Consider the following 144179-nt stretch of genomic DNA (forward strand, 5'->3'; position numbering starts at 1 on the left):
CTCTGTAATTCTCCGGGTCCGATTTTTCTCCCTTTTTGAAGAGAGGTATTAGGATGCTTGATCTCCATTCTTGTGGTATTCTGTTTTGTTCTATTATTTTTTGGATTAGTTTTAATAATTGTTTGGTCAGGTCTTGTCCTCCATACTTTAGGAGTTCATTCGATATTCTGTCCTCTCCTGGTGATTTTCTATTTTTTAATTTAATTAATGCTTCAGTTACCTCTGCTTCTTCAATATTTATTTCTTTGTTTGTTGTCACTTCAGGGTGTTGGTGGTTCGTTATCGTTATCTTTAGCAAACAGGGATCGAAAATAGTCTGCCCAAGTTTCCTTCTGAATGTGTTACATTTTTATTAGTTCGTTCATCTCTTTTTTTTTTGTCCTCTGATCATTCTCCATATTTCCTTTTGTGTTCCGTAGAAGTCGTGTTCCATCTGTTTTGAGAAACTCTCCCAGTGCTCTCTTTTTATTTGTCTGACTAAAGTGTTTGTTTCGTTTCTAATTCTTTTATAGTGGTTGTATGCCTGTTGTTTGTTGTGTTCTGTATTGTAAAAAGGCTTTCTTCTTTTCTTTACATTTTATCTTCACTTCCTCTCGAAACCATGGGGTTTTCTTTTTTGATATATTGGTATTCGTTACTTTCCTCTCTCCAAGTGATTCTGTTGCTGCGTTAATTATATTACTTTTGAGTTTTTCCCAGCTTTCCTCGATGTTATCGTTTTCTAGTATTTCATTATCAGCAATCTTCTCTGATATTCTTTTTCTATATAAGTACTCCGTGGATTCCGTACTTAGTCCTTCGACTTTGATTTTTGTTTGTGTTGGTGCCACTCTCTTAGGTGTGAAGCATTTCATGGTGATTCTAATTTTACATGATACTAGGCTGTGGTCACTACCTATATCTGCTGAGTTGAGGCATCTTACATCAATTATTTTTGATGGATCATATCTGTTAGTTACAACATAATCTATCATAGATCTTTGTCCACGGGTATTATTGAATGTATATTTGTGTTGGTCTTTGTGGTCAAAAAAGGTGTTGTTTATTCGAAGTTCGTTATTCGTGCAGAAGTTTTTCATCAGTTTTCCATTTTCGTTTTTGACATTCTCATTATGATTTTGTTTATGTCCAGGCATTTCTTGGTTGCCTATTCGAGCGTTAAAATCCCCCAGTATTATCAATTTTCCTCTATCTTGATCTACTACTTGTTGCAATTGATCATAGAATATTTCCCTTGTTGTTTGGGGCTTACTATTTTCTGGGCCGTATACTCCGATGATGTTCAGGTCTTCCTTCTCCATTCTAATTTTTGCTGCGACAATCCTTTCTGATACGTATTGACACTCTTTGATGTTATTTTGGTATCTTTGGTGTATTAGTAAGGCTACACCCTCTTTGGCCCTGTTTCCTTTTGATACTCCACTGTAGATTAGTATATATTCGCCTAATTTTGACTGGCCTTTTCCTTTCTTTTTGGTCTCCTGTAGAGCGCATATTATCTATTTTTTCTCTTTTAGCTCTTGGGTTATTTGATTATTATTGATCTCTAGTGTTGAGCGATCTTATGTTCCAAGTGGTTATTCTCATCTGGGTTTTGGAGGTTTTTCTCGTGTCCTTATTTCTTGCCGTGGTCATCTTCATATCCGTCTCTATTTCTTGCCGTCAATCCAAATCAATCGTTTATTTGTTGGTGCAATTGGGCTCGAATGTAACTAACTATTAGATACAAGGTAAAAAATTCAATTGTTTTATAAACCAGTTGGATAGTTGCTTCAATGTACTTTGCTTCCTCCATAATTATTGTAAGTTTGTTGCATTAAATAATTAGACTATCAAAATTATAGAATTTATTTAAATAAAATAACAAAAAAAGTATTTAACAATTAAGACAGTTCAAACCCAGCTTGATGTTCCAGAGCAGCTATTAGCTTATTTCTTAAAACTTCTTCGTCGGTGATAATAGGAATCTTCAGTAAATTGAGGCAGGTACTAGCTGTAGGCATTCGATTTTCAGTTCCCGAAGACTGAATACAAAATGAGGGGTTCAGTTCCTAAAAAAATTAAATAATATAAACATACATAAATATATATCTCCTTAACCATTTGGACAGTGAGACAAAGGTGAGTTTGACCTCGGACTACCGGTTCCGGAGTTGCAACCGGAAGCACTGCGGTAAAATAAATCGCCGAAATAGTACAAGCGATATATTATTCGAAGCGCCTTAGCAAGAAGAGAGCAAATATATAATTCCGGTTTCATGCCTGTCTGTCCGCAAATATAACTCCTCCGTTATTAAAACAGAAAGACAAATAAAGTGTCGAATGATAGCTTCTAAAGATGATATTGGAAGTGAGAAATTTGATCTCGCACTTCCGGTTTTAGAGTTGCATTTGGAAGTACTATTTGAAGCCCTCAGAGCAACAGTGACAAGCCACAAATTCAGTATTTTTTATTAATATATCAATAAAAGCAGCAACATTAAATCTTCATATTAACATGGCCTACGCCTACACAACCTACCTCTATATTTAGCTAGATGGCGCTACATAAATTGTAACGCCGTCCATAAACATACTGGAAATACGAATACAAAGATTGCATTTATTTCAAAACTTCATTTTTGGGCGTAGGCCATTGTTGCTAGGATAGCCTCATTTTAAAGTAGCCGAAATAGTACAAGCAATATATTATTCGACGCGCCTTAATAGCAAGACTAAATCAAATATATACTTCCGGTTTCCTGACTGTATGTCTGTCCGCGACTATAACTCCTACGTTATTAACAAATAGAATGACAAATAAGGTGACGAATGAGAGTCTATAACAAAAACATGGTATTAGATGTAAGACATTTGACCTCTTACTTCAGGTTCCAGTGTTGCAACCGAGGATACTGCTTAAAGCCGCCGAGTTAGTACAAGCGCCATATTATTTGACGCGTTTTAGCAAGACGCGGACAAATCCCATAGCTTATGGCCTGGCCATGTTAACAGGAGGCTTTCATGAGTTGCAGATACATACTTTTGCAACTAACTTTACACTAGGGCGAGAGAGAGTGTGTGTAGAGCCTAACTCATGCCACCAAGACAAAAACAGTTGGCACAGTATAAAAGTTTTATCTATTGCATTATGTAAAACCGTTAAATTCAAAAAGTTGATCATGTGACGCTGGATACCAAATACCAAAGACATGTTAGTTACAATCTAAAACATCGACATCTTCCGTAATGTATATAAAAAAAGGAATATAACATCGTACAATAATATTAAGGGAAAGGTATTATACATAGAACATTTAGTAACGGGGAGGATATTTTTATTGGTTTTAGATTTTAGATAATCTGGAAGAATTTATTATTCTAGTTTTTTTTTGGCCTAGCTAACCAATTTCTGTTCCCACTTTCGGGATGGATTTTTCCTAAGCTTACATGGTCGACGATTCTTATTTTGCAATTAGCGAAGCAACAAATGATCGGACCAAAATTCAAAAACTGCCATTTTGAACCTTTGCTCATCTACTAAAAGATGAATACTCTAAATAAGATATTTAATTACCCTATTTTTACCTGTAGCGATTTAAAAGAAAAAACTGCCATTTTTACGCTTATTTGACGGGCATTTTTGTATTTATAATGTATTAGGTATATAGTACCCAAAACGCCCATTTGCAACCTGGCTGCTCAAATGTCCCGACAACAACCTTATTTCTCTGGACTATAAGCCGCTTAACCCTACGTTAGGCGCGTCGCTATTGCTGACAAGCTTAGGCGCGTGGTCTACCATTGTAGACCAATAGTTTTTTGTCGTATAATACCGGATTTTGACAAAATTAACAAATTAGTGGTTAACAACATGTTTATTTATGTTCGTACTTTGATATTAGATATGTTTTGTTCCTTGGCTTTTCTCAATTTGACAGTGGTAAAAGTAAAAACGAGGTCATGATTTTTTGGGTCTTTATTCGCAAGTAAATGAAAATGGTCACAAAAATAAGCTCAATTTAGTAAAAAATACAAATATTTTTTATCTTTGAACTTATAGAATGACCAATAAATTATAAATAATAAAAAATAGAACTAAAAAGTAAGAAAAGAACAAAACTATTAAATGGTCAAAATGGCACAATTTTAGTCCGTCAAACATTTAGTCAAACATTCAGTGCAAATATCCCCAAAATGATCCTTGAATGCAAATGTGTCACATCTTTGGCATGCCCTTCTTGTTGACATATTGCAAATTCATGCAAAAATACAACATCGTCCCACGTAATTTGTTGGAATATTAGGGGAAGGGGGTACGACTTCTTGAACTCCGAGCAGTACGCGAGCTCGTCGTCTAAGTTCTTTAGCAGAGAAGGCATAGTTGATCCATATTCAATTTGCTGTTTGATTAGTTACCATGCTATGTTTTCAATAAAGTCGCTTCTTGAAACATTTTCATTTATGTTATTAGCTTTATATATACAGCAGGCTACATATTAGCCTTATATATACAACTAAAAACTGGAACGCGCTTAGTCGCGTGGTCTACGGTTGTAGACCAGTGCTATTTGAATAATGGTAAAAAAATAATGCAAACAGATCGGCGGCGTTTAGCAAACTGAAGAGTAAGTTGAAAGTATTGGTGACAGCTACTAAGCGGGATGGGGGCGTATGTGCAGTTTTATGCAATTGGCGACCACTTAAAGGAGAGTGGTCTACGATTGTAGACCACGCGACTAACGGAGGGTTAAGTCAACCCTATTCTATGTATTAACTCATTGGCCTGGTTGTCTCTACTTAAGAGGAAACAGTAGCGATCAACAGGTAGCGAAAACGCGTTCCAAGATTGCGGCTTTTAATTTTGAATATATTTTCGAGATATTTGGCACACGTATTCGTAATATAATAAAGAATGGCGGTACAGAGCCCAATTTGAAAAATATATTAATATGTGGAAATTACTCTGTGATTAAATACAATATTAAAAAAACGAGCCTGTACCGCCATTAAGAAAAACAAAAAAATACAGTTTCTTCAAATAAATTTTTTTATCCGATGCGTAGATTTTGTGTCATTTTGGAACTACTAAAATTTTTTATTTAATTAGTAGTTCCAAAATTACACAAAATCCAGGCATCGGATAAAAAAGTTTATTTGAAGAAAGTGTATTTTTTTGTTCTTAATGGCGGTACAGGCGTCGTTTTTTTTTAAATATTGAATTTACAGAGTAATTTCCACATATTAATATATTTTTCAAATTGGGCTCTGTACCGCCATTCTTTATTATATTACGAATACGTGTGCCAAATATCTCGAAAAAATATTCAAAATTACAGCCGCAATCTTGGAACGCGTTTTGGCTACCTGTTGATCGCTACTGTATCACCTTAAACGAATTTCGTGCCCGAGATATTTGTATGCTGATGTTTGTTCTATACTTGTTCCAGCTATGTTGATGTTCTCACTCAGAACGAGGTTGGTCATCATTTGTGTTTTTTGAGTGGTTGATCTTTAAACCCACTTGTATAGAGGCTTGGTAGAGCCTTTCGCAAATTTCGATGACATGATCAATGCGATCTGTTATTAGGACTATGTCGTCCGCGAACCTGAGGTGACTAAGTTGCTCTCCATTTATGTTTATGCCCTTTTCGTCTAGATTTGCACGCTTAAGCGCTGGTTTCCTCGAAAGCGGCACCGACAAGCTGCGGCCGTAGCACTGCGATGAATTACTTCAGATTACGGTGAAAAATTCAAGGTTCTTCACTGCGGCAATGGAATGTGCAAACTCAACAAGCGGCGGCTTCCAACGCATCCTTGGAAAGCACCGCTATTATTTTGCATGGTACAGTTTTTCATGACGTCATTCATCGCAGTGTTACAGTCGCAGTGTGTCGGCAGCGCTTTCGAGGAAACCAGCGCTTTTCACATGTATTCCAATAATGTTGTGAACAGCTTGGCGAAATGGTGTCACCCTGGCGAACTCTACGATGAATGTTGAACTTCTGTGTATCTTCATGGAGTCTGACGCATACCGTAGCATTATAGTAGATATTTTTGATGACAGTGGTGTAGCGGTGATCTATTCCCATAGTTAGTTCTGAACTCCCCAACTGTCTGTGGTAGTTCGACTGTTACAGTATTTTAAAATAAACTGAACATATTGTTCCGAATAATATTAACCAAGTTTTCACATATAGACTAGCCAAAATAGTATGTACTTGTTGATTAATTACTAATAACAGTTATTTAATTAAATACCTTAAATCCAAGTAAAGGTGGCCTACAACAACTGGTTACGAATTTAAGTAGTTGCTCCTTCTGAACTTCTGTGAATTTATGAACTATCTTCCAAAATAATTTAATAGTTACATGATCTGCAGTAAAGTCTCCTAAAAAAGCAATAACGAATTTTTATTGATGAAAAAGGGCTAATGAGCAAATAAAATGGACTATTTATTTTCCCTCAAATTACAAAATTATATAGTATAAGTACCTCCGTATACAGTGTTAGCACATAAGTCGACAGTATCAATTTCTTTCGTATCACCACCAATAATAACTTTCAGTTCTGTATGACTGAACAATTTCAACCAAGTCAGTGGTACAACGCTATTGATGCCATCTCTAAATGCTGTACATTGTCTTCGTAACTGACTGTTTAACTTCAGATCTGCCAACCTCTGAATGTATTCTAATCTATTTTCGTTTGTCACGGGAATGTTGGCTCCGTTTGGTTTGAGCTCCATCACCTGAAAAATAGTAAATTTCGTAAGTATGGCATGGCGGCACACTCGACTGGAGACCACAACATATGGTTATAGGATTAATGGTAACATGGCGGTGAAGCCAACAATAACATAACAATGGTATGGCGGCCAGAATATCGTAGGGATCATAAAATCACAAAGGCTGATGGTTGGGACATATTCAAAGGATGCCAAACACGAGACTACCCAAAAGAATACTAACGGGGGAAATAGGTGGAAAAAAGAAGAATGGTAGACCGAAAATCAGGTGAAAGAAGGCATTTGAAAATACACATAACTAAAATTGAAAAAATTAAGCAGCAAATTAATACGAAAGAATGGAATACAATAGTAAACCAAGCCTAGGCCTGGAGAGCTAAAAATTATTAGTTGCCTTTTTTGTATGCGTTGATTGCTCTGCATCAGAGCAGTTTTATTTATGGTTTCCTCATTACTTCTATCTCTGTCTTTTTCAAATTATTGTAGTTTTTCTCTCACTTTTAGAGTTATTGTGAACTTCTTTGATTAGGTTTACTTATTTTTCGGGATGCGTACATTTTTAAGTGATATATATTTCTTCTTCTTCTATTTTTTGCTCTGTAATTATTCTTAATGTGTTTGTTAAATCAATTTACGATCCTTTTCTGAATCCCTATTTAATGATCCTGTGAAAACGATTTTAGAGAATATATAGCTTATTCATCCTGCTGATTAATTAATATAATTCCTTTTGTGAGAAGATTAAGAAACTTTTGTTGCCACAATTTTACTAAAAAATGATTTTATTAACGTTTCGACGCCCAAATCGGGTGTCGTTGTCAAAATATAAAAAATATTAATGAATTAAACAAAAATGTTGTTGCTTAGTAACAAAAATTCTTCTAATAATTTATTTAATATGACTCATTTATATTTATATCGGCAATTCAGACATATATTATTATTATACAGTTTAAAGTACAGTAGAGCGTCGATAATCCGAACCCTGGTAATCCGAACGTTCGCTAATCCGAACGCAAAAAAAAATTATGAAATTAAAAAATATAATCGCGCATTTTTGTTTTGTTTATGCAGAAATACATACAATATATTAGTTTATTATGCAGGTGTTTTATTCCTTGTAACTAAAACAACGTATGTACATAATATGTACTATGTTTATGAGCTTTGTATGTATTTTGAACATATGTTCGATAATCCAAACTACCCATGTACCAATTAGTTCGGATTATCGACGCTCTACTGTATAATTATTATATAATAATAATATATGTCTGAACTGCCGATCTAAATGAGTCATATTAAATAAATTATTTGAAGAATTTTTGTTACTAAGCAACAACATTTTTGTTTAATTCATTAATATTTTTTATATTTTGACAACGACACCCGGTTTGGACGTCGAAACGTTAATAAAATCATTTTTTAGTAAAATTGTGCTTTATTTCCCATCAAAAATAGTTAATTGCAAAAATGCCACAAGAAAATAGCTTCAGAACAACATTAAAAAACCTATAATTTGAGAGTTAACAGTTTAAGTTTAATTTCGTTAATATGTTATTATATACCGTCTCGGCAAAATGTTATGGTTGGTATTGACCTTACGTGAGAGGGAGTGAAAAACAGCTACTTTAAAAAGAGGTAGGTATATTAGGTCCGCCTAATATTGTCCAAAAATTCAGTAGTGGAAGTACCTAGAGAGGAGAGGTTTGACATTGTCGCCAAACTTATTGTTTTTACTTGACCTGTTGCATGTAAACCTGTTGCATGTTTCGCCCTCTTCAACCTCCGTGGGCTCATCGGTAAAGATGAGAGGTTGAATATCTTTAGACACATTCCATCAAAAAAACAACATCCGAGACATAGACATAACAGGAGCGTAAATCTACGTCCAACCTGAAAATGTCAGTCTCAAGTTTTAATTCCCTAATTACTTTAGAGTAAGTAAGATAATGTTTATGAAAAAACAAAAGATGTAGATCTTTGAAACACACTCAGTGATCAAAAGATCCACAGGTACTGGTTTAACGACCACTCGTACGAAATCAAACAAATGAAATAGAGAATGTGGAAAAAATCCCCTTACGAATAACTCACACATCCACTATTTCTGGCTGGGAAAAATTTTTCGAATAGAATCAAAGATCCAAACACCAGTTCTTAGAAATGTGTTTCGCCCTCTTCAACCTCCGTGGGCTCATCGGTAAAGATAAGAGGTTGAATATCTTTAGACACATTCCATCAAAAAAACAAAAAACTGGTGTTTGGATCTTTGATTCTATTCAAAAAATTTTTCCCAGCCAGAAATAGTGGATGTGTGAGTTATTCGTAAGGGGATTTTTCCACATTCTCTATTTCATTTGTTTGATTTCGTACGAGTGGTCGTTAAACCAGTACCTGTGGATCTTTTGATCACTGAGTGTGTTTCAAAGATCTACATCTTTTGTTTTTTCATAAACATTATCTTACTTACTCTAAAGTAATTAGGGAATTAAAACTTGAGACTGACATTTTCAGGTTGGGCGTAGATTTACGCTCCTGTTATGTCTATGTCTCGGATGTTGTTTTTTTGATGGAATGTGTCTAAAGATATTCAACCTCTCATCTTTACCGATGAGCCCACGGAGGTTGAAGAGGGCGAAACACATTTCTAAGAACTGGTGTTTGGATCTTTGATTCTATTCGAAAAATTTTTCCCAGCCAGAAATAGTGGATGTGTGAATTATTCGTAAGGGGATTTTTCCACATTCTCTATTTCATTTGTTTGATTTCGTACGAGTGGTCGTTAAACCAGTACCTGTGGATCTTTTGATCACTGAGTGTGTTTCAAAGATCTACATCTTTTGTTTTTTTATCAAATAGACATTTAAATGCAACGGAAAATTTGGTATTGTCAAAAGGTTTAAACTATGCTGTTACTCATCCATCTATTCCAAAATTAGACATAATTAGCGCAGTGGAAAAAATATCCCAGTGTTTACCAACTCATGAAACAGAACAATATAGGGTACTATGCAAACTTGAATTGGAAAAATCCAATAAAATAGAACAGAACATCAGCAAAGAGGAAATAAAAGCTTTAAAAACTTTAAAAAATGACGATTCCATAACAATCCTACCAGCGGATAAAGGAAATGCAACTGTAATAATGGATAAAGTACAATATGAAGACAAAATTACAGATCTAATTACAAATGGACCTTATACCAAATTAACGAAGGATCCAACGAAGACAATGGAAAACAAAATCTATAGAACTTTATTCAAATTTAAAAATGACCTAACGTACTATCAAAGAAAATTAATGACACCTCATTACAGTAAGACACCACATTTTTATGGAGTACCGAAAATTCACAAAGCAAATATTCCACTTAGACCTATTTGTAGTACCATCAATTCTCCTTGTAGTGAACTATCAAAATTTTTATTAAATATTATAAAACCATTTGCAAATAATAATGACATATTTATAAAAAATACACAACATTTTTTAAACAGATTATCAAATATTGAATTTAATCCAAATAATATTTTAGTAAGTTTTGACATAAACAGTTTATTTACAAATGTGCCATTAGATAAAACTTTAAACATAATCAAAACGAAATTAGAAAATGATAATACATTAACAACTAGGACAAGACTAAATGTATCAGCTATAATGGAGTTATTGACATTATGTACTAATAATACCTATTTTCAACTAAATAATGAATTCTATAAACAAAATTTTGGTCTCGCAATGGGCTCTTCTTTATCTCCATTATTGGCTAATATATTTATGGAGGATTTCGAAACTAATATCATTTCTAAACAAAATTTAAAACCCACAGTATGGTGGAGATATGTAGATGATGTGTTTTCCATATGGCCTCATAGATCGGAATTGTTGGATACGTTCCTGAATATTATAAACGATCAAGAAGAGACAATAAAGTTTACAATGGAAAAGGAATACAATAACACCCTACCTTTCCTCGATGTTTTGGTCTCAAAGAAGGATACTGGATATGAGACTCAAGTGTATAGAAAACCAACACACACCAACAGATATCTCAATTACAAATCAAATCATAACATCAACGTTAAAAAGGGAATCATTAAATCCTTATATGATAGAGCCAAAATTACTTGTTCTAACGAAAATTCATTTTTAGAAGAAAAACAATTGTTAACATCTGTTTTATTAAAAAATGATTATCCCATATCGTTTATAAATAAGGAATTGTCAAGATTGGATCGAATGGAACAGAACAACTTAGAACGGGATCCTACAACATTCACAAGAAATAATACGAGGAAAATATCAATACCATATGTAAAAGGACTATCCGAGAAACTTAAAACAATAGGAAATAAATTCAACATATCAACAACATTCAAAACAACAAACACATTGAGATCTATTCTATCTAAAACTAAACCTAACAGTGAACAAGAAAGAACAAAGAATTGTATTTATAAAATACCTTGTGAATGCGAACAATTTTATATAGGTGAAACGTCAAGACCATTAGACGTTAGAGTAAATGAACATCAGTCTTATATAAAAAAAATAGAGAATTTGATAGATCTCAAATATGTCAACACGCATGGGATAATGAACATAGAGTTCAGTGGAGAGATTCAAGTATAGTCCTAAAAGAAGCAGATAGTAAAAAGAGAAAAATCAAAGAAGCGGCTCTAATTATGCTAAATGAAACCAATTGTGTCGCAAATTCCTCGGTAGAATGCAGTAGGATGTGGTTACCCATATTAAAGGAGGAAGTCAATAGAAAGAAAATACCACAATTAGTAAATCGGTAACATATCGAGTTAGTACATATTTAGTATTTTAGTATTATTTAAAATTTAAAATATCAAGTCAGAATTTGGTATTAGTTTTGAGAGTAAACTAAATGTAAACCCAAATACTTACGATGTCGGGATAGTATCACGAGGTTTTTCCTGGTTTTCCCTCGTGATTTACTATGGAATCTCTAACACGAGAATTTCAGTGCCACCGTTGCATTTGGTTGTCTTTTTAAAGACAGATCACATGCTATGATTTTTTGTGGCGGATATTCTCGAGTTGGGATTGATTTCATGTAATCGAATGAACTATCTTTTAGTAAAGTCGTCCCAGGAACGCAACTCATCAATATTGGCAATATCATTTTAAAGTCGTTTACTTTAAAATGTATAATACGTGTCTGATTTGCCGATATAAATGAGTCAGATTAAATAAATTATTAGAAGAATTTTTTACTAAGCAACAACATTTTTGTTTATTTAGTATTCATTTGTATTTTGACAACGACACCCGACTTGGGCGTCGAAACGTTAATAAAATCATTTTTAGGTAAAATTGTGGCTTATTTCCCATTTGAATATACTTGATTATATTTTCATATTGTGATGTAAATAAACGCGTAAAACATTTTTCAACCTCTTATTTCAGGTTTGAAAATAATGGGGCAAATTTCGTTATAAACATTTAGAACTGAAGCAGCCCCTATACATCCTATGAGTTTCTAACTTGCAGATTATTGTTGCCGAAGACAAAATAAAGATTCAAAACAAAATAAAAATTTTCTACGACCAACTGAAGCCTAGATAATTGTTTTTGTTTTCCTAAATAGTAGTGACTTTATTTATAACAATTGAGAAATTATTATTTTTTCTACAACCGTGTTAAAAATGCAATTTTTAGCACTCCTTACGAGCGTTAAAAATGCTACTTTAAGGCACTAGTGCTTTAAAATTTTTATGGCACTGCAGTTCGTATTGACCGTATAGACCATTTTGATGTAATGTCAAAAAAATATAAAAATGGAATGTCAGTCAAGTTCAGGTAAAATTTTTTGTAGATATTGTCCTGTAATAACGTTTGTAGAAAAATATTGTATGATATGCGTGTTAAAAAGCACATTTTTAAGGCACTCATGTGAATTGCAGAACTCGCTTCGCTCATTCTGCAAACTTTCACATGCGTGCCTTAAACGTGTACTTTTAACACTTATATCATAAATACACTTATATCATAAATTACAGTCATTGACTAAAGAAAGGCTTATATTATCTTAAAATAAAAATTAATTTAAACGAAAATTACATTTAATTATTAAAAATGATTTTTAAAGTGTAGTGGAGATTTATTTTTCTTTATGAATGTGATTTTTGTGTCGGTTGCCCTTAGCAACGGTTAGCAACTTATAGTACATTTAATCACGGTTTTTATCCATTTCCGAAGTTATTTTGAAGGTATATTTTTTCACAATTTATAAGGGGCGAAACTCACCCCCAGGGCAAGAGCACACCTAGGCCCAATATCATTTTTATTCTTTGACATGTTATCTATGTGTTTGCCAAATTTCATGGCAATCCAAGAGGTGCTTTAAAATTTGGAGCAAAAACCGTGATTCAGTGTACTATAAGTTGCTAACCGTTGCTAAGGGCAACCGACACAATAAATCACATTTATAAAGAAAAATAAATCCTCCACTACACCTTAAAAATTATTTTTAATAATTAAATGTAATTTTCGTTTAAAATAATTTTTATTTTAAGATAATATAAGATTTTAAGATAATATAAGCCTTTCTTTAGTCAATGACTGTAAAATAATTTCTTAATTGTTATAAATATAGTCACTACGATTTAAAAAAACAATAGCTATTTGTATAACAAGGGAGAAGAGTGCTACTTTTCCTCCCGAGAATAAAGTTTACTGCCCGACGCGTAGCGGAGGGCAGTAATCATTCAAGGGAGGAAAAGGCACTTTACTCCCATGTTATACATATGGTTTTTCCACCTTCCTCAAATAACAAGTAATTTTTTCATTTTTACTTAATTTATTTATGTAACTAACCAACAAAATTTATTAGAACTAAAATTTACAAGTAGGTACAATATAACTGTCAACTGTCAAATATAAGTCAAATTATTAATGTAAACATTGTTAAATCAAAACAACAATTTACTGTTTTTTACCATTCTGCAGAATGTTTTATAAATAAACGTTAAAATGTATATATACTTAAATGTATATATACGTAATAAAAAATAGATATTGTACAGGGCGGCAATAAGTTATTTCATGAATGAAATACCATGACGTCACTTTTAATTTTCCTCCCTAGGGAGGAAAAGTACAACTTTGCTCCCTACAATTAGGTCCGAAAAAGAATACTTTCGGTAGAGGTAGGTGGAAAAAACAATTATCTCGGCTTCAGTTGGTCGTAGAACATTTTTATTTTGTTTTGAATAATCTGCAAGTTAGAAACTCATAGGATGTATACGGGCGGCTTAAGTTCTAAATGTATATAACGAAATATGCCCCCTTATTTTCAAACCCGAAATAAGAGGCTGAAAAATATTTTACGCATTTATTTACATCAGAATATGAAAAAGTCTTTAGAAGGAGAGTGGATCTTTAAATAATTCTCTACGATTTTTTTTCAAAAAGTTATAGCCTTCAACATTTGCTCCCTTGGGATAAACAAGTTATCTAAGCACCAATTTCACCAATCGGGCTCTACAAATTTTTTTTATGTATGGTATTGAAAGATCTTCATTTTAAAGCCTTAAAAAATAAATAAAAGTTATTTTTACAATAAATAATGAAATTGCAATAAACGTATTAACGAAATTAAACTTGCCATAGCTCAAATTGTAGGTTTTTTAATTAACTACAATTTTCTATTTAACAGTTTTTCTCTAAAATGAATATCCTAAGCTGGAAAATTAAAAATCTTTAAAATTTGCAAATTTAACAAATGAAAAACGTCATAAATAAAAAAGCGCACAAAATTTTTATTTACATTTTAGTAGAAGTTATTCCTGGCATCGTCCTTTACAACACCTGATAGGTTTCAAAAATTCCTGAATTATATCCTGAAATCGACCTATTTTTCACCCACAGCTTGGACCAAAACTACATTTAATAAAATTGTGTGTTTAAGAGGATGGGTACGTATTTTCGGCTGCAATGCTATTCAAATGGGGATTCATTTTTTTCGAATCCTGAGAAAACTAATAAGTATTTTTGAAAAATTTAAACGCAGAATGAAAGATTACTTTATTAGCGAGGGCCCAAAGTCCCTGAGAGCTTCTATAATGTTTAATAAGTTACAGGGGTGAAATACTAAGAGAAAATGTAGTGTGATTTTTAATTTCAAATTACTAATTCGAAAGAAACTTCTTATATATTCTAAGGGGCATTCAGCCCTCGATAATAATTTAATCTTTCATTTTGTGTTTAAATTTTTTAAAAATATTTATTAGTTTTTTCAGGATTCGAAAAAAATGGACACCATGTCCGTGGTGATATTTTCCAAATCGAACATTCGCTATCATTGTCATACAACGCACTCAGTCGAATATAATGTTATGACAAGACTCAAGACAGTGACAAGTAGAGATGTGTCCGACCCGCCATTTTGATATAGCAGTTGATTCTGCTACTGCTTTTTAACGCTTTTACGATGATGATAAAATCGATCAAAGAGTTGTTTATTAAATAGTATTGATAGTGTAGGTATTTGAAAAATAATAATTAATTTAAGGCGTACAATTAATAAAAAGTTATTTATTGTTTATATATTATTTATGAAAAATACAAGTATTTCAAGTCATTAATTAAAGTTCAAATAAAAGTATTATTTTATAAGAGTTTGTTGTGATAACCATAAATAGGTACGAGTTTAGCTATAAAGTAAAGTGCCCATGGTGGCTTAAAACGTAGTAAATGCTAATGCTTCAAGTACGTACTACATTTTTGAAGATTTCACTACACTTACAAAGCATTTGCTTTTCTCCGTAGTATTTGCTACTATTTACCAGATACATAGAAGGATGTACTACGCTTTTGAAGTATGTGCTTGTTTAGTAGTATGTATTTTGCTTCAGTTTAAGTGAAGTTGGTGGAGGGACATCTTCGGCGTAGGTATTTTTTTGTTACAATATGGCAGCATTTATGAATGTGTGTCATAGAAAAATTTTCAAACTAAGAAGAAGATTCTTAATTTTTGGGGTCATTCTTTTATCAAATAAAATTTAAAATAATTGTGAAGAAGATTAACAAATAATAATTGTTTATTTTTATCCTCGCGTAACTCGTTTGTCGCTTCGGAATCTGAGTCACTCGTTTTTTCTCATGTAGAATTCTAATAATTAAATAATCCAACAAATCGTTTATTCCTTTAAACGAGAATAAAATTTTATGCGAAAATTCTTGATTTACCGATAGATTTTATAGGTCATATTTTCACTATAAATTTAAAATTAATTTGAAAAATACAAAAGTAATTAATTTGATTTATGTAAAAAAGTACTTACTTCAATTGAGCTAACCGTCAATTTCTTCGCTTTTCAATAACACATTTGTTGTAACAACGTCCCTTATTTTAATTTAGGCAAATAAAGAAATAAATAAAGTCTTTATAAATTAATTGAGTAATACTACATTTATACAACGCAGTCCTTCACATGTTCAAACCTTACATTATAAAAATTATATTATAAAATAAGTTTACAACTTTTTTTTCTTTTTCGACTATTTGTATACAGGTCTGGATCCCGCGTATGAAAAAAAAGTTGATTAATAGCAAGCTGAAAATTTGTTAATAGCTTAAGGGTGTCTAGTCGGATAAACTTTGATATACGGGAACACTGGAAAAGGGGCAGTTTTAATTGTGGAACAGGTTAAAAATTTGAAACGGTCACACCACGAAAACGGCACATTTATTTTGTCCGACAGAACAGACTTAAACTCTCCGAACAAAGATTAAACTCTCATGCAAAAATCAGACTGCTATTTATCACCTGTCATAATTCCTGTCATTTGACATATTCTACATGTTCCACTCATTAAAACGCCCATTTGGTGATAAATAGGAGTCTGATTTTTAAATAATATTTTATTTTTTGCTGTATGACTTCAATAATTCTCATCCTCAATTTTAAACTATTCCTTAATCCACCCCTTACGATATCCTAGTACTGTTTCACCACACACCCCACCTACCCATACAGACAATGTTGTCTGTATGCGCGAAGCTATCTCAGCCTCTATTGATTATCATCCGCCGATGGATGAACTCCTCTATTGACTGCGTCCTGACCATGGACGCTAACGACAGGTTTTATCAATTGCCTTCTCCGCTTGAAGGCAAAATACGTGAGTAATTCTTTTGGGTTAAATCTCAGTACGAAAACGAACATTGTGACCAGTAATCTCTCTTTCGTGTGTTAGCTTTCGTTTGGCAACACATCTCTGTAAGACGATAATCCGTTAACCAGTTAATGCGGCGAAAACCGACATATATGTGGTTGATCAAAACGTGAACAATGAGTAAACAGGACTTGGTAAGATTTTTATAAACTTATAATATTGCCTGTTTATCATAACCCTATCTTAATTCCACTTGCACCAGCAACCTAACCATACAGTCCACACCCCTGGAATTATATTAATAATTTCATATTTGTACATGTCTATATTGTACAATCTTACCTTTGTAAACAGAACATAGAAATACCGGATGATAAAAAAAGAAACTACTTCCGACAAAAAAAAAAAAGAAAATGTTAGTCAAGTCGTGATGTTGTAACTGTTTAGTAAATGAAATTAGATAATAAAATCAGATCTAATCATACACTAGGTGCAATTATTATGTCCACGGAATCCCTTTTTTTGCTTCAAACATTCGGTGCCAAAATAAACCCTAAGATGTTCTAGTTAGACATTTAATAACGGATTTTTAGTGTTAAGTGGAATATAAGTGGGGTTAATTATTAAGAGTTATCGAATAAAAACGGAAGAGAAGAATAATGAAATAAAAACTGAGAAGTCTGTGAAAAGCGCAAACTAGACAAAATAATGATATTATATTAAACAACAAAGTACATTTAAAATTATTATAAAATAATAAACTACTAAAATATACTATTTACTTCACTTACCCTGGTTTCACCCAGATCGTTATTTACAGTAGTAAAATCCAAACCTAAATCGCTTATATCGCCATTGTAATCTCTCAAATAGAGTAGATTTCTGTACAATACAGGATCTAATGATTTTAAATAATGAGCAGGTGCTCTATCTACTAATAATTTCGCTAAAAAAAATTCTGCTACTGGAAGGTCCACTAAAATATTTTCGAATATTGCCTAAAAATATATAAATGTCAGTAGTCAGTTTAAATGTTTCAAATATGTAATTACAATCTTGTAGAAGAGTAGTGTATCTTTACAGTTTGTATCAAAAACTTGGAACCATAGACAAGTTTAGGAAAACATTTGTACATGGTCTAAAATCTAAAATGGAGCTGTTAGATATTACATTTGGACTTTGGACAATTCGGTGGAATATAAGTTTCGAATTGTTTCTAATGCTTCGTGTCCGTTTCTTCTCGATCGACGATGATAAATAAATGTTTGAAGTCGTAGAGTAAAAAAAAATGTTTTATTGACAGCTATTGAATTATTACACTACAGTTGCTGGTTAGGTAAAATTTTATAAGAGACTGCGCTCAAAAGAACCCAAATCCCCTAATTTATAAGTTTACTAATAATGTATACCTCGGCATAGAGGTTAATGCATCTATCATAGTAACACACTTTGAACTTGTAACGATATGATACCTCGGCAAGCGATGAGCTGCAATACCATAGACGACCGAAGGAGTGTCAGTGTTTGCGCATTCCTTCTTCATAGCACCGCTGGGGAAAATCGAAGGAGTAGTGGCAGCGAGAGCATATTTAAGGCGAACCAGGAGAATGAGAAGAGGAGTCGTGGTTAGCGTTTTGAACTAACCATGGCTCAACAGCTGCTGCTCGCGTATTGAACGAGCTTTAGCTGGCTTGGCAAAGATGCACCGTTTGTGAGGTGGAACTATGCCTAGGTAGACGCCACCGTAGTGACGTGGGGTCTTGCCACGATCGTTATCGCAGTAGGCGGTAGTAGCGAGGAATGATCTCCGGATCGGAATATAGGGCTATGTTGATTTAGCGTAGCTAGATTGTTATTGTATATATGGTTTATCGTATTATGTTAATGTTGCTATTATGATCGGATGACTGTAATAAAATTTAATGTTGTTTTTCCTTTGCAGAAGATGGAATTATATTTTATTTTATTTGTTTTAAACTGTATATAATTATCGTTAATATATTTACTTTATTTTTAACTTGTGTTTTACTGAGTCTGTCGTCCTTAGAAGAACTACCACGTTACAAACTTTGAATACTTTGAAAGCTTATAACTCAATTTGGTTGGCTGAATAATTGGTTGCTTACTATTCGGAGGCGTATAATATTATTACAATAACTGTAAATGTATATGCTCGACCGTGAGGATTATTTGTATAAAGATAAACACTATAGACCTGAATCCCGCGTACCAAAAAAAAGTTGATTAATAGCAAGTTGAAAATTTGTTTAATAGGTTAACGGTGTCTCTTCGGACAAACTTTGATGTACGAGAACACTGGAACAGGGGAAGTTTTATATTGTGGAACAGGTTAAAAATATGAAACGTCAGACTAGGAAAATGTCTCATATATTTTGTCGGACAGAACTGATTTGTTACCCTTTCATTAAACTCTCATCCAAAAATCAGACTGGTATTGATCACCAACTGGGCATTTTAATAAGTCCGACACGTAGAACATGTCCAATGACAGGTGATAATAGCAGTGTGATTTTTGCATGAGAGTTTAATGAAAGGGTAACAAATCAATTGGAAGTTCTGTCCGACAAAATATATGGGACGTTTTCGTAGTCTGACGTTCCAAATTTTTAAACTGTTCCACAATTAAAACCTTCCCTGTTCCACTGTTCCCGTACATCAAAGTTTGTCCGACTAGACACCGTTAAGCTATGAACAAATTTTCAGTTTGCTATTAATCAACTTTTTTTTGGTACGTGGGCTCCACGCCTACTATTTTGGTGTATTTCTGTTAGAGAATCGAATTTAAAGATTGCAACGTAATAGCACGCAAGCTCATGTAACGTAATGACAGGCTATTTCGACCTTAATACAGTCCGTCTAATATATTTACCGTTGCACGTCATTATCTTCGTCAGAGATCTAAGTTGGCATAGTTGCCAAAGTATAAAAAACTCCTGAATCCATTTTAAATCAAATAGATCACATAATTATTGCGATGTGGATTATACAACAAAACAAATTAATATTCAATGTAAATAAATAAAAACAAATCTGAAGTGTCAATATCGCAACTGTCAAATAAATGTTACCAATTTATGCCAAAATGTTACCTTCGTTCGATTACAGTTACGGTGTGTTCCGAACAAAATGTGCTTCATAAAAACGCTTTGTAATCCATTTATACAAATTGAATGAAACATATTATTGTGTATTTCTTTAAGTTAACATTATTAGAAATCTTCAAATATTATTTCTACGTGTATATTTATAATAAAATATGTCTAGTGGCTGTATTTCCAGTGTACAGAGCAAAATGATTCAAAAATAGAACACACCTACCGCCTAAATATTTCGTGTTGGTATCATGTGACGTCGCGGGCTATGACGCGGATGACGTGCAACGGTAAGTATATTAGACGGAGTATATCTGTTATATATGTCACTAGGCATGTATCACTCGATATAAACCGGGAGATATTAACAGAAGTTCAACCACGATTTTTTAAGTCCTGCCCTTTGCAATACTGGAAGGTTAGAGAAGGTACTTACAATTTGTGGAAAAATCCACGGGTTTCCTGTGACATTTTCTTGTGAAAATTAGATTTTAAATGAAAAAAAAAAAATTGTGAGTTGCGATGAATTTTTAAGTCCTGCCATATCCATAGAATAACAGGATACTATCTATTTTATGAAGAAAATTTTTTGGGCAGGACGGTTGCAAAAGGACTAAGGGAGTATACAGATATACAAACATGTAATGAAAATAATGAAATTTTCATAATTTTCTAAGTCCTGCCAACTTAATAAATTAATCATATTTATTTCAAAATGACCAAAAAAAATGTTGGCATGACGTCACCTAATGTTTAACTGCAATTGTTTCTTGGAAAATTCTGTATAAAATTTTCACTCTGGTTCCGTGATTTTCTAAGTCATAAAATAAATTTTGTTATAAAATAAATAATTTCAGTAGACATTATTCAAAATGGTAGGATGTTTAGTTACACCTTTTTTACTATATATAGTTAAAAAAATTTGTAAGAAAATTCGTGGAAAATTACACGATTTTCTAAGTCACGCCATTTCGCACATATCTCAAGAAGGTTAATATAAATCTATTTTCAAAGAGGCAGGATGGTTGTATAGTTATTTCGTATAAAAAAATTAAATTGTGTGTGTGTAAAATTATTTCAGGGTGTTATACAAACATATTCATATCACCACAATTTTCTGAGTCATACCATGTCGAGTATGCTTAAAAAACACTAATCTAAAACCGTTTACAACTTGGCAGGATAACCGCAAAGATGAATAATACAAAAAATTAATTTGTATGTATATCATTAAAACAATCGTATCCTATTAAATATTATTTTCCTGAATGTCTCGGAATTTTTACACACTTTTCAAATCTAATAGCAAACTGTAACATTTGTAATTTTAAGTAATTTTAAGTGATTAGATCATATTTTTATATTAGTAAACGCAATAAAAGTAAATAAACAATTTTTACAATTTATTGGTTATAGTAGGGAACTTACCTACCCATTATATTATACAGGGTGTCTAAAAGCTCTCATAACAAACGAAAACCGGAGATTCCTCAGATAATTTTAAGAAAATTTAACTCAATTCACCTAGTTCAAAAATGCTTCCGTGGAAAGCTAGAGCTCTTTAAAGATGGCGTCTTGTAATTCATCATCGTCCTAATTCAACCCGAATCTATCCAATGCTGGATATAGGTCTCCCTCAGTCTTCTCCATGCATTTCTGTCCTGTGCTGTCTGCATCAAGTTTCTGTCGATCCGCTTGATGTCATCAGACCATCTGGTTGGCGGACGACCTCTACTTCGATATGCTTCGTCTAGAAGAAGCATATCGAAGTCTTGTAATTAGTTTCTTTAAAATAGCTGCAGAACGCTTTTATTTGGAAAAACGAAAACTGGTACACTTATTTATCTTCCAGAGGTCAATTGTCAAATGTCAATTATCAATTGTCAATTTTTAGTACCGGTCATAGGGGTCCGTTTTGGGTACGGAAACGGATATTTTATCGAATAACTTTTCTGTCTAACTTTTAAGCATCTCTGACACTGGATTATTGAATTCTAGGATAGTTTTGTACTAAAAGATACTTTTGCTTTAACTCAGAAGAATACGCAGTGTTCTAGAAAAATCGATTTGAAAAATTTTTCGTTTTTTGATATTTTGAGTTTAAAAGAATTTAGAAAAATTCTATTTAGGAAAACGAAAACTGCTACGTTTATTTCTCTTCCAGAGATGAATCGATTTTATCAATTGTGAATTTCTAGTACTGGTCATAGACATCCGTCTTGGGTAGATCAACGGATATTTTATCTCATAACTTATTGGTCTTTAAATTTTTAGACATTTTTGAGAGTAGAGTATTAAATTATGAGGTATTCTAGTACTAAAAGTTACTCTTGCTTTAAGTCGGCAAATACACCGTATTTTTTTAATTTTTTTAAATTTTTTTTCAAATTCAACAAACGAAAAATTTTAAAATGGGTTTTTCCAGAAAACCCTCTTTTATCAAAAAACAGATTTTATCCCGCCTTCTTACTTGTTCGAACACAAAATACACACGCATGTAACAGGCGCTGAATTGCCGCACTCAACTGGTTTTCCTGATATTGTAGGATTGTAGATATTATCCTGATATTGTTTCCTATATTTGATAGCAAAATGTACTAACACTAACAACACCAGAATAAATCGATTTTTAAATACAGCATCTATCTACTTGCAACTTTTTGCATTGTGTTCAGGATAACATCAGGAAAAGGTGTACAATATAAAAATGGGTGGAAATTGCATTTTAGTGCATAACATGCATCCAAAAGTGCATAAACCTGTCAAAATCAGTGTATTAAGGGCAAAATTTTGTTATTTAAAAACAGATTATTCGAGGGTTTTTGGGATGGCCGAACACGAATATGATATTACAACCGACCCTCGGAGCACCTGGTGCCCAGGGTGACTGATCTCGAATTTAGAGAGTTTTTGGAGGTCGATTCTGATGGCGTATTCATGTTCAGCAACCACAAAACTCTTCGAGTAATCTACTTGCATCACTTTAGTGTCTGAAAGCCTCGAAGTTTAAGAATACGGCGTGTATATCATCATAAAACCACCTGAGTAATCTCTCTGTATCAATTTACTGCCGAAATAAATATATATAAATATGGTATAGAAAATGCTTAACAAATAAAAAGGTACCATAAAATATCATTTTATTATAATACTAAAACACAGGGTGTCCCATTTAAGAAAACTCAGAAAATACTCATTCCGAGTTTCAACCAACCCCGTATACTAAAATTTTGGTATACTATTAATAACTGGCAATAGTAGACTATATTAAAAATCGTTTAAACATAAATTAATAGAAGTTTGGATATCAAATCGCTAACAATATGTATAGGGTGTGAATGTTCCTACAAAATTAACAAAAAAACGTAATTATATTTTAAACTGCCCCTCGTATAATATTTCAAAACACTAGAAAGACCTAGATCATCATGAAAATTTTATTATTTTCCTTAAGGCTATGGGTACATAATTCGCAAATATTTTACGTGTATCCCTACTTTTTCTGTCTTTACACGGCAAATTACGTGTAGTAAAATTCACACTGGTGTGGATATGTAAACATTACTAGAATGTCATTCTACTTGAAAATGTCATAATTAATTTAAAGAGATGGCTTTTGAATGTTCTTGGATAACTGTTATTTTTATAATTGCAAATTATTAATTCAGTTAATAAATGTGATAATTTTTTCACTAACTATGTTTTCAGTGATTGTAATAATTTATTTGTACAACAAAAACTAATAATCAATCGAGAAAAGAGGAAAAGTGTTAAAGTGATTTTTTAATAATATGTTGTTATTTTGGAACGCTTACAATTTTGAACATCTCTAACAACAAAATACTTGGATCACAGGATATATCTGATGTATTCTCTGCTTGGATCTTTCACAAATAATACACAATAAATAACTTTTTATTAAGTTCACGTCTTAAATCAATTATTTATCAAATACACTATATATCAATAATATTTAATCAATTTCTCAAAATATTCCCGATGCAATGTCAAATATTTAAAATTGTCACTGATTGTCAGTGTCTGACTGACAATATATGCTGACAATATTATATTCGGTTGAGTGCGTTGTAAGACAAAGACAGATTTGGAAAATATTACCACGGCATTGTGTTCATTTTTTTCAAATCCTGAAAAAACCAATAAATATTTTTGAAAAATTTAAACGCAGAATGAAAGACTAAATTATTACCGAGGGCCGAAAGTCCCTTAGAATAAATAAAAAGTTTATTTTGAATGAGATATTTGAATTTAAAAATCACACTAAATTTTCTCTTAGTTTTTTTACCCCTGTAACTTATTAAAATAAACATTGTAGAAGTTCTCAGGGACTTTCGGCCCTCGCTAATAACGTAATCTTTCATTCTGCGTTTAAATTTTTCCAAAATACTTATTAGTTTTCTCAGGATTTGAAAAAAATGAATCCCCATTTGAATAGCATTGCAGCCGAAAATACGTTCCGATCCTCTTAAATGTTTGTATACATATACAGGGTGAGGCAGATAACTGGCCTATTAGAAATATCTCGAGAACTAAAGGCAACAGAATCATGAAAATTGGAATACAGGGGTTTTGAAGGATGATCTATTAAATGAAAATATTTTCATCTCTTTGCAACTTCCGCTTATACCGGAAGTTGCTTATAACTTCGTTTTTTTAAATGGGACACCCTGTATATTTTTACATTTTTGGATTCTTTTCGATGTCTTCTTTTTAAAAATATGAGGATTTGTAATGTTATACAGGGTATTTTAAAAGATAATTACGTTTTTTTATTAATTTCGTAGCAATATTCACACCCTGTAGAATTGAAGTAGTTTGACAACTAAAATTTTACTTACGTTCAAATGATTTTTAATATAGTCTACTATTGTTAAGAATCATTAATATAGCTAAATTATTAATATTAGTATACAGGGTTGGTCGAAACTCGGAATGAGTATTTTCTGAGTTTTCTTAAATGGAACACCCTGTATTTTAGTATTGTAATGAAATGATATTTTATGGTACTTTTTTATTTCTTAAGCATTCCCTATACCTAACTGCTTTAATTTTTGCTTAATTGTTAGTCGCACCAACAATCTTAACTACGCAGGTATTTTTATAGCTAAACCATTATTGGTAATTTTAAGGATCAGTCTGGATTAATATGTATTTATTTCTGACAAATTATTTGTGAATGAATATTTTCACGGCCAACCTAATAAAATTTTACGTATTTTTTGTTGAAATTAATGTTTAGCTTGAATCACCAATAACTCACAAATTAAAGCAGTTAGGTATAGGGAATACTTATAAAATAAAAAACTACTATGAAATATCATTTCATTGCAATACTAAAATACAGGGTGTTCTATTTAAGAAAACTCAGAAAATATTCATTCCGAGTTTCGACCAACCCTGTATACTAAAATTTCAAAATTAGCTATACTAATGATTCTTAACAATAATAGACTATATTAAAAATCACTTGAACGTAAGCAGAGTTTTTAATGTCAAACTATTACAATTCTACAGGGTGTGACTGTTGCTACGAAATTAATAAAAAAACGTAAATATCGCTTAAAATACCCTGTATAATATTACAAAATCTCATATTTTAAGAAAGAAAATATTAAGGAGAATCCAAAAATGTAAAAATATACAGGGTGTTCCATTTAAAAAAACCAAGTTATAAGCAACTTCCGGTATAAACGGAAGTTGCAAAGAGATGAAAATATTTTCATTTAATAGATCATCCCTCAAAACCCCTTTATTCCAATTTTCATAATTCTGTTGTCTTTAGTTCTCGAGATATTTCTAATAGGCCAGTTATCTGCCTCACCCTATATACTCCGTTACCCCGTTTGCAATCCTCCTGCCCAAAAAATTTTCTTCATAAAATCGATAGTATCCTGTCTATCTACGGATATGGCAGGACTTAGAAATTCATCGCAAAACCCTATTTTTATTTTTTGGGAAAATCTAATTTTTACAGGAAAATGTCACAGGAAATTTGTGGATGTTTCCACAGATTGTAAGTACATCGTCTACCCTTCCAGTATTGCAAAAGGCAGGACTTAGAAAATCGTGGCTGAACTTCTGTATAATATCTCCCAGTATAATAATTAAATCCGTGAGTACCAGGTAAAGTAATGGGTGTTATCTATTCTAAAATAGTGAATAATGAGCATGTTATTAAACGGTCGCAGAAAAATTTATTTAAAAACTACTTACTTTCCCAACCAGCCTTCCTATAAAATAATAATGATCTGTGAAATTATCCACTATAAGGTGAACATTTGGATTAGGATATACAGAATAGTCGGCTGTTATTAAAAAGAATCCTCTGTTTGGATCAAAAGCGGTTTTTAGGACTTCATTCAGGAATTCTTTAAATATACCTCCTCCGTCTATTCCCGCTTCTTCTAATCCAACGTTGTTAATGAATTTTATTCTAAGTTTGTGTTTCAGGTCCAATTCTAAAACAAAAATCGAGCAACTTACGTTACGCAACTTTAGGTTGAGTGAGATTATACAGGGTGTTTCATTGGGAAAGTAACATACATTAACTGCAGAAAGAGGACACTTAGGCGGTCTCAAAAATACCATACTTAATGGGTCTTATTCCATTAATAACAAAGATACTGAGTGTTTTATCTATTTTGCCATTTTCTTAATTGGTTCTTAACTTTTTAACCACACTGTATATTTATTTTATATTTGGCACGCAAATATCGTTTAAGGTGTACAATAAATTATATTATTTACAATTGTAAAAAATTCAGGTCCGGAATAAAAAAAATTGGAAAAATTTTCCAACCCAAAAACAACACCCTGTACATTAAATTTTTTTAAAATGGATTTTTCAGTTGAAAAGAGGATGAAAAACTAAATTTAGTGGTATACTTCGAATTTTTGGCAAAATGATTTTTCTGGTCAAATTTTGAATTTAAATTCTAAAATTATGTGAATTCCGAGAGCTCTAAGTAGAAAAAAATTGAAATACAGCTTACAACTTGTCAACCGCACTGTATATTCATTTTATATTTAACACGCGAATATTCTTTTAGGTGTCCAATCAATTAATTTATTTACAAATAAAAAAATCCAGGTCCGGATTAAAAAATATTGTATAAATGTTCCGACCCAAAAAATACACCCTGTATATTAAATTTTTTTAAAATTGATTCTGCACTTGAAAAGAGGCTGAAAAACTAAATTTAATGGTATATTTTGAATTTTCGGCAAAATAATTTTCTGGTAAAATTTTGAATTTGAATTCTGAAATTATGTGAATTGCGAAGCTCAAAGTAAAAAAAATTAAAATATGATTTAATTTTAATTAATACCATTATTTGATCTAAATTGGTAAAATATTAACATTTTGACACATAACAATAATTTTTGATAGTGGTAATTTTGAATAAATACTTTAGTTTTGAATAGTTATGCTGCACATTTTCTCTGTTTTGTTATAATTTTTAGATACTTTATTGATTAAAGTGATGTATTCTTTATTGAATCTTTATTATTTATTCATTATTTAAAGATGGATATTCGCCATAAACTATTTGTTACAGATAATAAAAAAACACTGAAATGTTTTAACATTTTACGAATTTAGATTAAATAATGGTATTAATTAAAATTAAGTCGCATTTTAATTTTTTCTACTTAGAGCTCTCGCAATTGACATAATTTCAGAATTCAAATTCAAAATTTTATCATAAAAATCATTTTGCCGAAAATTCAAAGTATACCACTAAATTTAGTTTTTCATCCTCTTTTCAAATGCAAAATCCATTTTAAAAAAATTTAATATACAGGGTGTTTTTTGGGGTCGGAACATTTTTACAATATTTTTTAATCCAGACCTGGATTTTTTATAATTGTAAATAAAATAATTGATTGGACACCTAAAAGAATATTCGCGTGTTAAATATAAAATAAATATACAGTGCGGTTAACAAGTTGTAAGTTGTATTTCATTTTTTTTTCTACTTAGAGCTCTCGCAATTCACATAATTTCAGAATTCAAATTCAAAATTTGACCAGAAAAATTATTTTGCCGAAAATTCAAAGTATACCACTAAATTTAGTTTTTCATCGTCTTTTCAACTAAAAAATCCATTTTAAATAAATTTAATGTACAGGGTGTTGTTTTTGGGTCGGAAAATTTTTCTAATATTTTTTAATCCGGGCCTGGATTTTTTACATTTGTAAATAAATTAATTTATTGTACACCTTAAAGGATATTTGCGTACCAAATATAAAATAAATATACGGTGTGGTTAAAAAGTTATAAACCAAATAAGAAAATGGCAAAATAGATAAAACACCCAGTATCTCTGTTATTAATGGAGTAAGACCCATTAAGGCCGGCCATTGGTAATGTTACAAGTATAGGCGATCCCATCACCTTTATAAAGTACACCACTCATAATCTAGAGCATATATGTATACCGAAAAATGCTTAACCTACTAACAATATATCTCGCTAATTACAGCCATATTTTTGCTACCCTACCTGTTGTGTATTGTTTATAAAAAAATGTGAAAGTTTTGCTTTTTTCTCAATAAATATAAGAGCGTTTATATCTAAATTACTCAAGTATTTAAATGAATTTCATGATAAAAGTCCGTTTAGCACTAGCCTATATGTAACGGAAGGATGTAACGTTAAAAAAATGTGAATTAATAAACTACTTTTTGCGTGGTGTACTTTTAAATTAAATTTCTGGAATTAATAGAAATTGGCATGTGAAACTTAAATCTTGTACATATAATACACAAAAAGTATAGGAATCTGTAAGAATCTAAGCTCTGTTAATGTAGCAATTATGTATAAGATGGCGCTACGAAAAAAATTAAATAAACATCAAAAATTCAGGAGCGTAATGGCCCGTTTGAAACTTTCCTTAGGAAATTTCGGTACTTGACAAATATGAGTTTATTAGGGGTCCGGACAAATAATCCCGGACAAAAAATCCCCACAAATTATCCCCGGACAAAAATCCAAGGACAAAAAATCCCCGGACAAATAATCCCCACAAAAAATCCCGGACAGATAATACCCACAATTTTTTTTTGACAAAATATCCCCGCAAAAAATCCCCAAGAAATATTTTTGCCCAATAAAGTTGTCAAATGAATGCTTATAATCCAAGGATGGTACTAAAGATGAGAAATTTAGGCTGTCTGTCCGTCGGTACATCCGACCGCGCATATAACTACTCCGTAATTATGCCAGGTAGAATGACACATGAGGGGTCGAATGAACGGTTATAATCCAACAATGGTACTACAGATGAGCAATTTGGTCCGTCGGTCTGCTTGACCACGAATATAACTCCTCCATCACTGTACCAGGTAGAATGACAAATGAGGTGTCGAATGAAAGCTTATAATCCAAGGATGGTACTAAAGATGAGAAATTAGATCAAGGCTGTCTGTCCATCGGTCCGTCCGACCGCGAATGTAACTACTCCGTCATTATGCCAGGTAGATTGACAAATGGGGTGTCGAATGAACGGTTATATTCCAACGATGGTACTAAAGATGAGCAATTTGGTCCGTCGGTCTGCCTGACCGCGAATATAAGTCTTCCGTCACTGTACCAGGTAGAATGACAAATAAGGTGTCGAATGAAAGCTTATAACCAAGGATGGTACTAAGGTTGAGAAATTTGACCAAGGCTGTCTGTCCATCGGTCCGTCCGACCGCGAATGTAACTACTCCGTCAATATGCCAGGTAGATTGACAAATGGGGTGTCGAATGAACGGTTATAACCCAACGATGGTACTAAAGATGAGCAATTTGGTCCGTCTGTCTGCTTGACCGCGAATATAACTCCCCCGTCACTGTACCAGGTAGAATGACAAATGAGGTGTCGAATGAAAGCTTATAATCCAAAGATGGTACTAAAGATGAGAAATTAGACCAAGGCTGTCTGTCCATCGGTCCGTCCGACCGCGAATGTAACTACTCCGTCATTATGCCAGGTAGATTGACAAAAGGGATGTTGAATGAACGGTTATATTCCAACGAATTTGGTCCGTCTGTCTGCCTGACCGCAAATATAACTCCTCCGTCACTGTACCAGGTAGAATGACCAATAAGGTCTCCAGTGAAAGCTTATAACCAAGGATGGTACTAAAGATGAGAAATTTGACCAAGGCTATCTGTTCATCTGTACGTCCGACCGCGAATGTAACGACTCCGTCATTATGCCAGGATTAGTGACAAATGGGGTGTCGAATTAACGATTATAATTCAACAATGGTACTAAAGATGAGCAATTTGGTCCGTCGGTCTGCTTGACCGCGGATATAACTCCCCCGTCACTGTACCAGGTAGAATGACAAATGAGGTGTCGAATGAAAGCTTATAATCCAAAGATGGTACTAAAGATGATAAATTAGACCAAGGCTGTCTGTCCATCGGTCCGTCCGACCGCGAATGTAACTACTCCGTCATTATGCCAGGTAGATTGACAAATGGGGTGTCGAATGAACGGTTATATTCCAACGATGGTACTAAAGATGAGCAATTTGGTCCGTTGGTCTGCCTGACCGCGAATATAAGTCTTCCGTCACTGTACCAGGTCGAATGACAAATAAGGTGTCGAATGAAAGCTTATAACCAAGGATGGTACTAAGGTTGAGAAATTTGACCAAGGCTGTCTGTCCATCGGTCCGTCCGACCGCGAATGTAACTACTCCGTCAATATGCCAGGTAGAATGACTAATGACGTGTCGAATGAATGGTTATAATCCAACGATGGTACTAAAGATGAGAAATTTGATCCGTCGGTGTGCCTGACCGCGAATATAACTCCTCCGTCACTGTACCAGGTAGAATGACAAATGAGGTGTCAAATGAAAACTTATAATCCAAGGATGGTACTAAAGATGAGAAATTAGACCAAGGCTGTCTGTCCATCGGTCCGTCCGACCGCGAATGTAACTACTCCGTCATTATGCCAGGCAGAATGACAGATGAGGTGACGAGTGTACAGTGAACGGTTATAATCCAACCATGGTACTAAAGATTCACGCACGCATTTCGTTTCCGAAAGTTGCACTTTCACGCACGACTTGCGGGAAAGTAAAATACCTTGTAATATTGCATTATAATATATTATAATACATGCAATAAACTAATATTGAAAGTTTGTTTTTGACAACCTTGTCAAATTATTGATTTGTGTATTTTCACTTCTAAATAAAAATTGATATAACTCTATTTTTTTGTGGCTTTTTCCAAACGTACGGCCCTAGAATAAATATTATTCCTAACTCGTGCGGAAAGTGTGTTCCTCGCACTCGAATGCCTGCCCGAACTCCGCTATCGCGTCGTTCGGGTCAACGACAGTCTCATGCGTGAAATTATCACTTTCCGCACTAGTTAGGAAAATAACTATTTTATGATGTCGATATTTTCCAAGTTATGGGGGGAAATAGTGACAGTTAGAGGTTAGAGTTAGAGCATAACTATTGAATTGTCTCGTTAATTATGAGTTTTACGACAAAAATGTAGGTACCTATAATACAAAAATAGAACTTAGTAGATAGAATTAACTTTTACATAATTTTGAATTTTGATCTCTTTCATTTTTTTTACGAATATTTAAAATTGTTTCAAATATGATTTCCTACAATTATTTCTTTTTGACAATTTTTTTCGTGCGGTTGATATTTTCCGAGTTAGCGGGAATATATTAAAAAGGGGTGGGGGAGCATACTTATTGAATTGAATCTTGTTTCCGAGCTGCCCCAAATTTTATAATTCTAACCTTTAGGGGAGGTCAATAGTGGTGTAAATTTAAAATTGCGACTGAATTCCGCTGAAGGGTTAGCCGTCATATTGATTTTAAAGGAGAACCGTTCATGCTAAATACCTCCACCATTTTCAACTTTTTTGCTCTACTGCTCATTATTTATAATAGTTCCCAGGTAGCAAGACTGTTTAACGCGCTCTATCTGAATCTGCGTTCCATTAGTGTGCAGATGGGTTATAGGTATAGATAGGGCTATTATAGCAATCGCCATTAAACCGGTTTTTGGTACGAAAATAGTGATTAGCAATTAAATTTAAGCATGAATTGTAATTTCGATTACCAAATATCGAATTCCAATTGTGAGTTCTTTCAAAAATCGTGCATGCAGCACTCTGCTTTGAATAACCCTGTTCAAAACATCCTATTTGTGATGATAATTGCTTGTCCTGAAAACGATAATCTTGATTGTAATACAAAAAAACCTATTCATTTTTGTAATTTCAAGTATTTGCTCATCATCATCAATGGCGTTATAACATAACTCTTCGAGACTCTGCCACATTTTTTATTATTTAAAATCAATACAGCTGCCCACGATGCGATATTTGATACCGTTCACGTTATCAACACCAGTAATAAAAATTTAATGTGTTTCTCGGTCGATGATCGAAATGCCACATCAGCGACTTGTTAATTATTGTGTTTTGACTGGAATAAGAATGTGAATTTTAACCGAATTTTTAACGTGCTAACAAATTGCACATACAATTTTTTTTTGTTTATGCTTATTTTTTATTATAATAAATATGTTGATTTTCACCCATTCGTGAGCAAAAATTTGGTTGTTTTGACTTCTGAGTAATACCAAAAAGTCAAAAATCGTTATAACTGAAAAAACTCGACAGAGTTATGCTCGATAAACTCATAATACTCATAAAGCTAATAAAATATTTTTGATCTTTTCGTTTCACATGATTCACTGAGCGTTGGCTTATTTTTTAATATTTTTCCTTATTTTTTTTTAATTCATTGAATTATAGCGTTGATTGAGATATTAGAGGCCGTCCAATATATCAATCAACGATTATAGTGAATATGCTTATTTAATTTAAAAATAAAATAATTCTATCCTCTTCTTCTTGCTGTGCCTGTCCGTGACGAATGTTGGCGATCACCATGGCATGGCAATCTTTATTTTATCTGCAGCAATGCAGGAAAGCTTCACATATGTTGAGTTGAACCAGGTTCTGAGGTTCTTTAACCAGGATGTTCTTCTTCTTCCTGGACCTCGCTTTCCAAATATTTTTCCTTGCAGAATGACTTGTAGGAGGGCATATCTGGATTCATTTCGCATAATGTGTCCAAAGTATTCCAACTTTTGAGATTTGATGGTGGTTAATACTTCTCGGTTTTTCCCCATTCTTCTGTAAGGACCTCCTCATTTGTGACCCGATCAGTCCATGGGATTTTAAGAATTCTATTATAAGTTCAAAAAAAATTCAAAAAAATATGCTTGAAATATTTATTTCAAACTCTAAGCTCACCCCACCTTAAGGATAGCTATGACACGAATTTGATAGGCAAGCCATGCAAGTCGTTTTTGTCTATGTATGAAATTTAATAAAAAAATGTCTCATCCGGAAAGCAGATGGGTGCAGGTCGACCTATATTCGGATCTTAGACTATAACGTATATATAGTTTCGTAGAGTTTTGCTATCAGCCGTTGATGATTTGCTGATGAACGCTACTCGTGTTATTTCTTTCCGTTCATGTTCACAAGAGCATCGTGTTAACAAGTAATTGGACTTCGTAAGTCCTAGGTTTTCATCCAAAGTAATCGAAAGTAGAACTGGAAGTCGATATTTTAACTCTTCGTGTAACTTTGCGTCGATTCATATACGATTTTACTAATTTTGGATCATATTCATTTACATTAATATCATACTTTGAGTCACTTTAAAACAGATACTTGCGGTTGCAACTCTAAAACTGAAGTCCGATGTTAAATTACTCATCTTTAATACCATCCTTGTGTTATAATCTTTTATTCGAAACCTCATTATTTGTCATTATATCTGTATTAATACGGAGGAGTTGTATGTAGGAGGACAGACGGAAAGACACTCATGAAACCGGAAGTATATATATATGTTCTCGCCTTGCGAAGGCTCGTCGGATAATATATCACTTTTACTATTCCGGTGACTTTAAAACAGTATTTCCGGTCCCATTTGTAAAACCGGAAGTCCTTGGTCAAATTTCTCACCTTTAGTACCATCCTTGGATTATAAGCTTTCATTCGACACCTCATTTGTCATTCAACCTGGTATAGTGACGGAAGAGTTATATTCGCGGTCGGACGGACCGACGGACAGACAGCCTTGGTCAAATTGCTCATCTTTAGTACCATCCTTGGATTATAAGCTTTCATTCGACACCTCATTTGTCATTCTACCTGGTACAGTAACGGAGGAGTTATATTCGCGATCAATCAGACCGACGGACCAAATTGCTCATCTTTAGTACCATCGTTAGATTATAATCGTTCATTCGAAACCTCATTTGTCATTTTCCCTGGCATAATGACGGAGAGAAGTTACATTTGCGGTCGGACGGACATATGGACAGACAGCCTTGGTCAAATTTCTCATCTTTAGTACCATCCTTGGTTATAAGCTTTCATTCGACACCTTATTGGTCATTCTACCTGGTACAGTGACGGAGGAGTTATATTCGCGGTCAGGCAGACCGACGGACCAAATTGCTCAACTTTAGTACCATCGTTGGATTATAATTGTTCATTTAAAACCTCATTTGTCATTTTCCCTGGCATAATGACGGAGAAGTTACATTCGCGGTAGGACGGACAAATGGACCGACAGCCTTGGTCAAATTTTTCATCTTTAGTACCATCCTCGGTTATAAGCTTTCATTCGAAACCTTATTTGTCATTCTACCTGGTACAGTGACGGAGGAGTTATATTCGCGGTCAGGCAGACCGACGGACCAAATTGCTTATCTTTAGTACCATCGTTGGATTATAACCATTCATTCGACACCTCATTTGTCATTCTACCTGGCATAATGACGGAGTAGTTACATTCGCGGTCGGACGGACAGATGTACAGACAGCCTTGGTCAAATTTATCAGCTTTAGTACCATCCTTGGATTATAGGCTTTCATTCGACACATCATTCGCTATTCTACCTGGTACAGTGACGGAGGAGTTATATTCGCGGTCAGGCAGACCGACGGACCAAATTGCTCATCTTTAGTACCATCCTTGGTTATAAGCTTTCATTAAATGTTCTAAACATTAATTACATTTTCATTCTAAATTAGACAATTAGACAAATTTGAGTGATATAATTGTTCTTCCCTGGTATAATTTTATAATATTGGGACATGAGAAGTAGGTAACAAACTATGATGAACCAATATGCGAAATAGATTTTTCCAATACTTTTGGTTTAGATTTTACCACGAGATACGAGCACAGTATTTATCCGAGTAAAATTTTCAGCGAGACCCCGTCCTTAAACCTCCTAGAAAATGAAAAGTTCGCACCTCACATATAAAACGATTTCGAGTCATCTTAGCGAGACAGCACCTGCATACCTCTCTGTACTGAAACTAAACTATCAGCTGACTATAAAGTCTGGAGTCCGCGGCTTCGCTTAGATATCTATTGCGTTATTTCTCCGATAGAGGCAGCATCTCTCGGGAAAGAATCTTTTCTCTCTGTTGCACTGAAACTTGGGGACCTCTCTTTCATACAACGGCCGGCCTTAAGTATGGTATTTTTGAGACCGCCTAAGTGTCCTCTTTCTACAGTTAACGTATGTTACTTTCCCAATGAAACACCCTGTATTTAAAACCATCATCTTAGGATACCAAAAAAATCCATTGAGGAGGTATGAAGAATAAATATTTCATAAATGAAATACAAGATCACTTACAAAATGAAGTAAAATTTCAAAACGGCATAAAAACTTTTGAATTCCATTTTAAACGATATAAAAATTCAAATTATGAGTGTGTATGACAAAAGTTATTGGTAAACTGAATTGGAGGACCAATTCCATGAACTATCATACGAGCAATAGCAACATATGACATATGGCGCAAAAATGTGGCTCATGACAGAAAAGACAATAAACCTTATCAATACTCTTGAAAGAAAGATATTGAGACGGATATTGTGACCCATCTGCGACAATGGTATGTGGAGAGTAAGGTTAAACTAAGAGTTGTACCAATATTACAAAGAATCCTCTATAGGAAATTAGAATGGATAATGAAAGAACACCTACTAGAACGCTTGGTGGAACTATGGTGGGACGTCGCGCGTCGGCCAGCAGGACCAAGAAAAAGGTGGATAGACGAAGTGAGAACCGATGCTAAAGAGATATTGATGGTGGATAACTGGAGGAGAGAGAAAGAGAGAGAGCGATATTTTCTATATAATTACAATGATTAAAAAACTTACGTCTTATAGGAGGTTATAAATACCTCATGGAAGAGTAAGTGTCGACAGAAAATATATTTAAAAATATTAGAGGGCCAAAGCCTCTGGTATAAGAGAGAAAACCCTTTTAAAGTAATAAAATTCACATTTAATTTAATCACTGTAATTATACAGTGCACTGGAATAAGTGTTACCCCCCTTATTGACTTATTTATTTTTAGCACGTAAGCAAAACGCTCGGAGAGGTCGATTTTTAAAATAATCATAGTATATTATAACATCAATGTTTCGAACTTTACGCGATCCGTCTTCAGGTGACAGGCATAACTTTGATTTTTTTTAAATAGGAAAGTACATCATGTGACACCTCATTTAAAAACTTTTGAAGTACTGATTACAAAAATGTATATTACTTTAATCCTTTTTGAGAGCGTAGGCGCAAAATTTCGGTCGAATTATTTTTAAATGCATTCATTTTTTTCAAATCCTGAGAAAACTAATAAGGGACCGTTCAAGTATTACGTAACGCAGGTTGGGGGGGGGGGGGTCAACGCAATAGTTAAAAAAATCTTGAAAAATCGCGTTACGTAATACTTGAACGCTCCCTAAGTATTTTTGAAAAATTTAAATGCAGAATGAAATATTACAGTATTATCGATGGTCGAATGTCCCTGAGAACTTCTATTTTAGAAGTCACAGGGGTGAAAAAAAGAGAAAATTTAGTATGATTTTTACTTTCAAATATATCATTCAAAGGAAACTTTTTGTTTATTTTAAGGGACTTTCTACCCTCGGTAATAATGTAATCTTTCATTCTGCGTTTAAATTTTTCTAAAATACTTATTAGTTTTCTCGTGATTCGAAAAAAATAAATGCGTTTAAAAAGAATTGGACCGAAAATTTGCGCCTACGCTATCAAAAAGATTAAAGTATTATACATTTTTGTAATCTGTATTTTGAAAGCTTTTAAGTGAGGTGTTAAGTGATGTACTTTCCCATTTAAGAAAATCAAAGTTATGTCTGTCACCTGAAGACAGATCGCGTAAAGTTCGAAACATTGATGCTACAATATACTATGATTATTTTAAAAATCGACCTGTCCGAGTGTTTTGTTTATGTGCTAAAAATAAATAAGTTAATAAGGGGACGTAACACTTATTCCAGCGCACTGTATAAAAATGTTCTTTATAGAAAGCTCTGAAGATGGCATGTGACATGCTGAAATAATATTACACAATATCAATGTTCTTTTGAGAACATACACCTGTTGCCAGTTTGGCATACAGTTGATCCCACCCTTTTTTCAGTGCGCCATTAATTTTGACGTCATATAGGATTTTAAGAATGCCGCATGACATTTTAAGTAAATCTGACAGTTGTCACAATATTTATATTTATATAAACATCAATAGTTATACATATATTGGCCAGAATATTAATATTTAAAATATTTTAATGTAAAAATAAATAAATATAAAATCAAATTTCACTATACAATGTCCGAATATACGAATGACATAAAATATTTATGTAGCTGAAAAAGACTAACCTAGAAATTATAATTGTCATTTTACCATAATATGATATTGTGAAAATAGTGTCACGATCGATTACTTTTTCAAATTATCTTTATTTACATCATTGATTGGTTATCTATTTAGAGTACACCCACACCTCGCTTTATGGCCTAGATACGTTCCACGAAACATGGCCGCAAAGCGAAATGCCGTATAACGAATCAATTATTGTAATACAACTTCATAAAAATTTGATGGGATCGGTTCCAAATTTGTTAAATATGTGACATGGTTTATCGTTAAAAATGCATTTTATCTATTTATTTTATTTAAATCAAAAATATATACAAAAATGCATATACACTGGTATATAAAATAATAATAATAGATTCCAAAAACCAAATATAATCTACAAACTTTAAGCTTTCTTGTTGAAATAGAAAAGAGTGTTCGAGATTGCGTTTGCGCGAGAATGACAACATAGGGCCGTTATAGCGAAACATTTTAGGCCGTAAATCAAAACGGTTTCGTAATTGAACAGGGCCGTTATAGCGAAATGCCGTATACAAAGCGGCCGTATAGGGAGTTGTGGGTGTATTGTAATGGCCAACCAATTATATATCTTTAAGTATAAGTCGTTTTTAATATGCAAATACCCTTCAAGGAATACATAATTTGAGAAGAATTCGATAATCGATGACGCACTGAAAAAAGGGTTTGGGATGATCTGTATATGAAAGAAAAAGCAGGGAGAAATTGGCACCAGATAACTCAAAAAAGGCTAACATGAAAAACACAAGGGAAGTGGACCATGTCCTATGTTCAGGACTGGACCAGAAGAGGGTGCTAAAGAAAAAGAAGAAAACTTTACTTATTTGTATCTGAGAATATCTATACATCAATTACACTATGAGATCGTTAGTATTTGGTGTATCATGTATAGTGAATTCGATGAATAAGGTACATATAAGATAAGATAAAGTAAGATAAAATAAGATACAATAATTGAATGATTTATTTAAAAAAAACCAACGTCAAAACAAAAAATTTTGAATAATGAATAAAAACTGAATAAACTGATGGTAGTTAAGCCAATGTTTTTTTCTGATTTTTATGAATTAGAATATGTACAGACAAATATTATTTAATGTACTAGGTGCCAAAAGTTTTTTAAAAAATAATGAAAAACACTGGCTCTTTTGACTGAAATAAAAAAAAAACACATTTTGGTGCAAATATTTTTAAAAATTCAAATTACGCGCATCCACTGCTAATGTCATCTTCATCAACGTCAACAGTAGGTGCCGTTTCAGTGACTCGAAATTTTTGAAAGAAGTGAAAGAAGAGAATTTTAACAGAATTAATAGACATACAGTTATATCAGTCGATATTATTGACCAATACTCTCTTATTTTGAACAGCACAATAAGTCAATATATCAACAATAAGAGTTCAAATACCCAAACTTGGCCTTTGGCTCCTTAGAAAATATTGGGAACATGCTTTATTTATATCAAGAAAATGTGCCTGAGTCATATTAACCACCTTAAGAGGCAACAGTAGCGATCAACAGGTAGCAACAAACGCGGTCCAAGATTGCGGCTGTAATTTTGAATATTTTGTCGAGATATTTGGCACACGTATTCGTAATATAATAAGGAATGGCGGTACAGAGCTTAATTTGAGAAATATGTTAGTACACTCACCTCCCGATTAACCGGGATAAAGTAGGGTTAAGGCTTCCCGGATACGTAAAATCGCGGTTAATCCGCAAAATACTACAAATTTAACAGGAAAGGGTATTAAAATGCAAAACACTATTAAATGGTGTAATTAACGTATTTATATTGCATTAAAACATACCTGAATGTTGTATTTGACAAGAATCACATAAATAACACACATACATATTGTAACACAATAAAACACGTTACTGTAAATACCAAGAATATGAACAATAACAGTACATACTTTCAAATATGTAAAAAGAATATTTACAAGGTACAAACTAGCGTGAATTACTTTCTTTGAAAATAATCCGTAACAGTTTTCTGTTTTTGAACAGAGAAACATCTCTTTTTGATTCTGCTTCTCATGTTTCGTAACACAATTTTGTCTGCGATTGGAGCATCTTCTTGACTCTCAACGTACTCAAGCAGCTGTTCCACACTCGCCAATGCAGCACTGTGCGACACAGTTGTTTGTTGTTGATCGCGTGACCCCCCTCCTCATCACTTTCTCTCTCGTCCTCCCCAACTCCACCTGTTATCTTGTTTACAATCTGCTCATACCCTTGATCTTCCGCATCACAATCCAACCACTGCAGTATATTTTCTCCGTCCACTTCCTCTCCTCCTGGCACATTTTTTATAGCTTCAGTGATATTTTTAACAACAAAATCAGTCTCATCAAATCCTAGAAAGTCATCGTCTTCACAAATGTCGGGCATAATTTTTTTCCAAGATCGTACGATAGTAAGCGGTTTGGTTTTTTCCCAAACAGATCGTACTTCGTAGATGGCATCTAAGATTGTGAAGTCCTTCCAAAAGCTCTTGAGATCGTTCCCTTCTTCTATTCTTTTCTGAAGGATAGCTGAGCGATAGTTACGTTTCAGAGAAGAAATAACGCCTTGGTCCATTGGTTGTATCATTGCCGTAACATTGGGAGGCATATATTTCACGAAGATTTTTCCATCAGGTGAACTTAAAGTTGTTGCACTAGGATGGGAAGATGCGTTGTCCAAGAGAAGTACAGCTTTCTGAGAAATACCATTAGCTTTCAAGTGTTTTTTTACCTCCGATACAAATTTGGAGTCAAACCAAAATTTAAATATTTCGCAATTCATCCAAGCAGCCTTCTGATGAAAATAGTCTACCGATAAATTTTTGGCCTCAGTGCCCTTAAAAGATCTAGGTTTCTTTGCTTTTCCGATCACAAGTAAGGGCAATTTATGTTTCCCAGTTGCGTTAGCGCAGGTCATAATTGTTATGCGCTCTTTCGAAGCTTTGTATCCCGGTGTATTACGCTCCTTTTTAAATGCTAGAGTCCGGGTGGGTAGACATTTCCAGTACAACCCCGATTCATCTGCGTTGTAAATTTGTTCATGCAATCGTTCATGCCTCGTCCTCCACAAATTTTTGAAATTCCGCTTTAAACTGATTAACAGCGTCAATGTCACCACTTAAAATTTCTCCTTTTGTAGAAACATCCCGGATTCCGTGTCTCTGTTTGAATGGCGTGAACCAACCAGATGATGCGTCGAAGTCCCCTTCCATGCCGAGAGCTTAAAAAAAAACTTTGCTTTCGTCATGCAAATCGGTCCTGACACCGGAGTTCCCTGTGCGCGTTGCTGCGAAAACAACTCCAACATGCACTGATCAAGTTCGTCAAACTTTGATTTTTTCATGGTTTTCCGATTGGCCATTCCAAAATTCGTGTCCGAGGATCATGCAAAAGTTACGAGTTTATCTTTATTTTTTAAAATATCACGCACTGTGCTATCGCCAACATTGTACTGGTTACACATCTGTTTAACCGTGGATCCACGTTCAATATTTTGAACAATGTCCAACTTTTGTTGGATCGTCAAAACAACACGTTTACGCTTAGTAGCGGTAGCCATCGTACGCACACTCTGTGTCACACTCCACTGCTGTACTGATTGTGGGTAGGGCGGGGCGCGCGGGTGAGAGTGTGTCGACGTATCGGGAGGGATATGAGGGGAGGGATCTATGACCTTGAGAGGGCCCGGATGCCGGCTGGAGATGAGTGACTCGCCTACTGAGCTTCACAGAACCGTCTCCAGCTGCATTTAATTTTACGTATTTTTTCTGAAACGCGTCCCGGTTAAGCCGCATCACGGTTATTCCGATTACGGTTAATTGGGAGTTGAGTGTATGTGGAAATTACTCTATAAATAAATAAAATATTCCAAAAAGGAGCCTGTACCGCCATTAAGAAGAACAAAAAAAATAAACTTTCTTCAAATAAACTTTTTTATTCCATGCCTAGATTTTGTGTCATATTGGACCTAGTAAAATTTTTGATCTCTAACAAGAAATCGAATATATTATAACTAAATAACTGATTAGTCAACATAGAGAAAGTGTCACTGTCATTTTGACAAACCTGCGTCCGATTTCTGTTCTGTTATCTGCATAGGAATTACGAACACTCTACGGCGTTACGGTAAAACAAGGCGGATACGATTCGTATCGGGTGTTCGTAATCCCTATGCAGATAACAGAACAGAAATCTGACGCAGGTTTGTCAAAATGACAGTGACACTTTCTCTATGTTGACTAATCAGTTATTTAGTTATAATACATTAGATTTCTTGTTAGAGATAAAAAATTTTACTAGGTCCAATATGACACAAAATCTAGGCATGGGATAAAAAAGTTTATTTGAAGAAAGTTTATTTTTTTTGTTCTTCTTAATTGTGGTAAAGGCTCCTTTTTGCAATATTTTATTTAGTTATAGAGCAATTTCTACATACTAACATATTTCTCAAATTGGGCTCTGTACCGCCATTGTTGCTACCTGGACGGAGATGACTTTTCTCTTGATTGACGTATGAGTTCATCCCAATCTTCTGGGACTTCTGGACTACGTATTCCCTTTTTCTCTCAATCGGGGCAAAGTCCTGGTCATTTGGAAGGAAGGAATAGCCCCTGATGGGAAATATGTGGAATATATTTTTTAAAAACTTGTATAGAATGCACCAGCATATATTGGAAATAAACAATGTATTTTTGTCATGACCAAAACATCTGACTATGAATTCATCTGATCAACACACATTTAGTAACACACAAGGTAAACCAATAACGTATACCAATACCAGTTTTTGACCAATAATCTCATTTATAATTTTAGGACTATGGCGGTTTTTATCACGATAAGTTTCTGACAAATGTAAATATTAGTTTGTTATCAGGTAGTGCCAATCATTAAAAATGTCATAAAACTGACATTGGTTGTTTTTGAAACAAACCCTTCAATGCTTACCACTTTTTTGTGAAATTTTGTCAAAGGCGTCTTCGTATATGTGAGTCCTTCTTATGGCTACTACATTTTCATGCATCAGTTCGTGGTGTAGTCTTTGATAATCGTCCTCTCCCAAACTGTTCCTACATAAGTCTCTGAGCAATAAAAATCTTGTGTTGAAATTAACTAAAAACGGAAGCTCCTCTAGTACCGCTAAGGAACGTTGTTCGATCGTAGACAGAGGTGGCAAATGATCATCTTCTAAAAAGATTTTAGTTTCTATTAACTTAAGAATAAATCAACTGCAATGCTAAAAAACTCTTAAATTTTTACAGGTGAACCGGAATAGGAATAGACGTGAATATACTGTGAGCGCTGGCAAATTTCAGATTACCGCAGAGATCGCTCAGTGACAAGTTTTTTATAAAATTTCAATTTTTAATAATTTTGAATTATAGTGATTTTTAATTTTCTAATTGTTTTAATTTTTAGTTTTAATATTTGTAACAGTTTTAAAAAATTGGAAAAAATAAGCAGAATCGTGAATAAACGATAAGTCGAATCGGGAGTTTGAGTAATTACAGTAGAATTATTATAAAATTTCACAGAATGGGTATCAGGTAAGAAATATTCAAATTGAAATAATTTTATTGTCTATTGCATTAATTAAATAGTAAAGACGGGTCGAGACGGCTTACCCTACTATTGTTATAAGAATTGGCTTACCCCAATATTGTTATAAGAATTATACAGGGTGTCCAGAAACTCTCCCGACAAACGAAGAGTGGAGATTCTTCAGATAATTTTAAGACAATTCAACCCAATTCACTTAGTCCGAAAATGCTTCCTAAGGGAGATAGAGCTCTTTGAAGATGGCGTCTTAGAATTAGTTTTTCTTAAATATCTCCAGAACGCTTCTATTTAGAAAAACGAAAACTGGTACACTTATTTATCTTCCAAAGATAAATCAACTACATCAATTACGAATTTCTAGTGCCGGTCATAGGCGCCCGTTTTGGGTAGGGCAACTGGTATTTGATCGCATAACTTTTTTGTCTTTAACTTCTAAGCATTTTTGACACTGGATTATTAAATTGTAAGATATTCTACTACTAAAAGGTACTCTTGCTTTAAGTCGGTAGGATGTACCGTTTTCTAGAAAAATCTATTTGAACATTTTTCAAAAAAAATTTTCAAAAAAAAACTATTTAGAAAAATGAAAACTGCTACGTTTATTTATCTTCCAGAGACTGTTCAAAAGTTTAGTTGCAAAACTCTAGTTCCGGTCATATGCGTCCGTTTTGGGTATGTCAACGGTTATTTTATCGCCTAACTATTTTTGTCTTTAACGGCTTGTTTAGATTATTTCTACACAATATAGAATTTATAGTACATAACTGAACATTGTTAAATAACCAATTAAAATTTACAAATTTTAAATAATACAATAACAACCTTTTAATAATAACAACTCGTTATGAACAATGATTCATATAAACAAAATTTCAAAAGATATCAGTCCATATTTGTAAGAACCGTGGCAACACTGTAATTTAAGCCCCAAATAAATTCTGCATCCCTTCTCCGGTTTGAGCGCAGCTCACGTCTATTCCTTTACCGGTTGGAGTGTGCTCCTACATACTTTTTCTGTAATTTGATTGTAAACGATATTTTTTTTAATTATATTAAAAACGTACCTTCATTGCGGGCTCCATAAAACGACGATATTTTCTTCGACAAATAGTCCTTCCGAGCCAGATCGGGCGGTATATGCATCTTATCGCTTGTCCAAAAACCAATTGGACAAAACTTTTTCCGCAAGTCCAATGTGTATAGCATACGAACGCAGTTCAGGCAGGCCCTGTACAAATGCTGGACTTCCGGCGTTGATGGAATCGAGCTGGATCGACACATCGGAAATGCTACTTCGATTAATCCTCTCGCTACATTCTTCAGCAATTTTGACATTGACAATAGGTCGCTTTGGGTGAATGTATGACTCGTATCTGAGGTTTCTGCAGACAAAACATATATCTATAGGCCAGTATCACCAACGACCAATAGAAGTTTATTCTATGAATAAAGTTAATCGACCAATAAACTGACATTTCTCCATTTTACTAACGTCAAATGAGACTTATTTTATGTATTTATCAAATAAATACTTACTCTTCGAATAAATTGGTAAGTTAATCTCGCTGTAAATATTAAGAAGAAAGTAAATTCGCCAGTTTAACTTTAAATTATCAAAATTATTTTGAAACAAAATATAAATATAAACAATTGATGGATTCGACCGTTACTTGATGGAAGTTCATTTTCATATCTAACAATAAAACACTGAAAACGTTTGTTTTCTATACTTCCACAAAATTTATTACAACTAAGTGACTACAGCTGTTTCGGCAGAGTGCCTTTCTCAAGTGATATAGTTTACAATGTGTTTGCCTTTTTAAGTCTTTAATTGAAGAGGTTGAGGAGTGGGGAACTGTTTGTCTCGAGTTGGTGATTCAGAATTATATCTGTATATTTCAATTTATTAATTTCCATAGATTCTAAAAAAGATAGCTTAAGGCCTTTATTTTGGATATGCAGAATTTGAAACTCTTCATTGAAAGAATGATTATGATCTAGAAGGTGAAGTGCGTATGTAGAAGTGTCTGTTTTTCTATTGTTGAAAGCCCTTTCGTGTTCTGCTATCCGTTTGTCAAAGGTTCTGCCAGTTTGACCGATGTAAGTTTTCGGACAGTCACCACAAGTTAGTTTGTACACACCACTCTGTAGTTGCTTTCTCTTTCGGCTTTTATTGTTCTTAATATATTTACTTAAGTTGTTGGTAGTTCTGAAGGCTGGTGTTATTCCTTTCTTTTTTATGTATCTGGCTATTTTTGTTGTTATCTTGCCAGTATCTGTGAGAGAGCAGAGGTACTGGGTTCTTTCTGTGGTGGTGGATACACTAATTTCAGGGCTTTCTTATGGAGTTGTTGGTTTAAAATTTTGTTAACTGTTTGTTCGTTATAGCCATTGTTTACTGCTATTTGTTTAATGATGTTTAGTTCTATCTCGAAGTTATTTTTTGTCATGGGAATTTCGGTCAGTCTATGTATCATGCCATGGTAGGCTGCTAATTTGTGTTGTGTAGGATGGGATGATGAATTGTGTATAGTTGTGTCAGTATGGATACGTTTCTACAATTTCTATCATACATTAATTCACTTTATAGTATTATTGAGTTTACAATAGAAACAGAACAGAATAATTCCATGAACTTTCTAGATGTAACGATTACCAGACTACACAACAAACATGAGTTCACCGTATATCATAAACCTACCCATACTGACCCAACCATACACAATTCATCATCCCATCCTACACAACACAAATTAGCAGCCTACCATAGCATGATACATAGACTGACAGAAATTTCCATGACAAAAAATAACTTCGAGATAGAACTAAACATCATTAAACAAATAGCAGTAAACAATGGCTATAACGAACAAACAGTTAACAAAATTTTAAACCAAAAACTCCATAAGAAAGCCCTGAAATTAGTGTATCCACCACCACAAAAAGAACCCAGTACCTTCTGCTCTCTCACATATACTGGCAAGATAACAACAAAAATAGCCAGATACATAAAAAAGAAAGGAATAACACCAGCCTTCAGAACTAACAACAACTTAAGTAAATATATTAAGAACAATAAAAGCCGAAAGAGAAATCAACTACAGAGTGGTGTGTACAAACTAACTTATGGTGACTGTCCGAAAACTTACATCGGTCAAACTGGCAGAACTTTTGACAAACGGATAGCAGAACACAAAAGGGCTTTCAACAATAGAAAAACAGACACTTCTACATACGCACTTCACCTTCTAGATCATAATCATTCTTTCAATGAAGAGTTTCAAATTCTGCATATCCAAAATAAAGGCCTTAAGCTATCTTTTTTAGAATCTATGGAAATTAATAAATTGAAAAATACAGATATAATTCTGAGTCACCAACTCAAGACAAACACATTGTAAACTATATCACTTGAGAAAGGCACTCTGCCGAAACAGCTGTAGTCACTTAGTTGTAATAAATTTTGTGGAAGTATAGAAAACAAACGTTTTCAGTGTTTTATTGTTAGATAAATATAAACGTCTAATAAATTTTAATCGACGAATAACTATTCATTGATTTATTTGTTGTTGGTGAAACCGGACCTAAGTGTAAGTTAAATGAGCAATACGTTAACGTCATGTTATACGATTTAAAATTGTTGGTACATTTGAAAAAAACTACTACTTTTTTAACTACTAGTTTAACTAAAGTTTTTTTTTTAATAAGACTAGAATAATCTTGATCATATTCTATGTACTGCACACTGCACCATACAGGGAACAACCATAAACTACATCGTGAAAATTTTGGAGTTTTAATACCCTCCCCCCTTCCGTCTTAAAGCGTCGTTTGCAGTTGACACGCCCCCCTCATACCGACGTCGCAATTGCAACTCATGACCCCCTTTTTAGTGATTTTTTTAAATTTCTTGTTATTCCTAGATTTTTAAAAGTTAGCTCTCAAAGTTTATTTACGAATGTATCCAAATCAGTATTACTATGTAGCTCATTAATATTCGCGTACTCTCTCAATTCACTGTATGAATCTAATAATCTAATAACTAATAATTAGCTTTATAGGGACAAAAAGACAACACTTTTATCGGAGTTCCTATGCTTTCTTAACTGCATCTTATAGAGCTTGATACTTATTTTGTTTTGATTTCAATACCATTTCTTTTATTAAGTATAAATACAATGTACTAACTAAATAAAATAGAATATTTTATTTCTATTCATTCTTGTAGAATAATTGCTTCACAAAGAGTATTCAGTAAGTAAGTGAACAGTTTAATATTTATTGCTTCCAGACGTTGTTCTGAAAAGAAGCGTTTGTTTAAAGACATAGGACAATGTTTTATTGTTATTCTGTATAAAACTGCTAGCAATATTATTAAAGCTGTGAGTGATAAAAACGAAATAAAAAGTATGCGATAAAAGTAATATACTAATTCTTTTTGATTCTAAAATATGGTATATTTTTTATATTCGTGAACTTCAAACCACGTCGGACGTGCACTTATGGCCCCCTCCCCCCTGTCGTATACCGTCGTAATAAGCTAAGTCCCCCCTCCCCCTTTTCAACGACGTAGTTTATGGATGCTCCCTACATAGTGAACTAAATTACTTGAGCAGTAGTACACTATGTGCTTAAAGGAAATGTTGCTCAGTGCTAGCATGCAATTAAATGAGAAAATTTAGTTTAAATATCTAGAAAAAACACAAAATTTATTGTTGTTTTAATCTATGTTGATTTAAACACATTTACAGAGACTGGTTCAAAGATGTAGGGATATAGAACAACCGGTATATGTGTTTTATCGACTTCGAAAAGGCCTTGGTTCGAGTCATCCATGACAAACTGATCGGTGTCTTGCAACAGACGGGAATGAATTACCAAGACTTCCGTTTAATCAATCATTTGTATTAGCATCAATGTACAAACATATGAATTGGTCAGAACACCGCGGTATCAGTGGAAATACGACGTGGAGTGAGACTTCTGTACTTTTTAATTTCAACTCCGAATTGATTTTCAATGAAGTCTAAAATGAAGATACAATATGCAACGACACGGTACTGATTGCATTCAATGAAAAAGAGTTGCAGTGACTTGTAAACATGGTGACCGAAACATGTGATGAATATGGGCTAAAACTTAATACTTTTAAGACAAAACTTATGGTTGCCAGCAAAACGGAGTTACAACCAATGAACATCAGAGCGTATGGAATAAAGTTAGAAAGAGTCCACAATATATTACCTATTTGGGCGCCAACGTTAATATTTCTTCCGCCAAACACTATGTACATCTGACTGCCAGTCTGGATCCCGAGATTATGAAATGTTTTAAAACATACTATAGACAAGTTTTAATTCAAAGGCTAATGCTGTCGATGGTATAAGTCTATAAAAGAGATTAAGAAGTCTATCAACATTATGATGCGAACATGCGAAGAAATTGAGACTACAGTCAAAGTACGATAGTCACTATGTACACAGGAAAGTTAAAAAACTCACATGTGCAGAACAAAAAGACTAAAATGAGAACCAGGAAAGGATATCTAGAATCCAAGACCAAAAGAGATGACACCTTTCAGAGTTAGAAGAAGAGGCAAATGATGAAACAAGAATATTACAGCAGGAAATTTATTCTGCAATAACACAGCTAATGGATGGCAAAGCAGCAGGCCCCGATAGAAGCAGAACAATTCAAACTAATGGACAATCAATATCAATAATCACAAAGATACTCAACAACATATACAACCCTGGAGAAATACCAACAGAGTGGATGAGGCATCGTCGTATTATATTACTGATCATTGTGTGCCAATTGACACCAAATTATTTAGGTGGTTGCTTTATTGTTACACATAACACCCTTTACTTCTTATATTTCCGCACACAACAAACGCCAGCTTTTATTTGTTTTATTGTACAAAAAAGTGTAGTGTTTATATAGTTATTTATAAAAAAATGCGTAACTTACCACTATCTGTTAGAGTTTCAGTATAGAAAGTAAACATATCACAGAAAACTGATAAAGTTGTATGGTATTCTCTCCAAGCTATAAACGATGATATCTTGGTTTCAAATTGTCCTGTGTTATTTTTGTTCAAATATGCCCAGAGCCGTTTTAAATATGTACTGCTAAGTCCAAACTTATACAATAAACTAAAAATGTTTTGACATTAATATTCGTTCATTACTTAAAAAAATTAAGTAATAAATACTAGTACATATTAAGAAACATAACTACTACAACTATAAACTAAATCACTACAGATCTAATACAGAACCGTAAGTAAAGGATGTCTCAGAGTATTGGGACCGTGCAAGTTCGGCAAAGCGACCCCTATTTCTACGCTCTATACTAAAATTCGCACTTTTAATTATATTGGCCAATTATATTAGTCCTGGTTACTGGATAATTGTCAAGGCCATAGTCCAAAAAAATAATAAGAAGAAAAAATAAGATTCAGGTTATGTTATGAAAACGTCAACAATTATATGTAGTAAATAAAATTAGTTATTAAAATGCAGTACTGCAAGCAAAATAAAATTAATTAAATTTACCTTTATATAATAATTGCATATCATATCAATATTGTGGAGCAATATATAATTTTTCTGCTTCATTGACAGAAGGTATGAAATATACGTCAATTTGACAATTTCAATTGACAATATGAATTATTTAAGATAGTTGCAATATTTCTCCGCGACTCGCGCAGGGTCGTTTCTCGTTTCCCCTTCCAAGTACTTGCACACCGCGAATAGTATCCGCCAAAATAAACAGTACCTAATATAAAAAACATTTATGAATTAATTTTTATAACACATATGTTCAAAATGTGCATCATAGCGTTGCAAACAAGCTTTATAATGTTTCTGAAGAATGAATGAATGAATGAATGAACTTTATTCAAAAAAAAATTACAGCTTTGTATACATATATAAATAAAATATTTGAATAAAGTAGTACATATACCGATAAGTGTCTACACACTTGTTTCGGTTACATAATAATATAAATAGGTATAATTTATAATCTATAAAACTATGTATAAAAATTTGAAATTAAAATAATATAGATAATTTAATTCGAGGGAAATATAAATTCAACAATATGTACAATATAAAATTTATAAAAATCAATTTAAGTTAAAAATATTAATGTCTAATAATATAATAAAAGGTAACAAAAACATTTAAATCTAACAATTCAATCTACCAATGGATCATTATAATATATCAAAGTAGTTGTGTATAATTGATCTGTCTGTATTCAAAAGAAATATTTTCAATTGGTGTTTAAAACTATATAAATTAACAATGTACCTAATATAGTCCGGAATAGTATTATATAGTTTGGGAGCCATGTAGGTATACGATTTTTGTGTACTAGTTTTATTCATAAGAGGAACAATAAAATGGTCTCTTTGACGAGTATTATATTGGTGTGTTGGTAGTGCATCTAAACTTTTATTTGAATAATACCTGATGCCAGAACACAGATAGTATAACTGCCTTACATCCAAAATTTTCATTTCAGTATATAGACTATCAGATGCATACACTGTACTTCTGGACAAGATTAATTTAAGAAATTTTCTTTGCATAATTTCTAGGGAGGTGATATGTGTTTTATAAGTTGAACCCCATACTAAAATTCCATATCGCAGATGAGTTTCAACCAATGCAAAATATAAAGTTTTCAAGTGATTGGTAGGTAACAGTTGTTTTAGTTTTCTAAATTTGTACAGTATTACTCTTAATTTATTTATTAAATACTTTATATGTAGATCTCATTTCATGTGGGGGTCTATAATAATCCCTAAATATTTCATTTTCTTTTCAGGTGCAATGGACATTGATTGTGTAATACATAAGTGGTTAAATTGAGGAGCACCCGAAGAATAGATCATTAAACATATTTAAGAAACGTGGTTACTGCAAATGTTGAAAATAAGTTATTATTCTTTGTTGTAGTTCTCCAACAGTTTCTGGCGGATTTTCCGAGAAATATGGAATTCTTCATCATACCCCAAATGTAGGTATAAGGTGGTGTTAAATCCGATGGATTAGGTGGATAATCGAAATCTGTGTATTGGAATCGTTTGCTCGCTACACAAAAATGGTGATCAATTGGAATGTAATAGGGGAATAACCCTCCTTAATACAGCTTACAAAATATTTTCGAGTTTATATGGTCGCCTAAGTGCACATTTAGAGGAGCTTCTTGGAGAATATCAAAGTGGTTTTAGGCCTGGTCGATCAACAACAGACCAGATCTTTGTGCTAAGGCAAATACTGGAAAAAATCAATTAATTCAATATCGACACATACCATCTTTTCGTAGATTTTAAATCGGCCTAAATTTAAGCCATGGATGAATTCCACATCCCTGATCAACTGATAAGATTGGTTAAGGCTACAATGCGTAAAGTCGTTTGCAAAGTCGAAATACAGGGCGAACAATCACAGGCGTTTGAAACGAATGTTGGGCTGCAGCAGGGAAATGCGCTGGCGTGTCTCCTCTTCAACATAGCTCTGGAAAAGGTGGTCAGAGATGCCCGAGTAGACAACAGAGGAAATATTTTTAATAAATCATCCCAAATTTTGGCATATGCCGATGACGTGGAAATAGTTGCCCGCACACCACGCAAACTAGAAGAAATGTATACCACCTTCTCAAATGCCTCAAAAAATATGGGCCTGAAAGTAAACGAGGAGAAAACTAAGATGATGGCATCAACACCCAACAACAGAGCTAGAAACATGGGTCACCAATTCACTGTTGATAACTCAACCTTTGAAGTGGTGGACAAATTCACATGCTTAGGCTCCCTGATCACGAAGGAGAATGTCATGACGGAAGAAATCAAGCGAAGGATAATCCTAGCGAACAAATGCTATTTTGGACTGAGTAGACATATGAGAAGCAGAAACTTAAGCCAAAAAACAAAAATAACCATATACAAAACCCTCATAATATTGACTCAAATATAACAAAAAAACGAATATTTAACAATGAGAATAAAGATTATTTTAAACTTATGTTGAGTAATGTTGACTGGGTATCTGTTATCGAGACATTAGAAGTAGATGATCAGTGGGATACTTTCATGAATATAGTTCAAAAAATGTTTGTAAACTGTTTTCCACTTAAAGAGATAAATACAACAAATAAAAAAAATCTCAACAGTGCTTGCAAAATGATGATATAAAAAACTGTAAATCTAGGCTTGATGTTTTGTTTACACTATCTAGTAATAATGATGAATATAAAGATATTTACAGGGCAGAAAAACGTAAGTATAATGCTTTACTCACTCAATATCGAAAAAATTGTTATAAGGAACGAATTGAAAATAGTGAAAATAAAACTAAAATGGCTTGGCAGTTGGTAAAAGAGATTAAGGGCAATTCAAAAAATCAAGGTAATTTTTGTTTAAAGGGTGATCCTCAGGTGCTTTCTGATGAAATAAATCAATTTATGGCAAATGCTGCGGCTGAAGCTGTAAAGAAAATAAAGCCTGTAAAAAACTTTCAAATTAATATCGAATAAAATAATCATTGCATGTTTTTAACTCCTGTTTCAGAAAAAGAAATAAGCCATATAATAAATAACTTAAAAAACAAGCATAGCTATGGTTATGATGAAATATCAACCAGCTTAATTAAATTTGTTTCATCAGAGATTTGTCTTCCTCTATCTTTTATAGTCAACACTTCTTTCAGGCAAGGTAAATTTCCTCAAAGTCTAAAACTAGCAATTGTCAAGCCACTACATAAAAAAGGTGATGCTACTAAGATGGAGAACTATAGACCAATAAGCCTTCTTTCATCATTCTCAAAAATATTCGAAAAAGCAATATATTACAGACTACAAAACTTTTTTACTACAAACAACTTATTTAGTAGTTCGCAGCACGGTTTTCTTGCAGGGAGGTCAGTTGAGACAGCTACCTATGATTTTATATCAAAAATTTTATGAAAACTAGAGTCAAAAATGAAAACACTAGGTGCTTTTTTAGACCTATCTAAGGCTTTTGATAGCCTAGATCATGCTCTCCTATAGCAAAAATTATATTGTTATGGAATACAGGGACCAGCATTGAAATGGATAAAATCATTTCTTACAGATAGATCACAAAAAGTATGCTTGGAGAAACAGGGATGTAAGGTTTACTCTGAACCGATAAATTTAAAATTACGTATACCACAGGGGAGCGTTTTAGGGCCTTTTCTCTTTTTGGTCTATATAAATGACCTGCCAAATGCGGTGATTAGTGGTTCCTCAAACCTGGTAAACTTTGCTGATGACTCAAACATGCTATTTTGGGAAGAAACATTAGAAACACTCCTCACAGTGGCAGAACAAACTCTGGACAAGGCTGAACAGTGGTTCTGTGGAAATAGGCTGGTGCTTAATACTGATAAGACAGTATTTGTTTACTTTAGAACCAGCCCATCACGAGAAGAGTTCCCAGATACAGTCAATCTTTTATCCCAAAACACAGAACCTTCTAGATCAGTTAAGTTTCTTGGTCTTCATATTGACCAGAACTTGAATTGGGGAGAACAAATAAAAAATGCGACAAAAAAACTAAATAGAGCCTGCTACTCATTAAGAGTTTTGAAAAACTATCTAGACCAGGGAATCTTACTATCGGTATATTATGCAAACTTTTATTCTCTTATGCGATATGGAATAGTCTTCTGGGGTGCTTCGGTGGATAGCTCAACTGTCTTCATAGTTCAAAAAAAGGCAGTCAGGGTGATCCTAGGACTAAAGGCGAGAGAATCCTGTAGAGGCCGATTCAAATCACTCAATATACTCACTTTCTCCGCTATCTATATATATGAATGTATTATGTTTCTCTTTAAAAATTTTATTTTATTTTATCACCTGCTACCAAATCATGAATATAACACAAGAAGCCTTAATTTGAATATTCCACTTCACAGATTGTCCCTAACAGAGAGAAGTCCTTTGTATGCGTGCGTTAAATTTTACAATAGTCTACCATCTGACATTCAACGGGAAACAAGCTATAAAGCTTAAAAAAAAACGGTTTTTCAACACCTGGTTAACATTGAGCCGTATACTGTGGTGGAGGCCTATCAGCCTTGATCAGCATAATATGCTGATATATATTATATGTAATTACATATATTATATGTAATTTGTATTGTTTGTATATTTTAGTGTATTGTTAATATATCTTTTTAATATGTGATTATTAGTAATATTTTTTAATATGTGATTGTTAGTAATGTGACGTTATTTGCTCAATTATGTTAAAAATTTATGCAAATAAAATTTACTCTACTCTACTCTACTCATAAAACCAGTGTTGACATATGGATCGGAGACAAGGACCATCTCGAAGGCAGATAAAAACCTTCTGCTTATATTTGAACGAAGGATCCTGAGAGGAATATTCGGTGGCATCTGTGAAAATGGTAGCTGGAGGAGGAGGTACAACTACGAGGTATACCACAGATATAAACATATATTTGGTGGTAAAGACGTAGTATCTCTTATAAGAATAGAAAGACTAAGATGAGCAGGACATCTAGCAAGATCACAGCATAACAACCCTCCTAGAAGAATCCTTATGTCACAACCTGTGGGAGGTAGAAATAGGGGTAGGCCGAAACTTAGATGGAAGGATGGTGTAGATGAGGATGGGAGAAAAATAGGCGCAGCAAGCTGGCAACGGTTGGTAATGGATAGGACTGACTGGCGTAATACACTTGGGAAGGTCGAGGCTCTTTCATAGGGCTGTAGCACCATTGATGATGATGATGTTCAAAATGTGCATCATGGCATTGCAAACAAGCTTTATAATGTTTCTGAAGATCATTAAACATATTTAAGAAACGTGGTTACTGCAAATGTTGAAAATAAGTCATTATTCTTTGTTGTAGTTCTCCAACAGTTTCTGGCGGATTTTCCGAGCGAAATATGGAATTCTTCATCATAACCCAAATGTAGGTATCAGGTGGTGTTAAATCCGGTGGATTAGGTGGATAATCGAAATCTGTGCGAAGAGAAATTATTTTAAAACGAGGAAGACGACGAAAAGACCCAGATGCAAAGTTTATTGTAATTAAACAATTAAAATAAAACAATAAACAATATTTTAAATCTAAGACTTTTCGTCGAAAGAAACTGCTTTCTGGTTACATGCTGAATCTCCGGCTTTAACAATTTATAAGCACGGAGACGACGAATATAGAAGAAAGTAGAAAGGACAATGGTCACGTATCTACTCCCTTTTCGTCTAGGAAAAATGCCGAAAGACAGTTTCGAGTACTCAAAAATCTGAGTAAAGAAGAACAAGGAGGAAAGGCAGTTTTTGTTTTTATTTGATTCAGAGTTGGACCACCATCTACAGATAGCTATTTATGCATCTCATGCTTCATCGGTGTAGCTATGCAGTCACAACTCTGAATCAAAAATCAACAAGCCTGCCTTTTTAAAGAAATCACCGCGATGCATTAATAGACCTGGATCCCGCGTACCAAAAAAAAGTTGATTAATAGCAAGCTGAAAATTTGTTTATAGATTAAAGGTGTCCAGTCGGACAAACTTTGATGTATGGGAACACTGGAACAGGGGAATTTTTAATTGTGGCACAGGTTAAAAATTTGGAACGTCAGACTACGAAAACGTTCCATGTATTTTGTCGGACAGAACGTTGATCTGCTGACAAGCCATTCAAATGACGAAGGTTTCGGAGCCATGAACATTTCTTCCTACCAATTCCACTTTTTCCGTCAATCTTTCCATTGACTATTAACTGTAGCATCCTATATCTGCTACTTCACATTATATGCCCGAGATATTCAAGTTTTCTCTCTTTTATTATCTTGATACTCTGTTTACGATTTCCCTGTTTGAAATGCGTTGAACCCAAGATATTCTGAGCAATCTATATGACAACATCTCGAAGGCTTCCAATTTGTTCATCATGTTAACCTTCATGATCCAGGTTTCACATCCATATAGTAATAAAGGATACACATAACATTTTCGGAACTTGATTCTTAGTAGTAAATTCATCTGAGAGTTGCTCAGAATAGATCAAGTTTCATAAATGCTCCTCTTGCAATTTCTATAAGAGTTTTAATTTCTTCATCCGGATTTAGTGTCTCGTTTATCCAACATCCTAGGTATTTAAAATGGTTAACTTTTGTTATCGGTTCATTACTGACAATTAGTTGCGTAGGGCCGACGTCTTGTTTGCTAACCACAAGTAACTTTGTTTTTGTTGTATTTATGCTAAGTCCGTTATTGGAGCATTCTCTAGTGACTCGATCTATAAGGAATTGAAGATCTTCGATATTTTCAGCCATGATCGCGGTGTCGTCTGCATATTCTGATGTTGTTAATAAAACAAAATAAAATACTAAAAGATAGAATTTCTTCTAAATTATTCCCATATATGAATGAAATAATTTATAACTGTTTTATGATTTATAATTTTTAAAATAGAATAAGTAACACTTTGCGAAAATTATTTTGCTATTTATAAATCTACATATTTATTGTTCAATTGAATTCCTGGTGCGACAGCATTTATTTTTTATTAGTTTCACATATTATAATATTTTGGGACTTCTTACTATTTATCAACTATAATTTGTTTTAAACTTGGAAAATATAAAAGTAAAAGATGGTTTTTGCTTGTGTTCGATTCAGAAAATGGAAAATATAAGTCTTAAACAAGATTTAATTTGTGTTATGACATTGGTTAACTATGAGACAGAAAATAAAAAAAATAGTTATTTTTTGACAAAGCACAGCAAAATAGGTAACTCAGTAATTTCACAAATTTTAAACTCTGTGGAACTATGGCTGAAAATCCACAAAAATGTATTGAAATGTATATCTGAATAATATGAGGTTATGATTTAATACCAAACCTCGATGTAAGCTCCCCTTAGGGATATTTTTTAACTGACTTATGGCATGTGATCTATTCCACGGCCCTCTTAACTTCGGTACTGTTTATTTTGGAGGGTACCGTATATCAGGGGTGGGCAAAAGTCGGCCCACGGGCCGGATCCGGCCCTTTTGCTTACTTAATCCGGCCCGTTGACAAATCCCGCAAGCAATTTTTGTATCTCTTTTCTCCGCCACAAACAGAGTATGCAAAACGTACGTACGCGGTGTCGTCCTCCGGCCCGGAAGACATTTTGAAAATTTCATTTTGGCCCGCGCTTAAAAGTATTTGCGCACCCCTGCCGTATATGGTGCTTTTCAGAGGCTTTTCTCAGTGCGTCACAGTTTTTCGATTTCTTTCTAACGCATTAAGTTGGAAGTGACAGAAAAAGATATGTCGGTGATAATATTCATTTATAACATTTATTCTAGTTGTTGATAGATGGCGCTATAATAAAAATCATGATTTAAGTATTGTCTATACGACTATAATTCTGTACAATTTACACGATTATACAAATCAAAGAACATACCGTTTTATAAATGCAATAAACACGATTGATTTCCCATTTATATTATAGCGCCATCTATTAATAACTAGAATAAATGGTATAAATGTGTATAATCATATATGTACCTTTTTTCTGTCACTTGGGATTCACTAAAAAAACCCTCTAAGCAGCACCATACCTGCTTTATTTTTTAAATCAATAAAAGTATATTTCAGAACCTGTTAGAAAAGTATGTTTACTAAAATAGACACACAGAACAGGCGGACTTTGCATTTCTTGAATAACAGGTCGGTTCGATGTTAACCATTTCACTCGTAGCACTTTTGCAACCTGGATCGTAAATTGAGAAATACGCGCTCTTCAGCTCTTCGGTGATGGCTGGTGAGCTAGCGTAGGCGATGTTCTTTAAATATCCCCACAGCAAAAAATCTAGAGGGGTAAGGTCTGGTAATCTTAGGAGAAAACGAATATCACCAGTTTGTGAAGTTATTGTGCCTGGAAATATTTTTCTCATGGCGTTTATTGAAGTGTTCGGTGTGTATGGCGTACGTAATACCACCTTGCCATGTGGTACTTGGATTATACTCTGGAAAACTAACGAAATCGGAACGTAGGCAATTTCGCAGTTAGCGTGCGTTCCCTAGCAAATTAAAAAAAGTAGGGTCCGATGATCCCCGATGCAAATATGTAACATCAGCTTGAATGTAACCGTTTCTGGTGTACTTCGTTTGGATTTTCAAGACACCAGTAGTGAGCCTTATACTTGTTGATATACCCATTAAGGTGAAAGTAAGCCTCGTCATTGAAAATAATCCAATCTAAACCATTTTCATCCCAAAAACGACTTTCCTCCCCGAGTAAGTGACCGGTTTACTTTAAATATTGGCTTAACTGAATGGCATAGCAAATTATAGCATCCGTATAGGATTACGATTGACAACACGTCCAACTCTCTTAATCTTGGGAAGAGTTCAAATAGTTTTTGATTTGCCTGAATGTTTCACATTTGTAACAACTTCCTCATCTCCAAATTTCTTTACCCATAGCTGCCCTAACATCGCGTATGATGCATGGCCCACGCGTCTAATATTTGTACAAAAACGTGACCGAGCAACTGTATAAGAATAGTTCCATGTTCCATGTCCATTGTTCCGTTATAACTAAAATCCGCACAAACCATACATACTTTAGACCTTTCACGTAAATGGTCAAGGTAAAGACAGAGATGTCGCTTTCAGTCAATTTTCTTGTCACATTTAACAATTGACAGTTGACAATTAAATTAATGGGTTATTTTTGTATTCACTTTTTACTTTACAATTTGTGGTTTAATTATTATAGTGGTGTCACGTTTTTAATCAGATTTAATCACAAATTTAATCAATTTTATTAACCTCCTCTCCGTTTTTATGAGTAGGATTTTTAGTTTACACTAAGCGTTGAATCATCCCGTGCTGTGTTTCTCCACATTAAAAAAAATTAATGGATCCTGAAACAGTTTATTCCAATAAACGAGTGTGTCATCAACATTTCGGGCTTATATATTTTTCGGAAGTTTGTAAAACACTATAAGGTATTTATCAGTAGTAATTGCACAAAAGCTCTAAAATTATCGAATTTTTCCCGAGTGACACTTTGACAGTTTTAATTTCAGGACCCGAAGGGGAGTGAAATTATGTGAAAATGTCACGAGGGCAAAAATTAGATAATAATTTTAGAGATCGAGTGCAATTTGCTGCCATTATTTCATGAACAAAACTGTTCAAAACCAAAATTTTATTGTAATTTATTTATGTAAGTACAAATTAGTACAATTAAACACACAGTTGTTATAAATATTTGACGGTTGAAAGTCATCACTGTTATAACTTTTAAAACATTAATTGTCATTACTGTCACTGAATGTATTTTTTCGTGGCAACGAAGGGCATCTGACGTAATATAAAAATCCACGAGGAAAATAAAATTCCTGTAGCTGGCTGTATACCATAAATCACAAAAAATACAAGATGCTTTGTAAAAGGTACATTTAAAAGACACCAATAAGGGTTACATCACAAAACAAAACGTTTTCGGATTAATAGGTAATCCATCTCATTTTATGTGTATCATCATACTTTGACTATCATCTACCTTTTTTATTTCTATTCAAATTTTCTATAAGCAACATCCTACTTCAAACTCTCAATACATTTTATTCACATTTTATCATTCCACATTCTTATTATCTCACTTCTACAGTAATTTCGACATACTTCTACATTATCCGTTTCATTTTCTACATTATTGATTATCTCCACATCTTTCCACCCTGATCCTCCAAGCCTTCATCCTTATTCATCCATTCATTTTCGGGCGGTTTGGGATTGAGTCTCTTGGGTTATCAGTCTTATCAAGTGTTCTAGTCTCATTCTCATTCGCACATAACAACAAAATTTCTTCAGCCCAACGAAATATACCATCACTTTCCAATTTTGTCAAGTTTATCTGTACTCAAAAAATTAGATCAAATTATCAGTCACCAAAACACTCACACATTAATCAATAACTTAGAATTGTACATTTATGTACATATTAAACAAATTCTGATATCCAAGACGCATTTCGTAAAAGGCCTTTTTAATAATTCTAAGTATATTACCACTTACGTAAGATCCTAATGTGTTGCTGACTGCCTAACTCCTAGTACCTATTTATCATTTGTCATGTTCATATATTTAATCATCACACATTTCACAATTTTACATTTATGTTCGAATATTTCTAACACCAATATATGGATATTTGATAATGTTTTATTTTCAACATCAACATAAACTTTAAATTCATTGGCTGAAGTAACAAAATAGTTCATAACGTCGAAATTGACAATTTGTCACTGGCATACTTCTAAAGTTCTTTCACCTTTCAGTTCAGTTGACACTCAATTTTCAATATGTGAGGTTCATTCCTTGCATATCACATCCACGTGGGAACGTGGGTTAGAGTCCTGTGTTGCCCTGGGATATATCCAGGAATATTTACAACATCCTTCTGTTATATTAAAAATATGTAGTGTCATTTAAGATCTTGTAACTTTTAAAGGGTTCTTACCCATAACTTTTTGGTGGCTCACGCATGCATGCTATTGTAAGTATGGCCTCTGTCAATTCTTAACTTTAGTCAACTTTTATAACATTATCTACTACTAATTAGGTTATACTTACTATTTTAGGGCTTAACACTGATGATGGATTACCTATTAATCCGAAAACGTTTTGTTTTGTGATGTAACCCTTATTGGGGTCTTTTAAATATACCTTTTACAAAGGATCTTGTATTTTTTGACGTAATATACTTGACGACGGGATATTATCAAAAACTATCACTTTAATTTTTATTTCTGTAGCTCTCTATTGGTCAGAATCTCCTATGAATGAAATAATCTAAACAATCATTCCTTCAAAGATTTTCATTCAACTAAATATTAAACATGATTGATTACAAAAACAGTGCTTTCACATGACACATGTTTAGCATTTGGTACAAATGGAATTCAAACAAATTGGAATATTTTTGAAATTTTCAGTAAAACTATGATTTTTGTTTATATTGGTATTTCAGCCCCGATTACTTACTACCACAACTTTAGTCGAAACTTTTAGACAAGACTTTTAGTATTTTTTATGTAGATGGAACTTTTAAGGTAATTTTAAGTTATAGTATAATTATTGAATAAAACATTGAATTGTCTTTCTGTTGTTTTAATTTCCTCCAAAATTTCATCAAAAATCCTGCAAAACTTATAGTTTGAAATACCCACCTAACTATAATTTGTCAATTTAGTTCCCATTCCAATCAAGATATGGCGTTAATTCGATCCGAAAGATTAACATGGCCGTGGACGGTCTAGAGCAGGGGTGGGCAAACTTTTTTTAGTAAGGACCACAAAATGTTTTTGGTCTATTACCGAGGGCCGCAATATTTTTTACTTTTACATGTTCGAATTTTCAACTTATTGGGTATTAATTTTATTTAGGGGGGAGCTAAGGCTTTAGGGGGCAATGCTAAAATTAAGATTTTAAGCATTTTTGTATGAATTTTATTCACAGAAAATTATTATTGGTGTTATTTTATGACGATTTTTGAGTTTTTAATATCACTCAGAAGCCAAAATATCAATTTTTTTGTAAAAAAGTGCGCAAATCAACATGTTTAGTATTGTTAAACATAAAATAAGCATAAAACACAAAATATCTCGACAGCTTTACCTCACGAAATGTCTTAAGAAAATATATGATAAATTTCAGGTGGATCTGTCAACTAGCTTTTCAGTTAGATTTTTAGTTGGATTGGTTTTAGTGTGGAAAGCAGTTTTGAGAAAGACTGGAACTTTTTTGTCTGTCAAATCGTAAAGTGATGCACACCGGAAAATGTTTTGAATCGCGGAATAATTTACAAATGAGAAGGGAGCAACTGTTGAATGTTTCTCACTATGCTCAAGCTGCTGCAAAGCGAGTCGAAGGTGGGGATGTTAAGAATACAGTATTTCCGGTAATTTTACTTCGGTCAAACTGAAATTTTTAGACAGCAGTCTTGAAGTTACGTATAGTTCAATTCAATCAGAGAGTGTCATAAACACCCTACCCGGTTTCAAGCTCCTAAGCTATCATCAGAGAGCACGATACACGTACAGTATCGTGATCAGAGAGCGTATAAATGACTTTATCTGAATGAACTAAAACAAATCCGACTGCTAGTACCGATATTCACAACAAAATAACACGAAACGGGTGGCAGTAATACCCGTATCGTGCAGCATTGGTCCGAAATTTGGCTAATGGCTTGTAATGCAAAAATATACAAATTAATCTATAATTTTTAGTTCAATGTAGACTGGTACGGAATGAATTTGAACTAAAAAATTATTTCTTAGAAGTGATAAGTAAAATTATATATCTTCAAAATCTTTGAAATGATTTTTAAATTCTGTCAACAAATTACAAAGCTTTTCTTTATAATTTTAAACTAATTTTCTGGTACATTATAATGATTTTAATTACGGAAATTATTGAACTAATTCTTTCTTTTTTATATGATCAATGAATGGTTTTGAATAGTTTGAGTTTCATGTTAAAAGTTTCATTTTGCGTTCAAAACTTATAAATTTAGCAAATGTGTCGCATTTTTTCATATCTAAAAATACAGCCATTTCCTCCCCTAACTCACAGCACCTTTTAAGAACCTTTTCTATACTTAATATGACTGTGGTATCTATAAGACATCAGTATGTTTTGTCTCTAACTCTTATAAATATGCTATGAATGCACGATGATTTAATCCTATTGAACGAATAAAATTAACAACATTAGTTGTAATTGAAATGACGTTGTCTACTTGCAAAACATTTTTGAACAGTACCTGCTGATGGATTATGCATTGAAAAAGTACCTAATAAATCATGTTCTGGAAATTGTTCATAAACGTAATCTTTAAGTTTTCTCAACATATTTGCTCCTCTTAAATTTGGTGCTCCGTCAATTGTTACACTTACTAGGTAGTTACGGGTTAATTACGGGAAACTTTGCGCAAAAATCACCCGCTGCGAAAGTGTTAATTAATAGCTGCATTATCTATATAATTACTAATGTTAGCGATAATTAAACAAAAAATTCTTTAAATGAAAATAATTCACTTTTTTTTCGAGGGCCGCAAAAAAATGTTTAAAGGGCCGCATGCGGCCCGCGGGCCGCACTTTGCCCACCCCTGGTCTAGAGTATGTATGGTTTGTGGAAATCCGCACATGTCGACTACATGGCCAAAGTACCGTTTCCATCGAATTTCGAATAAGATCGCGTAGGGTAAGTTTAAATACTAAAATCTACTCCGAGACACCTTATATCGTAGGCTCGGAAATCGGCTAAAAAGTTTAAACCGAATATAATAAAATTAAGTCCACACAAATTAATATATTTTTTACCAACTAAAATGTTATGTTTTAACCAAATAATGTTTCAAATATGATGTGGAAAATGATTTTGAATTCGGTTCCGCTAATTAAGTTGTTTTTTTGTTCTTAAAAGTAGAAAAAAGTTCATTTTTCTTGCTTAATATTATATATCGTCTAATTATTTTAACTGCAGTAATATGCAAGTGTTTACTGTAAGTTCTGAAATGACTAATTTACAATAATTATTGGGATGTTCTCCCAATGATCTCATGGGTAGATAGAATAACCAACGTAGAGGTAATGAGACGTGACGTATGCATACGGAAAGAGAAGTACTTCTAACAATTAAGATAAAAAAACTGAGATATATGGGACATGTAGGTAATGAGAATCAGTTAGATTTCCTCGGAAATCTAACTGATTCTGACGGAAACATCATCTTAGATAACCAGAGTAAAATTAGAACGTGGAAAGAATATCTAGAAAAACTATTTGAAGACCAAAGAGATAACACCTTTGAGCTAGAAGAAGAGGTAAATGATGGACCAAGACAGCAGGAAGTTTATTCTGTCATAACGCAGCTAAAGGATGGCAAAGCCGCAGGTCCCGATAATATACAAGCAGAACTACTCAAACTGATGGACAACGAATCAATAGCAATAATTACAAAGATATTCAACAACATATACAACTCTGGACATGTTGTTGAGTATCTTTGTGATTATTGCTATTGATATATACAACTCTGGACGGGGGATAAAGGGGTAGAATGCGAAAACATGGAGTTGATTCCAGTTTACTCCACTTAGCCTCTTCTAATCAAATCCGACTCTCACCTTCACGTTGGTGTCCCCTGTTAACCGAGCAACCCAATGGCCCTCCGAAAAGGGGGTTTGGCGTTGGGTTAACTACCCAACCCAGGAAAAATCCATGGTTACGAAATCGAAAGTTAAAGATGCCGGACGGAAATCTCAACGACGACCAATGCAACGAAATAAGGACAATGATCTTAAAATATTTACCTGGAACGTTCGCACACTCAACGAACCTGGAAATATCCGCAAACTATGCGACATATTAGTACAACATAACGCCGATATTACTGCAATACAAGAAGTACGATGGACAGGTCATGGCATAATCCAAAAAACAAACTACAACATGTACTATAGCTGCCATAGAACTAGACATGAATTTGAGACAGCCTTTATAGTCAATAATAAAGTCAAGCATTTGGTTATAGATTTTAAGCCGATTAATCCACGAATGAGCTGCTTAAGGATCAGGGGCAAGTTCTTTAATATAAGTGTTATTAATGTACATGCCCCAACAGAGGACAAGGAAGACGAAGAAAAAGACGAATTCTATGATGAATTAGAAAGAGCATATGACAGTTGTCCCAGAAGTGACATTAAAATAGTAATCGGTGATCTGAATGCAAAAATCGGAAGGGAAGATATATATCTACCGCACATCGGTAAATATAGTCTCCATAATAATACCAATTCGAATGGACACCGAGCAGTCACCTTCGCAGCCGCAAAGAACATGATCGTAGGAAGCACATGTTTTCTACACAAAAAAATACATATGGGAACTTGGACCTCGCCCGATGGATTAACGAACAACCAAATTGATCATATGCTCATAGATGCTAGACATTTCTCAAACTTGATGGATGTCCGGACCTATCGAGGCGCCAATATTGATTCAGATCACTTTCTAGTTGGCACAAGAATTCGAGCTAGAATCTCAAACGCGAAGAAGGAGAGAAGTACCAAAACAACGCGCCTTAATATTGAACTCCTCAAAAACCCGCAAACGGTAGAAAGGTTTCAAAACTATATCGAAACTAACTGCATAACTAATGAGAATCTAACAATCAGCGAACAATGGGAAATGTGTAAAAATAATATTAAAGACGCAGCAAATAATATTCTAGGGCCAGAGAAACCACCATCACGCAATGACTGGTTCGATGCTGAGTGTGAGGACATTACAAGAAGAAAGAACGATGCATATAAACAGATGCAGCACAGGAAAACCCGAGAAAAACAACAAAAATATAAAGACCTTAGAAGAGAAGAGAAGTGCATTCATAGAAGAAAAAAGAGAACTCATGAAAATAGAATACTAGAAGAACTTGAGGCATTAAAACAGGAAAATCAAACAAGAAAATTCTATAAAACTCTGAATAATGCAAGAAAGGAATTCAAACCAAGGCTAAGACTATGTAAGGATAAGGAGGGGCACATACTCAATACAAAAGAAGAAATATTGAAAAGGTGGGTGGAACACTATAAAGAACTACTTACCATCGAAGTAGAAGATCCAAATCAACCGAACCCAAGAGCAACCAACAATACACCATTAGAGCCTCCATCAATTCAAGAAGTACGGGATGTAATAAAACACCTAAGAAATAATAAATCTCCAGGAAGTGATGGTATATCCGCGGAACTTATTAAATATGGAGGTGCTACCCTGACTAATCAAATATATAAAATAATACTAAGAGCCTGGAATGAGGAACAAATCCCGGAAGAGTGGTGTCTTGGAATCGTTTGCCCGCTACACAAAAAGGGTGATCAATTGGAATGCAGAAACTATAGGGGAATAACCCTCCTTAATACAGCTTACAAAATATTTTCGAGCATTTTATATGGTCGAATAAGTGCATATTCAGAGGAGCTTCTTGGAGAATATCAAAGTGGTTTTAGGCCTGGTCGATCAACAACAGACCGGATCTTTGTGCTAAGACAAATACTGGAAAAAACCAATGAATTCAATATCGACACATACCATCTTTTCGTAGATTTTAAATCGGCCTATGATAGTGTCCTAAGAAATAAATTGTATGAAGCCATGGATGAATTCCACATCCCTGACAAACTGATAAGATTGGTTAAGGCTACAATGCGTAAAGTCGTTTGCAAAGTCGAAATACAGGGCGAACAATCACAGGCGTTTGAAACGAATATTGGGCTGGGACAGGGAGATGCGCTGGCGTGTCTCCTCTTCAACATAGCTCTGGAAAAGGCGGTCAGAGATGCCCGAATAGACAACAGAGGAAATATTTTTAATAAATCATCCCAAATTTTGGCATATGCCGATGACGTGGACCTAGTTGCCCGCACAACACGCAAACTAGAAGAAATGTATACCACCTTCTCAAATGCCTCAAAAAATATGAGCCTGACAGTAAACGAGGAGAAAACTAAGATGGTGGCATCAACACCCAACAATAGAGCCAGAAACATCGGCCACCAATTCTCTGTTGATAACTCTACCTTTGAAGTGGTGGACAAATTTACATACTTAGGCTCCCTGATCACCAAGGAAAACGTCATGACAGAAGAAGTCAAGCGAAGGATAATCCTAGCGAACAAATGCTATTTTGGACTGAGTAGACATATGAGAAGCAGAAACTTAAGCCAAAAAACAAAAATAACCATATACAAAACCCTTATACAACCAGTGTTGACATATGGATCGGAGACATGGACCATCTCCAACGCGGATGAAAACCTTCTGCTTATATTTGAACGAAGGATCCTGAGAGGCATATTCGGTGGCATCTGTGAAAATGGTATTTGGAGAAGGAGGTACAACTACGAGGTATACCACAGATATAAACATGTATTTGGTGGAAAAGACGTAGTATCTCTTATAAGAATAGGACGACTAAGATATTCAGGACATCTAGCAAGATCACAGCATAACAACCCTCCTAGAAGAATCCTTATGTCACAACCTGTGGGAAGTAGAAATAGGGGTAGGCCAAAACTTAGATGGAAAGATGGTGTAGATGAGGATGGGAGAAAAATAGGCGCAGCAAACTGGCAACGGTTGGCAATGGATAGGACTGACTGGCGTAATAGACTTGGGAAGGTCGAGGCTCTTTCATAGGGCTGTAGCACCATTGATGATGATGATACAACTCTGGACAAATACCAACAGAATGGCTGAAGTCTGAGTTTATTACTAAAGGTAATCCATACAAGAATTTACAAGCTATGTGAAAGTCAAATTTCGCCCAACCAGTTAGGGTTCATAAATGCTGTTGGTACGAGAGAGGCTTTGTTTTCAATACAAGTCTTATTCCAGAGATGCAGAGACGTAAATTGCGACGTATACGCATGTCTGGTTGATTACGAGAAGGCGTTTAATCGAGTACAACACGCCAAGATGATGCAAATACTAAAAGAAGCAGGAACTAACAACCAAGATCTAAAAATAATTAGAAACCGTTACTGGAATCAGACTGCAAACCTCAGAGTTGACGGTGAACTCACCGAATATGTCAAAATCATGCGCGGAGTGAGGCAAGGCTGCATTTTGTCCCCCCTAATTTTCAATCTTTACTCTGAAATAATATGTATCGAAGCTTTGCACGAAACTAAAAAACGTATTGTACTAAACGGGTACCGGCTAAATAATATCAGGTATGCAGATGACACCATAGTATTTGCGGACAACCTAGAAGACCTACAAGTCCTCATAGACAAAATCACGTATTACAGTCAACAATATGGACTTAATATAAACGTAAAGAAATCAAATCTTATGATCGTCAGCAAGAAAAAGATAACAGAAGGTCAACTCTATATCAACCAAACCCCTATAGAAAGAGTGAGGCACTACAACTACCTCGGCACCATAATAAATGAAGAATGGACCAACAACCAAGAAATAAGAGCGCGCATCGGAAAAGCTAGATCAATCTTCAACCGTATGAGGGTCAAGAGCCACAACCTTTCTCTTGGTATAAAACTAAGAATGCTGAGATGTTACGTCTTCTCTGTCCTTTTTTATGGTGTTGAATCATGGATCTTAAACGAGGATATGTGCCGAAAATTGGAAGCATTTGAGATGTGGCTATATCGGAGAATTCTTAAAATCCCATGGACTGATCCAGTCACACATGAGGAGGTTCTTAGAGGAATGGGGAAGTACTAACCACCATCAAATCTCGAAAGTTGGAATACTTTGGGACACATTATGCGAAATGAATCCAGATATGCCCTCCTACAAGCCATCCTGCAAGGCAAAATATTTGGAAAGCGAGATCCAGGAAGAAGAACATCCTCGTTAAAGAACCTCAGGACCTGGTTTAACACATCTGTGCAGCTTTTCCGCGTTGCTGCAGATAAAGTGAAGATTGCCATGATGATCGCCAACATTCGTCATGGATAGGCACATCAAGAAGAAAAAAGGTAATGAGAGGAGATAAATATCTAATACTCCAGGTCATTATGCAAGGAAAATCCAGGGGAAAAGATCCATAGGAAGGAGACGTAACACATGGCTGAAGAACTTTAGGGAATGGTTTGGATGTAATAACAACGAATTATTTAGAACCGCGGTCTCAAAAGTAAAAATCGCTATGATGATTGCCAACCTTCGAAGCGGAGACGGCACCTAGAGAAGAATTGAGATGTTAAAATACCGGCACGTACTTATCTTTAAATACCGTCACTTTGTAGCGTATTCTGACCGATTTCCGTTTCTACTATACTTGTTTCAGTTTTACGAAACACGGTCGTAGGCAAAACATAGGTACTTACAGATATTTCCTCATAGAATCCTTGTACACCAGTAACAAGTTGTGACACAAATTGGTAAAAGCCATCAAAACACTTTCGTCATGGTTGTGTTTCAGAAAGAAATTAATCCATTTTCTAACTTTGTCAGATCTGTTTAATATTTTCAAATATTCTGAAAGTAGCAAACGTTTTTCTGTATTTACTGGATCTTCTTCCTCTTCATCATCGCTGTCATCAACTGTTAAATCACAGGTCGGTTTTAGCTCATACAAATTGGCACTTAGCTTCGACAACACTTGTACACTGTCACTGTTGGGTTCTAAAACAAAACAATTCTTTAAATCCAAATGGTGAGCATCGGCTACTACTCTGAGATCTTCCACATTAGATCCAGTGTTTTTCAGAGCACAAAATGTATGAAACCCATGTGCTTATACAGCACCCTTACATGTAATATAGATATAGTCGATTAATCGATAGATAACATTACTCCAAACACTAAGAAGTAATTATACATTAACCTAAAATACCGTAAAGTACGGTGGTATCCTCAACTTCCTGCTCAATAGAAAAGAGAACTGAGGAAGGGAGTCCTTTACTTATTGAGTTTATTTACTTGAAAAGTAAAATAGACTCTCATGTTCACAGAAAATTACTCATATGTATTAGAAAATATATGTCTTTGTACAATACAAAAATTTGTGTTTTTAATGTATACATTTTATTGTGCTCTCGGTAATTTCACGTTTTTTGCTGTACATTTTAAAGAACTTTTTGGATTGACATGTTTGGCATACACATAGCTAACATGTCAAAGAATAAAAAAGAATGTATGTGTACTTTGCACGCACGTAAGAAGATATACTTCTATGATATCATTTCAACGAAATAAATATATTTTAAATAGTTTATTTGCATTTTATTTAAATATTAAACTGATTTTAATACTTACTACTTTCCAAAAAATGTTATTAAAACGATACCAAAAACAAAAAAAAATAAGGCAAGGCAACCACAAAAATTGTTTCTAAGCGGGCACCCATCCAAAATATAACCACGCTAAACATTGCTTGACTACGGTTATCGGGCGACAACCCTATGTGCTATGTCAGTAAGTCAGTGTACTATGGTCGTAAAATTGATACCAAAATGAATTATTTTGACAGATTGTACAAATAATATTAATACTTATTATTCTGTATTTTAGTAAGTACTTATTATTTTATTCCCGACGAAGACAAATCCAAAGACACAAAAGTTATAATAAATATATTTACTAAAAACACCAATATATTTTTTTATACTTTATTTGTATTGTAACTCGAAATATTTAGTAACTAACTTCATACTGTCAGAGTGCACGAACTTCATACTGTCATTTTTATAAAAATTCACCCTCAACATTTTTCCCAATCGCGCCTATAAAGAAGTATAACTTCAAAAAGTGATACATATTGTGCTGATGTGTGCTTTTGTCCTGGGGGTGATCCCTTCTCGGAGATTAAAAAATATACGTTCGAAATAAGTCCCAAATTGGATAAAATGACTGATTCTAAGCAATTTTTGTTATATCAAGTTATTTTACTAAGTCCATACTTTTTAAGTTATTTACGAGTAAATATGTTCATCTTTCAACAAAAAAAAAACACATTTTAGACGGTTTTTCGTAAATAACTCAAAAAATAAGTAGTTAATGGAAAGAAATATTGTTCGCAAAATATAGCTTAAAAAAGTGAAAAAATTATGTATATGTGAGGTCTGTAGACCCAGTAGAAGCAGAGTTGTAGCTAATGAAAAATAGGTTCATATTCATCAAATTCCAAATCGAATATTTCAACGTGAAATAACAAAAAATTAAGTACTTTTTGGGGAAACTTATTAAAACTTTTTTAAATTGTTTAAACAATTATACACTTGCAAGCAAAAAAATCGGGTCACTCGATGAATTATACAAGTTAGATGTCTTAAATTTCCTAAACCTGTTGTCCGATTTGAGTGATTTTTTAGTATGTTATAAGCCTTATTATTTAAGAAAATCGATGTAATAATACTGTTGCTAGATAGGTAAATGTCGTTTTATACCGGGTGTAACATTAATAATGAGTTTTTTCCTTAAAGTTCAGAGCACCCTGTGAAATATTCTAGCCTTTATAAAATACATACTGAAATTAAAACCAAACTGTAGCCTCAGGTTTTCTTAAAAAATCGTTTTTTTATTCAATCGCTTATACTGGATAATAAAAGAGATATGTACTTTTATATTACAAATGAGGAATGCTATTTGGTCTTGATCAATATCATTCCAAATCTCGAGAGCTACTGTTTCTACCTCTTGTAAGGTTCTGGGAGGTGGCAAACGCTGTCGTAGTCTTCTGCCAATTATGTCCCACAAGTGTTCGATCCGGTTAAGATTTGGACTATGCGATGGCCAATTCAAAGTCCTAAGATTTACCTGTTGTAAATATTCGGTTACAGTTCGTGAACGTGAGATGTTGCATTATCGTGCATTAGCAAAAAATTGTTACCAATATAAGGTGCCGATAGCATGGTAGCTAAGTCTTTCGCTATGTAAGATCACTGCTTAACAAAGGTACTCATCGCGGGTCAAATTCCTTGTAGCGCGTTCCGTTTCCACTAACCAACAAAAAAAAAAATACGGACTGAATTGAAATTTTAAATAACAAACTTGATAATTTTCTCAACAAACCAGCCACTTTTTGACTGTTAACAATTTGACATCCATTAAAATGTTAATTTCTCATAGCCTACTTTAAAACATGGCTAGTTGTTAACGTACCTAACTTTTTTATTATCCAATATAAATAAATCAAAAAAGAAAATGTTAATAAAGCCTAAGTCTACTATCTAGTTTTAATTTCAATATTTTATATATGCTACAATATTCCACGTGTTCTGAACTTTAAGGAAAAAACACAGTATGATTTTTACACCCGGTATAAAATGACATTTACCTGTCTAGCAACAATATGTGATACACGGCAGAATATATAAAAAAATGCGAAGAACAGGTATCATGGACGCAGTTTGGATTCCGCGATGCCTTAGGCACCCGAGAGGCTCTATTCGCTGTCCAAGTGCTTATGCAAAGATGCAGGGATGTTAACTGTGACGTAATGTATACACATTACGTATGTAATGTGTGATTTGTAGTGACCCGACTACAAAAAGGCGTTTGATAGAGTAAAACATGATAAACTCATAAACATCTTGAAAGAAGCGGGAGTAGATGATAGAGACTTGAGAATCATATATAATTTGTATTACAACCAAACTGCCAATATTAAAGTGGATGACCAATTGACAGAGGCAGTCTTCATAGATAGAGGAGTGGGGCAAGGATACATCCTGTCCCCGATGCTGTTTAATATATACTCTGAATACTCTTCGAGCAAGCGCTGGGAGAACTACAGGAAGTCGTATTAGTGAATGGAGTGCGTCTGAACAACATTAGATATGCCGACGACGCTGTAGTTTTTGCAGACAGTCTAGATGGTTTGCAAAGAATAATGTCGCGCATATCAGATATAAGTAGAGAATACGGACTTGATCTCAATACGAAAAAAACAAAGTACATGGTGATCAATAAGCGCGAAATATTAAATACACAGCTTTTGGTTAACCAACAACTAATTGACAGGGTCGACAGCTACACATACCTTGGTACCAACATAAACCACTCAAGTGAACAAGGGACCACTCAAGTGAAATAAAACAACGCATAGGAAAAGCGAGATCAGCGTTCATAATGATGAAGTCTCTTTTCAGAAGCCACGATTTACCTCTTGCTACCAAAATCTCTATCATCAGATGCTATGTATTTTCTACGTTGTTGTACGAGAGGCCTGGACACTTTCCGAGGCTTCTTTGAGAAAACTCGAGGCATTCGAGATGTGGTGTTAAAGGCGCATTTTGAGAATTTCGTGGGTGGGTCCTGTGACTAATGTTGAGGTTCTACGTAGAATAGGCAAGGAATGCGAGATTATTAACACAATCAAAAAGCGCAAACTGGAATATCTTGGATGTTATGAGGAATGAACAGATATATGGCTTGTTGCAACTCATTCTTCAGGGCAAGGTATTTGGAAAGAGAGGACCAGGAGAAGAAGAATATCTTGGCTTCAAAACCTGAGAAAGTGGTTTAATACATCGACAACCGGACTGTTCAGAATAGCAGCAAGCAAAGTTAGGATAGCCACATACAACATACATATCCATAATACTGTTTAGAAGATTAACTCCATACGCAGAGGAAATAATAGGCGACTACCAAAGCGGATTCAGACCGGGAAGGTCGACTATAGACCAGATCTTCGTCCTACGCCAGGTGTTGGAAAAAAACTGGGAATTCAACCGCGATGTATACCAAATCTTCGTGGACTTCAAACAAGCTTACGATTCTGTTAGCAGAGAAGCATTGTGGGAGACTATGGTAGAAACGGGAGTACCTGGAAAACTGGTACGATTAGCAAAGGTGAGCACGGAGAACGCTTCCGCACGAATCAGAGTTGGCAGCAACACGTCGGAGGAATTCCTCATTGACACCGGACTTAGACAAGGAGATCCTCTCGCCCCCCTGCTGTTTAACTTCGCACTGGAACATGCAGTAAGGAAAGCTCAGCCACAACTGACAAACGGATTTGCCGCCCAAGGATCAAAAATACTATTAGCCTTTGCGGATGACGTGGACACAATTGCACAATCCACCAGAGATGCAAAAGAAGTTTTCACCCTATTCGAGAACGGAGCCAAGGAAGTTGGTCTTAAGGTCAATGAGGACAAGACCAAGTACATGGTGGTTACGAAGAACCCAAGACCAAGGGTTAGACAAAACGTAACAATTAATGAATACAATTTTGAAGTCGTCAAAGAATTTAAGTACTTGGGAGCGATCATAACATCTGAAAATAAATATGAAAAGGACGTGGCAGCCAGGATTATTGCAGGAAACAGGGCATATTACTCGTTAAGGACCCTACTTAAATCAAAAATACTCTCAAGACCAGCAAAAATAAGAGTATATAAGACAATAATTCGTCCCACAATAACGTATGGAAGCGAAACCTGGACTCTGAATCAGCGGGAAACAACAAAATTACTGGTACTTGAAAGAAAGATACTGCGGACTATCTATGGGCCTTGCAGAGAAGAGACAACAGGAGAATGGAGAAGAAGACACAATGATGAACTCCAGACAATATACGGAGATGAAAACATAGTACGCTACATTAAATCAAACAGAATACGATGGGCGGGTCACGTACTAAGATCAAGTGACGAAAGACTTCTAAACGCCACATTCTGGGAAAGGCCCGATGGAAAAAGGTCAGTTGGTCGCCCAAGAAAGAGATGGAAGGACGCAGTAGCCAGCGATCTACGCAAAATGGGAGTACAGCAATGGGAAATAGCTGCTCAGGACCGACAACAATGGAGGGAAATAGTAAACGCGGCCAAGACTCACATAGAGTTGTAGAGCCAAATGATGATGATGATGATGATGATGCTGATCGCCAACATCCGGAACGGATAGGCACCTTAAGAAGAAGAAGCAACAATATTATTACATCGATTTTCTTAAATAATAAGGCTATAACATACTAAAAAATTACTCAAATCGGACAACAGGTTTAGGAAATTTAACAGAGACATTTAACGTGTATAATTCACTGAGTGACCCGATTTTTTTGTTCACAAGTGTATTTTTAAACTGTTTAAACAATAGACCGTTTATTTTTGGTTTTTAAAAAGTTTCTAGCGTCAAAAGTAAGCAAGTTACGCCCAAAATAAAGTTTGTCCCTATTTTTTTTAGTAAAAAAAAACGGAGAAATCATCTCCTAATTAGCATCCCAAATGAAATTAATCGTGACCGCTTCACAAGTTACTCTACTTATACAGTGAGCACGTAAAGGTTGGAATAAATTCATCATTTCATTAATGGGCGATTTTTGAAATAAATCTCGAAACAGGTCGATTTTTATTTTTAAATTGCGATTTTTTGGCATATATATCATACTAGTGACGTCGTCCATCTGCGCGTGATGACATATTCAATTATTTTTTTAAATCAGAATGGGGTTCGTGTGATAGCTCATTTGAAAGGTTATTCCAGTAGTATACACATTAACATAATTCCTTATACAGGCTGTCCAAAAAAAATGTTATGCATTTAATTAATTGACACAAAAAGAAGAGTGTATCTAATTTTTTAACTCAAAATACATTTTACTGCTGCCAGAAAACAGAAAAAATGTTTATTTTAAAAGTAAACATTGTTTTTCGCTTAAATTAAGTGTTTAAACTGCCAAGGAGCAGGTAGGTGGCAGCTTTAATATTGAATTTAAGCGAAGAACAATATGTATTTGTCAAATAACTATGTTTTTCTGTTTTCTCACAACAGTAAAATGTATTTCGAATTAAATAAATTACAAACATTCTTCTTTTTGTCTCAATTAATTTAATTAAAAAAATTTTTAGAGCACCCTGTATAAATAATTATTTTAATGTATATATTTAGGAATAGAGAATTGAATAAGCTTTCAAATGAGCTATCACATGACCCCTATTCTCATTTAAAAAAATCATCGATTCCGTCATCTCGCTCAGATGGATGACGTCACTAGTATGAAATATATGCCAAAAAATCATAATTTAAAAACAAAAATCGACCTGTTTCGGGATTTCTCCTTAAAGGCAGCGATTTACGAAATAATGAATTTATTCCAACCTTTGTGCTCACTGTATGTATTGTTTATATCATATGTACGTTTCATCGGTTTAAAGTGCTCAGTTTTGAAAAAAAAATGGTTTTAAAGTAATTTTGTTTTTAATTTTGAAAAGATTCCTTTTTTCAAAATAACTGAAAAATTATTAGTGATACCAAAAATCTCAAGCAGTAAAAAATGTAGGTTTTGCTTTTCTGAATATGTTTTATGAGATTATTTGTTTTGCTGTAAGACAAAAGTTGGTTAAGATATGGCTGTTCAAAATTTGCATACACTCGTGATTAGTGACTCGTTCAAGCCTTTTTAACTACAGCCTTTTCAAAAATAACCACCTTGAACCGATGAAACTTACAGATCATATACCGATCAGAAACTTACATATACAATCAACTATTTTCAATAGGAAAATAAATATAAAAATATATTTACTTACACATACGAGTAAAACAACTTGTGAAGGGGTAACGATTAATTCCATTTTGGATGCTAATTAGGGGGACGATTTTCACGATTTTTTTACTTACCAAAAAAAGAGACCAACTTTATTTTGAGCGTAACTTATTATTTTTTATTTTTTATAAGCTATATTGTTGATAAGAATGATTTTTTCGATAAAATACTTACTTTTGGAGTTATTTGCGAAACACCGTCTAAACACGTGTTTTTTTGTTGAAAAATGAACATATTCACTTGCAAATAACTCGAAAACTATTGACTTACTGAAAAAACTCTATAGAATAAAAGTTTCTTAGAATTAGTCAGTTCATTCAATCCCGGAGTTATTTTTTTGCTTTTTCATTTTTTTTGTCCTGGGGATGAGTTTCATCCCCATTGCAAAAGCACACATCTGCACAATGTCACTTTTTTGACATGGAAATGACTATGTGTATGCCAAATTTCATGTCAATCACTTCTTTAAAATTCGGTTTTGTAATCTTTTACCGCGAGTGAATGGACTAATGGTACATCTTAATAAGTGATAATATAACTGGAAAACACTTACCATAATCATCAGGTTCCAATTCCAGTGTACAATAAAGCAAACTATGACTGTTCCCAAAATGAAATCCTGTATTTAGATACCGGATTAATCTTTCAAATGGAAATTCTTTTGGTTGGTTTCTTATGTACGGAACAAGAACATGCTTCACATTGTGAGTCAACGATGGTATCAAGAAATTGGTACAAAATTCAGAGAGCACCAAATTACTTAAATAGTCGCTTTCATGCATAAATTTGAATGGTTTTTGGATGAGAACAATGGTTTCTTGTAAATAGTTGTTGCTACTCTCCAAGAGTCTTTTAAGGTGGCCATAGTAATCTGAAAATATATTAGAATGGGTAAATGGGTATTCAAAAACAATATAGAAACAAAAAATAAATAAACGGTCAAATGATGAATTGTTTTCAAATGTGAGTCCATAGGCGAGGAAATAAAGCATTACATCTCTAACTTTTTTAAAGTAAGACAGATCGTTAGGAAACCTTTTGCATTCAATTCGGGTGAGCTTCAGGAAAATTCTTGACCACTTGGCATGAAGGAAAAATGAAAAGATTCGTTATTAAATTTTCATAATGAATTTCCATAAAACACCTGGAGACAACGTAGATGCAGGGCACCAGGTACCTCTTACAGCTTCGTCGACCCGATATTTGGGTTCAGTGACCTCAAAAACTCTGAGATAATAAAGGACCCCGCAACACTCCTTATGGAAAAGTGGTCCCGGTCAAATTTAACGAAACTTCGGTCAATGATACTTCTCAGTGAGTAGATTAAAAAAGTCCATGGCACCTAGGTCTGAAAAACTACTGTTCTCGAGCTACAGCCTTCTGAAGTTCTTAAATTCAGGTAGTCGGTTTACGTTAAGTGCACTAATTTACGGTCAAATAAATGAAAATATCTGTTATTGAAAGAATACACACTCATTTTCTTAATGCATATTTGCGTGTTGCATATGAATTCGTGATCAAAAATAGATGCATCGTATTTTAGTCTTCAGAAAACGTCCGAAAAGTCCTCAGAAAATGAAGAAGTGCGATAGAAAATGTGCTTCTAGATTGACGTAAGAATTATTATGTTTTCATAAATGGCTCACACTGATCCAATACCAACACAGCTGCTTGTCCACCTTATCTTTAGAAAACTCCTGTACGGTGGCGGATCTAGGGGGTATAGGGGAATTCCCCCGTAACACGGTCCAGAATTAAAGAAAAAATTGTTGAGACATAAAAAATATATTAACTGACATAAAACATACTACAGACAGACAAATTCAACCCAATTAACACGACAGTTAGGAAAATCAATGAAACTTATTGCACATGTTATTATCTATGTTTTATATGTAGTTTGAGTTTATCTATTTTATGTATTTTGGGGTTGATGTTTTATTGGAAGTCGCCCCCTCCCCCAAGGCAAATGTTCCGCCACTGCTACTGAAGCGTCGTCAGAAAACTGAGGAACAACCACAATAAGTGCTGCCAGAGCAGCACAAGACATCTCACGTTTTCACGCATGAAGAATAGTGTGCCCTAAATATGCTGACGAAACAGTAGTTTTTGTAAATAGCCTAGATGGTTTGCACAGAATAATTCCCCGCATAATATCAGATATGAGTAAAGAACATGAATTTGATCTCAACACGAAAAAAAAACAAAGTACATACATGGTAGTAAGTAAACGCGAAATATTAATTACGATCTTCTACGGAAAAATCGGGTTTATGTCATCTTCGACTTCGACTATTTGCACGTTAAGATTTTGCTGATTTCGGTTAGATGCATCATAATATGTCATGTTAGCTAACCTGTCGTAGCCAGTCTTTCGTTATAAATGTGTTTGGACGGCTCCATCTCGTTCATTCTCGCTATGTGGCCTAGCCATCGCAGCCTGCTTATTTTGATGGATCTACCAACACTACATCGATGCATACGTGAAAACGTGAGAAGTCTTGTGCGGCTCTAGCACCACTTGTTATGGTTGTTCCTCAGTTTTCTAAAGCCTCTTCATTGGCAGTGGAGGATCTAGACATTTTCCCTTGGGGTATTGAATTAATGCACTTAACGTAAACCGAGTATCTGCATTTAAGAACTTCAGAAGGCTGTAGCTCGAGAACAGTAGTTCTTCAGACCTAGGTGCAATGGACTTTTTTAATCTACTCACTAAGAAGTATCATTGACCGAAGTTTCGTTAAATTTGACCGGGACCCCTTTTCCATAAATAAGGAGTGTTGCGGGGTCCTTTCAACTATTTTCATAACGAATTTTCATTAAACCCCAGAAGATGACGTTGATACCGAGCGCCAGATAACTCGTACAGCATCACCGAAGCAATATTCGTGTTCAGAAACCTCAAAAACATCAGAATAATAAGTTTTCAATGATTTTCATAATGAATTTCCATAAAACTCCAGGGACGACGTAGATACCGGGCACCAGGTACCTCTTATTGTTTTGCCGACCCGATATTCTTGTTCAGCGACCTCAAGAACCCCCGAGGATGAAAACTGAACTCATTTCCATGATTATTTTCTGAGTTGTGAATTTTTATTTTTTGGACACTTTGTGATGCACTTTGGAAAATGCATTTTCCGCCTAAAACAATGCAATTTTCATTTGTCCCTCATGCCAAATGGTCAAGAATTTTCCTGAAGCTCTCCCAAATCTTATGCAAAAGGTTTCATAACGATACGTCTTACTTTAAAAAAGTTAGAAGTTTAGGCGATTTTAGTGCTTTATATCCTGTCCTAGTCTACCATTTTCAATAGGTAAAGAAAAAGAAAAACTCGACTCCTACATAGCATTCAATCCACCTTTAGATAAAATAATATTACTTACCTTTGGATACAAGATAACTGAACGTATGGCCATCAACTGTAAAAATATACAAGCATTTCATCAACACCATACTATCTTGGTTATCTTGAATATTTTTCAGACATAAAAGCAGAAACCGTTTAATTAACCACGCAAACGATTTGTCCGCATTTATTTGTTGAATCACGTCTGCTTGAATATTTAGAAGTCTTTCCGCAATGCGAAGCTGAAAATAAAAAATTTGTAAAAATGGGGTTTACAAAAAAACATAAACAGGTCTGAAAACAATTATTATTATATTAACATTTCTGTTAATTTTTTAACCCTGTAGATTTAAGTAATTATTGTATATTATAATTGAAAAAAGAACAAGAAAAAAAAAACAAAAAAACAAAAAAAAAGATAAAAAAAAGAATGTGTGTGTACTTTGTACGCACGTAAGAAGTTATACTTCTATTATAATATAATTTCAACGAAATAAATATACCTACTTAACAGTTACAATACAAAAAATTACCAAAAATGAACCAAAACTTAACAATGCCAAATATTAAAAAAAAGGAAAAAAATATGAATCGTCCGGGATTTGAACCCGCAATCTTGCGATTTTTTGATCTCTGGTCCAATGCTCGACCAACAAGGCCATCAAGCCGCATGCTAGTTACCTTTCAGATATACATAATTATACATCACGGTGACAAGTGAAATATAAAAATAGATGTTTTATTATTTTACACCCAAGGAAGACAAATCCAAAGACACAAAATTATAATAAAAAACCTTTTAAACCACCTTTTTCAAATTGCGCAAGTTGTATTATTAATATTAATGTTAATAAATGAAATATAAATATTTTGACGTTTCACAATTTGACAATTCACTTTTAACTGCAGTGCCTTAAAAATTTTAAAGCACTAAGGCCTTAAAGTAGCATTTTTAACGCTCCTATGGAGTCCTAAAAATTGCATTTTTAACAAGTTTGTAGAAAAATATATTTAAAAACACTAATAATATATTCTTTCTACACCTTTTCTGGACTGATACATACATAAATTAAAACATTTTGAAGTATAACTTCAAAAATATAATATGAAAACTATTTAAAAAGGCAGTATAACTATTAACTAACCTTTGTTGTTTCTCTTCCCACAAATTTTAAAACGCAACAACCATACATAACCAAACCGTCAACCGTCCAAACCACAGCTGCGCTACAGCTGCCATATTGGATAATTTTTGACATGTCATTTGAACATCCAATCAGAACAAAGTTATAATGCGCATGCGCCGGGATCGTAGGTTTTAACATATAAAAATTCACCCTCATATCGCGCGTAAAGAAGTATAACTTCAAAAAAACAAAAATAAAGAGAAAAAAAAAAGGAAAAAAAGAAAAAAAACTAAGAAGATGTAAACCTCCGAGATGTTGAATCGGGTTTATGTCTTAGCGTAGTAAAAAAAACAATTAAAAAAAGAATAAAAAATACAAAAAAATAAATATATACAAAAAAAATTACATCCAAAACAGTGTATTTTTTTAGATATTAGTATATTATTTTGTTATGTACATATATTTAGAGTTAGAAATACAGAAAAAATTCCTCTGATTGAAAAAAATTGTTTGTTTTTAAAATAAATTGTCTGGCTAATTGGCTCAGCCAAGGCCATCAAATTCACACAAAAAAAACATTTCTATAGACATATGCATCAGAAACAAGACCCGATACAGCCACAACACAAACTACTAGAAACGACAGATATGAGAGTACTGGGTGTCATTAGAAGGGGGTGAAGTCATTAGAAGACAATATAACGTACAGTGTGTAATCGAATGGACACTAACTAGAAAAAAGAATTGAATAACCACATAAACAGAATGGGGGAAATACGTGTGGTCAAAATAGCAAGAGATAAATCACCAATCGGTAGAAGTATCGGCCGACCGCGCAAAAGATAGAGTGACAACCTTCCATAGAGCGTAAAATAAAGATACCCTGCTGGAATGATAAACAACTATTCGAGTTGTATACCGAAATATATCACAAAATGTAGAAGTGGAATTGGCATAATTTTTCAGTGGTGTATAAATAACAACTTATTAAAGTTCAATAAATATCATGAACTTTAACAGCATGGAGAAAAATATATTTCCATTTTACTAAGCGAAACCGTCAAATTGACGGCTTTCTTCTAGTGTTAAGGGTAAAATTATGAATACTTAAACTTACAAGCCTTTCTCGATCCTCTTTTGGGTAGTAAAAGAATAGTAACTTTGATAAAACAACTTGTATTCCTGCTGTGTTTTCAATTACATCAAACAGCTGCCTTTCTTGATCTTTTTTGTGTTTTCTCACAATATAACTACGAATGTGAGACTGCAACAATTCAGCACTTTGTAATTTGAGTCTTTGCTCCTGAAAAATGATTAGAATATGAATTTAAAATGAAAAAAATACCAAAGATCTAAAATAAAAAACAGTAATTAAAAAGAATAAACAAAGTGTGTAGTTAATACTGTATTTATTTCATACAATCAATTTAACAATTGAACTCAAGGAAAATATTAATTAGATATAATTAATTATTATTAACTTAATTAAACCAGTAAATATTCAAATATTCTAAGCCTTAAATTGGAAAAAATTAAAAACATGTTCATTGGTTACTACGTCTAGAGTTGTCTATCTCCCATCAGACACGTCTCCAGGTGGTGGATAGAGGAACATCCTAACCAGTCCTAGGACAGGCAGGTATGTGGGAAATAAAATACCACCCGCTAACCAAAAGACAATAAGACAAGGGCGGATCCAGGACCGATTTTCGGGAGGGGCCCTGAACTTTTTTTGGGAGGGGGTAATTTTTAAAAATTAGGGTTACAATGGCGAGTTTTAAGGCACTTTTCACACACTTTTAATTGCCATAGTCATTCAAAACTTATCGTTATTAAAGTATTATTTAAGTCAGTACCGATTCCTACAAATTTCTTCAGATCAAAGTGCAGTTCTTTCAACAAGTTTAATACTATTTTTCCCAATGCTTCTCTTTTCAGGCCTTGTTCTTTCCCTCTTTCTTGTTTATCACTAATTACTTTTATGTTCTCAAATCTTCACGAATGTTGTTATTGTGTATGTACTATCTCAATTTTAGAGAAAGCTGTTTCACGTGAGATACGTCGGTCGTTTCGTCAAATATGACAGAGTAATAATAATTTGTACTTTGAACCTGATGCATTATTTGTTCAATTATTTTTTTACTACAACATGTTATCAATGGATTTTGACTGTTGCTACTAATGTATGTTGCTCGGGAAGATGCTGTGAATAGGTGTTATTTAAGAGTCTTATCTTCTGATGCGATTTTAAACCTTCACAATTCCCCTCATTGCTAGATCCAGCATCTTCGTCCAGAAGCAGAAGGCCACCTACACGATGTCCTCTTAGTAAAATTATCAACATTTTGATTTACACAACATCCTATGTCATTCTTGAAGCTTCCGTTACTGCTTTTGTTCAATTCTAGTCCAGAAGATATATTTATCTTCTATTTTGCACATATATATATATATATATATATATATATATATATATATATATATATATATATATATATATATATATATATATCAAATGAAATAGAGAATGTGGAGAAATCCCCTTACGAATAATTCACACATCCACCATTTTGGGTTGGGAAAATTTTTTGAATAGAATTAAAGATCCAAACACTAGTTCTTAGAAATGTGTTTCGCCCTCTTCAACCTCTCTGGGCTCATCGGTAAGGATGAGAGGTTGAATATCCTTAGACACATTCCACTCAAAAACAACATTCGAGACCAAGACATAGCAGAAGCGTAGATCTACGCCAAATCTGAAAATGACAGTCTCAAGTTTTAATTCCCTAATTACTAGAAGTAAAACATATGTTTAAAACAAAAGATGAGAAGTTATTGGTTTAACGACCACTCGTACGATATCAATCAAATGAAATAGAGAATGTGGAGAAATCCCCTTACGAATAATTCACACATCCACCATTTTGGGTTGGGAAAATTTTTTGAATAGAATTAAAAATCCAAACACTAGTTCTTAGAAATGTGTTTCGCCCTCTTCAACCTCTCTGGGCTCATCGGTAAGGATGAGAGGTTGAATATCCTTAGATATTCAACCATTTCTAAGAACTAGTGTTTGGATTTTTAATTCTATTCAAAAAATTTTCCCAACCCAAAATGGTGGATGTGTGAATTATTCGTAAGGGGATTTCTCCACATTCTCTATTTCATTTGATTGATATCGTACGAGTGGTCGTTAAACCAATAACTTCTCATCTTTTGTTTTAAACATATGTTTTACTTCTAGTAATTAGGGAATTAAAACTTGAGACTGTCATTTTCAGATTTGGCGTAGATCTACGCTTCTGCTATGTCTTGGTCTCGAATGTTGTTTTTGAGTGGAATGTGTCTAAGGATATTCAACCTCTCATCCTTACCGATGAGCCCAGAGAGGTTGAAGAGGGCGAAACACATTTCTAAGAACTAGTGTTTGGATTTTTAATTCTATTCAAAAAATTTTCCCAACCCAAAATGGTGGATGTGTGAATTATTCGTAAGGGGATTTCTCCACATTCTCTATTTCATTTGATTGATATCGTACGAGTGGTCGTTAAACCAATAACTTCTCATCATCTATATATATATATATATATATATATATATATATATATATATATATATATTGTTATATTTCTATTTGATATAAAAATTAAAATTTGATAATTATAAACAAAATTCACTTTAATATAAAATATTTTTAATTTTCTCAACCTCGGGCATATAAATTTAGAACAACCTGTATACAACAAATTGTTATATTTAATTTTAAGAAGTGATTAGAATAAGCGTACGAAACTCGGAACAATGTGCTTAGATAAACAAAGTGAATGACGCGTACCATTATCGTTCTTCTCGGAAGGTCGATCATTAGCCTATGCTAAATAAAACTCAGTGAAATAGATGATAGTTCATTATCGTTTTTCGCGGAAGGTTTCGATCATTAGCCTATGCTAAATAAGACTCATTTGAAAGAGAGAATAGGTCATTAAAATTTGTAAATAGTTAGAAAGTATTTTAGAATGGGAATTAAATATTTTCTTTTGAAATCCATTAAGCATATTTAGAAAGATTAAAAATTGGTTTTGAGGAATATTACGAATGAGAGTTGGTGGTGGAAGATTGATTTGTGAATCTGGAAGGGATATTTAGAAAGTAGGGGAATGGATGACAAAGTGAGATCAGAATGTTTTGAGCTGTCGAGAAGTGAAGTCGAGTAGTAGACGGTAGTGTTCGAGGAGTGAGATAGCCGGTGTAGTTCCGTGAGTGTGGAGTATCTATCGTGGAACGAGAAGTAGGCCAGGTCGAGAGTAAAAGAACCTCCTTGAGCCCAGAGTGTCCCGGTAGCTGATAGCAGTTTCGAAAAAGGTAGAACACAGCATCACGACAAAAGCAGGAACGAGAGCTATTCGAGCTAGTTTTTCAAAGGAGAACATCACTGGAAGCCAGGACGAGGTTTGATCGCAGCCAAGGATAGCAGGAAAGGGTCTTGTGTGAGGACATTTTCAGTTCACCAGGAAAAGGTCAGTCTCATTTGTTTGGACATGAATGTATGGGTTTTTCGTATTAAATTCCACATAAAAAATTGAATAACATAATCAATAATATCAGAAAAGCTTCATCAAACTTAAATAGAGTTGTTCCTAATAACTCCTAATAGTTAAATGTTAATAAAAACTTTCAATTGAAAACCAAAAGGAAATAAGATTCCCATTTGTAAATGTTATGTTTAAGAATAATAAGAAATAGCAAATATTAAGCATTGATTGCCTTTTAAATAAAATAAAAAATATTTTGATTATAATTGTAACCCATGTGTGTATTTTTTTTTGCTCTTTTCTTTTCTATCCCGATTAGGAACCATTAAGAAATATTTAGAAGCCACGGAAGTAAGTAATTAATCTATAATTCGCCCTGAGATTGAAAACATATTGATATGTGATCTGGTTAATTAATTGGATTAGTATTAATACATTGATTAAATTAAGTAACAAATAAGAATATTATCTCATATCAATAATCAAGATCACATCAATATATATATATATATATATATATATATATATATACAGTACGTAAATCGTACAGCTGGACATAGGCAATGTACATTAAGTTGAGTGTGGCAACTGCGCTAATCTGTGTTAGTTGAAGCTTGTGTTCGAGTTCGAGTTTCTGGTACAATAGAGTTGTTACAACGAATAGAATAAGTGAATTTGTAAGCAAGAATGTCCATAAATAACTCAAAAACAAAGATTATGATTAATGAGTTAATAATTTGACTTTAATTTTTAAAATATTTTTTATTTAAAACTAATTACAAAATTAAACAGACACAGTTTTCTCATTCCCTCAGGCCAAAAATATTCAGCTACTATATTGTCATGTTTTGACGTTTATTTTTGTCAGTCGAAATGAATATAAACGAGGATTGTGACTTCACGAATGGCGGTCTTTGCGTGTCGTAAGGGGTCAAAGGCAAAAGTGTCCTCAAGTGGCTACCTTAGTATTTTGAGGATACTTTGACCTGTGATCTCTGATCGGTCACAATCCTTTGAGTAAAGTAAATTTCTCCTTTACAAACATATCTAGCCGTTTTCACACTACTTGAGGTAAGCTAGCCAGTGCGTTGATCTTTTCTATTGTGGAAAGATCGTCCCCAATAGGCCTACAGGAAACCACGCCTATTTTTTTTAAACTCTATGTAGAATTTTCTTTCATGAAAAAGACGCTATTACGAGTGAATAGAGGGAGGTAATTGAGGTAATTCTGCTACGTAAATCTACGTAAATAATTTAAAGTTATTAAAATGCAGTTAAAAACCTTTCAAAAATTTTATTGTGTACTATGCTCAACGAAAAACGAAAAATTATTATTCAAACTAGTTAAACACAAATAAATAATTAATTTAAAGTAATTGAAAATCCAACAATACATTATACGGTACAAAATAATAAGTAAACTAAATGAAAGGTTCAACTAGACCGCCTTGCTTTGCAAGACAATAACCTAGTTTATCATAAAATGCTTGCCTCACGTTTTCAAGCTGTTGTGGCGTAATCGTAGCACAAGCGTTTCTTATTTTATTTTCCAAATCCTCTAGACTCTAGACTATGTGCCCTCTCGAGATCGCTACCAGAGATGGTGGATTTAATATGTCCCCAGAAAAGAAATCCATGGGAGCCAAATCGGGACATCTTGCAGAGAGATGCATCAAGTCAAACTAGTTTGATTTTATTCAGCAAACTTGACTTGACTTGAAAACGAAACTTTTTTTGTAAAAAAGTTTGACTTGACTTGATTTCGATATCTTTAGGTTTGACTTGAAATCAAACTTCTTCAAACAGTTTGAAGTTTGAATATTATATTGGGCAACGTGTTTATTTCCAATTCTCTCTGCTACTCCGCCAATGGCGGATCTATATGGTAAAAATAAGACATTGATGGTCGAACCGTTTTCTTCTTCTTCTTCGTATTTTTCTGAAACTATCATTTTAAGCGATTTTTCAGTGATTCGGTGTTTATTTAAAAAAATTTGCATTTTTTATCGTAACATATCAATGGAAAAAACAATGTTTTAATCGAATGGACTCAAAATGTGAATATTAGGCATTATAACAAGTTTTTTTATTTAAAACAAGTTTTTGATCAAATTTTAGTGTAGAAAACGTTAAAATACTGTTTTTTACATGTTTCTCCATTCCCAAAATATAAGTTCTTCGATTTGGCTGAAAATTTGCCCACACATAGCCAAAGCACAGGACTTTAGGTGGTTTGAAGAATTTATATAGTTTTAAAATACAAGAAAAATTACATGCAATAATATCAGAGTCAAAATTATATATAGTCCAGTCCGGTTAGCATTCGATCTTGCATGCCGAGCTACCCAAGCAAGATTCTATTTTTCTAATCTTTAGGGGGTTGATAGTAGTGTAAATTTAAAATCGCGAATGAATTCCGCCGTTACATTTGCCGCCATCTTGATTTTAAAGGAGAACCGTTTTTGCTCAATATCTCCGCTATTTTTAACTTTTTGACAAAAAGAGTAAGTACTGAAATTGTTGAAAATATTATTTCCTATAATTTCTTTTAATATAATTTTTTTGTGTCGTCAAAATTTTTATCAAAAACTCGTTTTTAATTAAAATAACTTGTTATAATGCGTTATAATGAATTTTTGAGTCCGTACTATTAAAATATTATTTTTTCTATTATATTTACGATAACAAATGCAAATTTGTTTAAATAAATACCAAATCACTGTAAAATCGCTTAAAATGGTATTTTGAGAGAAAAAAAAATAGAATTAAGCAGAAGTTATACACTAAGTTTCAGACAAATCTGAGATCCAAAAGTTCTTGTCTGAGTGATTTGACCTGGAATGTACCAGGTTTATTATCTAATATATTATATTTAATAAAAAGTTTCACTTAAAAAAACTAACCAGTAACCAGATTAGTACATTCAAGATATAAAGAACTTAGGAAGGGAGTCTTACAACTTGTAATATGAAGAAATGAATCTAGACAGATAGTTTGACTTTCGAACAGGAATAAAGCACTTTGTTGCTACGAGTTCTCGTTAAGGGGAAAGGTGCAAAATGTCGCCAAATGTCGCCTGTCAAAATTTTCAATGTGTTTTAAATGTAGATATTCATTTTTTTCGAATCTTGTATTTTTGAAAAATTTAAACGCAGAATGAAAGATTACGTTATTACCGAGAGCCGAAAGTCCCTTAGAATAAATAATATCTAAGTTTCTTATGAATGACATATTTCAATTAAAAATCACACTAAATTTTCCCTTTTATTTTCACTCTGTAACTTATTAAAATAAACATAGAAGTTTTCAGGGATTTTCGGCCCTCGGAAATAATGTAATCTTTCATGCTGCTTTTAAATTTTTCAAAAATATTTATTAGTTTTCTCAGAATTCGAAAAAAATAAATACATTTAAAACGGATTGAATATTTTGACAGAGGGCATGTTACGACTATGCCCTTAATGGTTGCAAAAAAATACTATTTGGTTGATAAATGGACAATCCAAAATAATCATTTTGAGTTTTTATGACTTTCTTTTATTAACAGAGGCATTTATCTCAACGAAAACAACATCTGGTACCAACCTGCAGTTCCCTGGAAAACACGACAATACAAAAGTATTTCTTTAAAATTCAAAACTGACCATAGGGTTATTGGTTTTATATTTTTTTCGGATACAGGCTACAAATAATGTTATGTTTGGGTTTAAATTAAATAAATTAATGTAGATGCATTAAATTTTCCTAATTATCCTAAATAGCGGGTTTATTGGGTTTTATTTGTCTGTCTGTGGTCATATCATATCCAGCTAATACATTTCTATGTTTATTGAAATTTGTCAAAAAAATATTTTGGACCTTCTTGGGGAGTGTGTGAGAATTTTCCTATCCCCCCGTAGATATCCGCCTACTCCGCAAATTAGTTTGTAGTTCATATTAGAACTCTATTAAAAATATTATATTTTGTTGTTCCTTCATAAATTTTTGTGAAAGTAGACTAAATTACACTTGTTATGATAAAAAAACCATTCAACGAATTTTTTGTTTTAATCTAGTAATAGCACTTAAATAAAAATATAAAACAGTATTATCGATAAAACGAAACTTGCAAGCAATCATTCTAAGCATACAGCAATCATTTTTAAGAAATTTATTTACCCTGTTTTGAGTATAATTGCTTCCTATATCAAGTTACTTTTATATGGAACTCATTGTATTATTAATTTTCTTATCTTAATTGGCAACTAACATGTCTATCTCAAAAAAAAAGTATATCTCTACGAAATAAATTATTTTTCAAACTTTTTCAAACTAGTTTGACAAACAGTTTGAATTTTCAAACCTGTACGATTGACCAGTTTGACTTGACTTGAATTATTTGTCGGAAGAATTGACTTGAGTTTGACTTGAAATTAAGTCAAACTCAAGTCAAGTTCAAACATTCAAGTCAAACTTGTGCAACTCTATACAGGCCATTTATTTGGTTGCTTGTTCCGCTTATAATGCGATCTTGAAAAATTGTGCTTAAATAATTTTTCACGATACGCGCATTATGAACGGAACAGCCATCCTGTTGGTACCAGACATCTTCTAAACGTACATCTGGGAGTTTCTGAATAGCTGGAATAATGCTATCTTGTAAGAGATAGCTGAATTCAGAACTCCCTCAATGAAAAATGGACCAATTACATGGTCACCTAAAATGCCGGTCCACACATTAAGTTTTTGAGGGCGTTGAGTCCGATGTACAATACTTCTATGTTCATTTTCCTGAGACCAATACCGCGTTCTGGAAGGATTGTGATGACCCCGTACAGAAAATGACGATTCATCGGTGAAAAGAATGTTTTTTACAAAATCATCATTTTCGTGAGATGCATCCATTGCAGCTTGACAAAACTCCATTCTACGATAATGATCTCCGGGAAATAACTCCTGGGTTCTGGATTTGAAACTCTTAAAGCCATATTTTTTTAGAACTTTATGAACTGTGGTATGCGAAACCTCCAACTCCTTTGCGACACTTCTGGTGGTTCTGGAGTTATCTAACTCAATTGTAGAACAAATATCTTCATCCCTTCTTTCGATTTCCTGCTGTCTTTCCGGGGACATCTCTTTTCTTTTGTGATATTTTGTACAATCTTTTAAACAATATTGTGTTTCAAAACTATTTACAACATTTGCAATTGTTTGTCTACAAGGTATGGGTCTAGTTTCGAAAGTATTAGCAAATAGATCTACACATTTTGCCAACGAATTACCTTGATAATACCATTTAATTATTTGCATCTTGTCTGGAGAAGTATAAATAAGCATTTTAAACAATAGGTACTCTTCGCTTCGGGGTTCAGATGACAAACCAATAATACGTGACGTTTAACGAATTTTGAAGTTAATGCTAACATCCAGGATAAACAATTACTGACAATTTGTATTTGTAGCTCAGTTGCCACAATTATCTCAATATAATACAATGTATGTATTTATGTATCTAAATATGTACGATGTATGTTTCCTATGTCCAGCTGAACAATTTACGTACTGTATATGTGTTTGAAACTGAAAACATTTGAACTGCAAAAATTTAAATTTATATATTTTTTTATTCTCGGATGGATCCGCCCTTGCAATAAGATATGGTAATTGTAACAGTCCGCCCTGGTCCTCCGAGTCTGGGTGTTAGGTGTAGGGCTAACAACCCTACCCGAAAAAAAGCTTTTTACTAGAGCTGAAAAAGACAAAAACCCGACGAACCTTATGTAGACAATTTGGATCATGGAAAATGAGAAGATTGTACTCTGTAGGAGCGATGATATGCCTCTTAGACACTCTTAACAAATATAATATGGACGTAACAGCTATACAGGAGGTACAATTCAAAGTACAATCCAAAATAATTTGAATACAGTATAGGTACCATAGCTGCCATCAAATGCAACATATCTTTGGATGAATTTTAAAGCACAGTAAATTTGAAATACTCCTCCTAGTTCACAAACGAGTTATTGCATATTTTAGTAAAATTATAGGAAAGAGTTATTAAGACTGAAAAGAATTACTGTGTTACCAGAAACGAGCGCTTAGCTATTGTAAAAGCTTTAGAACATTTTCGTACCTTTTTTGACAACAGGAATTTTATAATTAGAACTTACCATAGAGCTTTGCAGTGGCAAATGAATTTTAAAACGCTAGAAGGACAAGTGGCTTGGTGGATAGAGAGACTTCAACAGTATAGCTTCGACATAGTACATCGAAAAGGGTGTCTTCATAACAATGCCGATATTCTATCTACACGACCCTGTTTGGAACGACAATGCCAGTACTTTAAAAGAGTAGAAGAAAAAGAGAATGTAACCGAAGAAGTAAATCTCCAGGTAACATCAGTTAAAGAGGAAGAAGATCATCACACTTCCCAGGAAAACATTAAAAAGAGCCAAAAGAAAGATAACAACTCAAGAGTTATACGAGATTGGCTTAAAAATTGAATAAGACCTATTTGGCAGGAAATACCCAAATACAGTGGAACCATAAAGGCGTACTGGGCTCAATGGGAATCTCTGTATCTTTCCAATGGTCTATTACAGGGGTCACCAATTATATTTCCTGAGGGTCCGTTTCGAAAACCTATGATACTTCCGGGGTCCGGAGTTAACACTACCTGTCTGGTTGTTCCAATTCGGTAAACAAATCAGAAGGATGCAGTGCGAAATTTTTAGGCAGAAATTGTTTTAACAATTTTTTAATAAATCCAAAACATCGTCTTTTTTGCTCCCGAAAATATGTTTTTGGCATTTTTGGGTCATCTTAAACAAAAAGATTTTCTGTCATTTTTCTCAAAACTTGATAGATTTCCAGTTTTAAGCGATTTATAAACTGAAAAATGCGAAAATAAGCATTTTCCAAGCTTGAAAATTCATGTGTACATTATTATTTTTGCGGTTGTTAAGTGCCTAAATTGAAGTTTAAACATTCAATTTCAAGATTCCGATGAGCTATCGGGGTTTATTTCAATTTCGACCATTTGTTTTTATTGGCGTATTTAATTAGCACATTGGAAATAATTAATTGAATAAATAAATAAATCATTAAGAAAAAAATATGTTAATAATAAATTATAAAATTTTAATAAATGTGGAGTATTTGTTGGGAATTTTTTGCATAAGTACGTATAATATGTATAATAAGTGCGACAGAGACGCACCATAAATTGCGATGTGCGGCGACTTAAAAGTCGAGTGGACTCGCATAATTAACAATTAAATAACAACGATCTATATTGAAGTAAGTCCTGATTACTCGTTAGAATCTTGAAATTGAATTTATAAACTTCAATTTAGGCACTTGGCAACCTGAAAACTAATAATTTACATATGAGTTTTCAAACCTCGAAAATGCGTAGGTATTTTCACATTTTTCAGATTTTAAGTCGCTTATAACTCGAAAACCATTAACTTTTGAAAAAAATGACAAGAGACCTTTTTTTTTAAATACAATTTTCGGGCCTAAAAGGTAATTTTGAATTTTTATAAAAATATTGTTTTGCCCGGCATTCCAGGCCCCTTCTATTTGTTTAAGGGGACATTTTTAAACAGAAATCTACAAAAAAAAAACGAATTCTTGTCATTCTTTACAAAATTAAATTATCAGTGAGAAAAATGACATTTTTTATTATGTACAACCTGTCTGAAGTTTGGAGTGAGTTTGGTGCAACTGATTCTCATTGGGGAGTTGAGATATTCATTGGGGTGTTGAGATATTCATCTCTTAGCTGAGATCTGTACCGATATTTAAAAAGTTCATTCTTGATAAAGCGGCTTCGCACACATAAGTTGAGACAAACATAATATACAATTTCATGGCCAAACATTTTCAAAATTGCCAAACGCTATATTCTGAATTTAATGACGGTCCGCACAAAAGTAGCTCACGGTCCGGATGCGGACCGCGGTCCGCTAATTGGTGACCCCTGGTCTATTATATCGGAAGTGGGAAAGTCCAGATGGAATATATACAGTCCTGAGCTAACAACTCTACCCTGGAAAAAAGCATTGTTACGTGAGCTGAAAAAACAAAAACCAGTCTGACCTTATGTAGACGATGTGGATCATGAAACATGAGAACATTGTACACTGCAGGAGCGATGAGATGCCTCTTAGACACTCTTAACAAATACAATATGGACATACCAGCTGTACAGGAGGTACAAAACGCAACATAACTTTGGACGAATTTTAAACCATTATAGCTCACTAAATTTGAAATACTCCTCCTAGTTTAAAAACGAGATATACTATGTTTGTTTTGTAAGTACTGTTTTATACAGACTGTTTAGTTTTAAATTAGATATACAACCTATAAATGGCAACACTGTTTCCTCATTTTTGCTCATTCTACAGTGGCAATGTAGAAAACAAAACTAAAAGTATTGTATCAGACTGTTCATGTTAACCTTCGTCGGGCGGCATAGGTACTGTACTGATTTACGCGGTCGACTCTACTATTTTATTTATTTATATTTTTAGGCACTAATTTTAATTTAAATAAAGGAAGACTTACTTATATTATTTTATTTAGATCGCTTATTTATTTAACAATTACAAATAACACCAACTAACACATCTAATTTATTTACAAACTCAAATTTATGATTTAATTAACTAAACATAATAATTCCGATAACTAATAAATACATTTCAATACATTCGATTCGAATACATTAAATTACGCGACACGCTTCGATAAATGAATGACTGGCCTGTGCTCGAATCTCGGTTCTATATATACTTCGGCAGCGCTCGCCCCGAACGCCGTGGAAAAGGAATGGCTGTTTCGCGCGTTCTCCAGCAACGACTAGAATGTTCAGTCAGGATAGGCCAATCTGTGAGCAGACTGTTATAAATAGTGTCACATTGCCCCCTCCTTAAAAGATGGTTCCTCCTGGAACCTTGTCGGGACTGGAACTGGATGCTGGTATCTGCAACTGGATCCTCTTTTACAACTCCCAGTTGTATAAAAGTGGCAGGGGACGGTCTTCGCTCCGCACCAGTAACTATGCGGATTGCAACAGACTAACACCTGGACCTCGGTGTCTTTAAAAATTTCTTCTACCATATTTCGGATAACTCTCCAGTCTAATTGGCGGCATTCTAACTTTGGCATGGCTAACTTTTGCACGTCGGACTCCAACACGTGCTCTCTCAATTGAAACAATGCATCCCATACATCTTGGTAGGTAGGTTGGCCATGGACAGTGTCTTTTGTTACCAGATAGAATAGGTAACGTGATGCATCTTGGAGTTTCAATGCTTTGCCAGGAGCTGGCAGTTGGCATTGAAGTTCTGCAACTCGACCAAACTTCCTTCGGAAGGCGGATGCCAACCCTCGTGCGTCTTTGATACTGGCCGGGATGGTATGGGCCAGCGAATAGTCATCGGGAAGTGCGAGAAGATCTCGCTTTTCTTCAGTGGTAACACCATGTCTTGCTTTACCGGTACCTCCGTAGGCACCCATGAACTCTTCAAAGGTAAGGTCAGGTATTCCTCGAATTTGGTTGACTTCCACTTCTTCATCTACGTCGTGGTCTCCCTCGTACGGCGCCAACCGGTTATGGTGGACTATCATCGGCTTTCCCCTAGGAATCTTGCTTATTCGGTAGATAACGTCATTGATTTTCTTGACAATGAGGTACGGACCTTCCCAGAACTGCTGCAACTTGGGAGAACAACCTGTTCGCTTCTTTGGATTATAAAGCCAGACTTTGTCGTTCTCCTTGAAACATCCCTTCTCGGCTTGGGTATCGTATCGTTTCTTCATTCGGTCGCTAGCGATCTGAAGATTAGAACGGACCAACTCATGTATATTGTCCATTCTTCTTCGTAATTCATTCACGTAATCCTCACCAGCAACATCTTCTCCAGGTCGACATCCAAACTCTAGATCACAGGGTAGACGCATCTCACGTCCAAATAGGACTTTTGTTGGTGTTTGCCCAGTTGATTCATTAACAACAGATCTATAGGCCATTGCGAAGAACGGAAGGTACTGGTCCCAGTCTCGTTGATGATTGGACACCATCTTTGTCAAATACTTGCCGACTGTCCTATTCATACGCTCCACCATTCCATCCGATTGCGGGTGATAGGCCGTGGTTCTTGTCTTCTTCATGCCTAGTTTATCACAGATTCCTTGAAATAGATCGCTCTCAAAGTTCCTTCCTTGGTCACTATGGATCTCCAGAGGTACTCCAAATCGGCTGATGCAGTCTTTGATTAACACATCTGCAATAGTGGCGGCCTTCTGGTCTGGAATTGCGTAGATCTCCACCCACTTCGTGAAGTAATCCATTACCACCAACATGTATTTGCATCCATTGTCACTTTCTGGAAATGGCCCGACAATATCCAAAGCTATTCTTTCAAACGGACTTCCAACATTGTACTGTCTCATAGGAGCCTTGCTTTTCCGGTAGGGTCCGTTACTTGTAGCACATGTAGTACATTTCTTACACCAGTCCTTCACATCGTCGGAACTATTCATCCAATAAAATCGTTCCCGAATTCTCTGAAGGGTCTTCTTTACACCAAAATGCCCTCCTGATGGACTGTCGTGTAACTGACGAAGTACTTCGGCTACTCTGCTCTTTGGAATCACGAACTGTGTTCTCCTCACTGAACCATCATCATTTTCTAATACTCGTTTAAGCAAGCTGTCTTCCAAGATAAATGAGTCCCACTGGGCCCAATACGTCTTAACTACTGAGCCTAGGCTTGATATTTCTTGCCAAGATGGTCGACGATTTTCTTCTTTCCATTTTCGAATCTTCTGTAAAACTGGATCTTTTTCTTGTTCTTCCTTGATCTTGGTAGGCGTCCACTCGTCGTTGACCACTGTTGTTCTTAGTACTGCTGCTTCCTTTGACTCTGTTTTGTTGCAATGGGAACATTCTGCTGGACACGGTCTTCTAGATAGAGAATCAGCGTTCCTGTGGCTAACTCCGGCCCGATGCTCGATCTTGAAATCATATTCTTGAAGTCGTTCAATCCATCTGGCTATCTGACCCTCTGGATTCTTAAACTGCATTAACCATTTAAGGGCGGCATGGTCGGTTCGGATTAGAAACTTCCTTCCGTAGAGGTATTGATAGAAGTGTTCCACTGATTTTACTACTGCTAGAAGTTCTCTTCTCGTGACGCAATAATTTCGTTCAGGTTTTGAAAGCACTTTACTAAAATATCCAAGGACTCGTTCCTGTCCTCCTTGAATCTGCGACAGCACTCCTCCAATTCCCACATTACTTGCATCCGTATCTAAGATGAACTCTCCTTCTGGCAGTGGATACCCTAATATTGGCGCTGTAATTAAATGCCTCTTCAAAGTTTCAAAGGCCGTTTGGCAGTCTCCATCCCAGCAATAATCCCTTGCTTCCTCTGTAATGGCTTAGCAATATCTGCAAACTTCTTAATGAATCTCCGGTAGTATGTACATATTCCCAGAAAACTTCTCACTTGATGTTTATCAGTTGGTTCAGGCCATTCCTTAATGGAATCGATTTTTCCTTTATCCACGGCCACTCCTTCTTTGCTGACTATATTATGACCTAAATAATTGACTTTACTTTGAAATAGCTGGCATTTCTTGGGGTTTAACATTAACTGGGCAGATTTAAGTCGATTAAAAACGTCTTCTAAATTCTTCAGGTGGTCTTCAAACGTCTCCCCCAAAACGATTATGTCGTCTAAATACACCAGGCACGTTTTCCAAGATAACCCTCTCAACACATTTTCCATAAGCCTCTCAAATGTCGCAAGAGCATTACAGAGTCCAAACGGCATAACGTTGAATTCCCATAATCCAGATCCTGTCGTGAAGGCCGTCTTCTCCTTGTCCACTGGATCCATATCTACCTTCCAATATCCAGACTTCAAGTCCAACGTAGAAAACAATTTACTTCCAGCTAATGTGTCCAACGTGTCGTCGATCCGAGGCAGAGGATAACTATCTTTCTTGGTAACATTGTTCAACAAACGGTAGTCCACACAAAACCTCGTAGTTCCATCTTTCTTCTTGACCAGGACCACTGGAGAGACCCATGGGCTCGTAGAAGGTTCTATCACCCCGTCTTTCTTCATTTCTTGAACAATCCTTTCAGCTTCCTCTCTCTTCGCCTGTGGTAATCGTCGAGCTGTTTGACGAATTGGCCTAGCGGTACCAGTGTCAATTTTATGTTTGACAACTGTCGTTCTTCCTGTCTTTCCTCCTTTCAGTACGAATATGTCACGATATTGCCTAAGAAATTCCCTTAATTTCCTTTTTTTCCATTTGATTTAGAGATTGGCCTGCAACTGCAACCATTTGGTCGAACTTGTCGTTGGAATTATCTGATGTTGTCGTCTGACGGATTATGGACGTCACGGGTACACAAGTTCCTACTTTTGTCTCCTTCTTAATGGTCACTGGGTAGTCATTGACATTAATCAATCTCACAGGAATTTCTTTAGCAGAAGTAACCAATTCCTTTCCAATTATGATTCCTCGGCCAACCTCCTCGTCGTGGTTCCATGGCTCCATCATAACAGGTGTTCCTTCTTCTACAATTCCCTGTAGCCGCGCTACGATGATCGTTTCACTCCTCGCAGGCACAACTGTATCTTCTTTAATGGCTGCTAGCACAGTGCTATCATCATGTGGATGAAGAAATACCTCCTCGTTGCCAACTTTGATTACCCTATTCTTAAAATCCAATTGAAATCCATGCAAATTCATTACGTCCATTCCTAATATAACATCTTCTTCTTCTTCTTCTTCAGGTGCCATCTCCGCTACGGAGGTTGGCAATCATCATAGCTATTTTAATTTTTGAGGCAGTAGCTCTAAATAGTTGTTTCGAGCTGCATCCAAACCACTCTCTCAGGTTCTTCAACCATGAAATTCGTCTTCTTCCGATGCTTCTTCTGCCATCTATCTTTCCCTGCATTATGAGTCGTAGGATGCCATACTTCTCGCCCCGCATCACATGTCCGAGATACTGTAGCTTCTTTTCTTTAATTGTAAGTTCAACTTCCTTTTCTTTACCTATTCTTCTCAGTACTTCATTGTTTGTAACTCTACCCAGGAAACCCTCATAATTTTTCTATAGGTCCACATTTCAAAGGCGTTAAGTCGTCTCATTGTCTCTACATTTAACGTCCATGATTCCACTCCATAGTATAGAACACTGTAGACGTAACATTTTGTTAGGCGTACTTTAAGAGCTAATGTTAAATCTTTGCTACATAGGACCTTTTTCATTTTTATAAAATTAGAACGTGCTTTTTCGATTCTGACTTTTATTTCTGCAGTGTAGTCGTTATTTTCTGTTATAAGTGTTCCTAAGTAAGTGTACTTTTTTACTCTTTCGATCTGCTGGCCCTCTACTATCAAGATTTCGTTAGTATTATGGTTGTTTTTACTAATTTTCATAAACTTCGTCTTTTTGATATTGAGAGAGAGTCCGTACTCCCTACTACACCTTACTATTTTACTCATGAGTCTTTGCAGGTGTTGTAAACTATCGGCTATTATTACTGTATCATCTGCATATCTGATGTTGTTAACTAAGACTCCATTTACTCTTATGCCGACTGTTTCATCTTCCAGAGTTTCTCGCATTACCTCTTCAGAATAAGCGTTAAATAATAGAGGTGATAGTATGCAGCCTTGCCTGACTCCTCTCTTTATTTCCATTTCTTCAGATGTTTCTTTTTCAATTCTTACTATTGCTCGCTGATTGTAATAGAGGTGTGTTATTAGTCTTAAATCTCTTTCATCTAGATTTTTATTTTTTAGGATTTCCATGAGTCTTCTTCGATATCTGCAACTACGACGGTATGGACGAACTTTTCTGCTCCAATCCCTAATTGTATCTGGATTTCTCCGTGGGTGTTGGCATTTTCACCTGTGGCAGTCCGCAGTCGCAACCTCGTTGGTACGAGTTTCTTACGGCTGTTTACAATTGACGGTCGTATAATGGTCCTGGTCGCTCCGGTATCCACCAACAATGTATACTTTTTACCATTTATTCCTCCATCTACATATACACTATCTTCACGGCATTTCAAAGAAGCTATTAGTATGAGAGGGTCTTTGGAAAAGTTGCGGGTCGAAGCTGCCCCCCTAAGGCCGACCCGTTCTAGTTTTCCTGCTGGTGAGTCTCTTGACTGTTATTGTACCTAGGGTACTTACATGAACTCCGTACGTGTCCCATTTCACCACAATTCCAGCACCTTATGGTCTTTGTTTTCTTGTATGAAATGCCCTTTATCATATTGACAATCTGGTCTAGTTTGTCTTCATCCTCTTTCACAATCCTAACTTTACTGTACCCGCCCGAGGCCTGGGTAGCTGATTCGTATTCGAGGGCGGCAGACAAGACATCAACCAGCGTCTTGTGACGAGCTAATCGCAGTGTTCTACATATACACTATCCTCACGACATTTCAAAGAAGCTATTAGCATTAGATGGTCTTTAGAGGAGTTCTGAGTCGAGGCTGCCCTCCTAGAGTCTGTGCGTTCTCTTATTTCCTGCTGGCGAGTTTCTTGATTTGCGTTCTTCCTTAAACTCCGTGCGTGCCCATTTTCACCACAATTGCAGCAATTCATGGTCTTCGTTTTATTCGATGTAAAGCCTTTCACCTATTTACCAGCTGGTCAAGTTTGTCTTCATCCTCTTCTTCTTTCACAGTTCGAACTGCACTGTACTCACCAGAGGCCTGCGTAGCTGATTCGAACTCGAGGGCCGCGGACAATACATCGACCAGCGTCTTGTGACGAGCTAATCGCAGTGTTCTCTGCATTTCAACATCACGAAGACCATCCATAAATGTTTGAACAGCCAGTATTTCCCTCATGTCTTCGGGAGCTGTTGGATAAGCGAATCGTACTAGCCTGGCAATATCTAGCTCATATTCTTGAAGAGCTTCATCTTTCTTTTGCCGTCGGTTTTTAAGCCGCGCCTGATAGACATACTCCAAAATTTTCGTGCCCATAACGCATGTTTAGTCTCTTCATGAGTTGTTCAAAATCATTCGTCTCCTCTACAGCTATGGTCTGGAGTACATCCAAAGCCTCTCCTCGAAGAGCAATAACCAGATTTACAGCTTTGTCTTTTTCAGACCATCCGTTCGCTCTTGAAACAGTTTCAAATTGTTTCTTATAACTGTTCCATGACGACTTTCCGTCGAAATTTGGCACCTTAACCCGAGCAAGACTCACACTCCCTTCAACTATCGACCGTGGCTCCAATTTGTATTTGATTTCATCATCTTTAATGTCTGTTAAGATGGGTTCTACCACTTTGTCCACTTTTTCCGTTTCCTCCAATTTCTTTTCTATTTCCTTGATCTTTTCTTCAAAAGTAGATTTTATGGACGATATCTTGTCGTCAAAATCCGAAGTGACTCTAGAGATCTCGTTAGTCATCTTGCTTTCAAGGGATGAAATATGACCCGAAACTTTCGAAACGTCACTAGAAACTTTTTTTCTAATGATGTAATGTCTCCGGAAACTTTGTTCTCTAACGATGCAATGTCTGTCGAAACTTGGGAGATTTCACTAGAAACCTTGCTCTCTAACGATGTAATGTCTGTCGAAACTTTGTTCTCTAACGATGTAATATCTGTCGAAACTTTCGAAATCGACGAGATCACAGCAGCATGCTTGTCTTCAAACAAATAGGTTTCTGGATCTTTACCCTCTTCCTGAAGAGCGTTATTTAGACGTTCGACCAGATCAGCCTTTTTCCCAGTAGAACTCAGGTCCCTTTCTTCCAATTCAAGTCTCAGGTCTGCAATTTTTAGCTTACACAAGGTAGACATGATCACACACTTTATTTATTACGATTTATATTTTATTTATTTTTAAAGGTTCCACATTCTATTTAAACCGAAAATTTACGTTGATTTTATTTATTTCAAGTATCCTCACTTCTGCACCATTTGTACTGATTTACGCGGTCGACTCTACTATTTTATTTATTTATATTTTTAGGCACTAATTTTAATTTAAATAAAGGAAGACTTACTTATATTATTTTATTTACATCGCTTATTTATTTAATAATTACAAATAACACCAACTAACACATCTAAATTATTTACAAACTCAAATTTATGATTTAATTAACTAAACATAATAATTCCGATAACTAATAAATACATTTCAATACATTCGATTCGAATACATTAAATTACGCGACGCGCTTCGATAAATGAATGACTGGCCTGTGCTCGAATCTCGGTTCTATATATACTTCGGCAGCGCTCGCCCCGAACGCCGTGGAAAAGGAATGGCTGTTTCGCGCGTTCTCCAGCAACGACTAGAATGTTCAGTCAGGATAGGCCAATCTGTGAGCAGACTGTTATAAATAGTGTCACAGTACAATTGTAACTTTTAAGTTTTCAAATTGTGAAACTTTTTTTGTTAACGAGATAGACATGAACTTTTGTGACATCTCTACATTTATCCAGTAGATTATGTGGGCCAAATATAACAAAGAAATCTTTATTCAGTCCGCAGCAGGTGGCTTAAATTGTTCCTACCCCCCATAAACGACAGCATAGGTACATTTGTCCCTTGTATTTTTTTAATAAATGTTATAAAAAATCAATACATGTTTTATTTAAGTGATACTTTATTTGAATCAAAATACAAAAATAAATGGTAGTGTGGATTTTTGCAATACACAGATGTCGGAAAAAGAATTTTCGTCACACAAAGGTAGAAAACATACTACACAAGTCTTTCTCATTTTAGGTTATTTTTCCTTTCGTTTTGACAAACATGGCAACTTCCGGTTACTGGAGTAGATCCACAATGCTGTGAGATACTTGAGGAGGAGTATATACAGCAAGACAAAGATCTTTCGAAAGATCCTTCAAAAACTTCTTGCGTTGGTCCTTTTTTTTTGTAATGGATTGTGCTCTCAATATAATGTAGGATGCTAAATAGAGATGGTACAGAATAGCATTTTTCGGTAATAGGTTGGGACTGAACCTATTCCAAACAAATACCTATTCCAGAAACCTAATGCGAGTTTCTGATTCCGACGTGAAAAGACGATATATCGATCGTCCTAGCTTGTTCCTAGTCGTGCCACTTTTGTCTTGCGCTGCATCAAATTTAAACGATCAAACTAGTGGGTACCTATAATTTGGTATTTTTAATCTAGAGGATGTATTTAATTTGATTTTTAAATAAGTATATTTCTTACCATGTTTTTCCAATAATTCGTAAATCTATATATAACAACTATTAAAACAAATTTTTCTTACATGTAATTATGGGTCTTTAATTTACCTAACGTCGAGGTTTATTCAGAATTCGTTTATGCAAATGGAAAATGAAGACACTAAGTTATTACAAAAGATAGGATCGATTAGGATGATTATAGTCATATAAATAAAAACAATGCGAAAGAGTCAAAATTTTAACAGTTTTAAATGACAACTATACCCGCCATAAATTAGAAATCTGTTACAGCCGTATGGACCTGAAATTCTTTTGAGCCCATCACATTAAACAGATGTGAGATGTTGGAATCGAAACAGACGCCGCCGATGCGTTTCTCTATGGTACCTATTCCGAGAGATCAGTTCGAGTTTCATTTCAAATCTCTTGCCCGGTCGTTCCGGAAAGTGTACTCAACTACGGCTGGCGCTGGAATCAAAACCGATGCCGTCAAAGTTTTGTCACTTGTAATACGTGGAATAGTCGATTGAAACCTATTCCGATGTACCTGCTCCAGTTCCATCATGCAATCCCTAATCGAAACGAACGACACCGATGCGTTACCTACTTTCGATGTCTAAATGGCTGTGCTAAAACCTATTCCGAGCGAGAATCCAGTTTGAGTTTATTGTAAATTGCGGATTTATTGTCGACTTTTTGTCACTGGTGTGTGGAATAGACGATTGGAACCTATTCCAAGGTACCTGCTCCAGTTCCATCATGCTATCTCTAATGCTAAACCAGTGACGTCAATCATATTATAAAAAAAGGCCAAGAGCCAAAACAATGTTAGACATGTGATTTTATACTCACCCAGCATGTTATCCATGGTATCAAACCCCCTTTAATTTTACTCTAATATTCAATCATTCCCGGCTACCTGTCCTCTTATATGCACGAGATTAACACTACTGCTTTGTTTTTCTCTAGCAAATAAGATCATACAATAGCATCATGACTGTATGCAAGATTTGTAGAAAAAATATGTAGCTCTTTTCTAACTTACTTTGAATATGACATGAATTCTAGATTTTAGCAAGTTCAAAACTGGTAAAAAGTTATCTGTGGTAACATTTCGCCCAGAATCTTTATAAGACGTGACCAGATTCAAAACTGTTCGTTCGCCAATGTTAACCTGCCAGGAACCACAAATATGCTGTTTCTCAAATATAAAGGTGAATTTGTATGGGATAAGGTATTTAATGCATTACAAACCCAAATACCGTGTTTAGTGGGTTTAGAAGATATATATTGTATAAATTATTATTGTTCTAAATAGAAACAATTATTATTGTTCATCTATGGTTATGCATTGGGATAGTTTGTAGACTTGTTGCACAGTTTTATTCAGCATTGTCCAGATATCTCATATTAGTGCAGCCTTATCGACTGTTTTGCGTTATTGGCGGGTATTTTCGTTGTCAAATCTTATAAATTTTAGCATGGTCTTGAAATGATCACGAGACATTGCTGCACATATTAGTGGCAGAGACTCCATATCCCACATCTCATACAAGTTTTCTTTGTTGATTCTATGTATACCTCTTTTGTCGGCATGTCGGCAAACTAAATGTAGAATCATTATAACTCATGATAATTTTTATGTATACACATATTGGCAAGCACCAAAGAACTTAATGTGAATGAAATCTTCCAATTGAAATACAATACTATGCTACTCTTCCTAGAATTTGTTTACAACCACTATTTCCGGATTTATTGTTACAGTAATTTCAATAATTTACAATAGATAAGAAGGGTCACTTAAAAGCGGCTTCTAATCTTTGTTTGTACATCCTTACAAGAACAAATTACCGAATATTATTATTTACTTATTGCAATAGTAAAAAATTTTTTAACCAGTTATGCTAGTATTAAATAGTATTATCTTAAAACGAACAAACATTTTCCTTTAAATTAAGGATTTTTGAAGAAAATTTATAACAGGTACAATTGTACCTATGCCGTCTGTTACCAGTGTAAAATTATACCACTCGACAAAGATTAACTGAAGTCAACTGCATAATTTTTAATATCATCTACCTTTAAATTTATGTTACTCATTTTAGCTGAATAATTCAGGGGCTTGGAAGAGTAGGGGCGAACTGCAAAAACCATGTTTCGGGAAAACTGAGTTAAAGTTTACAAAAATACGTTAGAATAGTAACAGCGAACAACTACAGAAACACCAGCATGTTACAGAGGAGAGGAGGCAAACGTTGAACGGAATCATAATGAAAGCCTGTGGGTTCGCCCTTGCTCTTCTAGAAGAGGTTTATGCAGTTCAGTTTCGGACATAAATATTATTTCTTAGAGATTTTAGGAGTATGAAGGGCGAAACATGCTATATTAAATTATACAGACCCATTCTTTAAAAGTATGTGAGGAAGGTAAGACTGTTCTTGAAACAACCATTTTGCGAGTTCGCCTTTACTCTTCCAAGCTTCTGAATTGGTAAACACTATGTAATATTCCAAAGTCAGTACAGGCAGTAATAAAACATACAATAATTTAAGTTATAAATACAATATCTGCACTTTATTATAACTATGTGTTAATGTACTTACTTGCCGTTTTCTTCTTTCTTCATGAGTCTTCTGTAACAATACATCCTTTGTTAATTTTTTGCTGGCTCCAGATAAATTCTGTTCAGGCTTAGTTTTAGAAATGCCTTCAAAACTGTAATTTAACTTGAATGCTAAAAAATATAAAATATTTGTATTGAACAATTATTAACAAAGTTTTTTCCTTATTTTGTACTAAGGATTACTGTAAAACGATTATTCCTTCGTTCGTATAGTGTAGAATGTTATTCTAATTTATGTAGAATTATTAATTTAATACATATTCTTACCCATGTTTCCTTATTCTGATTTTTGTCAAGATTTTCCTTGATGATTCTGACTTTCTTGAATCACTTGTCAAATGAAAGTCCTATATAAACCTATTATTATTATCTGTTATATTACTTATTTAATACTATTAACTTTAACTCTAACTTTATATAAGATACACTAAATACGCGCACAATAATAAAGAAATCAATAAATTCCGTTTTCATACAATACAAATCTCACTTCTTAACAGCTGACTTTTGACAAATCATCTTGTCATGCCATGACAGATGGCCAGGACGTTCGTTGTAAAGTTGATTGCCTATATTAAGACAAGTATTTTTAATGGCTCCCCAGAATCTCTCTAGTCCCACAGAGTTTGCTAGTTTTCCCGATTTTTTTCATGTGTTATCATTTTTGCATCCTCCATCCTCTTCCGACTGTAAATTATTGAGTATAAATTAACTTGTTTTAATATTCGTTCTTTAATTTAACCGTTTATTACCATTAACTTAATATTACAGAAAATTCTGTTTTCACTAGATTTTAAAAAAAATATGAAAACTTTGAATTATCAACGTTTGTCTGTCTGTCCGTCCGTCTGTCTGTCCGTAAACACAACTCCTCCCTCCTCCGTCAGGTAGAATGACAAATGAGGTGTCGAATGAAAGCTTATAATCAAAGGATGGTACTGTGACAAAAGGTGAGAAATTTTACCTAGGACTTCCGGTTTCAGAAATACAACCGGAAGTACTGTTTTAAAGTCACCGGAATAGTATAAGTGATATATTATTCGACGTGTCTCAGCAAGACGAGAACAAAAATATGTATACTTCCGGCACAGAATAACTAACCACAACCCAATGATGGCATTAAAGATGAGAAATGTGATCTCGGACTTCCGGTTTTAGAAATGCAACCAAAAGTACTGTTTTAAAGTCACCGGAATAGTACAAGCGATATATTATTCGACGCACCTTAGCAATAAGAGAGCAAATGTACACTTCCGGTTTCATGATTGTCCGTCCGTCCGCGAATATAAATCCTCCGTTATTAATACAGATATACTGACAAATGAGGTGTCGAATGAAAGCTTATAACCCAAGGATGATATTAAAGATGAGATATTTGACCGCGAACTTCCGGTTTTATGACCGGAAATGACTCAAAATTAGTGAAATAGTATATCAATCCACGCAAAGTTACACGAAGAGTTCAAATATCGACTTCCGTTTATACTTTGTCCGATTTCCCCCTTTACGCTGTTGGTAAACTGTTCGATGCGAACTCTGATCAGTTAACCTGCGCAAACGTTTCTTTATTACGCAAATATATTCATCATCTGTTTCAGAATTTGCTCCTTTTTGTTTTTAATTTGTTCAATTAGTAATTCAATGCCTCTCTGGTGCCTCAGCAACCCCAAAACCTAAATTGTGTCTCCGTGCTGTAACTATTTTCAATTATACTAGGCAGGGCCGTAGGTGTGATTGTTATTTGTATTTTGATAGTTCCTTTGTCTCTCTAAGGAAAGACAAAGTGGCGCTCTTTTCGGCAAATTGTTTCTGTCTTGTTTTCTTTGATCTTTTTGTCCAACATTTCTAGTTTAGAAAGATCCAAAAACTATCCTCAATCTCTTTAAATTCTGAGCAACGACGCGGCCATCGTTCATCTGAATCGTTAACACTGTATGCTACAATTTTTCACTATATGTCATATGCCTGGTATATCTGTGTACCTATATATTTTCGATTTTTCTCCTCAACGCTTTTATGTTTTTGTTCTCTTCTCCTCAGTTTTGATAATTTTCTTGTTCTTATAGGTATCAATAAAACGCAAAATTCATGAAATTACTATATTTATATGAAGTGGATTAATCAATTAAAACATCTCACTAAAAGTCTATGGTTAAACATCAACAAAACTTATTCGTAAGTATTCAATTGAAACAATCTAAAAACCTATTACACAGTAATCACATTCAGATAAATATCACAAATGGAGAAAACCCCCCACTACATTACTTGGCTCCAAATGAGAATTTCATAACGAATTCCAGTCTAGCATACAAGGTCTCGCATAAAAAAATTGGAGGAAGTACACTCTTAGAAAAAATCCAAGGCCTATTTAATTTATGCCTTTTTCATAGACTAATTTCCAGTGAATGAAACAATGCCCTTATGGTGATCATGTATAAAAAACGGGACCCCACAAATATCCAAAACTACCGACCCATTAGTCTCCTGTCACACATGTACAAGCTTTTTACCAGAGTGATCACCAACCGAATTGAGAGCAAATTGGACTTATACCAACCAGTAGAACAGGCCGGCTTTCGCTCAGGCTTTGGGACAAACGATCACCTACTATCACTGAAGGTATTGACAGAAAAAACTGTCGAATATAACCGATCACTAGTACCTACTGATACTCGTAGATTTCCAGAAAGCCTTCGACACAATTAAAAGTGATAAAATAGCGACAGCACTTGCCCATTATCGAATACATTACAGGTACACTCGTTTGATTCATAATATCTATAAACACGCAACAACGAGTGTGCAGCTCCATCAAGAAACTAACAAATTCAAAATCGAGAGAGGTGTTAGACAAGGAGACACAATGTCGCCGAAGCTTTTCACGACTGTCTTAGAATATGCGTTTAAAAAACTGGACTGGGCCAACAAGGGAATACGCATAGACGGAAAGCAGCTCAACAATTTCCGGTTCGCTGATGATATTGTCATAATCGCTGACGACATCAAGGAAGCAAACGAAATGCTCACAGAGCTTGCGAAAGCAGCTAAAGAGGTTGGTTTGCAAATAAATAAAGACAAAACCAAATAGAAGAAATAAGTCAATATCGATCTCTCGGACACGACATCAAACCCAATCAGACCCAAGAGATAGAAGAATTGGTCTAGGCTGGGTAGCATATGGCAGGTTGAAAGACATATTCAGCAGTGAAATTCCTTTAAGCCTTAAAAGGAAAGTATACAATCAATGTGTTCTTCCAGTCATTACGTACGGAGCTGAACCACTAACATTAAGCAAAGCAAGGGTGTCGAAGCTTAGAATAACACAGCGAAAAATGGAAAGATCCATACTAGGAATAAGACTTGCGAATCGAGTGAGAAATTTAGAAATAAAGCAAAGAAGGGTGTGCATGATATAAAAAGAATTACCAGATTAAAATGGAGTTTCGCCGCAAGACTGCAGGATGACAGGTGACAGATCACCAACACGCTGGACAGACGAAATAAAAAGAATAGATGGTAAATGGATACAATTTGCACAAGATCAAACTTCCTGAAGACGTGCTGAGGAGGCTTATTTCCTGCAGTGGACAAGAGAAGAAGCTGTATGATGATGATGATATTTTTCTCCCGGTATCTGGGGAAAACGACAATGGCATTCAGAATATTTTTAAAAAAATCAAATTGTCGTATCCTGTATCAATTATTTGTTATGATATGTATGTTACTCAAAAAAAAAACCATTTAAATAAAGTCTAAAATTTTGAAGTAAAACTAACTAATTATGAGATTTGGTGTACCTTGTATGCCAAAACTTTGATTGACTTGTACTATGTTCTTAAAGTTATGAAACCCTTTTACAATTCGTTCAGTTCATCACAATTTGTACTTTTTGCATCAAATATGATTGTTTTGCTAATTAAAAAATATAGTAAGACAATTTTGGGAAGAAAATGTTCATTGTTTTTCACAAAAATAAGAAGGCCGAATATATACATTGTTTCAAATAAATACACAAAAACTTTAATCACAGCATTACGTAAAAATATAAAGAATATTTTTTCAAGGGTGGATCTACATTTAAATTATAGTCAGATTTTATATACAATATAATAAAATATTTAAGATATCTTTGAACATAATATAAAAAAAATATTTTGATCACACCCTTTCAATAAGGTACAAAATATGTGTAAAAACACTTTTCATATAAAACGAAACAAAACAAGTTGGCGCTTCGCCGAATACACAAATAGGATACAGAGCTTACATGTGTCTTTCTACCTTTTATCAATTGCTTTTATAAGGGTAAAACTATGTCTTTGTAATAACTATGTCTGGTATTGCTGACCAGCTAGCTAGGAAGGCAGAAATCCTAAGACTCTTCGGGTTGTGATCTTTCTGGCTGGTCGAGCAATCGCGGAAATTACCAAATGTCACTCACACACGCAAACCGTGAAAAGATGAGAAGAAGGGCCAGGATGTACACTTGCCAAGGTAACACTAAGGAACCTTAGGAAGTCAGCATCAGAAAAGTACTTGGGAATGACCAGGGAAACCATACGCTTGACAGTTGGTTTTTTAACTGGCCATTGTCAACTCCACACACTGGGGCAGTAGACACATTTCTATGCAGGATGTGTTGTAATGAACGTTGATTTCATTCTCGCACAAGTAGTGGATCTGAACTGAAAAATAATTGACTCCTTCGAGTAATTGGTCTCCAAATTTAACCAAAGAATTCACTGACCACGATCATTAAAGTGACACTATTTAAAAAAGTTTTAATAAAGAAAAGTCATCATGCAGAACATACACCAGTAGTCAGGAAGACTGCGATAAAACTCAGAAAAGAGCCAAAAAAGACCAGCGAGCGAGCAAACTGGATCCTCTAAAGATTTAAGTACTTATTGAAGCAATATCTCGATCCTCTTTTGGCTTTACAACATGCGCGAAAGCCACAACAATAGATGTAGGATATGCACAAAATATCTTTCATGGCTCAATGCTGAAAAATCTATAAGTCAAAACGATCCGTTTACAACCTAGGGTAAGAACAGAACAAGTGGGTCGAGGTGGAGGTGTAAGTCTCGGTGGATGCTACTAGTTAAGTCGCGGTCGATGTCGACAGCACATAGCAAGGAGGTCACCTGCGCTGTCAGTCGAGCTAGAACCACTATCAAGTGAAGTAGTTTAATGAAATTTGAATGACAAAAATACTGTGATTTTGCGATGTTGTCTCAGTCAAGTGATGGTAGTGATAAAATGTCAGCTGTATGTAATCAGATCCTCCTTCATATTTCAAAAATTTACTGAATCTAATTACTTTAGAAATTCAAAAATAAACTGAATACAAAAAAGGGATTAATAAAAGTATCCACTCAGATAGCGCAGGTAATGACAACTTGGCTTCGAACGGACCAATCACAGGGAAGCATCCTTGTAGGCCGCGCAGTAGACATCCATGTAAAACACACTATTTTATTTTCAAAAGCATCGATGTAAACCTCCTGGATGGCATCGCGCTAAACATCGACCGCGACTTACCTGTTCTGTTTTCTTCCATTCACTACAATGTGTTTGTTTTACATGGATATCGACATCGACCGCGACCTCCACCTCCACCCTGAGCGGCCGTGGAGTAAAGACATATTCGCTGGCATCATACGCCAGTGCACGTGGGTTCGAGCCCTGCCAAAGACAAACCATTTTCATTTCCAATAACACGAGCCGTCTCACCGTGCCTCGGAGAGTACGTAAAGCCGTCGGTCCCCCTTGGCTAGTGTACATCGGCACTAGTTACTTGAAACAGGATTAAAGATGTAAATGGCGCCGGAACTGTCCGAAAGGATCTCCCCGGCAAAAATGCCATACGATATTATTATTATTATCCACCTCCACCGCGACCCACGTGTTCTGTTCCTACCCCTACAATCTATTAACGATGCGCAACTAATATAACCCATTGATCAGAACATATTTCCACCCCTAATTCTGTGTAAAAAGGTAACAAACTCTGTATCCTTTCTGTGCGAAGAAAATAATGTTGAGAACTATGTATTAATAAACATTTTAACATAATAAACAATTTCAGCGAAATAACGTAAGAAGATGCAGAATGGCCAATAAGTTTGTTTTTGTGGAGGGAGTACGGATGTAACGTTATGCAATTTATAATTTTACTTTGGATATTACTAAAAATAAACTTGTGTGGTTATTCTAACAAGAATCCAAGGTTCTTAGAATCGATCTGTATTTCGGTTTTCTAAGGTCTCAATCCTTCCCGTAAGATTGGATCCCTCCCGTTTGGTCCAATAAAGACCAAAGTGAGATCGAGCCGTAAGTTTTTATCTCTTACCGTATTACTCATCCATCGACTATTTACTTGCGTCTTAATTAAAAGTTACGGATTCATTCTTGGACTTTAAATTGCTTTAATGTTTATTTTCTGGTCCTCACCGTGCTTTGAATCATGAACCCCTCGAACTGAGTTTTTAGCTCATTCAGCTTACTTGACTTTCAAGTGTTACTTTTTATGTTATTCGAGCTATTGTAGTAGTTTTTATTGTTATAGTTTTGTAGTTCCTATATATTCTTCTTTCCTTTAATTCATCAGATATAATATACATTTAATATGTTCTTTTAGACATTCATATTTATGATTTTTAATTAAAATAAAATTTATATAGATCCATTAATTAAAAAAACATGTTTAATCATTTTTAAATAAATAATGGTATATTGTCTTTTATCCCACTTGTTGCCGTATTCTCGAGTCTTTGGATTGGCGACATCGACAGCCATTGTTAAAAATCGTCTTTTCTTTTTTCGATAGCATTGTTTCCGTTGCTTCCTTAGATTTGGTATGGTAATCTGTAGACTTAGTAGGTCTTCGTCTCTACTATCAGTCCATATCTGAGATAAACAAAAACGGTTGATGAATCGTCAATGAACTCAAAAAGCTCATTGAATTAAATCTTGGTTCTAAAGGTGTCTATCTTCGAGTGATGTTGGAGACCACACGTACCCATCTTATTCTATTCACAGAAGCTCGAAATTGATCAGTTGACAAAAGACCAGTCTATTTTCTAAGATTGGTCAGCCACAATATACGTTTACATCCAGAGTCTTTCTTGCCCTCACTCTTGCCTTGTAGAGTCAACTATACCCGGGGAGTCCCCGAAAATAGTGCGTTCCTTTAAGGTATGGATATAATACACAATAGAGAACATAAAACTCCTATAACATTTTTTTCTAAAGTTAACCGTTTTCAAGAAAAAAATTACATTGTTCTCCCTATAAGTGAATTTTTATTTTGATAAATCTGAATGACATGGCAACGTAGCCTAGAAGAACTTGCTGTGACTGTGGAAATTTCCCCTTGTTTATTTACTTTGAGGTGTGATTTTTGGGGCTGTTGACATACCTACAAAATAATGGATATGGGTTTGGTTGATATTTACATTATTTTACCTACCAGATGCAACTGACCTACAAACCTACTTTTTTAATCTTTAGATTTTTGAGTTGCGCGTTGTTGCCAGACTTCAATTTGCATATCAACTCACATATAAAATGATAACCACTATAAACTGTATTTTCATTAGACAGTTTCCGATATAAAGCAATTTTTCCAAATATTCAAATTAAAAGTTCTATAACGTTACAGCATACTCTTTTCTAAGATTTTCTGAATTTTGTTAAAGAAGTTGTACTATTTGGATAAGCCCTTAGTAAAAACCTTGTTTTGGAAGCTCCAATTGTATGATAATTAAAAAGCAACAATTGATATTTGCAAATCTTTTAGGCTAAAATATATGGCAGTGAACTATACTAAAGAAATTAATATTAATACTGAGATCAAGACGTAAAATTTAGGGGGTTACAATTTTTTTGGAAGTGGGTTTTTGATTTTCATTTTTTCAATACTTGATGTAATCAGTAACTGAATAGTTCTCTCTGCTAAAATTCATTTTGTATTTGATATTGTTTATATAGTCGATTCTAATATACAGATTCTTGGTAATCAGTCGTTTAATCATAGTGATAATTGAAAAAATATAATCTATATGATCATCACTCTATATCATCAAATAACTTTATTGGCAGGACTACACTACACCTAATTTCAAGAATGTGAACAAATTATTGCAACCACGAAGATAACCAATTAAAGAAGACCGGCTTCAAATATTGATAATGAATTGATAATGTTTACATTAAGTTAAAAATCCTGGAACTTTTTTTATTGAATTAAGAAAACTTGACAGATTACAATAGAATGCGCTAAAAGTGTGCAGTAAGTAACTCTAAGCGCAGAAACAGACGAATCACTCTGCAGCGCCACAGATTGGTGTTCAAATTGTGTGAAATTTTCAGTTATGAGTATTATTATTGTTATATAGTTACGTTAGTTTTGAATTTAGTTAATTTCTAATCATAAAACAAGAAATCGTTTTTTGAGATGTGAAGATGTAAATCTGATAAAATGATAATGTAAAGATTTTTCTATTGCGCAGATCTCTTCTGTTCTATTCTATTGTAAAAGAACACAGTTAAAGAGACCTAGCAAGAAAATGTGATGTATCTCAATCGACAGTTATAAGGTTGAGCTAAAAACTTGAAGCGTTTCATTAAAAAATAAAACGTCCTGTGAAAGAAGGATTTTGTATCCATATCTTTTTTTTTTCAAGTATATTATGTAGCTATTTTCAATAACTTGTTCACATTCTTGCGATCTAAAATCATTATAAAGGTTTACGAAAACCATCACTGCCTCTCTTGAAATGAATTTTTGAAAAAAATGGAAGGATTTTAGTAAATATAATGTTTCTGTCAAATCGAACAACAAAAGTATAGGCCTTAGTTGTTGCTAAACATTACAACAGTTGTTATCTTTAACGGCAAAATACTACTAGAATTGTGAGAAACAAGCATCTTGTTTAATTAAACACTAGTGCCGTATATTGATATTAGTCAGGATTAACCTAAACTTGCGTGCATAGAAATCGGCCCACTTTAAACTTTTGACACTACACCAGAGAAAGTCACCAAGTTATTGCATTAATAAAAAAATCCACTTAGCCAGCGAGCTTTGCTGTACAATTGGATATGACACTCGCCGCGGTTCGAAGAGTGTTCCAACGTTATGAGGAGACTGAATCCTTTCGTAGACGACCTGTAACAGGTAGAACACGACTTACAATAATTGCTCATGACGATCGCTCTATTGAGCGATAAATGATAATAGACGAACACGAAATTCGAACTACCTGGTATAATTATGTAAATGAACTGTATAATGATAGTCCCGAAGAACTCGTTGGACTTTAGATGAATGTGAAGGACCAGAAATACTAAAATCAGAAATACTACATGCTATAAAACTGGCAAAAAACAAGAAAGCTGTTGGTCCTGCCAATATACCTACAAAAATGTTAAAGCTCATAAATGAGGAAAACATTGGAATACTAGTCAAACTTTTCAATGATGTTTATTCGACTGGTGATATCCCTGAAGATTGGTTAAAGTCCGAATTCATAACCCTACCAAAAAACAACGTCCGAAAAACTGTAGCGATTATAGAATGATAAGCCTTATGAGCCACATTTTGAAAATCTTTCTACGTATCATCCACAGTAGAATCAGAGATAAATGTGAAGAAGACCAGAATGAAACACAATTTGGCTTCAGAAATGGACTGGGAACCCGGGACGCACTCTTTGCACTAAATGTATTATTGCAGAAATGCTAAGATCAAAGGAAAGACGTCTTTGCTGTATTTATTGACTATGAGAAGGCCTTTGATAGAGCACAACACAAATTAATTAAAATATTAAAGGATAAAGGAGTTGATAGTCAAGATGTACGAATCATAGAAAAATTATACTGGCGTCAAACAGCGACAGCTTGCATAAATGGAAAATCAACAGAAACATGCACAATACAAAGAGGTGTCAGACAGGGTTGTATACTGGTCCCACTGTTATTCAATTTATATTCAGAATATTTAAGGAAGCGCTGCATAATTTGGAATAGGGTGTGAAAGTTAATGGGATTCTGATAAATACAATCAGATATGCAGACGATACAGTTATTTTAAGTGATGATATGAATGGATTACAACACCTTTTAAATGCCATTGACACAGTGGGAAGATAGTTTGGCCTAAATATAAATTGTTCAAAAACAAAATACATGGTATCCGTTTGGCCCATCAAGATTCACGGTTATATGTTGATGGTCACATCAGTACTCAATTTTAAATCATCAATCACAAAGAGTACTCAGTTTTAAATATCTTGGTTGCCATATTAATGAACAACTAAATCCAGATAAAGAGATAAAATATAGAATCGAGATAGCCCGCACGACATTTTTAAAAATGAGGTCATTCTTCTGTAATGGTAACTTACAACTTCAACTTCGGAAGCGCATGATTAAATGTTACATTTGGTCAGTCCTCTTGTATGGTGTCGAAGTATGGACACAGACGTATACTGAAAATACCATGGACGGCTATGCTGACAAATGTAGCCGTCCTTAAGAGAGCAAATGCTGCCCGCGAACTGCTTGATAACATCAAATATAGAAAGATGGTCTATTTGGACACGTAGTAAGGGGAGACCGGTATAATATTCTTCAACTTATTATGATGGGTAAAATCGAAAGATGCAGAGGAATTGGTAGAAAGCAGGTCTCTTGGTTGAAGAATATCCGGGAATGGACAGGAATAAAGAAAGCAGAACACCTATTTAGAATAGCTCGAGACAGAGACAGTTTCGCCATGTTAATCGCCAACGTCAAGGGGACTTGATCGGGCAGGTTAAGAAGAAGAAGATCGCTCTATTGTATCAACAATATTAAGATCGTCACCTTAACGTCGTTCAAGTGCAGAAACAGCTCCGTGAGGTAAGAGGAATGGTTATTAGTCAGTGGAGAGTAAGATGAAGACTGGAGGAAAATAATCTGACTCCTCGAGTATCTGCAATTGGTCAAAAACTTACTGCAGCTCATCGTCAAACACGGAATGGGACGTTTCATCGCCGTCCGTTTCATCGCCAGTTAGTCAGTAGATTTTGTATTATGGGAGATAACTCGACACGACGTTAAATTCAGTTCAAAACTTATGTCAATTAAACAGATAAAAAATATTATTATATTTACTGTTCTATTTCTACTTCCCCTAAATTTTATACCTACTAAATAGTACTTAATTTGTAGTGTTAAATGGCCTTTGTAGAAATAATATGTTCAAATTTATGTAGTGTTAGGTTGGGTTAGGTTAGGTTAGGTCATTTCCTAGAATTCCTAACTAATATTAAAAATAAATAATAAATGTAACTGTCGAAAATTGGTCGGAAATTCGGAAATAAATCAGTTAGCGATTAACTGACTGGCGATGAATCGGCTGGCGATGAATCGGCTGGCGATGAATCGGCTGGCGATGAATCGGCCGGCGATGAATTGGCGGCGATGAAAGGTCCTAGACCCGTCAAACAGGTGAGCGTTTTGCACAGGATCATCTGAACTGGACGTTGGAACAATGCGGATCTGTTCTGTTCTCAGATGAGACCAGAATATTTCTCTATGGTAACGACCGAAGAAGACAGAAAACGACGAGGGCGATTTGCAGAATGCTGCATTGAAGAGCGGAGTCCTTATGGAGCTGATTTCTGGATGAAATGGGGTGCAATTTCCATGGGGGTACGAGCCGACCTTGTTTTCATTCATAGGATAACCGTCTTCACGAGCTAGGATGTTTAACGGGTGTTAGATACATCGAGGAGATTTTAGCAATGAATGTAGTACCTTACCTTGACTACATTGGAGACGAATTTAGTTTTATGTAGGACAATGCAAGGCCGCATACCTCAAAAATCGTGTAAGATTACATTACCAAAGTCGGTTTTCGGGTCATATAATGGCCACCGTACAGTCCATACCTCAATCCCATAGAACATTTATGGGATGAGCTAAAACAAAGAATTCGAGCTAGACTTCATATCCCAAATTCGATTTCAGTGCTTATTGTCGCAATGGAAGAGCGGCTTAACATAGGCGTAACCAGGGGGTGGTTTTGGGGGTTATAATCTCCCTTTTGGATGTACTTTTTGCTCTATACGCTTAACACCACTATTATTCCATACCCCCAGAGACCTTCAAGTAGATGTAACCCCTTAGGATCATCCTGGTTACACCTCTGTGGCTTAACACCCCACAAGAAACAATAACGAACTTGATCAGAGTAGTTATTAATGCAAGAGGAGGTCATACCCATTCTTAAAGCATTAACTGTTAAATTTTTAATTGTCAAATGCCCTTTTTGTGTTAGCAGTAAAAAAAGTTAATTGGCTTGATTTACTCATTTTTCAATATTAAACATAAGAAGTCGAAATAAATGTTCATAAATGTATGCTCATATTAAATCATATTAAATTATCTTTCAAACAATATAATATCCCTTTTTTGCTCCGAGTAAGAATTTCTGAAAAAGATATAGTTCAAGTCAAAAGTTTCAAGTGGGCCGATTTCTATGCACTTTAGCTGAGTGTTTTGCCATTATTTTTGAAGATGCTGTTTAAATTCAAAAGGTATACTTTTGTTAAAAAGTTTGACGCTTTTCTCACTTTCATAAATCACGTTCTTAAAAAATGATAGATCTTAAAACAACACAAAATGGAAGTCACTTGCTGTACAAGGTGGATTTCTTTCGTTTAAAAAAATATTTTTCAGAGAGCGCTGACTTCCGTGACTACTTATTTATGTACATAATTTACACACAGGTAATGAGATATAATTCTTTCAAGATATATACAAGTGCAGTCACATATTCAATATGCACACTAAATAGGCCAAGTTGAGTTCTATGTAGGAAGGATTTCGCCAAGATTTTGAGTTTTTGTGTAAAGTGCTACTTGATTACTTGTTACCGCAACAGATATAAAACATTATAAACATTATAAAACATTATGTCGTAACAAGGAACGCCCTTATTATATGTCAGATAAAAGAAAAGAAAAAAAATTGGTAGACGCAAACTTTACGTTAAAAATCGAAGAATTCCACATAAAGATGACTTGTTTTGTGTCTTATCAGTACTTACTATACCAAATACACTTTCGTACTAGGTGGAAGCATTTTGTTGTCAATTATTACAAAAACTCAATATGACTCAATGGTCCCTACAAGAGACACTCCTAGAGTGGTCTATATAATTTCTACCGTTTTATAATATAATTCAATATACAGTAGAAGTCGATAATTATAAAAAATATTAACACATTGTTCAAAAATTAAAAAAAACTAGATACCGTAACACTGAAAAACATACAATATACCACATGAACTTAAATGTCTCCGTACATATATAACACTCAATATACTATAGCTTACAACAATTAATAAAAAACAAGATTTCTTGTAGTTTTGTGCATTAATAGAAATATTCTCCAGACTTTTTCGTTTTCCCCCAGTTTTCTCAATAGGTAGAGTATATAAACTCAAAACCATTACCTAAGGTTTAGGTACATAGTGTGGAGAAATAACAATGAAGCTGTTGAAGCTTCCAAAATCAAAACGTGCCAGTTTCCTTTGCCTTAGTTTGTCATGTATCGATTCACAGTTCTTAGAGCATATAACAGTTCAGCTTGCATTCTTGATTCAAGAACCATTAAGTTAACGTGGACCTGAAAAAAAAATACAGTTTAAAAAATGTAATGTCTTCGGAACAGTAGAAGCTTTATATAGTTTCACAACTCTTGCCCAAAATTGTTGAGACTTGACTATGAAACAGCTTTCGATAAAGTTAACCATAACATTCTCATGGAATGTCTTATGCGAAAAGGACTTGACAAACATGATATTAACATAGTGAGAAATCTCTATTGGAACCAACAGGCTGTGGCAACATTATATGGAAATAGCACGGATGAGCAACAGATAAGTAGAGGAGTAAGACAGGGCTGTGTACGTTCACCATTGCTATTTAATATATACTCCGAAGATTTATTTACACAAGCACTGGAAAACTGCACAGAAGGGATCAAGATAAATGGTGAAAATATATAACATTCGTTATGCCGACGGAGTCCCCTTGGGGTCCCCTTTAAAATGGGGTCCCCTTTAAAAAATTTAAATGCGACTTGTGCAACAAAAACGTAGGTATATGTGTTAGTGTATTTAAGCACTGTTTATAAAAACTTATATTTTTGATCTTTATTGGTATATAATAAAATAGAATAAAAATTGAGAGCGTAGGCGCAAAATTTCGTGCCAATGCTTTTTAAATTCATTTTTTTCGAATCCTTAGAAAACTAGCAAGAAAGATTACATAATATGAACCATGAACACTTCTATAATGTTTAATTTAATAAGTTACAGGGGTGAAAAAAAGAGAATGTTTAGTATGATTTTTAATTTCAAATATCCCATTCAAAAGAAACTTTTTGTTTATTCTAAGTAACTTTTAGCCCTCGGTAATAATGTAATCTTTTTTTTGCGTTTATACTTTTCAAAAATTTTATTAGTTTTCTCAGGATTAAAAAAAATGAATGCGTTTAAAAAGCATTAGTCCGAAATTTTGCGCTTACACTCTTTAAATTATTACAGTATTACATAGTATTATTCTATGAGATGAACAAATTTCTTTGTGCACTACTATCAGCGAATATGTCTACAATTATTTTATTAATATCTATCTGATGGGCAACTTCGTTTTCAATACTTATAAGCGCTAGAGAAGATAACCGTGCTTCTGACATTGTACTACAAAGATATGGTTTTATTAATTTAAGTTTAGAAATATATCTCTCTGAACTAGCGGTCATAACAAGTAAAGTTGAAAACAAGGTGTACGCATGACACACTTCTGGTACGCAAGATGCAAGCACTAGTGCAATGAAAATCTATAAGAATAATTTTGGCTGCATCATAAATTTAGTTCGCTGATTCCAACTGTGTCCTTAATGATTTTTTAACAAATTGCAGTTGCTCCAAAAACTGATTACTTAAATCTGACGGGAACTCAGCAAGTAATTTACTGGCTCCTGCAAAAACTTCTGAATCCGATTTGAAAAGATATCCACTTCTAAGATGTAAGACTTTAAAATCGTTGTTCGCTTTGTACATACTTATAAATCCAGCTTGAATTTGTTCAATGACTACATCGAGATTTCCGAAAAACACGCCTACTCTATAATATTATATTTCTTCAGGGTTAGAGATGCGTTGATTATATGTAATAATTCATCAAAATATTTCTTAATTCTACCAAACCTTTTGATTTTAAAAGTACAGGGAAAGTCACAATTAGTAGCAAAATCTTTGGATTCTTGCAAAATGACGTATCGTTTTGCCTAAAGATTTGACAAAAATTCTTTAGAGTTATGTAAAAGTACTACTATTTTGTAAAATAAATGAGAAGACAAATTCAAACTGTTCCATTTTACTTTTTCAATAATTATAAGTTGTCATTCTCTACTCACGATCTGTGGTAGTTAATATTATTTTAGACAGTGTTTTTAAAATTTTCATGTAGTCCTACTTTACACCAAGCAGAGTTTGAAATCTGGATGCCCACCTAGTCACCGATAACGTTTTTAGAGTAAGCGAATTTTGTTGGACGTTTTTTTACATTCTTTGGTAAATCAAATCGAGGGAAGTTTTTGAAGATTTCCAGGCACTGCTTAAAAAAGTTGCGTATGCATGCGTAAAATAATATATCAATAACACATTTTTACATATATTAGACGACAAGATGGGGCCCATGATATATTGGGCCCCCCCACAAGCTTCATGCTGCGGGGGCCTCTGTGGATACTGCAGTTAATACTCAACAGAAAAATTGAGGGAAAAGAATAAATTGGTAGGAAGAAATATTCAATACCTTCGAAACCTTCGTCAGTGGACTAGCTTATAAACAAATTAATTGTTACTCCTGCGCAAGATCGAGAGCAATATCGGCAAATTATCATGGAAGCTACCCACGCCTAAAATTTGGGCACAAAGAAAGAAACAATCGTTTTTTTATAAACAACATTAATTTTGACAGAATCTGGACAAATATAGCGTTATTTTCATCAGATTCCTGTATGCAAACTTACCTTTTCACTATAGTGAAATTCCCTTAAAACCCTATCATATTCTTTCTTAGTAACTCTATCAGGATAACACGTAGCGCTTTTGATGAAAGCTTTTAAGGCTCTTTCTAATAAAGCATTGATCTCTCCATAGTCGTAGTCGTCATGTCTAATTCCAAAGAGACATTGGATATAATACCAGATAGCCCTACGGAATCTTGTAGTGTCTACGTCAGTACGACTACCCATAGTGTAGTAGGTTAGATTGTATGCTGTTCTAAACTTGTCGTCCAACAGGTTTCCTACGTCGTTGTAAAGTCTGAAACAATATTATATATTTTAAAGTATGTATAATTTATAGGTTATCTGGTTGATTGGAATTATATGTAACATAGAAAAAACAAACTATTCGTACCGCTTAAACAATCCGGCAAAAGAATTATGGAAAATGCGAATATGGGGATTTAAATAAACTGAAGAATACGATGATGGAAACATGATGACGAAATTAGCACTAAAAGAGAACAATGAACCAAGCATAAGAAAAAGAGATAGAAAAAGAAACAAGAAGAAAGAAACAGTAAAACTAGGAACCTGGACTATTAAAACATTAATGAGACCAGAGAAATGGAAGAGGTAGCAAGAGAAATGCAAAGAAACAGAATTAACGTCAACTACAAGATGGAAGGGAGGAGGAACTATTACAATATACTACTCTGGAGAAATCAAGCAACGAACACCCAAAATAACGCAAAAGAAAATGATAAAATTGAATTAAATGAACAACTGGAAGAATTATATGAAAGATTACCAAGAAGTAACATGGTACTAATGGTTGGTGACTTCAATATAACATATAATATAACAAACAGTTACATTATAAGCACAAACTTCAAGAACAGAAGAGAACATACAGTAACATGGGCGATACCTGCCACAACAGATGGTAATGAATAATATCCAAAAATGGAAAAATACAGAACACAGAACTCTACACCCTCTTCGCAGTCTTTAGACAAGCCTGACTATATTGGAAGCAATAAATTATTAAATGAAATGAAAAATCAAGATATACCGGCCAGGCTAATCAGATTAACAAAAATGACTATGGATGGATCTCGAGCTAAAATAGCAACAGAAGAAAACATAACAAACACAATTGCACTAGAAACAGGAGTAAGATAAGGCGATTCCCTATCAACTACATTATTTAACATATAGGTCTGGATCCCATGTATGAAAAAAAAGTTGATTAATAGCAAGCAGAAAATTTGTTAATAGCTTAAGGGTGTCTAGTCGGACAAACTTTGATACATGGGAACACTGGAACAGGACAAGTTTTAATTGTGGAACAGGTTAAAAATTTGGAACGGTCAGACCACGAAAACGGCACATGTATTTTGTCTGACAGAACAGACTTAAAATCTTCGAACAAAGATTAAACTCTCATACAAAAATCAGACTGCTATTTATCACCAAATGGGCGTTTTAATGAGTGGAACATGTAGAATATGTCAAATGACAGGAATTATGACAGGTGATAAATAGCAGTCTGATTTTTGCATGAGAGTTTAATCTCTGTTCGGAGAGTTTAAGTCTGTTCTGTCGGACAAAATAAATGCGCCGTTTTCGTGATGTGACCGTTCCAAATTTTTAACCTGTTCCACAATTAAAACTGCCCCTGTTCCAGTGTTCCCATATATCAAAGTTTATCCGACTAGACACCCTTAAGCTATTAACAAATTTTCAGCTTGCTATTAATCAACTTTTTTTTCATACGCGGGATCCAGACCTAATAGTAGTAGAAGTAACAGTCAACGCCAGCGGAATTAAAAGGAACTTATAGCCCATTCGTCAACACAAATAGTAGCATATATGTAGATGACATACGTCGTATCGGAAGAGACAAGGAAAAATTAAAAGAAGCAGTAAAAATCCTGGCAAATGAAGCACTGAAAAGAGGTCTAGAAATTATCGGATTAAAAACAAAATATTGACAATTCTGCTTTAGAAGAGAAGATAATAAGACAAGAGAAATCAAGATAGAAAACTACACTTTTAACCCTGCTGTCCCGTTCGAGTCAACTACACAAATGTACTGTTCGGGTCAATATGACCCAACTATGGTTTACCCTCCTTAATCGAAATAAAATAAGCTAACGGTTATAAATAAAACTTTATTAACAAGGAATTATAGTTAATTAAACAAAAATTATGTTGTTAATGTAAATTAAACCTTATTAACCAAAATAAAAGGTAGGTATTTCTTTTTCTTTCAAAAAAGCCTAGTAACAAATATCTACAAAAATTTAATTCAGTTTAGAACTGGGACAGTACTAAAAAGAATGGATTTTACAAATATGTTTATGATATATACAACATAATTATTAGTATTTTTATTGTTTTTAGGGCAAGAGTATCCACTGCTCCATTTTTGGAATTGTAATCTAAAATAATTTGGGGCTTTTTCATTTGATGAAAATGATGCATGATGCATCGATTCATGATGCAAAGTACTCATAAGAACAACATTTTTATTATTTTTAGGAATATTGTCAACAACAGTGGTATCTTGCGTGAAGCAAAAAAGACGAGCTATGAACTTCTTTACTCGCGATTTTTGCTGTAAGCTAAGGTTTATTTTATCGATAGTACCCGGCATTGTATCTACTTTGTTTTAGAAGAAATTGTCCTAAATTTTACCTTGTAAAAAAGTTATTACACGTAATATTGTGGCCTTCCAAATCACTACTCAAGTCACACATCACACGCATTCCTGTATAGATCTGCAATTTTAGAGCATAAGAAATTTACTGTTCATAATTACATAAAACCCAAACTTGTGTGCCATATTTCGCTGGCTTACTTGAAATGTACCATTTGAAGGGAGAGCGGTCTCTAAAGGCAACTAGTTGCTTATCGACGGCAAAATTTTCATCAGGGTTAAAAAATGTTGGTACATTTTCTACCAATGTTTCGTAAAGTTTACCTATTGCAGCAAGTTTATCAATAAGTCTGGAATACTGTCTAGTAGTTTTGTTATCAAAACGTATTACTTGCAAACTTTTTGTAAATATATCAAGCGACATTGTTGATTGAAATATACTACGACCCGTTTCTTCATTCCACAAACTTTTAGTTGATTCACCATGGGACTTATAAACTCGAGCTAAAAAAAAGAGCAATGTATGCTTGGAAACCAACTTTATTCATGTCTTTCCAGTTGGTTCCAAAGACATGCTGTCCGTCAATGTCGGTCATATTTATAATTTGGTTTGCAATATCGTCCAGCTATACTACAGTTTATTTTACAAGTTCTAGCTTGCAGAAACCTGTGTTTAGTTACAAACATATCCGGTTGACAAACCCACAGGTACTGCCAACTAAACACACATACACAGGTAAATTTTAACGGTTTAAATACGCGGGTCATATTGACCCGAACGTACTCTGGGTAACAATTTCATTTTTATCAAAAAAATCAGGAAGTTGATTGTTTATCTCATATGCAATTGAAAGACCTCATTTTAGGTAACAAAGTCACGAAACACCAAATCGTTACGCCGCGTAATAATTTGTAAAATAAGAAATAAATTACTTTTTGGGTCAAATAGACCCGAACAGGACAGCAGGGTTAAAAGAGTTTAAATATTTGAGAGTAAGAATGGCAAAAATAAGAGAAGTAGAGAAGTAACGGATCGAATACTAGCAGGCAACAAAACATACTGGATATACCACAGGCTAATGAAGGACAAGAAATTCTCCAGAAATACAAAACTGATAATATGCAGTTGCAATCAGACCAGTAATTACATACGCAACTGAGACAATGTACCTCGTAAATAAATATGAAAAAAAATTAAGAATATTCAAAAGAAAATGTTCAGAAGAATAATGTGCCCGACAGGGAATGAAAAACGGAGAAATCAGAAGAAGAATGAACTACGAAGTAAGAGACATAATGAAGGGTGAAGATATAGTTAGATTTATTAAAGCGCAGAGATTGAGATGGCTGGGACACGTAAAGTAAAGGAAAAACGACCTACTCATTAAGAAGGTCACCAGATGGAAGCTAGAAACTGAAAGATCAAGGAGAAGACCTAGAGAGAGATGGGAGGACCAAGTCATAAGAGATATCAAAATCCTGAAAGTAAGAAACTGGAGGGAACTATGCACAGATCGAAATGAGTGGAAGAAAATTATAACGAAAGCAAAGTCATGCAACAAAATTTGACAACGCACAAGAAGAATGCCGAGTGATTCACCACAATAAGTTCTATAAGCAATAGCGACAAACATTCCATCAGTAATAAAAAGCCATGATAATGATGATGAAGATAATCTAGTTGATATTCTTAACAAATTCAAATAGGTCAGATGGTTTAGTTTAGATTTATATTGTTTTATAAATATTGTTATTTGGAGGATGTAATATTTAAGATTATGATATTTTTTTTAATTTTAAAAACCAGAAAACACTCAAAAACGAAGGAAAGCGACACACATTAAAACGGGGGAACTTTTTCCTGAGGTTCACATTATGCACTTAATAGGGTGCATAATACGAACCCTATTAAGTGCATAATGTGAATACCGGAAAAAAGTTATCCATTTAATGTTTTGTTGTCTTTGTGAATTAGTGTTGTCCTTAAAATTTGAACTTACCTATTTACTAAGGAATACCCATGGTCATCCCAAGAATAGTCATGTACTCTAAAGGTAGTTATATCTTGTGAATCGAGTCTCTTGGCAAAATCTATGTACATGAAGCTAGCGTCATCGACGTAACAACTAATATCTGCCGGAGTGGATTCCGGTTGCGTACCCACAGCCCCAATTTCCGCAGACTGACTTTCTATACTTTCGAATCTTTTGGCTAATTCTTCAGGCTTGCACTCCTGCTGTTGTTCCGACAAGGTTTTCATGCGCTGCATTAAAGTGCTGATTCCTACTTCAGGTTCAGTGGGAGATGGTGGAGTGGTCGAGGTTGTCTTCCATTCGGGTGGTTCTGCGCTCGGTTCTACGATAGGTATGTCTTTGGGTTTGGTCTTATTGCTATTCGTTTTGGTTGTAACGGTAGTATCACTGTGATATTGGTAACCAGAGGCTAGTTGGTCTAGTTCTTGGTTGAGCCCGCAGGAAAAGACGAAGCTTGAAAGTGAATGGAAGTGGGCTAGTATCACTATGGCATGAACTACTTCCGCCAACGACCAACTGTCTTTGCCTTTGGTTAATTTCTAAAACAAAATTAAAATAGATAAAATTTAATTCATAAGAAAATGAAAGTAATGTTTAAGATTTAGACTTGACTAATTTAAGAGTAAACCTAAACGCAAGGTGTCACTGTGTTATGATTTTAGTATAGTAAGTACATAACTACAAAACAATCGGAATAAGTTAGCTCAGGAGGTCCAAAATATGTTTTAAAATGGTTTCTGGAAATGATTTATCATTGGCATCAATGAGCTAGAAGCAGATATCTTAATGAGGCAATCCATCGATGCAACAGCTACGAGACAGCTTTGACAATAAATTCAAACTTAATATACCAGCCAGGGAAAACTGGGAGGAAGGTGTACCCATACAAGTGGAAGCTACCAGGTACACTGATGGCTCAAAAACATCGTAGGGTGTAGGAGCCGACATAGTAGGAATAATGAAATAGAAATTAAATTTCCATCTTCACAGATATTGCTTAGGGCACACAATTCTGTAGATATTAATTATAAGCTCGTATAGGTTTGTGTGGCTGCCCTAAATAAACTAGGAGACCGTAGCAAGGTAATGGTAGTCTGGATACCAGAGCATGAGGGTCATAAGGGCAATGAAAAAACAGACGAAATGGTCAAACAAGTCTCATTAATGCCATTCATTGGACCAGAGACCTGCGGCGTTGCAAAGAACAACAAGAACCGCTACAAGAAAGTGGGTAGCTCACAAATCTCTGGAATGTTGGAGGAATTCACCAGGACAAAGAGAGGTAAAACAGTTTATTATAAAACATCGCCAACATTTAGAGCAGACCTAATAAGCAAAGACAGGAAAACAGTCAAAGCCATAGTAGATCTGTTAACAGGATACGGTAAGCTGATGAGATTGGCAGATGATGATCTATCACAAAGAGGAAGAGACAGCAGAGCACACATTGTGTCAGTGTGATAAACTGGCAAATGCGCGTTTCTTTACATTAAAGGAAGAAAAGCCACCGACAAATGGCTACATGGAAGATTCAGCATAGGAGCTATTAGACCTTTTAAAAAGGGTCAGGCTAGAGAATGTAATCTAGGATTACAGTATGATACAATTGATCCAAGTAATGGCATAACCCAGACATCCAAAGTGAAAGTTATCCTCCAACACCAAATTGTTCTATATGGTCCACATAATGTTCAGAAAAAGGTCACACCCTTTTGAGCGTCGGGGTTGGGGGGATAGGGGGGAGAAATTTGTAAATTCGTAGTTTTTTACGTTTTCATCAATATTTCTAAAACTATGCAGTTTAGCATGAACAACCTTCTATACAAAAATTTTCTACAATAAATTTTAAATAAAAAAAGTCTGATGCATAATCCTTTTAAAATGAACGGTTATAAAGTTACGGAGGTAGTAAAGTATAATTTGTCCAAAAAAGGCCGAACCCAAACATCCAAAATAAAAGTTTTCCTCCAACACCAAATTGTTCTATAAGGTCCACATATTGTTCAGTAAAAAGTTACACCATTTTGAGCGTCCGGTTTGGGGGGGGGGGAGATGAAATTAGTATTTTTACGTTTTTCGTCAATATTTCTAAAACTATGCTTTAGCTTAAACAATGTTCTACATCTACACAAAAATGTTCTACATAAAATTTAAAACAAAAAAGGTCCTATACATAATTTGTTATAAAATCAACGGTTCCAGAGTTACGGAGGGTGAAAAGTGGAGGTTTTCGATAATTTTTATATTATTTGGGCAATTGATGATGTTTTTGGGTGGTGAGGTTGACGTTTCGTCAAGGGCTTATCACTAACATATCATCGGCCACTGAAATTGCCAATTTTATTTACAAAACACAATCGTGTTAAAGAAAATTTCTTTCATCAGTAACAATATTGCCCAAAAAATATAAAAAGTGTCTAAAACCTCCACTTTTCACCCTCCGTAACTCTGGAACCGTTGATTTTATAACAATTATGTAGGACCTTTTTTGTTTTAAATTTTATGTAGAACATTGTTTACGCTAAAGCATAGTTTTAGAAATATTGACGAAAAACGTAAAAAAACTACTAATTTACCGACTTCTCCCCCATCTCACCCTCTCCCCCCCCAAATCGGACGCTCAAAATGGTGTAACTTTTTACTGAACAATAATGTGGACCATATAGTGGAGGTGTTGGAGGATATTTGGTGTTGGAGGATAACTTTCACTTTGGATGTCTGGGTATGGGTTTAGTTATACATACCATACTAGGACACAATAGATCTGAAAAGGTCGTAGTGGAATAAGTCAAAAGTAAAAAATAGGAATCTTTGTGTTCAACCTTACTATCCTTATTACCACTTTATAAATATGTCCTATAAAACGCAATATGTATTTTTCAATATATTGATAAATAGCAGTTTTATACGTTTTAATTTCCTTTTGGCATTTCATTCGATAACTCATGAAAATATCCCGTGAATATTTTCAGAGATCTATTAATATGTTCTTTATTTCGAGTAAATAAAGACATACTCTTTGAATAAAATGAATGATACGATACATGAACAAGCACAAGCGTAATCTAATTTTAGAAATTACCGTTTAAGAAAATTAAATGAATGTTTTTTTAATATAATAATTCTTTTAAGGTTACGTACACTGTCGTCTCGTGGAATTAGTAGAAATGGGTTCACTGCTTCCAAAGGTCTCTCACGAGGAAGCGGTGAAATAATTATTGTAATTAACCGCGGAGTTGCAAATATTATTAAGGATCCTTCTTTAATGGTGCTGCTATCTGTTCCCCGATTTTCATAAGAAAATTTTCTTCAGCGCTGAAGCTCGTTTTTAATTAAATTGCTAAGTCAATAAGCTAAATTGCCGCAGTTAATGTGAAGATAATGTTGACGCAAGACGCATTTACTGAGACGCCGTTACATAAAAAAACTGACTATTTGGTATGCTTTATGGGTTACAGAAATTAATCCTTACTTTTTCAAAAATAATGCCGACAAAACGTTACATTGCGTTGTGGCTGGTGACCGCTATGTGGCCATGATCAGTGACATTATTGTTTCTGAATTTAATTTCTTTGATTTTGGTGACATGGCAACAAGATGGTGCAATATTTAAAAAAGCGCATGCCACAAACGATTTATTACGATCATATTTTCTTTGGGGGTATGTGAAAACAGTACGCAAATGGTGCAAAAAGTGATTAGAAATTGGACCCCACGAATACCAATGAGGATATGCGATGATTTATGAAAACCCAATGATTAACCACATAAAATGCTAACAACGGAAGTGGTACGGTCACGTTAAGAGAATGAGGGAAGACTGATTACCAAAGCAGATACTAGACTGGACACCACAAGGAAGACGTAGAGGAGATAAACCACGAACAAGTTGGAGAGAGGGTATTGACGGTGAAATGGAAGATATATAAGTACTAAGGATTTCCACAGTTTTCAGTGTATTCCTTCACTCAACCGTTTTATCCAGTTCTTTCTAATCCCCTTCCTGCAGATTTCTTCTGTCCATTGCTTCATCCACTTCATCTCTAAAAGATCTTCGGGTCTGCCTCCCTTCCTTCTTTCTATCGGACTCCACTCTGTTTTTCTGTTTATCCAACGATTTTGGGCTGCTTTTCCATCTCTGTTGCTCTTATTTTGTTTTTGGTTTTTTATTTATTGTCCAATTTTCACACCCGTAAGTGATGATACTCCTTGTCACGGTGTCATATATATTCTTCTTTTTATTTTTATACTGATGTTCTTATCCCACAGTACCAGCTTCAATTTTTGTATGCAGTCTCTTGTTTGTCCTACTCTATTTTTATATCTTCTTCAGTTGTTCCTTTGTTTGATATTATGAAACCTAAATACTTGTACTTGTCTGTTCCCTTGATTTGTTTACCTTGGTCTATTTCCAGTTGTTTTATTTCTGTATTCTCCGTTGTTAAGTATTCAGTTTTCTTTAGGTTTATTTCCATCCCATTCTTTGTAAGTATATTCCTGTCCCAGTTTTCTCATCATAAAACTGAGGCCATATCTTTGTCTTGTGCGATCTCTTGGTCGTCACCAAAACTTAGGGTATATAGGAAATGGAAGAAAGGAGGCTAAATATGGACATGGTCCAAACAAAGCTCAGTGGAGACTGGAAATCTAAAGATGACGTAGAACGTTATAAACCGTTATTTATAAATAGTATTGAAAAATAAAAGTTATGCTTTTTGTATATTAAGCCGATCATTTATATCTACTTCTTGGCTTAACACATTCGCTGCAACTGACGCCAAAAGGCGTTTTGTGCTACTTGAGTCAGGTGCCGCTGACGCCTTTTGGCGTTCATAACCTGTGAAATTAAATAGGGTTCTTTTCGTATTGGCTCCATACCAAAGTGACTGAATATAAGTGGCAGCGAAATTGTTAATATATATCTAATACACTAAAATATCAAACCAGAAGCATTTAAGAGTTCACTTACCTCAATATGAGATTTATTTAACAACCAAGGCCTATGCGCTAGAATTTTATTGATATCGTTGAGATTTCTAAGTTTGGCTGGTATGTGTTCAAGGCCCTTTAACCAATTAGGATCGCCTCTTTGTAAAAGAAACTCCTGCTTCTGTAGCGTTATCAGGTAGCCACATTGGTGCCTTCCAGCAGCCTAGAACAAATAGTAAAATATAAACAAAATGAAAATGAAAGACAGTTAAGATTTCATTTTTCAGAGGCAACCACCATCCTCTTACGTACATTTCACTCTTTTGGGATCTTCGGAAAGGCCTGTGGTCTGCTCTGAATCGTAACGAAAACCAACCGTCTTACGAAGCAAAATTATGTGACATAATTTTGTCACCCGACTGTTTTCAGCTCCTTGCCTATTTATTATAATGTAACAGACCCTTTTTGTTTACCGAATGTGATTTATGTGTTTGTGAATTCATTTAAAAGGGGGACCTTTTTAACAGGTACACACTTCGATATTTCTTTTTCATTCTAGAAAATGCTTATTTGATATTTATGTAAATAACCCTTCGATTGTTATTCTAGAATAAGATGAATTCTTCCGTAATAATCTTTCTTATTCTGGAACATTGTAATAATGTATAAATAGGGGTTTTTGGAATTAGTAGGGGAGTTGTGAATTTGAAACCGTCGGTGTACTTTGATATGTAACGGGAGCGGTATTTTTGAATTTGTAATTAGATAAATTAGTAGATTTAGTGTAATAAATAAATTAAATATCGTAGTTTGTAAAATAAAAGATATAAATTCAGTGTTTTTCATTTGTTTATAAGTAAGTTATAAATAAAGTCAACTAAAACTAAACATTAGTGCCTAAAAGATCATAGAAAAGTCAAGTCAGTTTTGTAACATTTGTAACAATTATATCCAATAGTTTGCTGTTAGACGCTGTAGCGACGTTTTTAAAACAATGAGAAGTCTAAGATCCGAAAATCTAAAACTTCTATCGTTGGAACCAATATTGTGATGACGACCTGAATTCGTGCCTTCTAAAATTTGTAAGATTCAATGGAATTTTACCTAATAAAAAAATAGATGAATTGAGGATCAACTATTTTAAACGGGAAGTAAGTCACAATTTTACTAAAAAAATTATTTTATTAACATTTCGACGTCCAAATCGGATGCCATTGTCAAAATACAAAATATTAATAAATCAAACAAAAATGTTGTTGCTTAGTAAAAAATTCTTCTAATAATTTATTTAATCTGACTCAGCGGCGGATCCAGCATCATTAAGAGGGGGGGCCGATTGGCTAAATTTCTATATACAGTAAAACCTGTGTTACCGGCCACCTGCCAAAATCGGCCACCTGTACTAACGGCCAGTTTAAAAATTCACCAAACCAATTATAGGTAGACTACAAAAACTGGAAATACCGGCCACCTTTCTATATCGGCCAATGGTTCTTTCATTTTTAGTGGCCGTTACTGACAAGTTTTACTGTAATAACAATAATAATAATAATAATTTGGCTTTAAGAATACGAAGACAATGAAGAATGCAAAATACCCTAACAATATCGATTATTATGTCTACTACTGGAGTCATTCCGAAGAACCTCTTCGAAAACATAAAAAACCTGAGTCTCTAAATGAATATCTTTATAAGACCATGCAGAAAGCTGTACATATTACTCTCGAGTGCCAGATGTGTATGAAAATTGTTGGGAGATACTCCAGCCAGCATACCACGTCACCTAGGTCTCGATAACACGGAAAAAGTCACACCAGAGCTCGATCTTTTTGTTACCGCAGGTATCGGGATGAGTAAATTTTCCTCTTAGAGAGAGTGTGAACAGTATCGCTAAATCTGGATAATAATAAAAATAATCATGTAGGCGTAAAAATGTAGATAATACAAAAGTATATTTAAAAATTTTTAATTTTTCATACAAAAATGAAATCATTTCATTTTATATAAGTACTTAATTTGTAATAACATATTGATAATGAATAAAAAATTGAATAAAAAAATATGAAAAAAAAATTTTAAGAAACGCTTTTCTTTAGTTACGAGTGACCAAAATTAAAAGTATTATAAAAAAATCAACTAAAACCCAAAAAATAAAAAATTCAAAAAATCTTACACATTCGTCAAAGAAAAGCATGGCGCGTCTTCATCGAATAAACGGTTTTCGCCTAACGCTTTTCTTTAACGAATGTGTTAGATTTATTCAATTTTTTTTATTTTTTGGTTTTTAGATTTTTTTTATAATACTTTTAATTTTGGCCACTCGTAACTAAAGAAAAGCGTTTCTTAAAAAATTTTTTTTCATATTTTTTTATTTTTTACTTTTTAGTCTTACACTTTTCAAACAATAAAATATATCGCCATGTTTATTAAAATATATGTATAAAACATATCCCACATAACAATTTCATGTTCTTACGCCCGGTTTCATAATCAACTTAAAGTGAACATTAACTAAAGTTCACTTTAACGTTGACATTTACCCATATGAATTGCATTGACAAGCGTACCAACTTAAAACTTAAAGTCCACTTTAACTGATTATGAAACCGGGCGTTAGTAGATTCATAGAACATACTTTTCAGAAAAAGTATATACTGAGAATATGCGTAATTACCATTGCGAATGTGCAGAGCACATACTGAGTATATACTACATTACAGTACTTAAACGTTCTATGTATATACTTAGAATGTACTACCGCACTTCTTTTCAGTATATACCAAGAATGTTCTTTTTAGAACATTCCAAGGACGTGCTATAAACCTTCTATGTGTATACTTAGAACATACTACCGTACATCTTTTTAGTTTATACCAATAAGGTACTTTTTAGAATATTCCAAGGAAGTGCTATAAACCTTCTATTTATATACTTAGAACGTACCTACTACCGCACATCTTTGTATGGGAAGAATATATATTTTTAAGGATATTCTAAGAAAGTGCTATCAAGTCCTATATTGCTTAGAAGTATGTTTTCAGCATCACCTAATCTCATCTTAGGTTCTACTGGTTCTACCAAATACTTATTATATTTACATATTTTAATTGCAAATGAGAATGTAGTTAGTACCTACATTCTACAATATTACTTAAAAAGTAAGTACATATTTATAAATTTTAGTCATTTATATAAATCATTATATATTTAGCTAAACTAAACTATGCATAAGTAACTAAAATTTATATAATACTTATATGTACTTACCTATTTAATGAGTTACCAAAATAGATTATATTTTATGTATTTTGAAGCACCGCAAACAAAATAAAGATATTACAATAAAGATATTGTATGTATGTTCTTTAGTCCTAGTACTACATCATTCGTCTTCATCCTCAACACTGCATAGATCCATAGATGACACAAATAATGAAATAATGCCTGTTTTCTTTTTCATATTTTACGGTTTTTTCCTATCCCTGATCCATTCAGGTAAGAAATGGTCAGATGGGGGATATGAATGAATGAATGTATGTATTGTGGAATAACATCGGTGGTCAGTGTTGCCAAATGGAGAGAAATTTCCCTTTTTGCGGGAATTTTCAACATAAAAGGTGATAAAAGGAAAAAGTTAACTCAAAAGGTAACTTATCCATTCCAAATTGTAAAATATTAAGAAAAAATCAAAATATTTGAAAATAATTAAACATATCTTCTCAGATTTTGTAAACAGGAGGGAAGTTTTTTTTATAAAAGTGGGAATTTTTAAGGTAAGTTGACGGAAAAAGCTTACTCGACGGTTGGCAACGCCAAAGCCTTTGGTTGTGTAGTTTGGCACGTTTTGGTTCTGCGAAATGTACCTAAATTCAAATTCCAAGGATATAAAAATACTCATGATTCATGATAAACTCGAAATGGTAAAGTCATTTCAATTATGAAAATGAATTTTTAATAGTATCTATGTAAACGTTAATACAATTAATGTTTAAACTTTTTTACCATACAACAATTTTGAAATAAAATTCGTCCAATACTACCTACATACATAAATTTTATTAATTATTCTAAAATATAACGAAGTTGATAAACTTCCTATACTATATATACATATTATTTTTAAGATATTTTAAAAGTATCTACTTATAAGTATGTGTTAAGAATGTACTTATAAGTATGTGCTAAGAATATTCGATAAAGGTATATTCTAAGAATAGTATCTACTTATAAGTATGTGTTAAGAATGTACTTATAAGTATGTGCTAAGAATATTCGATAAAGGTATATTCTAAGAATAAACTTTTACGAATATTCCGAGTTACTACGTACACGAATGTACTCAGTATATTCGGTACGAGAATATACTTTAAAGTATATGCAAAGAACATGAAATTTAGAATGTTTTTTAAGGTACATGCTATGCTTGTATTACGCATATATTAAACAGAATATACTCCGACGAACGTTGGTAGTATATGCTTAGAACATGATACGAACATCATTGTTATGTGGGATGATGTACAAACATGAGAAGTAGTCGGAATCGGCAAAAAATTTAAAACTTTTTTGTTTATTTGTGAAGCATAACGTAAACAATTAACGTAAAAAGTCTTATTTTTAAAAATTCTTGTAGTTGATGCACTAACAAAAAATGACATGTGAAATTATCAACAAAAAAAAAGAATCTAAAAACATAAAATTGTAATATTTTTCGATATAAAAAAATTTGGGAGGTACACCCAAATTTTTCAAGGTATACACCAACAACTCCAAAAAACAAACCAAATAAGATTTTGTTTAAAATTTATCATCAAACTTCGGAGATATGTTTATATACACATTTGTCAAAAAAAAAAACGATAAATCGATATTTTTTGATATATTTTCGCTTAAACATAAAATATTTACACATATGATTGAAGGGTTTCAAAAAAACAAAATGAGACTTTCTAAATTAAAATGAAAAAAGTTTATGCCATAATTACAGGGGAATAGCGCTACTAAACGTTGCGTATAAAATACTTGCAGTACATATAAAAGACAAGATAACACAAAAGATAGATAATGACATGGGAAAATATCAATGTGGATTCAGAAGAGGACGCAGCACAGTGGATCAAATTTTCCTGCTACGTGAAATACAAGCGGACAGCTACGAATACGGAGATGTACAGTGGCCCTATTCACCGACTTGAAACAAGCTTGGGACAGGGTAAAACGAAAAAAAATATACAAGGCAATATGTGAAATTAGAATTAGTGAAAAATTAGTACAAATGATAAAAGTGACACTCAGAGAAACAGAGAATAGGATTAAAATAGATGGAAAGGAAAAAGGAAACAGATAAGTTTAAGGTCAGTGAAGGGCTGCGACAAGAATACCCACTGTTGTCATTGTTGTTCAGTATCCTTCTTGAAATTGTCATTAGAGAAGTCGAAGTTGAAGTTAACAGGACACAACTTGTATATTAACGAAAACACCAATGCTTGGCATTCGTTGATGACATAGTACTGATAGCCAGAAGTAAACAAGAAATAAAAGAAATACTAAAAAACCTAGAGGTGATAGCGAAAAATAAAAGGATATGCATAAACCAAGAAAATATACGGAATGGACAAAACGAGAAAAGATACAAGGACAATAGCTGACGATAAGCACAGAAGAAAAAATATGTAAATACGAAGAAGTAGAAAGATTCCAAGATCTAGGAGCAATATTCACTAGGATACCAAATACGAACGAACAAATCCAAGTAAGAATTACGACTGGTTGTATCTTTGCTCTAAACAACTTATTAAGAAGTAAGAACATATCTAGAAGGGTTAAGATAAGAATATATAAGACAGTGATAAAACGTATAGTATTATATTCCAGTGAAACATGGACGATGAACAAATCCGAACAAGCCCTACTGAAACTGTGGAAAAGAAAAGTCCTCAGGAAAATATTTAAAGTAAAGGTATGGAATTGAATGTGGATAAGAAGACTAGATGTAGAACTGGAGACGATTTATGGAGAACCGAATATAGCAGGGATCATAAAATCACAAAAACTGAGATGCTTGGTAGCTTGACACATATCCAAAAGATGCCAAACACGAGGCTTCCCAAAAGAATTTTAACGGGAGGTATAGCATAGCAGGAAAGAAGGAGAAAGGTAGACCGAAAACCAGATGGAAGAAAGATGTTTAAAGAGACAGAAGAACTTAAAATTACAAATTGGAAAATAAAGCAGCAAGGAGGAAAGAATGGAAAATAATGACACCAAATACGACCCCCTACTCCATCCCCTGGAGGTGGGGTAGGGGCTCAATTTAAAATCGTAAATGGAAACCCCCAGTTTTTATTGCAGATTTGAACTTCTTACGTAAAAGTGAGCAACTTTTATTCGAGACATTTCTTCAAATTCTGGATATATGGCGCTATAATATATAGCATATAGAAATATAATAATATAGAAATAGTTTTTCTTGATCAATACACTTCCAGATGAAAAACTAAACATCACGTGTTTAATATTTTTCAAAAACCTACCAAATGACATCCTGTCGTGTTTGGTGGTATTCGACAGGATTTTGGAAAATATTAGGTAAACTTGTGTTTTTTGATTTTTCATTTTAGAGTGTTTTTAGATATATTAAACCATTTCTATAAATTACCTATGGTATCACGATTAATGGTTTTCCGATTATAGCGCCATCTATCCAGAATTCGAAAAATGTCTCGAATAAAAGTTGCTTACTTTTACGTAAGGAATCCAAATCTGCAATTAAAACTGAGGATCTCCATTTAATATTTTAAAGTTACCCCCATCCCACTTTCAGGGGGTCGAGTGGGGGGTCGTGTTTGGTATCATTTGATAGATTTTTAAAAATTATTGAACACGCATATATTTCATTTTTTCGATTCGATGTTCATTTCGCGAAATATTCAACGTTCCGCTAATTTTGGGTTGGGACACCATATACATAATACATAAAGTTGATGAAAGAAAAATAAATATAATATGTAGTGAATTATCATTAAAATTTAAAAAACCTACAAAATGAGACTTTATAAGTTAACAACTTACAGTAGTTCCGGAAATGTAATAATGAATTAAACGAATGTAATTCTCAAAAAATCAAAATAACTACTTTACTTTTTTCAATGCAAGCAAATTCATGTCGAAATAGTTTTAATGTTATTTCGTAATGGGAAAGTACATCACGTCATGTGACACCTCATTTAAAAGCGTTTGAAATACTGATTACAAAAATGGATAATACCTACATGCGCAAAATTTTGGTCAAATACTTTTTAAACACATTCATTTTTTTCGAATCCTGAGAAAGCTAATACGAGAATTTTTGAAAAATTTAAACGCAGAATAAAATACATATTACATTATTACCGAGGGCCGAAAGTCCATTAGAATAAACAAAAGGTTTCTTGTGAATGATATAGGTATTTGAAATTAAAAATCATACTCAATTTTCTCTTCTTTTTCACCCCTGTAACTTATTCAAATAAACATTATAGAAGTTTTCAGGGACTTTCGTCCCTCGGTAATAATGTAATCTTGCATTTTGTGTTTAAATTTTTTAAAAATACTTATTAGTTTTCTCAGGATTATAAAAAAATGAATGCATTTAAAAAGCATTGGACCGAGATTTTGCACAAGTATTACCTATACATTTTTGTAATCACTATCTCAAAAGCTTTTAAATGAGGTGTCACATGATGTACTTTCCCATATGAAGTTTAAAATTTAATTAATTACCATAATTTTATATGTGGATGATTGCATCCCGCGACATAAATGACTATCTATCGTACTCGTGCATAAATACTCACGTCTATCAAACGTGATATAGAATAAACTTATATAATATACAAGACATACATTTCATGCATATAAGACATAGGTACCTTTTTCCATAAAACTCTCGAAAGTAGAATTGGTATTTACTGCATCATCGTTGATTTGTATCGGACGCACTGAAACATCGCATGACTTGTTTTGAATGCTCTCAGAACCAGAGGCGGCTCTAGCCCATGTAGCGCCCGTGTGCAGTCGATGCCCTGGCGCCCTTTGGTGGATGCGCAGTCAAAATGGAATAGTCGAATAGGTACCTACCTAGTACTAGTACATGGGGTATTAAAACTAAGGAATTAATTATTAATTATGCAGATGACAGAACACTGTTGGTTTCTGCTCGAAATTTACCTGAACTAGTTCTGGAAGGTAACTCTTTAATGTCAGAAGTAGAAAACTGGTTCTTGAATTCAAGACTAGTTTTAAATCCTGAAAAACTAAAGCTGTATTCTTTAAAACAAACCGCGGTCCAGACACACCTGACAATATTAACCTAAACGAACATCTAATACCCTTTTCTGAATATGTCAAGTGCTTAGGGGTTTGGATTGACCAAAACTTAGATTTCACATATCATATCGAGAATCTTTGCAAAGAACTAAGCAGAGCTTGCTATGGTTTGAGAATTCTTGTAAAAAATGTTGACATGAATGTAGTAAAGTCTTTTTATTTTTCCAATTTTTATTTGAGAGCTCGATATAACATCATAGTATGCGGAGGTATAGTCTGTTCGTTAAACTCAGACACAACTGGCTAGTGATTTTAGTAAGTAATTTTGCCAATTTTGGTAAAAACAAACAAACGCCGGGAGATACTTTATCGGTTGGCAGTTATCGTTTACAGGTTTTCGCTTGGTATGATATTATTTGTGTGTCTGAGAAAATAAGCGATAACTTTTTTTCTTGACAGACATAAAGGTTAAATAGTAGATACTTATATCCTTTATTTATTTACCGTTTAAACACTGAAATAGTTAGTTTTGCTCGATTCTTTTTTGTTTTTATCAAATTTTGTGTTATGTGGTGAAGTGTAACGTCGTCTAATGGTGCGTATTGCCCATAATTAGCCGGCAAGGTATATAAAGGCATTTTTTACGTTTTGTGACTGCGCCATAAATCGTAAACAAGCGTTAAACAACCGTCAAAGTAGAAAAAGGGGCAAAAAAAAACCACGAAATTGAAAAAAGGTATGAAAAGAAAAATTTTTGAACACAACAGCTCCGAAGTTATTTCAGAAAGTTAACTGTGCCATAATGATGAGTTGGAAGATCTCGTGTCAGATCAAAATGACTTCTGTGTATTGCGGTGATGGTAGCAAAAATACGAGGTATGGTGCAAGTATTCGATATATTGCCAATGGTCTCGTGCCATGTGTATACGACAGGATAGTTCAGAAGGATATATTTGTGAATTCTGCAATACTTAGAATTTTTTTAAATATGTGTAACTTGGTTTCTTATCGTTTTCCGTATATTTGTTTGTCCCTTTAATATTTATATTCAATAAGCTACATTTTCGAAGGTCATTTTTAAGTTCTATTATTGCGCACAGTTATCCGACATATGCGCACCATTAGCCGAATAGGTCAAGTAATTGTGCGCATTACACTCTTTGGAAATTTCACCTCTCACTCTTCTACTGTTCAACCATTCATTAAATGAGGTCACTATTCTTATACCTAAGCCTTTGAAGTATATCTTCAAAAAATTTGGAAACTGAAATGTTTCAAGTTTGTGGAATATCCTGAAGTAACCTTAGGTGCGCACCAATAGCCGACTCTCCCCTACTTTTAGAAAGGAATTGGTTAGATGAATAAAAAAGAACAAACTTGTGATTATTTAAAAAAAAATAATTTATTAACGAATTATAACAGGACACACATACTACAAGATAAAAAAGATAGATACTTTTCGTGCTTTTGCATTAGCAAAATCTTGAATAAATATATCACCTACTTCAATTTTTATTTCATGTTCAATACTTACTAGTGATAAATTTGTCAATCGACTTTGCGACAATGTTGTTATTATTTAGCGACAATTATTTTTAATTTAGAAAATGATCTTTCACTGTGCGCTGCTGTCACTGGCAATGTGAGGTAAATTCTAAGAGCAGTGAACAAATTTGGGAACAATGAAAGTAATTTATTTGTATACAAGTAATTTAAAATATCCAAAGGTGTAGTAGAATCCAATGTAATTTTTCATAATTCGTTTTAAAGCATATTTTTTGTTGAAAAACAAAGTAAAGGACCCGCTCTTTGGCGCTCGGCGCCCCCCAACATCCCGGCGCCCGTGTGCACCGCACACCCTGCACAATAGGTAAAGCCTGCTCAGAACTTAAATTTGATCCAAGATCAGTAGGTCTCATAGTATGATCTATCTGATAAGATGTACCTTGTACATATTTATTATCTTCATTACTATTAATATTATCACTATCACCCAAATTACGTTGATTTTTAAAAAAATAATCAGCTATATTGCGACATTTCAATTTTTTTACTTTTCAAGTTCTCGGTAGAAGCTTCTTTTCGTTTATTTGACATTTTATAACTCTTCGTAAATCACAAACTATTAATATAAAAAAGAAGAATAAACTCAAAATAATATTAATCACTCTAACAATTTACAAACTAAGATCTGTACGAATCAGTATTAGAGATGTTACTTGCATCGATAGACAAAATACACTAATGAATGACTAATAATTAATAAGCAAAGGGTGTTCTTTTTTCCTGGTCAGCAATCGTTTGAACATAATACATTTATATTTTCAGCAAATTAATATAGTTTTGCTGGGCGCGCTATTTTCGAGAGATTTTCGAAGAATCCGTTATCTGCAACCGATTTTATAATTATACGAGGGTGGACATGCTTAGGTATGCGTTCACAGTATATACATACATATTTGTTTAAATATGCTTATTGTAATCATTTTTAATTCTTAATGTATACCTAAGAATTATAAATTACTCATTTCCGAATACACTGGCGTCACTGGCCCGTTTTAGACAAGTCTCATAATAATAAAATATATTTATATGTAATTCATATAATATTGTAATTTTAAAACATGTATAATTATCCATTTGAAAAATCAATGAATGTTTTTGTAATCTTTATACAGTAAAACCTGTCAGTAACGGCCACTAAAAATGAAAGAAACATTGGCCGATATAGAAAGGTGGCCGGTATTGCCAGTTTTTGTAGTCTACTTATAATTGGTTTGGGGATTTTTTAAACTGGCCGTTAGTACAGGTGGCCGATTTTGGCAGGTGGCCAGTAACACAGGTTTTACTGTAGTAAAACCTGTCAGTAACGGCAACTAAAAATGAAAGAACCATTGGCCGATATAGAAAGGTGGCCGGTATTGCCAGTTTTTGTAGTCTACTTATAATTGGTTTGGGGATTTTTTAAACTGGCCGTTAGTACAGGTGGCCGATTTTGGCGGGTGGCCGGTAACACAGGTTTTACTGTATTATAATTAAAAAAAATAAATCACTTGGGTTGAGAGGGGGGGCCGATCGCCCCCATCGCCCCCCCCTGGATCCGCCACTGATCTGACTCATTTATATCGGTAATTCAGACATATGTTATACAGTTTAAAGTAGAAGACCTTAAAATGATATTGCCAATATTTATGAGTTGCGTTCCTGGGACGACTTTACTGAAATATAGTTCATTCGATTACATGAAATCAACCCCAGCTCAATATCTTTCGGATATTCTTGATATTCTTGATTCTCTATAGTGCTTCTGTTCTTTATATTTCCCTTTGTTCTTTTATAATCGTTTTTAGTGCTGTCTCAGCTAAATATTTGTTTCTCTTACTGTTTAATATACTCAATCACCACCTTAAGTATACTATAAAAAATATACACTGGCCGGCACAAAAAACGGCCACCCCAAAAATGGGTAGTATTTGATGTCTTGAATTTCCTAAACCTGTTGTCCGATTTAAGTAATTTTTTTAATATGTTATAGCCTTATTCTTGAACAAAATTTCTGTATAATACTATTGCTGGACAGGTAAACTATCATTGTATACCGGGTGTACCAATCAAACTGTGTTTTATTCTCAAAGTTCACCACACTTTATGGAATATTCTAACATTTATAAAATACTGAAATCAAAACTAAACTATAGCCTCAGGTTTTAATAACATTTTGTTTTTGATTCATTCGCTTTAGCCCAGTAAATAAACGGGAAATTCGGCGATACCGTGTAATTTTCAGGGGCAACTCCGAATTGCATGAAAATTTGGATTTAGGTTCTACTTACCCTCCACTTCAAAGTTGAAATTGTGCCGTTGGTTGCTTTTACTTGGGGGTGACAATCACCCCTTCTCGGTGGTGAAAAAACATACGTTCAAGATAAGACCGGAAATGGATAAATTGACTGGCTTTAAGCAACTTTTGTTCTATAGAGTTTTTTACGTAAGACAATACTTTTCGAGTTATTTGCCATTGAAAATAACTCAAAAAGTAAATATTTTACCGAAAAAAATATTCTTAGCAAAAGTGTAGCTAATAATAAACTCAAAAAAATGGTGTATCAGTTAAGTCTATCAATCAAACAAAAAAGTTGTAGCTCATAAAAAATACGTTCTTATTCGTCTAATTCAAAATCGAATATTTCAAGGTGAAAACATTGAAAAATTAAGCACTTTTCGGGAAAACCCCATTTAAACTTTTTTAAAGTGCTTATAAAAAGTTTTGTTTTAATTGTTAACACAAGTTTTAGCATTAAAAATAAGCGAGTTACGCTCAAAATAAAGTAGGCCCTCTTTTAAAATTAATCGCTACCGCTTTACAAACAATTTACTTAGGTACTATTTTTTGTATGCTCTGTCAGTATCACCGGTTTAAAGTGTTTATTTTTGAAAGAGTTATAATTGAGAAAGCTTGAATGGGTTACTAATCATAAGTGTATACAAATTTTGAACAGCCATATATTAACAATTTTTTGTTCTACGGAGAAACAAAATAAACTAACATATTTATGATAGCAAAACCTACATTTTTTTACTCTTTAAGATTTTTCTTATCACTAATACTTTTTAAATTATTTTGAAAAAATGAAATTTTTCAAAAATTTTTAGAAAATTTTTTTTACTATAAAACCAAATGTTTTTAAAAATAAGCACTTCAAACCAATCAAATTTACAGATCATATAAACAATACACATACAGTTAAAATAGATGGTAAAGCCAAACGATTAATTTCATTTAGGGTGCTAAATAGGGGG

General features: G+C 34.1%; 2 protein-coding genes across 8 annotated transcripts in view; both read right to left on the reverse strand.

Annotated features, from left to right (window-relative positions):
- Nucleotides 1-1834: 1834 nt before the first annotated feature.
- LOC114333343 (ubiquitin-protein ligase E3C) lies at nt 1835-105900 on the reverse strand. Its single transcript, XM_028283206.2, has 14 exons — nt 105633-105900; nt 105346-105476; nt 82102-82287; nt 79895-80099; nt 77061-77378; nt 69339-69636; nt 49360-49544; nt 44451-44768; nt 42775-43014; nt 26232-26476; nt 17676-17882; nt 6476-6731; nt 6241-6371; nt 1835-2051 (listed from the first exon to the last, which is right to left on the reverse strand). The coding sequence occupies exons 1-14, from the start codon at nt 105634-105636 to the stop codon at nt 1884-1886; spliced, it is 2892 nt and encodes a 963-aa protein (XP_028139007.1). The 5' UTR covers nt 105637-105900; the 3' UTR covers nt 1835-1883.
- Nucleotides 105901-107450: 1550 nt separating this feature from the next.
- LOC114333341 (sestrin homolog) overlaps nt 107451-144179 on the reverse strand; it is a 388509-nt gene continuing 351780 nt past the window's right edge. For all 7 annotated transcript variants that reach the window (XM_050642743.1, XM_028283201.2, XM_028283203.2 and 4 more), the window contains 4 exons: nt 131112-131294; nt 126110-126681; nt 121469-121763; nt 107451-119053 (listed from right to left, as the gene is read on the reverse strand). In XM_050642743.1, coding sequence (XP_050498700.1) covers nt 118964-119053; nt 121469-121763; nt 126110-126681; nt 131112-131294 — 1140 coding nt within the window. In that variant the 3' untranslated portion in view covers nt 107451-118963. The remainder of the gene's footprint in view (nt 119054-121468; nt 121764-126109; nt 126682-131111; nt 131295-144179) is intronic.

Source organism: Diabrotica virgifera, chromosome 2 (genome assembly GCF_917563875.1).
Source record: "Diabrotica virgifera virgifera chromosome 2, PGI_DIABVI_V3a".
In the NCBI taxonomy this organism is placed as follows: domain Eukaryota; kingdom Metazoa; phylum Arthropoda; class Insecta; order Coleoptera; family Chrysomelidae; genus Diabrotica; species Diabrotica virgifera.

Bases quoted from the DNA above. Each gene is read 5' to 3' on its own strand.
- LOC114333343 (XM_028283206.2), bottom strand. The intron at 80,100-82,101 runs GTAAGTTTAAGT...TTTTATTTTCAG, and splicing joins AAGAGGATCGAGAAAGGCTT to CTTCGCATTGCGGAAAGACT. The intron at 26,477-42,774 runs GTAAGCATTGAA...TTTTTGTTTTAG, and splicing joins CAAAATTTCACAAAAAAGTG to AATTGGACCTGAAACACAAA.